Source organism: Drosophila ficusphila, unplaced genomic scaffold, assembly GCF_018152265.1.
Source record: "Drosophila ficusphila isolate 14025-0441.05 unplaced genomic scaffold, ASM1815226v1 contig_220, whole genome shotgun sequence".
Taxonomy (NCBI): Eukaryota; Metazoa; Arthropoda; class Insecta; order Diptera; family Drosophilidae; genus Drosophila; species Drosophila ficusphila.
Window position 1 is genome coordinate 1077165 of NW_025064118.1, and position 117923 is coordinate 1195087.

At 36.3% G+C, this 117923-nt stretch overlaps 10 protein-coding genes and 1 long non-coding RNA gene across 17 annotated transcripts; 6 read left to right on the plus strand and 5 right to left on the minus strand.

Annotated features, from left to right (window-relative positions):
- Window positions 1-2980: 2980 nt before the first annotated feature.
- On the plus strand, window positions 2981-11958 carry LOC108098415 (fibulin-1). Of its 2 annotated transcripts, none has more exons than XM_017201309.2 (13): window positions 2981-3212; window positions 4497-4988; window positions 5058-5387; window positions 5851-6084; window positions 6138-6220; window positions 6277-6334; window positions 7087-7371; window positions 7807-7944; window positions 9552-9996; window positions 10057-10189; window positions 10672-10760; window positions 11456-11686; window positions 11754-11958. In XM_017201309.2, the coding sequence occupies exons 1-13, from the start codon at window positions 3119-3121 to the stop codon at window positions 11914-11916; spliced, it is 2775 nt and encodes a 924-aa protein (XP_017056798.1). In that variant the 5' UTR covers window positions 2981-3118; the 3' UTR covers window positions 11917-11958. The 2 variants fall into 2 exon arrangements, with proteins under 2 accessions (XP_017056798.1, XP_043063561.1); XM_043207626.1 differs by lacking the exon at window positions 2981-3212 and adding an exon at window positions 3286-3361.
- A 4623-nt stretch (window positions 11959-16581) lies between these two features.
- LOC122319821 lies at window positions 16582-17664 on the minus strand. Its single transcript, XM_043207628.1, has one exon. It carries the CDS (start codon window positions 17662-17664, stop codon window positions 16582-16584), a length of 1083 nt encoding a protein of 360 aa, XP_043063563.1.
- A 3051-nt stretch (window positions 17665-20715) lies between these two features.
- Window positions 20716-25316, minus strand: LOC108098413 (adapter molecule Crk). Its single transcript, XM_017201308.2, has 6 exons — window positions 25060-25316; window positions 24866-24988; window positions 23325-23529; window positions 23138-23266; window positions 21132-21260; window positions 20716-21083 (listed from the first exon to the last, which is right to left on the minus strand). Exons 1-6 carry the CDS (start codon window positions 25089-25091, stop codon window positions 20859-20861), a joined length of 843 nt encoding a protein of 280 aa, XP_017056797.1. The 5' UTR covers window positions 25092-25316; the 3' UTR covers window positions 20716-20858.
- A 1908-nt stretch (window positions 25317-27224) lies between these two features.
- Window positions 27225-41106, minus strand: LOC108098406 (ATP-binding cassette sub-family D member). Its single transcript, XM_017201290.2, is given in 12 exon segments — window positions 27225-27806; window positions 27864-27989; window positions 29376-29465; window positions 29533-30395; window positions 30977-31149; window positions 31208-31347; window positions 31413-31511; window positions 31576-31775; window positions 31778-32245; window positions 35186-35336; window positions 35399-35425; window positions 41067-41106. Coding segments are annotated over 9 exon segments (2196 nt in total). The 5' UTR covers window positions 32183-32245; window positions 35186-35336; window positions 35399-35425; window positions 41067-41106; the 3' UTR covers window positions 27225-27706.
- A 1691-nt stretch (window positions 41107-42797) lies between these two features.
- LOC108098404 lies at window positions 42798-54448 on the minus strand. The gene is given in 6 exon segments (XM_017201286.2): window positions 42798-46149; window positions 46152-47648; window positions 47711-47925; window positions 50106-50685; window positions 50739-50896; window positions 54108-54448. Coding segments are annotated over 5 exon segments (4407 nt in total). The 5' UTR covers window positions 50797-50896; window positions 54108-54448; the 3' UTR covers window positions 42798-44092.
- Window positions 54449-61790: 7342 nt separating this feature from the next.
- On the plus strand, window positions 61791-68981 carry LOC108098393 (forkhead box protein J1-B). Of its 4 annotated transcripts, none has more exons than XM_017201262.1 (5): window positions 61791-61828; window positions 63470-63843; window positions 66581-66764; window positions 66821-67312; window positions 68713-68981. In XM_017201262.1, the coding sequence occupies exons 2-5, from the start codon at window positions 63473-63475 to the stop codon at window positions 68977-68979; spliced, it is 1314 nt and encodes a 437-aa protein (XP_017056751.1). In that variant the 5' UTR covers window positions 61791-61828; window positions 63470-63472; the 3' UTR covers window positions 68980-68981. The 4 variants fall into 4 exon arrangements, with proteins under 4 accessions (XP_017056751.1, XP_017056750.1, XP_017056752.1 ...); XM_017201261.1 differs by lacking the exon at window positions 61791-61828 and adding an exon at window positions 61991-62086; XM_017201263.1 differs by lacking the exon at window positions 61791-61828 and adding an exon at window positions 61991-62086 and having other exon boundaries at window positions 68716-68981.
- A 3288-nt stretch (window positions 68982-72269) lies between these two features.
- On the plus strand, window positions 72270-84286 carry LOC108098397. 2 transcript variants are annotated; one of them, XM_017201274.2, is made up of 3 exons: window positions 72270-72669; window positions 75950-76003; window positions 84267-84286. In XM_017201274.2, exons 1-3 carry the CDS (start codon window positions 72525-72527, stop codon window positions 84269-84271), a joined length of 204 nt encoding a protein of 67 aa, XP_017056763.1. In that variant the 5' UTR covers window positions 72270-72524; the 3' UTR covers window positions 84272-84286. The 2 variants fall into 2 exon arrangements, with proteins under 2 accessions (XP_017056763.1, XP_017056761.1); XM_017201272.2 differs by lacking the exon at window positions 84267-84286 and adding an exon at window positions 76301-83649 and having other exon boundaries at window positions 72308-72669.
- A 151-nt stretch (window positions 84287-84437) lies between these two features.
- LOC108098398 lies at window positions 84438-91365 on the plus strand. The gene is made up of 6 exons (XM_017201275.2): window positions 84438-84587; window positions 85644-88422; window positions 88481-88719; window positions 88922-89051; window positions 89116-89606; window positions 89670-91365. The coding sequence occupies exons 1-6, from the start codon at window positions 84438-84440 to the stop codon at window positions 90030-90032; spliced, it is 4152 nt and encodes a 1383-aa protein (XP_017056764.2). The 3' UTR covers window positions 90033-91365.
- A 14209-nt stretch (window positions 91366-105574) lies between these two features.
- Window positions 105575-106872, plus strand: LOC108098420. Its single transcript, XM_017201313.1, has 3 exons — window positions 105575-105853; window positions 106437-106557; window positions 106627-106872. Exons 1-3 carry the CDS (start codon window positions 105709-105711, stop codon window positions 106808-106810), a joined length of 450 nt encoding a protein of 149 aa, XP_017056802.1. The 5' UTR covers window positions 105575-105708; the 3' UTR covers window positions 106811-106872.
- A 2624-nt stretch (window positions 106873-109496) lies between these two features.
- On the minus strand, window positions 109497-112620 carry LOC108098410 (ADP-ribosylation factor-like protein 4A). 2 transcript variants are annotated; one of them, XM_017201304.2, is made up of 5 exons: window positions 112280-112620; window positions 112107-112226; window positions 111949-112046; window positions 111793-111895; window positions 109497-110134 (listed from the first exon to the last, which is right to left on the minus strand). In XM_017201304.2, the coding sequence occupies exons 1-5, from the start codon at window positions 112343-112345 to the stop codon at window positions 109583-109585; spliced, it is 939 nt and encodes a 312-aa protein (XP_017056793.1). In that variant the 5' UTR covers window positions 112346-112620; the 3' UTR covers window positions 109497-109582. The 2 variants fall into 2 exon arrangements, with proteins under 2 accessions (XP_017056793.1, XP_017056794.1); XM_017201305.2 differs by having other exon boundaries at window positions 110038-110134; window positions 111793-111851; window positions 112280-112619.
- A 1944-nt stretch (window positions 112621-114564) lies between these two features.
- On the plus strand, window positions 114565-114875 carry LOC108098400. Its single transcript, XR_001771837.2, has 2 exons — window positions 114565-114605; window positions 114662-114875. It is a non-coding gene; the product is annotated as an uncharacterized LOC108098400 (long non-coding RNA).
- The last annotated feature ends 3048 nt before the right edge of the window (window positions 114876-117923 follow it).

A 117923-nucleotide genomic window follows, 5' to 3' on the forward strand; every position in this document is an offset into this window, starting at 1 on the left:
GCACGCGTCGGGATGTGCAAGGACTTAACTTGTATATCTCTTTTATGAAAGAATAAATTTCACTTGGTCATATGAGTGCAATCAATAACATACATCGAGTGAGCCACATTATATTGTCCGATACCAGTGTGTGCTCAGACCGCAAAGCTCTTCAACAAAGTTGCGATTCGTTTTTGATCCGTCAAGCAAAACGTCATCACAAACGTCGCTTAATGACACTCTTATGGTTGGTCCAACGATACAACCATCTCTTTATGCAACGTTGCTTCGTTTTCGTTTGAATCCTTACGCAATTACAGCTGACATCACTAAGATGTACGGTCAAGTGGAAATTAACGAGACTCAGAGATGACTTTCGCTGACCTAAGAGGTCTGTTTTATCGTTTGTAGCACGTTTGTATGAACCACTTGGATCATTGTGTCCAATTGTTACTCGAGCGAAAAGTTAGCATAAGTTAGATTGGGATTGCCTACAGATTTAAAGGAGCTATTAAAATCGGTTACTAAATGCTTCTCGTCTAGTGAGCTCATGGAATCAATTTGGTTACGGTCCCATACTTACGGGAGAGTGGGGATAGGTGAACCACTTTTTTTTTTATTAACATTATTATGTCTGAACAATTCGACGTAAGGGTCTGCTGTATATAGAAATCTAAAAGAGCCCACATTCCTTGGAATATTAAGTATTATGCAAAAATACTATCTTTTGAGTTTTTGTTGGAACTGTTGTTGTAGCTGTTTCGTCTAGATTGAAAACGTTGGAAGGGTCGGAGAACCTGGGCTCCCGATCGTAGACCTTTTGTAAAATGTCGTAAAAAATCTTGACGTTATGAGCAAGCTCTAGTCATGCTGCAGTTCTCCGGTTTCCGATGAGTAATGTCTGGATTTCTTTTGCGAAATGAATGAAACCAGTCTTTACCTGCTGTTTCGTTATCTTTCTCTTTCTCTAAAATCAGCCTCCAGCTTTGTTTCCTGTCCTTCTTTTATCTTCATGACGTAGCGGCGAAACGTAGGATATGGAATGTTGTGTACTTTTGCTGCTTGGCGAATGCCATACCCCTTCTCCAGATGATCACGTAATGCGGATTGCATAGTTGCACTGGAAGTCAAGCCTGTTTGGGTTTTGCGTTTGTAGTTTCTCACCATTTTGGCAGCGTGCGATCGAAAATTTAGAAAATCAAATTTGTAAAGGTGGTTCATGTATCCCCACAAGTACTAGTTCATGTATCCCCACAAGTACTGGTTAATGTATCCCCACAAGCACTGGTTCATGTATCCCCACAAGTACTGGTTCATGTATCCCCACAAGTACTGGTTCATGTATCCCCACAAGTACTGGTTCATGTATCCCCACAAGTACTGGTTCATGTATCCCCACAAGTCATTAGCCAATTAGAAGTGATTTGAAGAAAACATGAAATATTTAAACTGCGTGAGCTACCCGAGGAAATATCATAATTTGCGTCTACTTACGATAAAATACAATTTTATGAAGTTCAATGCCACTGGCGAAGCACGATAAAATTTTTCCAAGAAAACGTTAGGTCACAATTGAAGCTGCAAACGGCGAATACAAACTTCGATTAGCGATAACAACGACAACAATCGATTGACGGGACTGTGCGTGCGTGTGAAGTTAGGATATCGACTAAGTAAGCAACCCACATATAGATGGCGCACAAAATCATGACAGAAGGTGAAATACCACCAACGATCTTTCTGTGTTAGAGAAGCGGAAGGATGCCACAGTCTTGACCGCGGCCGATGCACTGGAGAATCCATTTGTGGACCTCGTTAACAAGTCTTCGTCATATTAGAAAATTCTGCGCATCGTGTCGTATATGCTTCGATTTATTAATGGAAAATCGCACAAACAGAAGTCACTCGTGCCATCAGCAGAAGAACTTGGTTCGGCGTTTTTAGCAGTGGTGTTTGCATTGCATTAATTCCCGAGATTAACATATAAATTCCACAGACTAGATTTACACTGAAACATTTTTTTTCAATCGAAAACCCCCTCAGTGCCTTTAAGAACACTTTATGGAATATTTTGTTTTAATTTAAACATTTAAACAAAATGTTTGACAATGTTGAAAAGCATTTTATCTTAATTTGAGTCTTATTTAAATTTATAATATATATACATACAGTCGACTCTCGTTAATTCGAAACTCGAGGGACTCTTGAAATATTTCGAATTATCGAGTGTTTGAAATATCAAATGGTTCGAAATTTGTTCTAGGGCTCATAGCTAACACTAACTTTTAATATGCATACCAACGAAAGAGTAACAGTAACTGAATAACTACACAAACCAATTCGTAAGAAGTGTGTGCGTCAAATGGTCAAACTACATAATCAAAACAAAAACAAAGGCAAGTTTGAACTTGTCGCAAAATTTTTTTCTCTGCAACTTTGAATTGTCGAGTGTTAGACGCTGATGAGTTCGAATTAACGCGTGGTTTTGTTAAATATCAATGATTTTTTCGTTCGAATTACCAAGTGTATGAAAATGTATTGATTTAGTTCGAAATATAAAGAGATTTCGTAGGGACCTCGTGATAACTTTGAATTATAGAGAGGTTCGAATTATCGCAGGTTTGAATTAACGAGAGTCGACTGTATATGTATGTAAGCATAATGACACAAAATAAATTTATGATTTGAATCACAAAGAAAACATTGGTTGCACAAATTTATTTGCTCAAATCGATCCACCCTACTAAACACAATTTTAATATTTATTGTAACAGCTCTGGCCATGACCATGAAGAGCAGTATGCTGTATTTACATGCTTAGTCAACAAATTTTATTAAAACATATTTATGTACATACATACATACACACGAATATGTTTACAGCGTTTGCCTAGGGGCCCACACAGCGTTCTAATACAAAATATACTTAAGATATAACAATTTATGTTTGTTTTTATACAAACATACATATGTATGTATACATGTTCATATGTGTGCTTCTAAATGACTGGGATAATTCCAGATAGCGTATGCACACGACATTCGGTATTTTTTCACTCGTTGCCCGGAATGTTCAAATTCATAAATGTACATATGTACAAGTTCCGTTCTTTAAAAATTTTAATTTTGATCACAAGAGATGTATAGTTTGAAGCGCGCTATGTTTTCTCAATTTTTTGGGTTTATGTGTTTTTGGATAATTCTTCAGCAAGTCGCAGTTATATTAGCCAATGGTTAGTAAATTGTGTCTACATATGTATGTAAATACATATGTATGTATGTATGGACTGAAATGGTTCAACAAGTTAAAAATGTATTCATATGTACATACATACATATGCGTGTAGCTCGTTTGAACATCCTTATGTGCATTTATACACACGTGAGTTTAGAACGATAAAATATGAACATATGCATGTACATATGTACTTATGTGTGTAGGTATATATGTGACGTCATGTATGCAGCTTGCAAAGGAAACAAGAAAGGAAGCTATAGCTTCCCAGCGGGAAAAAAGATGTGGAAGATAGAGAGGTTTCTTCATACAAGCGGAAGGGCAAAAACCTCCTTCAACCCTTACATTTTTGCCGTCTCTCCTTTCAAAATACACGGGGGTGACACACAAAAGTAAGCAGGGCCGGAGAAACAGTTTTGAGTGGGGTGATGACGTCACAAATTTTCAATACCACTTTCCCGCTGGGTTCGGCATGCCGAAGCTTATATACTCTTGCAGTAATCAAGTACATGAGCATGATCAGCATCGCGATCTGAATCGAAATACGACTGTCCGTTTGTCCGTCTGTACGTCTGCCCGTTTGTCAGTCTGTCCGTCTGTCTGTTTCTATGTAAACTAGTCTCTCAGTTTTAAAGCTATCTTTCTGAAACTTTCCCAAAAGGTGTGTAGTTATTGCACGCAGTATATAAGTCGGAACGGGCCGGATCGGCTAACTATATCGGAAAGCTCCCATACGAGGGAATGGAAGAAAAAATTCGTAAACTTTTTCATGTTTTTTAATCCCACGAGTTGCGGAGAAAGTAAGTCCACCCGGGCAGAGAACCGCCATACCCGGGTAAGGCATGGTTAGGACAGGCGGTCGCCACTTGCCTGAACCCTCCTCCGTGAGAGACTGGGCTAGTTGTTAATCCGGGCCCCCAGCCAAGCTGACTATCGGCACGGGTCGGATGACACCTTAGTCCGGCACCGGAGTGAGATTGTATGGGGAGAGGAGTTGGTAGGTTGTCGTGAGGGAAGAGGACTGTGTGAGGATCAGCACACCGACTCCGGTGTACCCGCTGTTTGTCCGGGGTTTCTTATTAGCTTGCGCTTATTCGCAACTAACCTTATAAAAGTCCGTTCGCATCCGCAACCTGCGACCCGCCTGGTGGCCCCAGCTAAGCCCCCTCTTGAACATCTCACTAGTTCTCAAGGAACAGGTACCATTACCTTTACTTAACGTGTAAACTAGATGTAAATATAATTTAGTAATTGATTTGTAATTTTATTGATTTTTTTTTAGACAATATATCGGATTATATAAGGAAATGTTGCATAACTGGTTTGCGCCATGCGCGAACAACTGCCTCCTGCACAAATGTCGATGTATCCCCAACAATCATCCCAAAACTATGGCTGGGACTATGTCATTCAACGCTCGAAGTCTGCTGTTCCCAGGAACTGGACCGTCAAAATTGCGAACTGGGTCGGCTGGCTGCCCTGGAAGGTACTCGCTGCAGCAGTAAAGAAAATGGGACTTCTAGTTCTTATGCAACCTGTTGTCGGTCCTGTCAAATTGGATTGGCAGTAAAGGCCAGTAAGGTTAACTGCAAAGATCCATTATTTTCATTTTTTTCCTCAATTGAATCATATCGGGCCTGTTGCTATGAAACTGCAGATTTTAAGTTAGGTTCTGATACATTTCAAACTAATGAAATGTCTACTAGTGATGAGGCACGGAACCCATTAGAGTCTCAATATGATGTCAACGGTACCATTGTTTTATCTGAAGACGGTAAGTTTACTGTAATCCTAAAAACATAAATAAAATATAAAATATTGTTATATTGAAACACGTTCTTAGATGACATTTGTGGAAAAATTGAAAACCTTTGCGAACACATTTGCGAAAACACATTTGATGCGTATCAGTGTAAGTGCCACACCGGCTTTACTTTGGATAACAACAACGTTACTTGCTCACCGATAAAGACTCACATTTGTCCAAGCGGCTTTAATTTAAATAAATTGGAAAACAAATGTATTGACATTGACGAATGCAGGGAGGACCTTCATGAGTGCAAAATAAACCAATACTGTCACAATACGAATGGTGGCTACCACTGCTTAAATGTGAAATCAAAAGAATGTCCATCGGGATATCACTATGAAAGTGAATATGATGAGTGTAAAGGTGTGTATTTTTAATTGTTTATCCTAGCTTGTCCATTTTTAGTTAAGTTGCTTTAAAACATAGATTGGAATGCACTGTATTGGCAGAAGAAATAACTGGAGAAAAGACTTAAGACCTGTAATCTAAGTTACGGAAGGTGGGGAACAGGAACCAGTAGCTACTGAAAAGTATCCATGATCTTTTAAAGTATTTAAAAAAAATTTTAATAACAAACAAAATCAAAATAATACATAGCTTCGGCTTGCTGAACTTGTGACGGTAATACCATATTTATTTAAAAATTAGTCCAACAAAATATTAATTAACTTAAAACTCTACAACAATAGAGAAGTACTATATGAAACACTTATTGTACGGATCGAACTTACAATAGGAACTTTTTACTATAGATTTGCCTAGTAGATATTACATTATACTTTGACTGCTAGAGAAAGCTTTAATTCCATGCATTCGATTTTTTCAGAGGATAGTGAATGCAAAAATGATAGCTCTAAATGCCCATTTGTTAAAACTCAATCATGTGAAAATGGATTTAGCTTGAAAAACGGAAGCTGTACTGATATTGACGAATGTGCGCACACTTTATCGAACGACTGCGATAATAACAATCATCAGGAGTGCATTAACACTGTGGGGAGCTATTTTTGCCAATGCCAGACTGGATTCAACATGGATGGTAGTCTAAATAAGTGTGTTGGTAAGTTATGTTTTACATTTTATTTGGTGTCTTTAATTATTGGGCTTTTGCAGATATCAATGAATGTTCTATCAATAACCACAACTGCCTGCCAACTCAGAGATGTGATAACACTATTGGATCATATATATGCACGGTATGGTTGAACTTAATCAAAAATTATAAGTCCCTTACTTATCGTATCCCACACAGCGTCTGCAAAGCTGTGGTACAGGCTACACATTAAATGCGGAAACGGGAAACTGTGACGGTAAGAAAACTTATTAAACGCTTCTTTTATAAGTTAAATAAAAATGTTTGCATTTATTAATATTCATTTATTTATATAATATCCGGCTCAAAGGACCAGGGGGGGACGGTGGCCCAGCAGGTAGAGCGCTGGCCTCCGGTCCGGAAGGCCCGGGTTCGAGTCCCAGGCTCCCCGAGAAAAAGTAAATGTCTCTTTTTCCAAATCTCCACCACTTCTATGCTCTATCGCTCACTTAACATTAGTAACAAATTTCGGCTCCCCGGACCCGCACACCTTCTCGTCCACGTTACTATGGACCCAACAATAGATCTTTTCGTCACTCCTAGATGGCGCCTGGTGGCAACCCCACCGCTAGGATAAGTCGCTACTGGCTTATCACCAGTACGATCGAAAACCAAAGATAAATGAATCCTCTTCAAAAACTGTAGAGGCTCAATGCTCCCGGGTGGAGTTAAAGAATGTAATTTTTTTTCTAGGTCTTTTAGAAAAAAAAAAAATAAAAAAAAAATTGGAAAGGTCGCTAACACCCACAAATTATGAAAAAAATATTTTAAAAACCTTACCCCTCTTTAAGGGATCTGGGGTGTTTCCTTCACTGCGATGCAAACTTTTGCTCGATATTTGTAATTTCTGCAAAGGTATATCAGCTTCGGCTCGCCGAAGCTAGCTTCCGTTCTGGTTCCAATAGTTATAGCGGCTGCTAAATGTAGTACAAAATGCTTAATCTTGAAAACTTTCTAATTTCTTTAAAGATGATGATGAGTGTACACTGAATTCACATAACTGCCCCTCAAACTACGATTGCCACAACACGAAGGGATCGTTTCGTTGTCATCGGAAAACCACCACGAGCTCAACAACGTCAACCACAATGGCGTCTATAGTATCAAAGCCGGCGCCAACGGCAATTAATTCTCGATATCCTTATCCTTTAGCCATACAACTGGATAATATACGCCCCAAACTTGGTCCAATTGCAACATCAAGATCGGACTGTTCCGCTGGGTTTTACAGGAATAAGCTAGGTGCATGTGTAGGTAAGAAGTCAAAATTGCAACTAAAGGTAAAATTACATAATATAAATCACAGGCTTACCCGCCCTCGGCATCTTTGAAATAATCGTCGTTTACTAACACTTAACTTAAACTTAAAACTTATTTTTTTGTAAATTAAGGTGTTTTATCGAATCTTTATATCGGTGCCTTTGCTAAGAAATATAGAACAAATAGGATTTTGACTAGTAAAACCAACTTTTTTCAGTGAAAAAGTTTTATGAATAATGCCACGCCCACAGTTTGATGGCACAGCACATCCCGCCCCTCATGCAACTTCACATACCCTATCCATATCTGGGTAACGGGTATCTTATGGTCGGGGCACTAGACATTAGCGTTCCCCTTGTTTTAAATTGGATTCTTGTTCTCTCTAGCCTAAATTTATATTTTTTATTAAAATATTTCTCTTTCTTTAAGATACCAATGAATGTGTGGAAATGAATCCTTGTGGTAACCATCAACGTTGCATAAACACAAACGGCCACTTCCGATGCGAAAGCCTTCTACAGTGCTCACCCGGATACAAATCAACAGCAGACGGGAAATCATGCATAGGTAATAAAAACTGTCTAACTGTCTCTTTACCAAAAACACCTAACTAATTAAAAAAAAACGGTTTGACATAAAAACACTAAAATAATAACCCAATTCGGACAAATATCTTTGATACGTACAAAGATCAAATTGTGGCCAAAAACCACCAAAATGCTAAATTGTACCTGAAAATTGTGACCCTGTGATGCCGTTTAGTAACACAGAAATATTACCACAGTTACAGAAAATATTATACTGATATTTTTGTATAATCAAATAGTGCTGTTTCTAGTTTTACCTCTTCCAAAAATGGTCACTAGACAAAAACTATGTTCTTTCCGAAACTGTTTAAAACGCCTACTTTTTATACTCTTTAGTAAGAATATTAAATTCCTAAGCAACAGATAAATAATATATAAGCAGCCCCAGATTATTTTTAAAAATTCTTTCTGTGTACCAGTCCTATATATATATATATATATATATTTCTTGGGAGACCGGTCTGGCCCACATCCAACGATGTGTAAAGGAGTGTGAAGGAAGCAGAATCCGATTATTTTTGTACCCTTGCAGAGTAGAGGGTGAGAACTATCGATAGCGCCGACATCGATAGTCGGCGATTGTTTTTCTCAAACCCTCGATAGTGTCGATAGTGCCATCGATAGTTCTCCACCTCTATTGCAGAGGGTATTATAATTTCAGTCAGAAATGCAACGCAGTGAAGGAGACATTTCAGACCCCATAAGGTGTATATGTATATACTTTATGGGTTCTGAGGTGTCTCCTTCACTGAGTTGCAAGCTTCAGAGTTAAATTATAATACCCTTCGCTCTGCAATCTTTCCAGGGATTAGTTGAAAAATAGATTACCAGAAAATTAGTCGGCTGAAGGCCGAAATAAATAATAATTAATTAAGTAAATAATTAAAAAATTAATTTGAATGGTAATACAACTACTGGAATTACCGAATAAACCTTAATGGGACCTCACAGCACGGTCGATTATTCATGTGGGGCTAGAAACATGGACCAACTAAGCGACATTTGTTTCCAAATCTTTGACCCGTTTGGGAAAGGCATACCTTAGGCTCACATTCGGTCCAACTGATACTAGTCCGCTTTGATTAAGACCCCGGGAAAAGCTTTTGAAGAATGGTCTTGTTTTTTCAAAAACCTTAACTGTGCTCCTTTTAATAAAATAGGAATTCTATCCGCCCCTATGTCGTTCTGATGACCACCTGCGGGGTCTTGGTTGGGTGTTCTCGAAGAAACCATTTTCTATAGCCATCTGCTTGTGAACCTCAATGTCACTCGCTCCGCAGAATCAACCTACTTTGTCATTCATCTATCAATATTCACTGCCCGTGCCGGAGAGCAAAATTTTATTACAAGAAGGCGCTACCATGATAGAATAGGTAAGGAAGTCTCGAAGTCTGGGTTAAACAATATTTTTTAAATTTGAAAAGTGGGTATAAGGAAGTCTCGAAATCTGGGTCAAATTAATTTTTTTTATTTGAAAAGTGTAATCGTTTGGCCCCTGTTGACCGTACCTACAAATTAGATTTGTATGGTTCCCGATTCGATATATAACAAACTTTTTATTTTACTTACTCGATTTTTAATGAATAGATATTGACGAGTGCGAAACTGGAGAACACAATTGTGGCGAACGGCAAATCTGTCGTAACCGAAGCGGTGGCTATATTTGCTCCTGTCCTTTGGGTCATGAACTTAAGCGGCTTGTCGACGGGGTCAATACATGTGTGGACATAGATGAATGCGCTTTGGATCATCGCGTATGTCCATCAAATGCAAAATGCTTTAATACCATAGGCTCTTACTATTGCGAGTGCAAAGATGGGTTTCAAAAGAAAGCTGATAATAGTAACAATACACAATGCTTTGACATCGATGAGTGTCGTGAGGTACCAGGTCTTTGCCAACAAAAGTGTATCAATTACTGGGGCGGATATCGATGTACATGCAATTCCGGATATCAACTTGATCTCGACAACCGCACTTGCAATGATATAAATGAATGTGAAGTGCACAAGGACTACAAACTATGTATGGGGTATGTAACAGAACAATAATATAAATATCGAATTCTGAAATAATATCTATGATTTTAAAGATTGTGTACCAACACTCCCGGATCCTACCAATGCTCCTGCCCACGTGGTTATACCTTATCTGCAGATATGAATACTTGCCGTGACATCGATGAATGTGCAACTGATTCTAATAATCAAGTTTGTACAGGGCGGGTAAGTATTTTCAAAGGTTCTTAACGCAAATACGTTTTCAATTATTATTATTTAGTAACGTAACTCTTCAAGAAAAGATTCAATAAATAAAAATAAAGTTTAAAAAAAAATAATAGTGTAAGTAGTGTAAGTGTAAGCTTACAAACAACGATTTATTTGCGAACTTCGTCGATACAATAACATTAGAGTGTTATAGAAATCTCAGTATATAAGTCGGAACGGTCCAGGCCGGGCGTTTATATTAAACAGCACCCATAGAAGAGAGAGGAAAAAAGTTATCACACCGTCGTTTTTGATGTTATCGACTTGTTTTCTTCCAAATTGTGTTTTCTAACTTCTATTCGATTTGGTCATAAAATATGTCGAACAAAATAGGCGTTATGGCGAAGCTAGGACAATTTTTCTTGATTTTTAATGACACTCCTGAGTATAACATTACTGTAATATAATATTTAAAAATATATTACTTTTTAATTTCTCAGAACGACATTTGCACTAACACCCGAGGAAGCTACAAATGTACCACTGTTAATTGTCCATATGGATATTCTATTGATCCAGATCAAAAAAAGTAAGTATGAAGCACATACAGTGGTGGCCACTAGTTTAGCACACTATGCAATCCCCATTTTTGAACTCTAATTTCACCTTTACCCGGAGTTTAAAGTTAACTGATAATTCTAGTTGTCAATAAGATGGTATACAAATATGTGTTTGCAATCCCACCAGCTTCTTAGTGCTTAGAAGGACAGCAGGAAGTCATTCAGACTCTTAAGTCAGCTGGGAAAACGATTTTAGAGATTTCTGAAGACTTAAAATGTTTCCGTAAAATGGCTTACAATGCTCTAGGACATATTAAAAGCAATCAAAGTACCAAACCCACCAGGGAAAAACCAAGATCCCGAAAAACAGATGACAAAGAAAACCGACTTATCAAAAGTGTTTCTGAAAAATACTCACTTAAGGGCTCTAGAACAATAAATATCATCAATATTTAATATAGAATTATACTCGAGGACTGCAAGAAGGCGATGAAATGAAAATTTCAAATGAAGATTTCAGTTTGCAAGGGAGCGTTTGAAAAAACCACTGATTGTTTCGAAAAATGTTCTGTGGGATGATGAATCCAAGTTTTGTCGATTCGGATCTGATAGATCGATCAGATATATTTTTTTCCAAAACCATTTTGATCGACATATTCGATGATTGCAAGGGTATATAGCTTTTCATTCTTGTTTATAATCAATATTATCTTTTAACTTACAGCCGATGCCGACAAAACACAAACTTCTGTGAAGGAGAAGATTGTTACACCCAACCGTCAGCTTACACATATAACTTTATAACCTTCGTATCTAAGTTAGTTATACCTCCGGACGGTCGAACCATTTTCACATTGAGAGGTCCACTTTGGTATGATAACATCGATTTTGATCTCCGAATTGTTCGCATACAAGTTAACAGCAATATTCAAGGAGCAACTGATAAAAATTTTGAGTATGTTTTTGTACACATTTCTATCATTGTTTAATATATGAAAAAAAAACAATTTTATAATTTACAGCACCTTAAAAAACAACAACCAAGTGAGTGTGTTACTTAAAAAGCCGCTCGACGGGCCACAGGATATTGAACTGGAATTAAGTATGACCGTATACACAAACGGAATGCCTCGTGGAAAAAGTGTGGCAAAATTATTCCTCTTTGTATCCCAGCATACGTTTTAAAAATAAATAAATAAATAAATCAAATATGTGATATTTTCTAAACTTCGTCTTTATTCGATAATTAGCTCATTTAGGGTCTATCCAACGCAGAGGGTCTAAGCATGATCCATGTGCTGTTGATTAACTAAGTGAAAATATCTTTTTCAAAAAAAAAAAAAAAAAAAAAAAAAAAATAAGGAATTTGAGGGAAGAACGAATCCAAAAACAAACGCCAACATAGCAACCGAAAATAATTAATACTCGGCGTTAGGTAACGGGTTAGATATTTACAGCAACCGATGATAGCTTTTTTTTTTTTTTTTTTTTTTTGCATATACATTATTTTCTTATTAGGATTTATCTAGGACACGCGGTATTTCGTAAATGGGAAGCCATAGAGTTAGGTAGGCTATGACGATTCATTTCCAATATTGGTGATTACGCTGACCGAAGCCTTGGCTTTTGGCACCCACGTTGTACAATATCCGCAAATGACGCTAGCCTTGCATTATTTTCATGCCGGCTATGCGTGATCAGCTTGGCAACTTTTCAATTGTCGGGTGACCGTGTTAACTCCTCCCTTGCTTAGACGAAGGACGTTCTCTGACTTCTTGATACCATTAATAATAACTTGTAGGTCATACTGGCGAAGGACTCGCTTGTGTCTCTGATACAGGTTGAAAATAGAAAAACATATTGCCAAGAAGGTTATCGCGACTGCTCCAGATACTCTAGGTGTTGTGACAAATGCTAAATTGTCAATGCTGAGCGTCTACCGCTCTGGGGACTTTTATTTGACAAGAGAAAAAATAGGTACAACCGAAGTAACTTCAAGATTAATTTTATTTTAACAAATTTCACTAGATATCAAAACAACTAATTTAATTACGAAGGTTAAGTTATATCAAAATTTTAGGGTTCTTCAAGGTATAAAAATCAAAGACACAGGCCGACCAGCACCGAACACCGCTTGCCAAAGAGTGGTTTGTCGGATTTTGGCATTCGTCTTTTGTGCTGCTGGGACGTCTCGAGAGCGTAGAAAACTGCATTAAGCACACTCTTTGTCTCCTACGAAATACTCTTAATAGATGCTCGAACATGCCGCCCGCCAATACTGATCCCAGTATTAAACTCCAGTGCCTTTCCCTTTTTGCCAATTAAACGCTGTGAAAAGACAAGTGTTTGTTAGAGCATGCATGCGTTGGATCAAAGATGTGCAAAATAATTGTCGTTAATTTGATGAATCGAGACCTTTAGCTACTGAGCTGCAAACTAAAGGCAGAGGACAAAGTTTTGAAAGCGATCGCTTATATATTCCTGACGAGGTTTTAACGGAAGCCACACGTACGAGGTTGTCTGATCCGGGATGCAGTTCTATAATTCGCCCAAGTTTCCATTCCGCCGGGGGAATCGATCATCCTTTATGATGACTATATCATCTACCTTTAGATTGGGTTTTACTTGCAACCATTTTGGGCGAGCTTGTAAATGTGACAACCAGTCTGCGCTCCAACGCTTTCAAAACTGCCTTACCAGTCGTTGGCCGTCAAAAAACTTCAAGTCCAAAGATTTATCCGCTGTGGTGGGAATTGGTAGAGACATCATGGAATCACCGATCAAAAAATAAGCCGGAGTCAAAGCCGAGAGATCCTCAATATTGGACGTCAACGGGCACAAGGGTCGAGAGTTTAAACATGCCTCTATTTGCACAAGAACTGTGTTCAACTGCTCGTAGGTCATCTTGACCCCCTGGAAAGTACAAAACAGATGCCTCTTGACTGCTTTCACGTTCGCTTCCCACAAGCCTCCGAAATTAGGGCTGTGTGGAGGATTGAAATGCCACTGAATGTTGCGAGATGTTAATTCAGGCAGCACAGTCGTTGTCATTTCTTTTACAAATTCCTTCTTCCACAATTGAAGCGATTTATCCGCACCCATAAAATTTGTGCCGCAGTCGCTGTACATATGCCTGCAAAATCCGCGGCGTCCAATAAAACGCTGCAAAGCCCATAGGAAATGCTGGGTAGACAATCCTGTGACGGCCTCCAAATGGATTGCTTTGGTTGCTAAGCAAACGAAAACAGCGATATATGCTTTGTAGGTATGATGTCCACGAAACCGAGATGCCTTAATTTCCAAAGCGCCAGTGTAGTCCACGCCAGTAGCCTCAAATGCTCGTTTTGGGGGGTTTACCCGATGAAATGGTAAATCTGCCATTAACTGCGATGCTGGTTTTGGACGATGTTTGAAACAGGGAACACATTTGCGTAGGACTCGTTTCACTGCTTGTTTTCCGTTTACAATCCAGAAAATCTGTTGAATAGTCGCTAGTGTGAGATCCATTCCTCCATGTAGTGTATTATGATGAGCATTTCGGATCACAAGCTCAGTGAAGTGATGTGACTTGGGTAGAATGCTCGGAGTGCGTTGGTTAGCAGAGATGTGGAAAGCATTCTTTAATCTCCCTCGCACCCGCAAGATACTCTGCTGATCTACAAAAGGACATAACTGATGAAGTTTATTAGAGCCAGAAAAGGATTTACAGTAGAATCCGGTTATAACGACTTCCAAGGGACCGACCATTTTTCGTCGGTATAACCGGAGGACGCACTAAGCAAAAGGAGGAAAAAAAATTTTTTTTGGATTATTTTATGGTTGCTGTGTTTGTTATAGGTTTTTAAAATAAATCAAATGAATTTTTTAATTAAAACGAAAAATTTAATAAATTAAATTCAAAAACATAGGTTTTTATAAATACTGAAAACTGAATGAGCTTATTTATGCACATATTGCATTTGGCAAATTGAAACATTCAGTTTTACTCGGAAAAAAGCAGAAAAAACTAGAAATATAGAAATATAAATTTTGAACTATGGCACTCTATTTTTTCCGGCACGACGCAATATCCGGTTAAATTTTCCAATTTTCCTGAAAAATTTCATTCTTATAAGCGGTTTGTCGCTAACAGCGGAAACGCTCAAAGCGGAGGCCCTTTCATATAACTTTGTATGGGGACCAACCAAACCATCGAGTTTTCGTCGCACAACCCGGACGGACACTATAAGCGGAGTCGTTATAACAGGATTCTACTGTATTTGATTGTAATCTAGAAATCTCACATGGAAACGCTTCCCGCTGCACCAGTCGAACGACTTGAAGCATGGCATCTTGAAACTCGTGTGTCTTTATTGGGCCTGTTCGACGCAATGCCAATGCAGATTTGGAATTGTGTACAAAGCGAAGCATATAGGCCACAACAAAGATGAGTCTATTATAGGAAGAAAATGAGGTGATGATTGATTCATCAATCGAAGTGGTACAAGTGAGTGTTGATTTTTTAAGATCTCGCTGCTCAGCTCTGGCAACGTTATCCTCCGGTGGATCCAAGCGATTAGTTGGCCATTGGGTATCCGGTAGCTGTAACCATGGTGGGCCACACCACCACAAATCGTGATTTGCCAGCTACGTTGGGGTAAGACCACGGGTGGCGCAATCTGCGGGGTTCGTTTCAGTGGGCACGTGTCGCCACTGCGACGGTACGCTTGATTCCAAAATTTGTCCCACTCGATTGGCAGCAAAAGTCTTCAAGCGCATTGGATCTCCATTAATCCAGTACAGTATGATCATTGCATCGGACCAAAAATGAACCGACATTGCTTGGTCTTGTAAATGTAGCTGTTGGCAGCACCACTTTGCCAGCTGGGTGGCTAACAGAGCACCAGAAAGCTCCACTCTCGGAATTGTCATTGGCTTCGTGGGTGTAACGCGACTACGTGCAGTAAGTAAATGAGTATGTACAGTATCATCCATCCATTGAACTCTGAGATACGCACACGCAGCATATGCAATGGTCGATCCGTCACTAAATACATGGAGTTGAAGAGATTTTAGACTGCTACGTTTAACATTTAACCACCGAGGTACTTGGATTGCCTCGACATCTGGTAATCTCATGATATAATCGTTCCAGCGTTCTCGTAAATCTAGAGGAAGTGTTTCGTCCCACTCTAATGGCGAGGAAACTCCAGCACAACGTTCAATACGAACACTCCAGACGTCCTTCAAAATTGCTTTGGCAGTTGTGATAACTGGCACAATAAATCCTAATGGATCGTACAACCGGGCCACTGTGGAAAGTAATGCTCGTTTAGTAAATTCTTGACTAATTTTGAATTTTATATGAAAGCCATAAACATCTCTTTTAGGATGCCAATACAAACCAAGTGTTTTTATTGAATCATGATTATCGACTTCTAAAATGGTTGAATTCGACATATGTTCTTGCGCAATGTTAACCAGCAAGTCAGGATGATTAGATGCCCATTTCCTGAGACACATGCCAGCGGATTGCAGTGCAGCAATTAGATCCTCTCGAATTTTGATGGCTCCATCAACGGTGTCATGACCACTTTGAACGTCGTCAACATATATTTCCTTTTGCAGTACATGTTGTGCCAATGGATATCTCACACTTTCCTCCTGAGCTAGTTGATGTATAATCCTGATGGCCGTATATGGAGCCGACGCAGTTCCAAAGGTCACTGTAGTTAAACAATACTCCTGAATTTGATCCTGTTCGTTTCGCCAAAAAATCCGTTGAAACTGGGCATCATCGGGGCGCATGTCTATGCATCGGTACATTTTTTTGGATATCTGCCGCAAAAACATATCGATGCATGCGCCAGTTTAGTATGACTCCCCCAAGATCATTCTGCAAAGGACATCGTTGAGAGAACGGCCATTGGAAGTTTTGCAAGACGCATCATAGACCACGCGTAATTTGGTGGTGGTACTCTCCTCCTTTAGTACAGCGTGATGAGGCAGAGTGCATGCCGCAAAACCGACCAGCCCCAATGGCGTGTGAGTCCGATGTTGCTCCTCAGTGCTTGCAGCTTCGATGATCTGGTTGAGATCAAAATACTTTTGGATGACGGCTGAATATTGCTGATGTAACGCTGGTTGTTTTTGAAACTTACGCTCCAACATATGGAAGCGATTAAGGGCTATTTGCCGAGATTTCCCAAGAACTTGCGAGGAATCGAACTGCGTCTTGAATGGGAGCCGAACCATATATTTCCCATTGGGTTGACGTGTATGCGTGCGTTTGAAATGATCCTCGCACCATTGTTCTTCTGCTGTCAACTGTCGAGTTTCGGGAATTTTCTCTAGTTCAAAAAACTTATTGACCAAAGACTCCAAATTTGTCTGATGGCATCGAATGGATATGGCATGCGAAAGTATTTGGTTTGTCTTACCAAATACAATCCAACCCAGTTGCGTGCGCTGAGCTATTGGTTGATCCTGAGCTCCCTTCCGAACTTCAGACAGCATGAGCTGAGGTATGACATCCACGCCAATCAGCAAGTCGATTCGACCGGATCGCGTAAAGGTAGGATCTGCCAATTCGAGTCCTTGGATATGCGACCAGTTTTGCAGGTGGATATTCATCCTTGGCAGAGGCGATGTTAAAGAGCGAAGCACAAACGCCGTATCCACTGACATTTGGAACTGAGGGTGTATACATGAGCTTAATGTAAACCCCGTGCGATGCTTGCACTTATTTGTTGAGTTTTCGCCTACTCCCGTGATTTCAGCAGAAACAGGGAATCGCTTTAGTCCAAGGGCTTGGACGACATTTTCCGTAACAAGAGTTCCCTCGGAGCCGTGATCAATTAAAGCGCGTACTATCATAGACTGACCAGTGATGTTGTTGTGCAGTCGAACCAGTGCCGTCGCTAGAATCACTGTGGGTGACTTATACGAGGCCATTGCACTCACGAGCTGAGTTGTGTTGGCTTGAATCGAGCTTGCCGATGAGGATGAATCCCTCGTTGACTGATGCTGTGGAACATTAGATCTAGCATTATTAGGCTGACTAGGAAAATGTAAAAGAGTGTGGTGCCGTTGACCACACTGAGAACAATTCTTTGTACTACTGCACTGAGACCAATTATGTAAAGGGCTTAAACCGTTCAGACAAACCTTGGTGTTTTCCGCTATCAGTTTTCGAGCAAAACAATCTTTAGACAAGAACTCTGGACAACGCCTTAAAATGTGGTTGCCACTACAATGAGTGCAACGCATTGCGGAATTGGTACCGCTCGTGGTATGGTAGCTGCCGCGTTTATGTATGTTATTGTTGTTAGAGTTGTTCGGAAGCTTGTATGACGGTTTATGCGATGCATTTTGGACCGATGTGGGTTTTGCTGATGGGTTCCCTTTGCGACTTTCTATCATTTCGATGCTGACAAGGCGATTGTTTAGAAAACTTTCGAACATCGAAAAGGTTGGAATTTCTCCTGAGCTGCCCAGGTGATGCTCCCAGGCTTGGAGAGTAGTTGATGGGAGTTTCATCGCGAGATGATGCACTATCCAATGGTCACAAGTTGAGATTGCGATTTTGAGACGCTTAAATTCGTTTATACACACATTGGTGACGTTGAGTAGGTGCTTTGCTTCCGTCAAATCCATTTGCTGGACATCCTGATCGCAATCACCTGGCAAAGCTTGCTTAAGAAAATGGAATTTTTGAATGCTAGAAAGTGCCGTATTCTCGTTTATAAGCTGTGAAAATACATCAAAAAATGCTGTTTGCCAGAAAAAGTGGGAACCGGTAACTTAGGGAGCTGAACTGAGGACATTGCTGTAGAAACCACCGTAGAATTATGGCTCGGAGCTCCAACTGTTGTATCAGTATTTGTTGTTGTCAGCAGGGCATCGTAGGCATCCAAAATAGCACAAAAAACCGTGGTATAACTTTGCTCAAACTTATCTTCAATTGCATTTTTAAAATACGCATGCGTACGCGGACATTTAGAAATAACAATCAATTGGTGATTTTTATTAAATTGTCTAGAAAGTTCTTCCAATTTATCGCGACGGAGTTGAAAATAAGCTTTGGTTTTTCGAGCTGCACTATCTTTTTTAAAATTCGTATGCAGCTGTGTTAATCGTTTAAGAATATCAAATTGAAGTGCACTGAGATCTTCATAACCCGCTCTCTCCAATGAGACTTCTAGTTCACTTTCGTTTTTCTCCATTTGACTCAAAAATAATTGCACTCAATCTATGACCAACATACAAGCATGCAAATAACAAAACACTCACCCTTTCTGTGCAAGAACACCTTGTGTTTCGCAGTCGTTAGCGTTTAACGTTTGTTGTTGTTGTCGTCCGCCAGGCAGAGTAGAGCGACAAAGGCGAAAGCAAGGCGGTGATTTGCATGTCACTGCAGCTGCGCTTCCAGCGGTCCAGCGAAGTGACGTGGGTGTATGTGGTCCTTGCACTCGGCCGATCATCCAACGAGGCAAATGTTGAAAGAGAGACGCCGATATTTAGCGAATCACTGCAGCTGCGCTTCTCGCGGTCCAGCGACGTGACGTATATATGTACAGATATGTGGCCATTGCACTCGGCCGATCATACGAAAGCACAAAGTATAGAAAGAGACGCCGGTAACTTAAGAACGGCGTCTATGTAGTTTGGTAGTTGGCTGACTCTTTTTGGGTGCGTGCTGGCACTGAACTTTTAGATTTTTATGAACACACAAAGAACCACTTTTTGCCAATTTATGGGCAGATAACTGTTGAAAATTAATTTCAAATGTAATCACGAAGTTATGATCAAATGGTTCCCCTCATGGGCCACCAAAAATGTTGTGACAAATGCTAAATTGTCAATGCTGAGCGTCTACCGCTCTGGGGACTTTCATTTGACAAGAGAAAAAATAGGTACAACCGAAGTAACTTCAAGATTAATTTTATTTTAACAAATTTCACTAGATATCAAAACAACTAATTTAATTACGAAGGTTAAGTTATATCCAAATTTTAGGGTTCTTCAAGGTATAAAAATCAAAGACACAGGCCGACCAGCACCGAACACCGCTTGCCAAAGAGTGGTTTGTCGGATTTTGGCATTCGTCTTTTGTGCTGCTGGGACGTCTCGAGAGCGTAGAAAACTGCATTAAGCACACTCTTTGTCTCCTACGAAATACTCTTAATAGATGCTCGAACACTAGGTCATGTTTAATTTCTGCAACATCTAGGGCGGGGAATTTAAGAGTAAACCAGAAGTCTAGGGCAAAGAAAACAGCACTTTCATCTACATTTTCAGAGGAAGAGGGTAATGCAGAATCTTAAAACACTCTTCGACTAGAGTGCGGAAAAGCAAGAAGACCGAGAAATAACGGCGCTTCGCTGTGCAACCCTCGTACCAAAACATCTATGTTCAGGCCTCTCCCGCTCTCCCTCTCCCTGGGCTTCTCCCCACAATGCACTCTTCCTCTCGCGGAGCTTTGAGCGTGTCGCGCTCGGCCGTCCAGGCTCTCCACTCCCCGAGCGCAAGAAGTCTCCGCTGCGCCTCCAAGCGCTTAGCTTAGATAAGCTTAAATTAGTACCAAAGAAGTCAATCGTGTGAATAAACGCCCGGCCGGTCCGCGCCATTACCGAAGTCCAAAGTCTTTTCTTTTCCGCGATCGCCGAGTGTTTTTTTCTCACCCCCACAGCTTACCACCGCCAGCCGTCGCTGCCCACCAGGAGTTTTCTGCCTTCAGTCGGACGCCCCACCATTTCAATCTATATTACCAAAGCTACGGGTGTCGTTAAGATCGACTTCACAATCGACATGACATCCCCAAAAATTACTTTGCGACACACAACGGTGTTTTAGTCAAACAAATATAAAACAACTAAAAATGCATTTTTTTTTCTGTAAAAAGTTACAAATTCAACCAAAGAGCTTCGTAGAACTTGATCCAAAATAAATTCGTGAAACCAAGTAGCCCTTAAGAATGTATTCAGACCCGATTATTTTCAACGGTAAGTTTTATATTGAATATTTAATTTCCTGATTATTTTAACAATTAATTTTCACAACTTAGGTTTAATACATTTAACTTCAAAATACATAAGATCTGGAAAATTAGTTAATTTTCTATCCCATCGTTCTTGCCTTATCGTCTCTTATCGTAATTCTGAGGAGTTATTGCCTAAATCACAATCGTCGACAAATTCAACGTGCGTGAATGGAAAGTGTCCGTTTCTTCCATTTAATTCACCCTCCCACTGTCCATTAATATTTGTTTTTGTGACTTTAATAATATCACCAACTTCTAATTTTAACGCAGTCTTATCGTAGGCGTTTGGAACCCTTGACTGTTTTACTCGGGCATATGCAGGTAGTTTGCGCTATAAAAAAAAGTGTTAAATTTGTTTAACTATTTTTTTTGCACTTACATTTAAATCTGTCCTTTTCAGAGTGCTTCCGATGAAATTGCTAGATCCTGCCAGAGAATCTGATGAATTTAAGCGCTCAATATCTAATCCGTATTTGTAAAATGCAACTTCATTCATACAGTCATCGTGCTAAAAACAAATTTAAGAAACGATAAATATTAAAACATTCTCGTCGACTGGCACTTTTTAACAACATAAGTTGTGTTATTTCCTAAAAGCGAGTTAGCATTAAAAAAAAAATAGAAAGTTAGATCAGTAAGGATTTTTAGGATTGTGTTCGTAAAAAATTTGCAATGCAGTGAAAGTATACCTCAGACCAAATAATGTACAGTCGAATCCCGATAATTCGTACCCCGTTAAATCGAAAATCGCGATAATTCGTAAAAAATTCTGTTCCCTTGAAAAAAATCCCTTAAAAAAATCTCGATAAATCGAATTCCCGTCGAATTCGTAAAAAAAAGTGATCCCCTTGCCATTTCGAATTATCGGGACCCTACTGTATATGTATTTTGAATCAGCATCACGATCTAAATCGAACTAGAACTAGGGCCGAATCGAGCGACTATGTATATCAAAAAGCTCGCATAGGAGAGATCGAAAAAAAAATAGAAAACATTGAAAAATCAATATAGAATTAATGGAAACGAAATGATTACGTCGTTGTTTTTTGTATTGTAACACGACCATGATCTATGAATACCAAGTTTTTAAATGGGGGTAAGGTTTTAAAATTTTTTTTTCATTTTTTTTCCAAAATCGAGAACATTGTGTAAAAATTTTGAGTCAATAAGAGTCAAACTAACGAAGTTACAGCGTTTAAAACGACCGAATTTCGAAGTATTTTGACCTATAAAAATACTTTAAATCGATTTTCCTGACAACGTTATTTTGAAAGTCGATGAACATGAGAACTCAAAATCTACTAAACCGATCCTTTTCAAATTTTTAACACAAATTCTCCACACAAATACGCAGGTAATCAGGAAAATGTTGTTTTAATTTTTAATTTTTTTCTATTTTTAAAAAATAATTTAACAGCTATTTTTTCAGCTAAAATCGCACTTTTCACCTTCAAGTGCTCCCAAAAATAGAAAAAAATAAATTTAAAAAAAAAACACCGGTTGCACTCCGGGAGTGCCGGCAGAAGTGAAAACTTCAATATTAACGTTGTGTACTATCATTTATGAGAGAGGTAGAATACAATGTTTATTTATTGCGCTATCGTACACAAATATGGCAATTTATATGTTGAACCATAGGGGGAAAAAACCCGAGCGATTTTGCAGCCGACGAGACCATGGTACAATTATACAAGGTAGTCCCGTCGGCTGCAAAATCGTTCGGGTTCTTTCCCCCTATGGTTTAGTGCATGATACAATTATACAAGGTAGTCCACTCGGCTTGCCGAAGTCGTTCGGGTTTGGTCCCTTATTTTCCTTGTGCGTGCCTGCTTGTATGTAGCCGTTTCACTCACACTTACTTGTCAAAGCTAAAAATAGGGGACTACCTTGTATAATTGTATCATGGTTCAGTGCGCTCGGGATTTCGAAGAGAGAGGTCGTACGCGGACGATTTTTTCTCAAAACGTTAACCCTTGTGTGCTTGTGAAAAATACTTGTTGCAATTATTGCAGCAAGCACCTACAAGGCGTAACATGTAATATTGCAGAAAAATATTTTGAAATGTGAACAATATGGGAGCGAGTCCTGAAGGGCAAGCTTTGTGTAAAAACCGAAAATTTCGGAAAAATTAATACTCATGGTCATATAACAGTCCTTTTTAAACCACGTGCACAGCACGGTTGATAATTCAGAGCAAGAATATATTTTCTTTTTAGGGTCGAAAGGGAATAGTTTTTAACAAACACTCTTTTACTCTGCAAGTTACGGGTATAAATAATTTTAGTATTGTGAAAATAGGGTTTTCGATTTAAGGCATGAATATCTTAAAAAAATATAAATCTTCAGAAAATGATTACTTGAATGTAGAAAGATTTTTCTACACACCGAAAGCACATAAGGGACAGGTATTTGTCCAATTTTTCCAGATGAGTTACGTGCAGTCCACCATTGGTCCTCGTCTTTTCTAACTATAGTCAAAACTTCACCTTTATGAAATGGTAAGTCATCTTGATCCTTTATAAAAAAATATACACATTATTTTACAGAAGTATAATTTGTGATAAATACTTACGCTGCCAACAAAGTCGAATTTTCCTATTACTTTTTCAACTCTTTTAGATGCAGGCCTTCTCAGAGGCGTTGTATCCAAGTAATGAAGCGTGTAAAAGGTCAATAGTTTTGGAAGATTATCAAAGGCTTGATCCCCAATGCGGTAAACGATGTGATCCTGTTGTTGAACTTTGTTAATGATGTAGTTGCTAACTTTCGTATCTTCTCTGAAAAAAAACAAAAGCAAAATATATATGTAATATTTACTTTACTTTACTATGCCAGCGATCAAGGAATTCATTTTACTTCGACTTTTATCTTAGCTATTTCTGATTAACAATTTTTATTGTGTAGCATTTTTTCTAGTCAACATGTAAAATATATCAGAACTTCTATATTAATTTGTTTAACTTTATTAACTTTATTTGTAATTATCTGTAATTTTTTAGGGGAAAATCCCTGCTTCCATACGTCTCCCGTAAGCTAGCAGGAAGAGAAATAAAATTATTAATTAATTACACTGCTCTGCAAATTTCATCTTTTGCGATGCGAATAAGATGCGATATAGTGTGAAAAGTTATACAGGGGCAGTGTTTATACTACTACATATAAACACGCCCCCTGCCCTAACGGTGCATGCGAACATTTGATTTTGGTCTCGTCTGAAAGATCACAAATCAAGCTTCAATTTCCAATTACTTTCCAATTACTCAATTTCGTAGCGCAGAATTTTGGGGTATAACAAACGGGAAAAACCTTTCGGAAACACTATATCGCATCACCCATTCAGAGCAGTGTTATTAATATTAATTGATACAGTTATATCGCTCCATTCCCGGGGCTAAGGGCATCATGGCAGTGGATACGCAATTTGACGAAAAGTCAATCCAATCCATGGTCTTACTAAAAAAATAAAAAATGCCTGATATCGGTGTTCAAGGTTAAAATACATTTTTTATGCTCAGCGCTTTAGGAGTTTGACGGCATTATCGGGCTCGACACACTTAAACAATAACGGATCAGAAAAAATGCAGTTAACCAAGTTTGAAAACGTAAATTGGGTACTACAAAAACTTTTTGAAGCAGGCAAGTGAGTATCCCAGGAAAAATCAAAGTTCTTTAAAAAGAGCGTTAAATGTTTGGGATGTTTGGTGTTTGGGTGTCACAAAGAGGGCTGCGAATATCACCTGGAAAAATTAGGGCCATTAATAAAAAGGAATTTGTTTCAGAAAGTTGAAGTTTAAAACACCTGCAGTCAAATCAAAAATCTATAAGTAAATCTTAACGATTTTTTCCATTTTTGATACGATACCCAAAGGGTCAGCAATAACGCGCACTTCCTGTTATTAAATAAACTGTAGTTAAACTTACCTGAGCTTTTTTTTTCTAAAAAGGTAAATATTTTAACAGAAACGGTACATAAGCTTCACTCCAACCTAAATTTAACCCTGATTTTACCAAATCAATCAATTTTTTATTTCGAGTAAGTCGAAATAAAAATGTTTGTATCCAGTACACAAAAGTATGCTGGCAAGTGCAAATGCAATCGGAATGATAAGTTACCTTACACAAAGTACATAATCTCCTGCTATAGAGTTACTGTCGCGGACTAAAAATACCCCTCTTTCGCGTTCATTCATTAAAACTTCGGTAGCATCTTGTCGAGACATGGAACCAAAATACCAGCTATAAAAACACAAATTAATATTCAGTACACATTAATAATCAAAACACAGGAATTGCATATACAATTTTACCTGTTCCTATCCGACACATCAAATGTATCCATTTCCGTTTTATATATGGGTCTGGCTTAATACAAATAACGTCAAAAACATAAACAATGCAGTTATCAACGCTGATTTTATTTCAATATTTGACAATTGTCTTCCAAAGGGTCATATTCGGATTCTTTTCTTTAAAAACATGACAATAATATTTTCAACTTGCCAAATGTTTGGATTTAATATGTATCTACTGTGTGAAAGCGTTATGGTAACAAAATCTACCATTTAGTTTTCACATATGCTTTTAAAAAGCGTCAAGATAACGACGTGGAGTTAGCCACGATTGGAGAACGGTGAAATTAGGAGCACGAACAAATTTTAATTTTTTGTTTAATCGCTTTACAATTAGTTAACTGTAGTTAAAAAAAAAGGATTATAAAAATAAACTACCCACAAATCTATTTAATTTTTTTGAATATAATACTTTATTTAATAAAGTTGTGCTTTAGGGTCTTTTCCTAAAAATGGGCTCGGAATTTTTTTTAGAGCTTCCTTGGAACCTAAACATTATTAAACAAGTGTCGGAAAGCGTTATTTCTAATCATTAATTTGTGAAATTAGGAATTAAGACCCCACCGAGACCAAACGTTTTTATAACATTGCCATGTTTGTCGACGAAGAGTGCTGCAAATGCGTAAAAAAGAAAAAAACAAAAGAAATTAAAAAATTTGACCATGTCAGGATGAGAAATGCCTCTGAGTGATTTTATGGTACTGAGTGAAGATCAAGAACAGCTACTACCAGATGCTTTTTTCCTATTTTTTTTGGAATTAAATAATTATACTTAGGTTCCAAGGAGCTCTTAAAAAAATTTTTTTTGAAAAAGCCCAACAAATTCATATTTTTTCGGAGGTACAGAAGAAGTAGTGAGCAAGCCTCGACCGGAAATACGTAATAACAAAAATGTTTATGAGCGATTTCTTGGCTTTACATTTTTCGATTTTTTCTAATTGGCTGGAAAGATGGAAAAAAAAACTGTACGACCTATCGAAATGTGCCAAAAGTTATGAATAAACCTTAATTTAAACAATATAAAGTAAAATTTTAAACAAGAAATTTTTTTTAAGTTGCGAAAAGTTATTGAATTTTTCACTTTTCTTTGAATCTTTTAGATTCAACTAGAAGGGAATTTAATCCTGAAAGTTAAATTTTACCAATCCCCATAAGGCTACAACTACTGGTATAGTACCATTCCCACAGGCTAATTTATAATTATTATTATTTTTCTCTCACGCGCACAACGCGCGGTTGGCAGTCGGTTTTTTATAAAAACTAAACTAGGTGGCAACCCCACCACTCTGGCTAATCACCAGCTCGATCAAAAACACCAAAAATTTACCGAATTCAACACAAGCGACCACGAGCTGATCATTGGGGAGCTTTCAAATATGCTGGACCAAAAAAAACACAGCAAGGTCAGACATGGAAACTGACTTGTAACACACTAAGGAAGCAGAAGACATCATTGACACACAGCAACAAACAAGAACCAACTGGAACTGGACTCCATCAACAAATGGAACTCAATGAAATTACTAGCTGGCCGAGACTATAAGATATGCTTCCCACTAGTGACGCAAATGGGAACCGGAGAATATTACCCGCCCCACCCTCAATGTGAGAAATCGGAAACGCAATAAAGAAGTTAAAGAACAAGAAAGACTGATGGTATACCAGTAGAAATCAAGTTGAGACTCAACTGATGCCAGGAAAGATGACCTTAGCGGTTGAGTGATACAAACACTTCCAAGAGGTTCGTAAACGTGTTGGACGCTCCGGCGTCCATCGACGTCAACAGATGACTATCCTTTGAAGGAATTAGTGCTGAAAAATCGTCGGTTAACTGTAAAAGGTCTCTTACAGTGATACTGATATCATCAAAATATCCAAAGGTTTCTGCATCACGAAAATGTACCATCTCAAACTGCATACAAGAATTCGACGCATATTGTTCTGCACGTATTCTGCTGATTTGGCTCCGTGTGATTTCTGGCTATTCCTTGGGAACTCTGGTTTTGGAACACAAAAAACACTCCGGGGAACGCGTTTCGAGTCGGTTGAGATAAAAGCTAAGTCGGAGAAGATCACATTCCTTTTTGCGCACAGTATGTAACATATGTAACAATACTATAAAGTTTAATAAAAATAAAAAGCATGTATTTAACCGGTTTTTTTTTAAGTGTAAAATGTTACAACACAGTAAACAAAAATTGAATAATTAATTGTAAATATTGGCTATGCGTTATTATACAAAAAAGGAAGCTGTAATCTTATATAGCCTGACAGTTGCACCTAAAATCTCTTTTGATTAAAAATATTAAATTAAAAATAATTACTATTGTGCGTATCCAGTAAACATTTTTGTTGGTGAAATATAAGCTTTGAAAAGAATTCTTCGAACACTTGGAATGGTATAAGACTATATACTAGTATATACTATATACTGGTATATACTAGATCGGTAAAAGGGTGCTTCCCTAACGACGCCTTTTATCGAAATATAGTACTATAGACTATAGTTAGCAAATGTTTTTAACAAAGTTTGTTATAACTGTATCGGTTTAAAGAAAAAGCTGGGACCCCTTTTTGTTTTATAATGAATATGTCTTGTAAAAAATTAGGACCGGAATTGTTCTTTTTGTTTTTCATCTGCATCCATTTTTCTAAACTGCCAGTTACCGAGGCCATCGAATTCCAAAATATGTGTGTGATATTTCCTGAAAAAAAAACACAATTTTTGTTTAAGCTAATTATGATAATTAATAAAATCTTACCACAGCGTAGGCCTGTGTGTTATTGTCAGCAGCGTGATTCCCATTTCTTTCGCGACTTCATAAATCGAGCTCTCAACATCTATCGAGACGGCGCTAGTGCATTCATCAAGAAGGGCATATCGTGGCCTTAAAATGTATATGGTATAGTTTATATATTTGGATTAAATTATTATACAAAAATTAAGGAATTGAATTTCAAATACAGTTTGTTGATTAAAAATGTTTCTTCTAACTGCAAGGGCATATAAGCGATAATGACAATTACAAATATGAATTACACTTGTTGGCAAAATAATTTTGACGAGAATAAAACTGTTCACTTCAGCCTTTTAATTGTTTTGGTTAATTTTAACTTTCTATGTACAACTGATACAGACTTAAGAATAAAGGAAGCTAGCCTCGACGAACCGAAGACTATATACCAGCAGTGCTCAACGCCTATACACTGAGTGCACTTTGGTTTTTGTAGATGCTCTGTGCTTATGGGTAGTGCGCGCATAAGCACCGTGCATATGGGCTTCGATTTGCATGCGAAACAAAAACAATTTTGCTTGTTTCGCTGAACGCAATGTATTTTGTTTTTGTTTTTTTCTCGAGCACATGTACTGAAACTTATTTTTCTGTCTGCGTTACACTTATATTTGTGAAAGCGCTTTTTCAATCTTAAAATTAATAAAAAATAATTATAGAAATCCACTAAATAATAATAATCTGGAAGCTCAATTGAAATTATCAACCAGTAAAATTAATATAAATATTGAATCTTTTTTAAACCAAATGTAGAAAAAAAAAAAATAAATAAATATTTAAAACTTTTTTTTTCTCTCAGTGCACAGCTGCGCCCCAACACAAACGCGCCGCTACATATGTACACGTTTTCTTGTGGGTGTGTTAGTAAGAATTAGTTAGAATTTGAGCACCCCTGCTGTATACCATTGTGTCATTACAAATGTCGAGCAAAATGCATTAAGGTTAATCATCAAATTTAGGACCATTTTTCTATTAATTCTCTATATTTTCACAGATTTTTCTTATGACAGCTATGTATCAAAATAGTCGTAAGATTTTCATGCAATTAAATTATAATAATTAATACTATACTGGTCTGAGGCTTTTTTTTCCCTGCGTTGAAAGCTTCTGACTAAAATTATAATACCCTCTGCAAGGGTTAACAAATGCGTCCCGCAAATTAAAAGAACAGAACACGTTATGATGGTAACTAAAAAGACTCTTCTAAATTGTTCGCGCCAGAGCGGCGCTTTCCAGTCCCTTTTGAACCGCCCCTGGAGTCTTAACAGTCGTGAGAGCAGTTCTTCCAGATCGCTCTCTGGCACTGTTAAGGGTCTCCAATCCGCTCTCCAAGCGGCCCTTAAAGTTTCCACCCCGTAGCTTAAGTTCAGTTCTAATTTCCAAGTGTAACCGCGCAGTGAAATAAAAAGTGAAGTTTTATAACATTATGCCAACTAATGTATGTGTAGTATATAGCAATAAATGTAATTGATTTGTTCATACTTATGGTAAAACAAGCGAGCTATCGCCATACGTTGCTTTTCCCCACCAGATAGTATATCTTTCCAATCGCGAATAACATCAAAACTGTCTCTGAAAGTAGAAATAAAAAAATAGGAATATGTATTACTTTAAAAGTTTGTATAAAAATATTGAGTACCTTTGTGCAATGTGTCCAAGGCTGACCAGTTTCAAAATATTTCTCAGTTCGTTCTCGGTTATTTTCTTGCGGTTCATATCATCCCGCGTATCGGGGTATATTATCTGGTCGCATAGGCTGCCGATTGACATGTATGGTCTCTGTGGAATGTAGAACATGCATGGGACATCATTTACAGGCCGTGGAATTTGCAACTCTCCAGCATATATGGGCCAAAGTCCACTTAAGATCCTGAACAAACTGGACTTTCCACAGCCATTCGGACCAGTTATTAACAGATGCACGCCCGGTTCGATGCATAAAGTAAGTTTTGGTACAACTATATCACAGTTGGGTGTCACTACTGGCACGGCACGTAGGTTTATGGACATATTTTCGGGATCATCCGAATAAATTATCCGGCCTTTGGCTATTGGCTTTCCATTGCAGAACTCAATAATGCCATTTGACTGACCATTATCCACCACACTCGTCTTGCAATAGACACCCTGAGCAGTTTCTTCAAACACATCCATCATGCCAGCCACGCGATAAGTATAGCCGGCAAGCGAGACGATTTCCTTATAAGAAGACATCAGCCGTTCAATCGCATCTGCTGCAGAAATAAGTAAATTTCTGGCTGTAGTTAAATATTGGGTGCGTTCGCTGACGTTTGACTCTGAAGTGGCCGTGTTACGAACTTTTCCAGATTCAACGTCACTTCCCGTCAAAATTGGAAGGGATACCATAATCATTCCAGTGCCAGACCAAACGTATTTCATAAAGAATTGTTCGAGCATTATAAACCACAGTTTTTGGTTAAATATAGTAGTCATCTGGTTGACAAGACGATTGTATGCCTGCCTCAGCTGTTGCATTTCCACCTAATAATAATAAACAATAAGCATTCTCTTAAATTCTGTAAAGCAATTTTATAAAATAAGTTTTTATAATAAATTAATCATTAAAAGTTAAAAAAAATAATTATGATTTTTTTTTTAACCTGAAATAAAATTATTAAATAAATTTATAGCAAGCGTAAACAGATCTGGTATCCAAATGAGCAAACAAAAAGACTGTGCCTTCAAAACTGTAGGCTCCACTTAAACTTGCGGTTTGTGGTCCTAAAAGTGGGCGTGGCACTTTCATGAAGACTTCTTTCGCTGCGAATTTACCACTTAACTCAGTAAAGATAATAGCAACAATTGCGTCTTTGGATCGATTGTTTGTTTTCCTAATTGTAAATCTAAATCAAGACGAAGTTTATAAACCTTTGCAGTTACAACTTAAGCCTATACGTTTTATTCTTTTTTCGAGTTTTCCATTATTTTTTTTTTTTTTTTTTAACGCAGAAATATAAAAAAGCAGTGCGCTATTTCATAACTTATTTTACACTAAACTATAATAATAAATTACCTCAATATTGTACTAAACATTAAAAAGTTGAGAAAATCTTCTATCTTACCTTATGGCCTCCGTAAAAAGCAATTTCCTCAGCATTTGTTATTATGCGGGAGTGAATATGTCTCAGGTAACCATATCTGTTCGCCTCTTCTGATACCAACTGTCCAAACTTCGGCGACACAATTCGCAATATATGAGCTGTTAGGGCAATAACACCGACTGACAAAGCAGGTCCTGCATATTGGAATAAAAGTCAGATCTCAATTGCATATACATTTAAGCATTACTTAACCCGTTATAATGTTGGCTTTCATTTTTCTCGACGATCTCATTAATGCTAAGCCAATTAGCATTAGATCAAAGCATGGTTTAGTCAGACTACTATACAAATGAGCTACAGAGCTGGCAAATACAGAGATATCCTCGGTGAGTCTATAAAGAAATATTTGTGTGAAATAACTTCCATTTTTGAATACTTGTGGTATCGTAAAACTTACCGATGATCTGCATTTTCAATACGACCGTCCAGATTCGACACTCTATAGTAGTTTTGATTCTTAAAGTAAAGCCGGTATGAATGGCGTACCAGACGTGTTCTAAAAAAATATTGAAGTGATTTTACAAGGATGCTTTTCGATGTTAATCTTGTTTTTTACTTACCGGAAAGCAAGAGCCAGTTTACTTTCAAGGAATCGTATCATCGAGTTAACAAATGTAGCGGGGATGGCGATTCCAAACCATTTGAGCAACACCAGACCAAACTGTTTTATATCCTTCCGTACTATAAATTTAACAAGGGCCCCTTCCAGTGCCGCCACGTAAATACTTAGAAATGTGCGCGAAATTAGGCAAAACGTGTGTGTACGCTCAGTAATCCAGTTTCGTAGCACAACGTTTGTGGGATCATTATTTTTGCGAGCATCTTAAGCTGTTTTAAAAACTCCTTGTTCAATCCAGGCTCAATAAAATGAATTTTATTCTTCTTTTTGAGTTGCTGAGCAACCAACAACTTTTCGGCCTCTGCAAGCTTGGAATCCTCCTCTGAATTTTCCTCTTCCGTTGGCGTAAGCGATCCATCATCAGCAGTGAATTTTGTATTTTTAGTTTTATTGTCTGTATGGGCGTTTTTAACGTAAGGAATAGTAACTTTAATGGTCAGCGCTACTATTGCACTAGTCACAAGAGCATAGCTAAAGGCATGCTTCGTCAGCCCGTTGTGTTCACATGTTTCTGCAACCCGGTCGAGGTATTTGGATAGAATACTCATTGTACCCTGTAAACCTGATGTCTGGCTTCGGTCGATGGTTTAAAAAATCAGAGGAAAAGAAGCCTGCAATTTAGAATTTAACTATTATGAATATTTTATATTGCAGGTCACACTATTTTAAATGTTACTGAGTAAGTTATATAAAATAAGGGTAATTGTTTACAACTGTGGTAAAAAATGCTCAAGGATGTGATTCTGGAGGACTGGAAGAAAATTACTGCAGATGAGAGAAAAAACTGGTGGATTCCATGCCGAGAGAAAAGGATACCCTACCAGCTACTAAAAATAATATTATTTATGTTTAAAATAGGTGTACGCAGACTTTTGCGGGTACATTTTTTGGAAGAGTTAAGTTAAAAATTAAAAATAAAATATAAGACTCTGTTGAATAATTAAAAAAAAATACGTCAAGGAAGACAAAAAATTATAATTATGTTTAAAAAAAGAATGGGCTTAATATATGCATAAATTTCCGAACAGCTAGGGTTTAGAGTTAGATTTTGAAATTTTTTTGCGGTGTACGCAGAGATATGCGGGCGAGTGTACTTTACTTATATAATATAATATAATAATATAAAAATTATAATATCCTTTGCATGGGAATACTTATAACGCCATTGTTTTATATTAAAGAGGAATAACTTTGATAATAAAAAGCCTTAAAAATCTGACTTATTTACTATAAAAAAATGGTTGGAACAAAATCGTTGTTTTCATCATGATTATTTGGATATGGAGTTTTCCCTTGAATTTCGAATCAAATTTGAATTAAAACTAAACTAAACAAAAACTAGAAACAAAACTAATAACTTTTAAAACGCTGCTTATATTGACCTAAAATTTTAATGAAATTTAATTGTTCAAATGGCCATGAAAAGTTAAAAAACTTAAAAAAAATTTAATAGAACGACGGGGGAAAAACTAATTTAAATTTATTTATTACAAAGTTTTTTTAAATCACTTTTGGCTGAGTTTTAGTAAAAAGTATTAGTGTTTTTCAAGACGTTGCTAAATGTATCTTAAAGTCTTGGTATGCATACCTTTTATTTAAGTACGATTATTATTATTATGCCCTTTTGTATTTGAGTGCAATAAGCCAGAAAGTAAAATCAAGAAATTATACGAAATTACAATTTCTTGGTCGACTTTGCACTTTGGGAATTGATAAATTAGCAAGGTGCAATTCTTGAAAATTGATAAGCTGACACAAAATCGAAGTCCGCGTTCACCGCGCTGTGTAGCTAAACTGACTTTTCAAATTCTTTTTATCAATGGAAATACGATTGATTTGGTAGGTGGCCAAAATTGATGATAAGAACTGCTCCTCCGGATATACAAAAATAGTATTTTTAACTTACAAAATAATCAAAACGATGTCTTTGTAAATATTTCAAAAGTTCGTTTCCAATATAATAAATTTATATAATACTTAAAACTGTACACATAAAAACTTTTCTATTTATTTTATATGTTATATTATATAATTTTATTTTGGTTAATGGTTTTTATCGTAGTTTTCACACTTTAAAACATTGCCTAAATTTTTTCGATGAATAAATTTGAAAATTACACAGATCAAAGATCTACATACCTACATATGTCTTTAACCTTTCCATAATAAATAACGAACAAAAATTAACTATTATAAATCTCGGTCAGTTATATCAAAAAGAAGGCATAGGAACGTTTGAAGAAATATCCATCGTTGTTATTTTAATAAAGGGTATGTATAGCTTCGGCAAACAAAAGCAAGCTTCCCTTTTTGGTAAACACGACAAGGCCAGCTATTAGGTAACAGCTAAGGAAAAACTCAGATAATAGTAATGATAATCTACAAATGGCTTTAACGGATTAGATTACCAATACAGTCGAATCCCGATAATTCGTACCCCGCTAAATCGAAAATCGCGATAATTCGTAAAAAATTCTGTTCCCTTGAAAAAAATCTCGATAAATCGAATTCCCGTCTAATTCGTAAAAAAAGTGATCCCCTTGCCATTTCGAATTATCGGGACTCGACTGTAAATCGTAATACGATGCGAAATTTCTTGTAGTTAAAGCACCGTTAGATTTTGCAGACAGCTATGCCGCCTTTTTTTCGCTATGCATTATGAATTTTGTGTTCGCTCGCTGTTATAATTTTATGTTATTGTTTAATTTTTCTTTAATATAAAAAACGTACAAGTGAATGTACATACTTATAATGTTTGTTTAATTTTAGTAAAGTTAAATACATATGTAAACATGATGTGAAATGTAAAAACCCCGTTTATTCGACTTTTTCATTTTTGAGCCCCGTTAAATCGAATTCCCGTCTAATTCGTAAAAAAAATTGATCCCCTTGGCATTTCGAATTATCGGGACTTGACTGTATACTCATTCATACATGTACCTAACACACTGTACCTACAGAAAAAAATTGTACCGAATGAAATAAAGCATTAAGTGTAATATATAATATATAATATATAATATATAATATATAATATATAATATATAATATATAATATATAATATATAATATATAATATATAATATATAATATATAATATATAATATATAATATATAATATATAATATATAATATATAATATATAATATATAATATATAATATATAATATATAATATATAATATATAATATATAATATATATAATAATATAAGTAATTAGAACGTTTCTACGCAGTTTTAAAATCTCTGTGCAAATTAAAAAAAACCACTCATAAAAAGATTTACTTCTTTTGAAATTATTTCAAAACAAACAAATTAAATGGGTTCTGAAATGGGTTCTGAAAATGAACGCAATTTAAAAATGTACTTTTCTTTGAAATCCTAAGGTAGTTATAAAGCATTTGAATAACATAGTTATTATTTTTTGTCCAAGGCTATATTTTACATAACACATTTTTAAATATACATATACGAATTTATTTTTTTAAAAATCTGATATAGCTGACATAGGAGGTCTCGCAAAAACTACAGCAATTTCGGTTTTTGTTTACCTTCATTATTTAATACAATTGAAATCCAAATTGAAGTCCTTAACTATGACTGTTTTCAAGGGATCAAAAGTCCTTGTGGGTTATGTTCAATTGTATCTTCTATTTGTAAATAAACAGTTTTGGAAGCGAAGCGTTCGGCTCCCGGATTCTCCTAAAATGGCAATACAAAAATATGTATATATAAATGAATTTACCAGACTTAAGCAAAATTACCTTTGAATGTGAAAACCAACCGATTTACTGCAGAAATTTGTAAAATAATAATAAATAATAATATAAAAAGAAAGGAAACTATATACCCTTGCAGTCATCAAATATTTCGAACAAAATGCCTAAAGGCTAAACACATTAAAGCCATCACGATTTTTCAATTAATTTTCCATATTTCCATATCTATGACAGCTATATGATATAGTAGTCTGATTTTTATGAAACTTTTTTCTCGATTCAAGGGTATTTAAAAAACTTGATGTTTAAAAAATCATACTCGTGGAATTAAAAAAAGTACGTTAACATTTTTTTTTTTATTATTTATATACAGTCGACTCTCGTTAATTCAAACCTGCGATAATTCGAACCTCTCTATAAATCAAAGTTATCACGAGGTCCCTACGAAATCTCTTTATATTTCGAACTAAATCAATACATTTTCATACACTTGGTAATTCGAACGAAAAAATCATTGATATTTAACAAAACCACGCGTTAATTCGAACTCATCAGCGTCTAACACTCGACAATTCAAAGTTGCAGAGAAAAAATTTTGCGACAAGTTCAAACTTGCCTTTGTTTTTGTTTTGATTATGTAGTTTTTGACGCACACACTTCTTACGAATTGGTTTGTGTAGTTATTCAGTTACTGTTACTCTTTCGTTGGTATGCATATTAAAAGTTAATGTTAGCTATGAGCCCTAGAAAATATAAAGAACCTTTGGCAGAGGTGTCAGCAGGGCCGTAGCTAGAGCCTCGGGGGCCCTGGGGCAACAAGTAAATTTGGGGCCCCCTATACGGGAGTCTTTTGTCAAATTTTATTCATAAGAAAGATCGATTTCAGCCAAGCGATCGACGAATTTGCGGCTTGCAAAGCGAGAAAGCGGCGTTTTTAATGGTATTTACCAAATGAGATACTGAGATATGTATGTTGAAATAAAGCGAAAACATGTAGTTTTGTACATTATCTAATAAAACTGTAAAAAATTTAGAATTTTTTTATTTTGTTAGATTATTGTGATCCATTTAAAGCCCATTCAGAAAGTCCGAAAGGCATGGTAAGGCTTTTTCAGAACTAAAAAAGGAAGCCCCGGCGGGGCCCCTTCCCTTCGGGGGCCCTGGGGCACCGCCCCACCTGCCCCATGCTAGCTACGGCCCTGGGTGTCAGTTAAGGAAGCAAGATCCTCATTTGATACCTTACAAAGCTTATGTCTACAAAACGAAAGTGATGAAAAGGTATTTCAGGCACTTTTTCTCTTAAAAAAGTTATTGAGCAGTGTGAGCAGCAGAATTGTGCTTTAAAGCAAGCCAGTATAACAAAGTTCTTTCGAAAATTTCGAAATTTCGAACCATTCGATATTTCAAACACTCGATAATTCGAAATATTTCAAGAGTCCCTCGAGTTTCGAATTAACGAGAGTCGACTGTATGTACATATTTATTTTTTGGTCTTTCCTATGACAGCTATATGATAGAGTTATCCGTCTCTCCGTTTCTCTTTAAACTAGTCTCTCAGTCTTAAAGCTATCTTGCTGAAACTTTACCAAAGTTGTGTAGTTAGTCCACGCAGTATAAAATTCGGAACGAGCCGACTATATCGGATAGCTCCCAAACGAGAAAATGAAATAAAAAATTCTCACGCCGTTGATTTTGATGAGATTGACTTGATTTCTTCCAGATGGCGTTTTCTGAGAAAATTAAAGATTTTTTCCGTTAATTTTAGTTAATTTTATATAGATTTTTCGATCTTTCCTATGGTAGCTATATGATATAGTTGTGCGATTTTTATGAAATTTTTTTTTCTATTCAAGGGAATTTAAGAACTCGATGATCTAAAAATCAGTTCTGCTTAGACCCTTATTTTAGTTTTTTACATGAAGCTTATATTTACATTTGTTTAAATCTGTTCCTGTTAACTTGTTGCTTGCAAATACCATATTAATCGATACTGTGTTCTAGTCGAAGAAGGTGTGACGTCCCCAAATATTTTTTCACTACCAATAGATATCATTAAACATATTGTTGAGTTGTAATTGAACCAGTCACAGGCGGTTCTACATATATTTTCTTGATCAACATCATAAGTTTAAGCGGCCCGATTTAGACGACTATATCATAAAGATCCCATCGAAAATATGGGAAAAATAGTTTTCAAAAATTATTTCTTTTGTTTTTCTACAAACACTGTTTGTATACTCTTATATATACAAAACAAAGTCGTGTTATAAATAATGCTGTACCGATCTGGTTGAAAATTGGTGGGGAGGTAGCTTAGAGCCGGGTGAGGGGTATGTTTAACCCCTTCGACATCGTAATGGATTTTCAGGAGAAATGTGAGCAGGAGCGGACGCAGAAAAATATTTGTGGGAGAGGGGCTCCGATCGAAAAATTTTGTAGTTTGGGTGGGGTCCGTGAGCTGTAAGGGATTTTGAAAAAGTCTGAGATTTTAAGGAGGTTCGAACCCCCCGGACCTCAAATAAAAAATTGAATATCGGATGTCAATGAAACTATGTTAATTATTAAAGCAAGAAATATTTTTGGAAAATCGACATTTGACTTAAAAATAAAATTCTATCTAAAATGAAGTTCAAATTTTAATTCAAAACTATGAAATCGTTGCTTTTTGTCACACAAACATCGTTTCTGGAATCTAGAGTTGCCTCCTCTCTGCTGCATTTCAGGTTAAAGAAATTTCAAAAAATATGTCAGCTATTTAATTGGAAATTAAACATTAGTTTAAAAACACCATCTGAAAGAAATGAAGTCGATATGAACAATAACAACGGAGTGATATGGGAGCAATTCGACAGGGTCCGCAAAAAATCGCCTTCCGACCATATCTTGGCTGAGAGTATTTTTTGGGCCACACAACCGATCACGCCCGACCCGTGCCAGTGCTGTCATAGCGGCTGTACGGGATAGTGTTGTGAAGGACCCGAACAAAATACAGATATCCCAATGATTGTTGCCCGAAGACAAGACGCGGCGGTTGGTCTTCGCCTAAAAAGTAGCCGAGATTCTTGAAACGGAGCCGAATTTTTGGCAATCCATTTTGATGACCGAACCGCATTTCTTTCTGTCTGGTGGCGTCAATAAAAAGAACTGCCGGTGTTTCAGCCAAAACGGGTAATTGGAAACACAAAAACCGAAAAGATTCTTGAAGTGTACAGAACTGTGCACAAAATGAACTAGGTAAAGAAAAAAAAAATTAAAACTCCAAATGTTATCAGTTTTTGAAAAAAATTTCGATTTTTGCGTTTCGCGTTAATTATTTTCTCAATTAAACAGTTTTCAATATTTTTGGATAATCCTAGTTCATTCGTTAAACGAAACAATTGGGAACACTTAAAAAAAATTTGATGACAACTGGTTAATCCCAACGCCTTCAATCACTTTCGTAAGGTCCGAAAACGTGGTTCTAAGATAAACGCGTTTAAAGTTCTGGCTTCAGATGACCGGTGCTCGACATGTGCTCAATGTAAAGGCCTGTAACCCTTGTAATTTTTCAAATTTTGATCTGAAATTTGTTGAGCACATTTTTAAAATATACAAAAAGCCAAAAAAAATTAATTTTTTCCCCACAAGGTGAGAACCTGCCTTAAGGAAAATTCCCTTGGGACCAATACATTAATAAAAAACATGGCGGAAAACGTGATTTGTAATCATTTACAGTAGAATCCTGTTATAACGACGCCGCGGGTTTTGCGACGAAAGTTCGATGGCTTGGTTGGTCCCATATAAACTTATATGAAAGGGCCTCCACCAAGTACGTTTTTTTCCGCGTTTAGCGACAAACCGTTTATACCGACGAAATTTTTCGGATATTTCGACGTGCCGAAAAAAAAATACAGCGAAATAATGCCAATAAATTTAATTATTTATCAGTGCTCAGTATTACATGAATGTTCTTAGATTTAAGGACATATTTTGGTTATTAGCTCAAAATAAACACTTTTTAATAAAAATTTTTTCGATATCTCGCACCGTTTACGAGCTATCGAGCCTTAAATATTACACGTCACGGCGGGTGGGTAGCGAGTATAATAAATATGTCTGTTACTTATTGCACATATTTTTCGGGGAACTCGCGATATTCGCGAGTATGGATGCCGTATTTTTTTATTTCGTTTATATTTTTTTCTTTTTAAGGCTATATGGGAATGGAAAGTGATTGGAACTTCAGGTTAAGTTTGTTTCGTTAGTTAGTTTAGTTTTTTTTTTTTTAGAAAAATTACTGAAAATTTTTTTTAATATGGAACATTTTCGTTTGTTTTTTTTTTCTAAAAATTAACTAATATCATCAAATATATTATTGATTGAGGTAATTTTTCTAAAAAAAAACATTAATGTTTAGGTTTGAAGGTAGATCTTTAAAAAAAATTCCTAGCGCATTTTTAGCAAAAGCCCCCAAAGCACAATTTTACCTAAGTCGGTACCATAACTACATATATATGTAAGTAACTTCAGAAATTGGTGTGAACAGCCTACAACATTTATGTTATTACATATGTATGTACATACATACGTACGTAAAAATGTATAAATACTTATTACAAACTCTTATGAAGAGTTTTTAAAATAAAATAATTTTCTCTGTAAAAACGTCTTTCACTAAAAAATAACAATCCTAATGCACCATAAAAACTAAAAAGCCCTGAATTTTACATGCATAAATCGACTTAAGTTTTGTTTTATTGCAAAAGCTTACCGCAATTTCTGTGTGCCTCAAAAATGAAATTGATACAAATTGACGGCAATGTGCATTTGTATTTGTTGTTGTTGTAGGAGGAGCGAGCATAGCATCGACTCTAAGTATCTGAATATTTTGACGAAGGAGTGCAAAAGCTTTAAGCTTAATGTTTTACTACCTGTGTACGTTCATATGTACATATGTTTATTGTGTGTGCATATGTGCATACATACATACATTTGTGGTATGAACACACGTCCCTTTGTTTCGGAATTAGTAGGCTGAACTTTACTTCTACTTTTTAGTTATGCGTTATGATATATTTCTATAGTATATCGCCTATTCTTTTTAATCTGAAATTAATAATCGATTCATCACACATAGTACATACATACTTACAATGTTAGATATGTACATACATATTTGTTGTTCTGTACACTTGGTGTGTTGAGACAAAAGTTACATAAATACATACATAATTACATGGCAGCTACATTTGTATGTAATTGTATGATAAAGTCGCTTGATCCCAATTAAAGTAAATTTGTAATTCTTAACTTGTACTGCTTAATTTTGTATACATATGTACGTATATTTGTTTACTATGAAAACATGTTTTTAATTTAATACTCATTAAGATACATATATCCTATCGTTTTAAGGCTTGCTTTTATGCTAAACCTCAGGCATAACAATCAAACAATGTGTAGGTTCTTTTGTACTTTTCTATGGCATCTTTTTGATATACAATCCGACCCATATTGTTTCTACAAATATACATATGTAACAGCTGATAAAGTTTCAGCAAGATAGATTTAAAAGTGAAAGATTGGAGGACGGGAGAAAACGTAATTGCTAAAGGGTCTTGTGCACATTAATAAAGGCATTTATAATTCTTCTAGAAAAACATATCGCTTTAAAAAGTTACCATTGAAAAAGTAGGTTTAAACAAAAACGCTTTAAAAAATACATAAGCAATACCGGAGCTGCAGTTGTCACAATTAGGAAGCAGTGATGATTTGGGGTAGTTCATTATTAGACTGCTGGGCTTCAACACAAACCAATTGCAACTTGGCGAATCAGCTGGGCTAATAGGTTATTCACACTAAAATTCGAAACGATGAAAATGTTGATTGAGGTCCACAATGCAATATTTATAACTTACGGATTTCGTCTAAACATACTGTTATGAATAAAAAGAATACTAAACACAAAAATTAAAAACTTTACGCATATACACTATTTATAGGGGATGGTAAAAAAACGCATGTATCTCTTCGATAACTTAAAACAAATGTATTCGAACTTGCAGATAGTATTACAAATTCAGTCACCAATCAGCATCTTCATCCCAGTTAAACAAAACATATACTCTTTTAAATATTAATCTTGGAATATGTCTAGTAGTTTTATACTGTCTAGTAGTTCTAACTGCAAGTGTATAAATGAATAGATTTAGTTTTAGTTCCAAGAACGATATATATTTTTCGATTTGCTGTTTAGCGTAGTCGGTTGATTATATAATAATGATAAACGTGGTCTGCGCGTATCTTATCTAAAAATCCACTTATTTTAGTTCACCAAAGTTTTTATATCTTAAGCTAAATCGATTAGCAAAAACAAAGTACAGAAATGTTTTTAATCTTAATTTTATAAATTTTATGCCGGGTGATTTCACTATTTAAAAACAACATTGATCTTTATTGGCCACTGCTAACTGTGCTCTTTCCATCACTCCTTAAAGCATCTCGGTTGGCAGCTATTTCGGCACGAATATTGCTCTTGAGCTCGTCGATGGTTTTCGGCTTGCTGGAGTAAAGTTTACTATTTAAATAACCCAACAAAAAGACGTCTGGGGGGTTTGATCCGGGATCTTGGTGGCCACTCAATATTCGCTCCTCGGCAACACTCTCTTTTACGGCTTAAATCATTTCATTGGAACGTCTTGGACGTGGATGATTGTAGTTTCGATTGCCCACTGTACCGTGCATAAAGAAATTTTTACCCAGTGCCCGAATTGTTTTGAAGTGAATTTTTTGAAGTGAAAACTTCTTTAGCGGCGCTGAGCACTTTTTTTTATGGGTAAAAACTTTCAAACTCGCGTCACGTGATGCTGATCAAAAAAGCGTAAGATCGAGGGGAAGGGAGAGGAACTAGTATCTCCCACTCTTTCTACCGTGCCTGAGTCATGGTACCATGGTAAAATAAGTACAAGGTTGTCTCGTCGGCTTTTTTTTCCCCCTATTGGGCACTACAATGAGTGCGAGTGAGAGGGTGTTTTCCCGTAAGTGCGAAAGAAACAGAAACAAAGTGTGTTGTTTAACCCATATACTGTGCATAGGGTTTTAAAAGACTGTTATATGACAATGAGTATTAATTGTTCAGTAATTCTTGGTTTTTACCCAGAGCTGCCCTTTAGGACTCGCTCCCATAGTGTTACCCTGGCCATAACTTATATTTTTTGATCTTTCCTATGGCAGCTATATGATAGTTATCCGATTTTGAAAAAAAAATGTTTAAATTTAATCCAAAATTCAATAGTAATTAGAAAATGCCATCTGGAAGAAGTCAAGACAATTCGATGAAATACAACGGCATAATAATTTTGTTTCCTTTATTTTTTGACCTCTTGTATGGGAGCTATCCGATATAGTCGGCCGATCCGGCTCGTTCCGACTTGTATACTGCGTGCAATAATAAAAGATATTTAAATGTAGTATTTTATATTTATTTTGCGTGGCCAGCTTAATTAAGATAATTACATTAAGAATACGCATACATTTTTTTCTTTGTCAGTTTAGAAAATAAAGATTAATTATAATTTGGAAATATTATTGGTAAATGTTAGTTTTTTAAACATATTATTATTCCATAAAATTATGAAAATATATACAGATGTTTCATAGTAATTGTAATTCATTTATGGCTTCCTAACATGTATATTATGTTTTGATGGTGCTGCATAGAAAGATTAAGACTATAACATTATATATGTTACTCTTATTGCAAGTTTTTAGGAATACATTTATGTTTGATCAAGTTAACAATAGAAAATGCATAAGCCTTAACTAATCAGTACTATTATTTAACTTTTATTTTAAACAAGCTGCTTTACTTATAATAAACGCATTTTTCGAGCCTATTTCTTAGTATATATGTAATAAATCTTAATACTCAAATAATAAATTTATTTTAAAAATCACTTTTCCCCTGGTTTGTAAGAAACAAAGTAAAACGAAATTTATTTAAAATATTATGTACTCCTGCCTTTTGAAAACGATTTGTGAAAATTGATATGTTAAAAAACTGGATTTTTTACGTGCGTTTTAGTAATTTTTGTTAAATCAAATGTTCATACAAAAAATATTCATAACTAATAATTATTAATGTGAGATTTTGTTTTTAAAAACACTTAAGATTTCATAAGTATTTTTAATACATAATTTTTGAACAAATCCTTTATCAAAATGTTTACTATTCTTGAATAAATATTTTTTGTGTGAAAACGGGGAACAGAATTTATTAGTAAAAAAAAATTTGGCAATCACAAAAAAGTTTTGAAAATGAAATAAAATTAATATTCGAATTATATATCAATTAAATCAGTAAGTAATGGATCGGTTCGACAAAATATACATTATGAACAGTCAAATTTATCTATGGGTTATAAGATAAATGAGCTTGTGAACACAGAAACATTATATAAACTTGAAACTTACATCTTAGCATTAAAATATTGTTTGTTTTATTTAAATTTAAATATTTCATCGTTAGTATTATAAATTGGTATACTGAAATTTCGTATATATATTGAATTTATTCAGCTTTTCGCTTTTATTTTGTTATATATATATATATATCACAAGTTTGAAGATAGTAGAAGGTGGTAATTTAACTACTTTTATTGGCATAAACCGACGACAATCAACACAGCAGCGTTCGATTGATAGTAAGTTAGAAAAACAAAATTATGACATGCAAAGCTAAGTATCAGGGGTAAATTAATCCTAGCAATCAATGCCATTGACAGTCGCACTGCAACTTTTGAGACGAAGCGAAGATACAACTGCCCTTTCACTATCCACACTCGATCCATTTTTAACGCCATTTGGCTCCTCGATGGACCGAAATCGCAGAAAGCCGTGGTCTGCCACCAGCATACTGTCAGAAGCACTTGATGTTGTAAACGAATTCGAAGAGGCAGACGCCACTGAGGCCGACGAAGCAGTGCACAACTCGGAACAGAGCTTGCCATTATTTTGAATATGATATTGGGTTTGTATATTCGAATGTAAAAGCGGATCATTTGATAAATTTTTAGCTGCTGCTGGGCTGGCATGTGCTAAGGACGATTTGCTATTAGTGGAATCGGAATTTGGATTTGAATTTTCGGCTGTTACAAAACTAGCATCATTGTTTATCAAATTTGTACACTCTACATTGTTTCCTGATATTATGTCTTCGTCCTCCTCCTCCTCTTCCTCGGAGTTATGGTCATAAGGTAGCTGTTGTAGTTGATTCTGCCTAATGGGTTTACTTTTAAAAGGATCCGTACCAGTACCACCCTGCATTGATCTAAAGTTCGAACGACGTCCACTACCTCTCTGGTAATAGTGTGCTCTATCTCTTTCGGAAATGCCCAAAGTCTGCGCTCCATTGGCACTAATCCGTTGAGCTCCAATGGAAGCATTTGGAGGATTTGTTATGACACCACTGGTAATACTGCTGAGAGTTCCACTTTTGCGAACACCACTGAAGAATCCTCGCTCACATGAGTTATAGCTGGCATATCGTCCCCCTCCACCATTCGATGAGGAGCAGGAATTGGTTGAGTTCGAACTTCGGCGCTCGGGATTCTTTTTTTCAAAGAAATTACGCTCAAGTGTTGTTCCATTGCCATTCAACACTTTCTCGCGATCAGTTATCTTTATCTTTTGTCGATCTGGATCACCGTTCGATTGAACGTTATTAACTGATTTATCCTTGAACACAGGTCGCTCAAAAATATTAAATTCATACCGCTTCTTTTCCTGCTCCATTGGCTCCGAATAACAACCGTCGTTCTGCAGATGCGAAGATCCCGAACTACTTTGTTCAAAGATTTCCTTCTGTGATTTATCTCCTACTGCACTGCTGTGTAAATTAAAATTTGGATTTTCGTAATGGTCTGGCACTGTATCAGTCGTATAATCCGTGCACATATATGTCTGCTGCTCGTGAAATCGAGATTGATGGGCTTGATAGTGTTGCTTGAATTTCTGTGTACCTTGACACCCATAGTCTGTTGCGTTTTGGCTATTAAGACCACTGCCAATCGAACCAGTCTCATATGGCCTTTGGTACATTGGCTCCTGCAGTTGATATTCACAAATGCGACCGTTTGAAGATAGAGCGCCAGTGGGTCCTATAGAATTTAGGGCATAGCTGTCGTCATATATCAGCTTTCCCGTCCGCATAGTGTATGTATGAAGATTGGTATTGGCGTTGCAAATAGCTGGATAGTCGGTCTCAAACTGCTCCTGACTAGAGCTCGATGTGCATGGCAGAAAGAAATTGGACACATTTGAGTTGTGGCCTGCAGTACCGCCGTTACCCAAATTTTTCTCCCTGATTGGATTGTTGGTTGAGCTGCCATCCTGGCAGTATGTAGCTCGAACCGCAGAGCCAACCATTCGAACGTCACCATTTACAGCGGTCAAGGAATCGTGCCCAATGCTGGTCTTGAGCCCAGTTACCCAAGATATTAACGTTATTATGGCTATTTCTATAAGGCGCAATGAGAACTGATATCCCCATTGTAGCCAGTCAACATCGACTATATTAGTTTGACGGGACGGCGAAATGCATATGGCTCCAAATATTTGGAGCGCAGCCAATAGGACAAACAGAAGAGCTGTGGCAATCGTTATATGTATGGCGTACGAAAGGTTCTGATAGCCATGAATATAATTTTGAGATTTACTGCGAAGAATGCGCTTTAAAATTCTGTACATGTAGAGATATAGAAGCCCCAAGCTGAGGCATATAAAAATATAAATTATCTGACATATCAGAGTCAACACTCTGGGGGTGGTGGTACAATGGCAGACGGAGATGTGGTGGCAGTCAATTGGGCTTGATTATAAAGCTGCTGCCGACGAATATACTGTTGCTGCTGCTGTTGTTGAAAATACAAATGATGATTTTTCAATGTATACGATTCAACATAGTGCAGGGTAATGCAAAGCCCAACGTGTACTCCGCAACCCACGACCACGGTCAGTGGTCTTATTAGGGCCGAATATCGATTGTTCTTGTGGTTCAAAGACTTAAGAAACAGAAACAATATAAGTACTGAAAAAGCCACTGTTAAGAATGTAGATGGCAGGTTGAGCAAGAGTTCTGATGTGAATATATTAAAAGAACCATGGACGTTGTATGCATCAAAGCAAAGGAAAAATATTCTCATTATACAGATCACAATCAGTATAAAATGGATACAGACAAAATATGACTGGGCAAACAAATGAGTAAGCTTGTTATAGGTAAGCAGCTTGTAAAGTGAGTAAACCGATAAAATTGTAAAGAGTACCACGGACAAGTAAATATGGATATTCCAGGCCCAAGTCCAAGTCGTGTGTGCAGATGCAGCTGCTGCTGAGGCCGCAACTGCATCGCGATCGCCAATGCTTGGACCCAACCCATTGGCAGAGTCTGCTGCCTTTTCGGCATGTCGATCGAGGCTCGCGTTTGTGGTGGCCGAGACATCACCAATGGCAGCAGCTGCCGATGGCGTTGTTCCTGTTGTCTGATTTGTATTCTCATAGTAGTCCAATTGTCCGGGCTGGTATTTGCTCTGATTAATGTTCGCACTAGCCGTGAATGATCCACCAGTATTTGTGATCTCCTCATTTGTTATGGACTTGTCGATCAATACAATGGGGGAAGATGGTGGTTGCCGCATGGTTACAAGGGGTCGCTGGGTTACTTGCTTTAACAGCACAGCTGGTATGTCGCTATTCTTTCCATTCGAGCCCAAAATGCGCCTTATATTGGGTAGAACTTCCTGTCGTTTGATGGATTCAGTGACACCCGGTTCTTGAGACCCTAGGCCCCCCTTTCCGTTGGATGTCTTTTCGTTTATAAAGTCTTCACTGCTGGCACGTGCTGGTGTATTAAGAGCTTTCTTACGATCCCTTACCGACAAATCGGAGACGGTTTCATGGGCAATAGTGCCGTCATGAGGGTGCTTTGCATCGTAGCCAGAACTAGAGTAATTTATTTCCGCCTGCGGACTCACAATTGCATCGTTACTATTGCTTCCCAGATCTGGCGGTCGAATGGGGATCCGGTCCTGACTAGGCATTAAACTAGGTGGTGGGATTGGACGCCTGTTCATTGCAATTATACCTTCATTATTGGTCCCCCTCAAGGTGGGCTTGTCTGCAAATGGGTTTTGATATTCCGGCGGCAGCGGCGGTGTGAAAAAGGCTCGTGATGGCGGCGAATATGATGGAATATCCCCGGGATACATTGGTATAGTGGGTGGTTGCCCTCCGTTAAACTTTTTTAATAGGTTGGGCACTGCGAATAGTGTGTCTTAAAAAAGGAAACATTTAAAAAAACCCACATGTTTTTTTACTTACCGGATGGGTTCGGCGTCGAATACTGCACTGTGTTTCTCTGACGATCTCTATCGTGCGAATGGTGACGATTTGGATTTGGATAAGTAGGATTGTTGTTACTTTTAAGTATGTCAGCGTTCGGAGCGGAAGTTGGCAACGCATGGTCTCTCTCTAAGTCTAGTTCATAGTTTTTCTGACGACCACTGATACTTTGTTGTTGATGTATTTGCGTATACCTGGTAATATATCAATTAAGAGCAACTGTATTGACATGCTAATGATATTATTCATAGAAGAGAACATTTTACATAAGAAGAAAATAATTGCGAACCGATTAATTATTAATTATCGGGGTCATCAAAAGAGTCAATCTGTCTGTCTCAACACTGGTGGAGATATCAATAACTGTAAAATCTAGTATTTTAGTAAACCGTTACTTTTTAAACCACTGAATTAGAACCGATTACTTGAATGATGATATTTTTTCCAAATCTGTCACTCAGTTTTAAGCCTTCTTATACCTTACCAAAATACTTGTTTCTACTGAAGGAACATACCTATATTGTAAGTCGGATCGGAAAAAATTTAATAAAAATATAACGAAAATACAAGAAATCTACCACAGTGTTGTTATTTCAACGAATTTTAAAGAGTGCAAAGACCTTATTAGGAGGTTTTCACTTATTGCCATTCTGTTGTGATTTTTGGGAATTTTTATTAAAAAACTACTTTATCAATTACTTCAAAATTTTCAGAATATATTTATACATGTTTTAAGAATATGCAGTGCATAATACCTCATAGGGATTACTTTGAAGGGGACAAAATAGATATTCATAAAAAAATAAATAATTTTTGAAAAAGACAAAATTCGCGATACTTTTTGAACACAGCTCGTATAGAAACAGATCGACTCATCATCTGTTTGTGCGCTTAAACGTCGCGATCTCGAAAACTTTAAAAACTGAAATATTAATATTGACCACGAAGATTTAGCAAAAAGTGTCAGAAATAAACTTACAACTTCAAAAAACAACCTACATATAATAAATCAGAGTCGAAGCTTGCAAACCTTTGTATTTGAAACTTAACGAACGACTAGACTCTGCGAAAATGTTAAAAATTTAAATGGGTTCGGTCGGCTATTAAGTTTAAAGATCGAAAAACCCATGTAGAAATAAAGGAAATAAATTGAGAAAGTCGTTGTTATTTATCACTTGACCATGATTTTTTGAGTGACAAGCTTTTAAGCTAGAGCTTTGAATTATGAAAAAAATTTCATAAAAATCGGAGAGCTATATTATATAGCTGCCATGGAAAGATCCAAAAATCTATATAGAATTGATGGAAATAAATTGATCGTTGTTTTTCATCAAACAAACATGATTTACGAATTTTTCGAATTTCATCAAAATCGGACTACTATATCATATAGCATTGTTTTATTTCGTTAAAATCAATTAAAAACCACATTTTTATGTTTATTTGTGGGTAAAAAAGAAATTGTTAAGCAATACTAGTATACTTTTTAAAAAAGAAAAAAAAATTAAAACTTAAAAAGTTAAAACAAGAAGTAAGGTTATAATAGTCATCATCACCAAAATCTAAATTGTCAATTTCAGTTCTGTACCATCGAACCAGCTTTGCCAACTTAGCTATTTCCCCGCTAGATCTGGCGGTTTTCAAAAGCGAAATGCGGGATATATTGAGAACTAGTGGCTAGCGGGAATTATAGCTATTTTTAAAGCAAAACTAACGGAATTTTAGCATTTTAAATATGTATTTTTTTTTTTACCTTCTTGAATTTTTATGTTTTACGATGCCCCACTTTGATAACATGCTGTATTTTTTTATCCATTTTTACTAGTTGTATACCATCGTTATCTGGGTATTTCACAATTTCAGCACTGGATACTCAAGCAAACATTTAAATGACATCATATTTGCAATAAATTCATTAAAAAGTAAAATCATTATTGATACATATTTTTTAAAAACGATTTAGAACATTTGGAAGCACGATTGCTCAAGAAAAAGCTCAAAGAACATAATGAAAACATCTCGAACGAGATTGCAGGACAATTTTGAAATATTTCAGCAAATTTATTTGTTTTCCCTCAACAAAATATTTTGTCGAAAGAAGGCATTTTGCAGAATATTGAAGAGATTATGTTCCAATATAAAAACGTCCATCCTTTAAAATGGTCCAGTTTACTGATTACCAAAAGTTTATCGGTCGCAGTGTCTAACTACATGGATGTAGCAGGAAATATAATATAGCACTTAAATCGGACAATGCTAACTATGTTAAAATCGTCGTCAGAAATCAATAAAGAAACCGGTATGTCATTACCAAACAACCTAATATTTAACCAAAAAAAAAAAAAAATATAATAAAATATTTGAAGAAGCTTACCTTTGCGTTGTCAGAAATGGAGTGGCAACAGTCGTTAGACTTGAGGAATAATTAGTATCTGGGATGCTTCGCTTCGTTGTAGAGGTGGTACCATATGCTACTTTTATTAAAACGGCTGCCACACTGCGCTCAATGTTATTTAATTTTTCCAAATAATCCTTCTGTACTATCATAGAGGTACCGGAAATCATTTTACTTCCCGTGTTGTTGCCAAAGTTACTATTTTCATTCGACTTCTCTTGCGAAATGGTTATATTATCTCTTGAACTTAATTCATCCATTAATATCGTCTGCGCCAAACAAAGTTGGTGAACAGAAATCAAGAACAAAAATAAGAAGACCGTATCATGACGTTGACGTAAAACCATTATTCGACGTAAGAGGGAGACAAAGATGCGACCAAAGTAACTCAGCTTTAACCGTTTGACCTTCGTTGTACATTCAACAACACCAGTGTTCCGGGAAGCATTTTGCGGGAATAAATCGGTTTTAAATACTGATGTGATTTTGTGGTTTGTGGATTTACAACATAATTTCATAACTTTTTTCTCAACCTCATTTTTATTATCAATTTGTTTTCCTAAAAGAAAAAAAACATTTTGTTAAAAATCAATATATTGTTTTACCACTTACCCATTTCCAAAGGTTTCCACTTCTTAATTTTTGTTTGGAAGCTATGGGTTTTACACATGATATTGAACTTCCTTTTATGAGGCCGACCAAATACAGGGACTATTTACTAGATTAATAAATCTAGAGAGGCTCGTTTTTACGGGGCATTTTTTGTAAACCTGTAAATGAAATATAACAGTTATAACAGGTTAAAATAAAAGACCTTGAGAATTCGTGTTCTGATAAAAAGGGCCTAAACGATGGAAAATATATGTTTTGAACTGACAGATGCATTTTTGTTAAGGCCTCTCAAAGGGCAAAAATGTTTACTCTTTAATCGTTCATAGAAAAGATCGAAAAATGTAAATAGAAATAACGGAAATAAAATTATAACATCGTTGTTTTTCATCAGACAAGCATGATTTTTGGAATATAGAGTTTTCTAACGACTCTTGAATTACATATTAAATTTCATCAAAATTGGCCAACTATATCATTTAGCTGCCATATGAACAATAGTCGAAAACATGGAAAATGAATAGAAAAATCGTCATATTTCGACATATCTGATGACTGCAAGGGTATATAAGCTTCGGGTTGACGAAGCTAGCTTCCTATCTTGTTTTCAATGATACCTTTTATAAACTCTAACTCGCCGACACCTGCAGCGGACTTGCAGCCCCACACTATGATGCCTCCAACACCATGCTTTACTGACATAGCAAGGTTTTCTTTTAGGAGTTTTGTATAAGGTTTTTTTTTTCAAACAGTTGGAAAATATTATCAGAAATGATTACATTAGTCCAAAAATCAATTCTGATTGTTGGCCTCAGAAATAAGCGGTTTCCTTTTTGAGACCCGATACATGACCCAATACAGTTAGCTTAAGCCTTAATGCAACTACCGTTATGGGAAGAACCGTTATGGGAAGAAGTTTTCTCAAAATCTTTTCTCTCTTTTTTCTCTCACTTAAGTTCAATAATTTTTGGTCGTTCCTGGTCGCGTAATACCTTGTGTCGACCTGTGCGCAGATCACTTTTCAAGGATAAGGCGCTCTTAAAACGCTGCCCATATCCATAATTTCTCCGATCTCAGCATAAGAGTTTCCAAGATTTTGGAAATTCCAAATAATTTTCCGGTCCGATTCTGAAGAGTTCTTATGTTTACCCCTTATTTTATAAAAAAAAAAAGGTTAAAAAGTCAATATTATGCTTTTAGATGAAAAAATGAGTGACCGTTTTTGCAATAATACGCCACCAGATGACTGCAATAATCGGCACATCACATGCAAATACGGGCACTCAGATCCGAATTTGTACTACAAATCGCATTAATAACAAAAAAAAACGGTGCAAAATTTTCACTCTCCGCCAACGGATTTCGAAGTTTTAGAAAAAAACACATCGTTTCTATATTTTACTTTATTTTTTAAGCTATATTTACCGTGCACCGCACTTGTAAACAATTACCGGAAGATTCGGCACTTGTTTTCGTTATTTTAATTTTAAAAATTAACTGTAAGATGTAATTTATTGAAAAAAAACTTGGTTGTGTTTAAAATAATAAATTATATTATGTAAATAAATTTTGTCTTATATAAATATGTCCATGTTAAGAGGAGAAACTCAAAGTTGAACAAGCCAATAATTATGTTAGTCACTGTACATACATTTCAACTAATAGAATAAAGCCTTTAATCTATTAGCAACAGGTATAAAAACCTATTTCACAAAACAACTTTAGCAAAGGAAATTTAAGCACGTATCCCTATAGAACATTTTTTAAATAGGACATTAACAAATTTTTATAAAATATTTTGTTTCGAACCTTTCAAACCCTTGTGGTGGGAAACTTAACTCAGAAGTTTCCAACGCAATGTAAAAAAAGAAAATAAAGAAGAAATGAATATACACTGGTCGGCATATATGTTTTGACTATAATAAAAGTGAAATATACTCGAAACTTGAACTTGCTTCTTTTAACTTATGGTGTCAATGGAAAAGTAATTTAAATACCGTTTGAATACCATACTTTTCTTAAAAAGTAAAAAATTTCATAAACATCGGACAACTATATCATATAGCCGCCATAGGAAAGATCGAAAAATCTATATAGAATTAACGGAAATAAAATGATAACATCGTTATTTCTAATCAGAAAAACTGCAAAAAGAAATTTTCAAAAATAATTTTTCTTTTATTTTTTATAATTTTTTGAAAATGTTTAGAAATACGCATTTAAGCCATATTTTTCTCTTTTCCATACAAATTTTTTCCGACATTGTCACCTTCGAAAAATAATAAAAAAATAAAAGAAAAATTATTTTTGAAAAATTCTCTTTGCAGTTACTATCATTTTTGTTTAAAGAAACTTTTTGCATCCAAAAATTTTAGTTTTCAAGACGAGGGAAAAAGTTTAAAAAGTAAATTTTTTTTTGTAAACTGCCCTTTTTAATAAATATCAAATGAGTTAAAAAAAAGTATGGTATCATTCAAACGGCATTTAAATTACCTTTCCATTGATACCAAAAGTTAAAAGAAGCAAGTTCAAGTTTCGAGTATATTTCACTTTTATTTTGTCAAAATATATATGCCGACCAGTGTATTATCTTGATCAGCATCACTATCTTAACCGATCTACCCATGTACGTCTGTCTGTTTCTATGTTTTAAAGCTATTTCGATGAAACTTTATATTTTATTTCATATAAATCGGTCAACTATGTTATATAGCTGCCAAAAAAAAAAAAACAATCGGAGAAATTATAAAAAATGAACAAAAAATATATGTATTTAGCTCCGATATTGTTAAACCTTTATCATTTTGCTCAACATTTAGCAATTTGTTGCGAGAATATATATTCAAAAGTTATTTTTATAAAGATCGGACTAAGGAAGGACCAAAGAACAGTAAAATTGATCGCTGGCATTGTAAAAATCGATCACACAATGGGAAATAATAACGGTAATCTTGTTACCAAATAATTAGTATAAAAGCTTAGAATCCCCAACGATTCCTTTCTTGTTTACCAAAAAACAGCTAAAAGATGACAAAAAGTTTTTTTTGGGAATGGTAACGTCCGACTACATCATAAAAAAGAATAGTTCAATTTAAAGAAAGAGAAGATTAAACCTTTTTTAAATCCTACAAAAATTAATAATCACAAACTTTTTAGGACAATTAACACTACATACATTACACAACTATTATTCTTTAGACAATATGCACAAAAAACTTGTCTCTTTATAAGATTGTTGTATTGTGAATAAAAGTTTAAAAACCAAAGAATTGTTTTTAAACAATTAAATTTGCTCATCAAAATATTATAGTTTAGGCCCAACAATATACATATGTATGTACACACTTATGTAGCTTATATTTAAACCTTTACCAATTTTCATGTTGTTTTCCAAAATTATTTATGCTGCCAGATTCCCGTCCATTACGTTAAAACACACACACATTTACAGACCAAGTCAGGTCATAGGGTTTTTACTTCAGGATTGAATAGAAAAAGTAGATGTACATATGCATTCAGATGTGTACACTCAAGTTATTCATAGCCCAGTTAGATGGCTGGTATCCACAGCAGATTATAAAACACAATCAATATGAAAGTCCTTCATGATATTTTATTTCATTTAGAAAACAATCATTCTGTATCAATCACAAATAATATAAGTTTATTATGACGTCTGGCCTTTTCACTTAATGCAACACACATCTACAAAATGGCGGATACAAAACCGATCAATAATCGGTAACCCCGATATATAAGCTAGCATCATGAGCTGAAACGTTACTAATGAAATTAAATTTCTTACAGCACGCTCTCACTAATACACATTTGTCAACCAATAAAATTTGTGGTTTTATTTTTTATTCCATACCATGAACTTTTTAGGAGTCTATTTGCAATTAACTACAAAATTAATTGTTTTCAATTAATTTTAAAGCACAGTAAACACCCAAAAGTTCAACATTTTTAAAAAACCATGGGTTGCATTGAACTTAAAGAGATTTAATTTTTCGGCGTTTTGACGGAGTGACGTCGGAAAAAAGTGCAACAACATTAATTGTCACTTATATAGTATTTTATTTAATTTAAAAAATTTGGTTTTGTATTTTTAAAGTTAAAAAATAACAAAGGGTATGCATAGTGGCTGGATCAGCTGTTTAAATTTGGACGTGTTTGGAAGAACTCTGGCAATTGATCAGCTCCGCACGGAGTTCTTGATCCAGGAATGAATTGTCCGTCAGCGCTTAAGAAATACAACGAGCCCACTGGCGAGTGTTGATCTTGCGGCTGAAAACGATTGGAATGTACAGTGACCGCGGTTTCACGGCAGAGTGTATGCCAAATTCTGTTCATCCCGTCTAGAAAGAAATCATTACATTGACTGCATTCAAAAATAGTCAATAAACAAGAAGTAGGGTTGTGATGATATGTAAAAAATATCGTATCAGTGATATATCGTTTTCCATAAATCTATCGAATTGATAAAAATATTTATCATACAAAAATATCGATATATCAAGTATTTTTGATATTTATTACATTTACATATTTATTTTTATTAATCAACCAAATTTTACCAAAAAATTCTTTTTTTTTTTACGATTTTCGCTGCACATTTGCTTAATGCTTTATTTTAAATACATACATTTATATATTATCCTGATTTTACTTTGCCTTTTTCCTACAACAATTAATTTATTGAAAATTAAAAACGAAATCACTAACATGAAATTAGCGGAAAAAATCTCGATAGCAAATCAAATCAATTACACGGAAATCGTGTACAAACACAAAAATTCGCGGAAATATACACAAATCCACAGAAAAATAAATTTTGGATTTAACTTTGGCAGTTTGCAACCTAATCTAGCCACTTAACCTATGACAGCTGTGCTGAAATATATTTATTTAAATTATTCAAAAAAATAAATAAAAAATTAAATTCTGTCACTCCATCCATCTCTGCAATTATTATAGGATTCATTTATCTTTGGATTTTCGATCGTACTGGTTATAAGCCCATAGCGACTTATCCTAGCGGTGGGGTTGCTATCTGGCGCCATCTAGGAGTGACGAAAGTTCTATTGTTGTGCCCAGTGACGAGGGGGTGTGCGGGTCCGGGGAGCCGAATTTTGTTACTATTGTTAAGTGAACAATAGAACAATTCCGGATCGGAGGTCAGCCCATTTACATTGTTAAATAGCCTTATTAATAACAAGTCAAGAATTAATTGTATGTTAACGTATAGATTATTTTTTAACGATTTGTTTTATATCACCATTAAAAATAATTTATTTATTTATCCAAAAAATATTAATAAAATTTATTTATAACAATGGTGTAATAAGACAATAAAAAACAACAAAAATATTTAATTTCATATTACATCTTATAAACTAAAAATACAGATTCATTAAAGTGGGAGGCCAAATTTATATTGACTTAACATAATTTGTTAGAAAATTAATGTGAATTGCCAAAAATGTTAATAATGAAATAGAACGCTCCTTTGGCATCTATTACCTTTTGTAATCGTGCAGGAACAGATTTTACTAAATTTTGAAGCGTTTCAAGGGAAATTTCCTTTCATAGTCCTTCGACTTCATCAATTGTCTCCTCTCGAGTTCCTGTTAAGTTTGGACTCTTCTTACGTTTTATGTAAGCCCACACATTCTCTATAATGTTAAGATCGGACTTTGGGGTGGCGAATCTATGGTAAAGATTCTACTTCCAAGTCCCTCAAATATGTTGTAATTTTTTTGCTTTATGTCAATGGAGCATTATCCTGTTGCAGGGTAAAGTCTTGTCCAATAAGTCTGTCGCCGGCAAGCAATGCTTGGACATTCAGAGTACGCAAAGAGTGTTCTTGATTCATCGTCCCATTGATGGGGACCAAGTCACAGAACCCGAAAAGGTTACCTCGACCCAACTGGATCTATTGTACCCCCTATCTGAGCTTAGAGCTCACCCATCAAGCCGGCTCCTCCGATAAAGTTAAGGAGATTTGTTGGGTCGATGCTTCCAGAGGTCCCAAGTGTAAGGAACCTGGACCCGAGGGTTCTGCTCCTCAGGCTACTTAGTGCTGGGCAGTCTGATATTATGTGTAGGGAGCTTTCATCCTCGCTATCACAGAATCTGCATGTTTTTCTGTTTGTAATCCCTATATTAAATAGGTGTCTCCTTAGTTTGCAATGTCCGGTTAGCAAACCGGTAACTACCCTAAGTTAACTCTTCCCTAGCAGTATAAGTTTCTTAAACCTCTTCATGTCATAATTGACGATGAGGGTTTTGGCTTGTCTTTGGCCTGTGGTGTTATCCCAGTAGGCTTGCCTCATATGTACCTCTTCTGTTCTTAGGTAATCTTTGACTGTGTGTCTGCCTATGCCACTCGGGTCCTATAAGGGGTCGTTCCGCCCCTAGTTTTGCTAGCCTGTCGGCTAGTTCATTCCCGGATGTCTTTATGTCCTGGAATCCATCTTAAGGACAGCCTGTTGTTGCTGCCCAGATGGTTCAACTTTGTTCTTACTTCTCGAACCAGCTTCGGGGTGATTATATTACTACAGAGTGCAGTAATAGCCGCTCGACTCTCCGAGAGGATCGGAATGTCCTTGTTTGTGTACCCGCGCTTCATATTGAGCTCTGCACACCGTCCTATGGCGCATACTTCAGCTTGAAATATGCTGGTGTATTGGCCTAAAGATTGATGGTACTTGATTCGTGGTCCTATTACTCCAAGGCCAGTGCCTTGGTGTGTTACAGACCCGTCCGTATACCACGCTATAGTGTGACTAGCCATGAAGTGTACTTCCTTCATGGTGGTCCATTCTTTCTTGTTGCTCAGATGAGCAGAGAAATTCTTTTCGAAGATGAATTCTACTGTCATTTCGTCCCTGGGGTGGGAACTCAGGGGAAGTTCGACTAGTAGTTTTGCCGCATCCCTAGAGCTGAGGATGCGGTCACTGCCATTACCACAAGAAGAGATTCTTAGTAGGGTGGCTTTCCGCTGTAACTCTACTACGCAGTGGAGCGGATTGAGTTCCATGAGAACTTCCAGTGCCGCAGTGGGGCAGGTTCTCATTGCTCCTGTCATACATTTCTGTGCGGTAATGAGCCTAGCTCTTTTACCCCAGGCTACTGAACCATATGTGAGTATTGGCCTCACAATTATAAGGTATAGCCATCTGATGATTTGGGGTGAGGTCCCCCAAGATTTCCCTGCAATTTTTCGACAGGTGAAGAGCGCCCTGAGGCACTTGTCCACTGTCTTTACCATGTGGCTTGCAAACGTTAGCTTCCTGTCGAAGGTAACTCCGAGGTACTTCACTTCCCGGCTTATTGCTACGGGAGTACCTAGTAGTATGATTTGTCTCATTTTTTATAGTTTGTACTTCATTGTAAAAGGAACAATGAGTGTCTTTGCGGGGTTGAGGTTAAGCCCAACTTCCCTGCACCAGTCAAGAGTTATCTTGAGTACGAGTTGGACAATATCGCAAAGCGTTTCTTCAAATTTCCCTCTGGCTACTATTACTATGTCATAGGCATAGCCCTGGCATTGTATCCCTCTATCGGCGAGTTTCCTTAGTAGTTCATCTATTAGTAGGCTCCACAGTAAAGGAGACAAGACTCCACCTTGCGGACATCCTCTGCTTGTGGCAACGGTCATGGTGCTATTGCCAATGGTCGCCATTGCCTGCCTGGAGCTTAACAAGGCTCCAATCCACCTTTTAAAAAAAAAAAAAATTTTTTTACATTTTTTTTTATTTTTTTCTAAGAAAGCAATATGTTGAGAACATTGTTGAGCTAATAAGCTTTTTTATTAGCTGTTGAATTAAAAAGACGAAAACTTAGAGTTCGATTTCTGCAAAGGCAGCGAATTTATTTAGCAGAAGCGATTAACAAAAATGGTCCGCGAGATCGAAAGGAAGAGTTAGAATTGAATTAAGACGCGGATCAGCCGATTACTGACCCAAAGTATAAACCAACAAGTAACGAGAGAGAGCGAATAGAAAGATAAAGTGAGAGAGAGCGCGATGGTAATTATGCAGATAAGCTAAGAGCTAGCATTAAGAGAATCTAAATATCTGCTGCGGCTGGATGACCCGACAAACATTGTGCAAACATTTTTAGTCAGAGTCAAACTAACGGAGTTACAGCGTTTTAAACGACCGAATTTGGACGTATTTTAACGTATAAAAATACTTTGAATCGATATTCCCGAAAAAGTTATTTTGAAAGTCGGTGAACATCAGAACTTAAAATCTACTGAACCGATCCTTTTCAAATTTTTAACGCACACATAAACACACAGGTAATCAAGAAGAGTTTTTTTTAATTCTTAGTTTTTATACCCTTGCAGAGCAAAGGGTATTATAATTTTGGCCAGAAGTTTGCAACGCAGTGAAGGAGACACCTCAGACCCTATAAAGTATATATATTCTTGATCAGCATCACGATCTGAGTCGAAATCCGTCTGTACGTCTGTCCGTCTGTCTGTCTGTCCGTCTGTCCGTCTGTCCGTCTGTCCGTCTGTCCTCCTGTCCGTTTCTGCCTAAACTAGTCTCTCAGTTTTAAAGCTATCTTGCTGAAACTTTCCCAAAAGATGTGTAGTTATTGCACGCAGTATATAAGTCGGAACGAGCCGGATCGGCCGACTATATCGGATAGCTCCCATACAAGAGGTCAAAAAAATAAAGGATAAAAAATTATTACGCCGTTGTTTTTGATCAGATCGACTTGAGTTCTTCAAGATGGCGTTTTCTAACGGTTATTAAATTTCGGATTAAATTTTATCAAAATCGAATAACCCTATCATATAGCTGCCATAGGAAAGATCAAAAAAAATATATAGAAATAATGGCAAAATAATCATAACGTTGTTGTTTTTTATTCCACGAGCATGATTTTTACAACATCGACTTTATGAACTACCCTTGAACCGAGAAAAAAATTTCATAAAAATCGGACAACTATATCATATAGCTGCCATATGAACAACAGTCAAAAATATGGAAAATTAATAGAAAAGTCGTCATAGCTTCGATGTTGTTAGCCTTTATGTATTTTGTTCGATATGTTTGATGACTGCAAGGGTATATAAGCTTCGGCTTGCCGAAGCTAGCTTCCTTTCTTGTTTTTTACTATTTTTAAAAAATAAATTGATAGCGATTTTTTGAACTAAAATCGCACTTTTCACTTCCAAGAGCTATAATCATATAGCAGCCATAGGATAGATAAAAAAAAATATATATAAATAATGGAAAAAAAATATAACGTCGTTGTTTTTAATCCCACGAGCATGATTTTCAAAATAAAGATTTTTTTAATAACCCTTTGAATTGAGAAAAAAATTTCATTAAAATCTGACAACGTTGTTATATAGCTGCCATAGGAAAGATCGAAAAATCTATATAGAAATTATGGAAACAAAATTATAACATCGTCGTTTTTCATCAGAATGGTTTTGGAATATAGAGTTTTTTTGAAATACTCTTGAAATACGAATTAAACATAAGTCGAAAATTTGGAAAATTTATTTATAATTATGTATATTATAACTATACCTATATAATTTAATCGTCATAACTCCCCCCAGTTCATTTATTTTGGGACAAAATACTTACGATAGATTGATATTTCGAATTGATTGTTCATTCATTATCAGATGAAAGATTATTTATAGATTCTTTCATTTAAAGATCAAAGCTATTTTGGTTTTATTGAATAAACACATTTTTTTTTTAATCCATTAAATGTATTGATTAGATGGCAAAAACTGACTTTCTCATGTAAAAATATCGTACTACCTTAACAAATTGATTCTGTTATATGTATTTGCAGAAAATCCCTGATATAATATAATTCAATATAATATAATTTTAATTAAAAAGGGCAAATATCAAGCTACACTGAAAAATCATATGATCTTCAATCACTTGAGGTTCGAAGTTGTTGGGGGAAATTTCTAATTGAAAAAATTTAATTTTAATTTAACTCAAACCATGAAACAATTTATGAAAGTTTGAATTTATCAATTATTCAAAATTAAACTTTTCACGCCGTTTTTTTTTTTTATCATAACGACTTGATTTCACCCAGATGGTTTTTTTTTTAACTACTATCGAGTTTCAAATTGAATTTCATAAAAATCGGACAACTATATTATATCGCTGCCATAGGAAAGATCGAAAAATCTATATAGAAATAACGGAAATAAAATGATGGCTTAAAGTTTTCTAATGACTCTTGAATTTCGTATTGAATTTCTTAAAAATAGTCAAAGATTCGATGTTGGCCAGTCTTTATGAATTTTGTTCGATATATTTGATGTCTACAAGGGTATATAGCTTTCTTTCTTGTTTTCGATCTTTCCTATCAAACATAACAAAGCTGATATTCCAAACAACATCCTTGTGTAATAAAAAACAATGACGTTATAATTTTTATTTCATTATTTTATATAGATTTTTCGATCTTTGTCATGTCGGCTATATAATAGAGTCATCCGATTTTCAAAAAATTTAATTTGAAATCGAAGAGTCCAATGAAACGTAACTACTTTATGGAGTCCCAATGTGTCTCTCTCACTGGGTTGCAAACTTCTGAATGAAATTAATTAATTAATTAAGCAATTAATTAAGCAATTAATTAATTAATTAATTAATTAATTAATTAATTAATTAATTCACTCTGCAAGGGTATAAAAAAAACATGAATATTCTTTTACATAAAAAGTTTTAAAAAAAGTTGTCATCACAGTTCTCACGTAATTGATAAATTTAAGTTATATGAAGGGTTATTTAAAACGACTTTAATTTAATATTCATTAGATAAAAATAGATTAACTTAAAAAATACTTTGCTTATAGCGAAAAACTTAGTTAACATTTACAATACAGGGGTGTACTGAAGGGAAAATAGTACAAGTGGTTGAAGAAAAGTGGTGGTTATAGTAAAAACACACTAGTCTGAGTGTGTTCACCTGAAAGATAATGAGTGTGTACTAAAATAGGGTTGTTGCTGTGACCTTACTGGAAATCGAGCCATTTGTGGACATTATTTGGTCGGCAATAGTCGGCTCAAAGGAAACTAAAGCAGGTATGACTACTATATATGCTTTTCGACCACCCGAGCACCATTTCCATTTCGACCCTATAAGCCCGAGAGAACTATGTAGCTGTACCTCCTACAAATATTTTCTTGGGTTTATAGGAAAATTGGGGTTGCTTATAGACCAGTTATACAGGTGCAACGGCCGAGGGCACTTCAACTTAGTCAGTATTAAACTAACTTAAATAACAGTCCCAACTAAATTTAATGTGTATGGTCGCTTAACCGCTTATCATTGATTATCAGGTAAGTATTTTTAAGGAAGGAATAAAATACATTTTTTTTAGCTTTGAATTTAGTATTTAATAAAGTTGGACATATAATGACTCATCAACAAAAATCCCCTAGCTCTAAAATTTTAAATTACGCTCAACTGAATTTGTTCTGTGGAAAAATATTTATAGTTTAGTATAATTTTTTTTAGGACTTGATCGTATTAATTTAGCCCATGGCGAAAGCTTTGCACAATTGTTTTTCCGTAATTCTTTGTAAAATTTGTTACGAATATATTTGATAACGAACTGCGTATATAAAATGCTTAACTGATTTTTGCTTTGATATATTTACAGAATTTAATGTAAAATATACTTGATCTACGACTATCAATATCCGAAATTACGTCGTTTACGGGTACACACTTGTTATAAAAAAAAATCAAAAAAATCAATCAGTCACTGCTTTAGCAATATTTTCAGTCGAGGGTATAAAACATCGGTTTTCATTTTAGGTTTTTTTTTCATGTAAACATTTTTTATTAATTTTCTTGTGAAAATAAAAGGTTTTGTAACTTCAGTCGGAAGTTTAGATACACACTTAACAAAATGATCAGCGGCACCATCTTAATAAATCTGTCCCTTTCTACGAACCCAAGCCTCTCAGTTTTTAAGCTATCTTGCAGATAGTATATATGTCGGATAATCAGAGAAATCAGAAAAATAATGGAAAAATATTTTACATCTTTGTTTTTTAGTTTATAGCATGATTTTGTGGATATGCTGTTGTGAGAGACTCTTGAAAACCATGTAACTCTCATAGGAAATTGAAAAAATGTAATTTAAAAAAGTGTACGTTTTTAAAAACCTCTTGAAATACAAATCGAGTGCATCAACAAGTCAATCTATATTTTCCGAGATCGCGATTTGCCGGAGAAAATTGAACTTTGTTAAATAAGTACTATATTGTACACCATTTTGCTAATTCTGTGTTTATCGGGTCTAAAAATCTTGTTAATATAGATTTCTGATGAGTCCAATTGTTTCATAGACTGAAGTTCTAACTGAAGTATGTATGTATAAGCTCTGGCCCACCAAAGTTTGCTTTCTAAATAAAATAAAAATATTATATTAGGCAATAAAGCCACATTTTTTAATACATTGAATTTCGCAAAAAAGGATGCTTCACCAAAAAGGGTCTTACTCTTCAAAAGTTTACAAGATTCAAAGCTGGTAAGGGCTCAAAGTTAAAAAAATGCGGCTACTAAAACTAATTAAGTTTTTTTTTAATGAAGTTTAAGCTTAATGAAGTTCTCCAAACTAGTAGCTGAGCTCGTTTTTGATCAAAATGAAATAATATTTAATTCATTTATACTGAAAAGCCGTTATGAAAGCTTTAATTTTTTTTTTATTATAGATTATGACAGAAAACCTGACCTCATTGATTAAGAGCAGTGCTTTAATAATGATAAATAAAGAGGTGAAGCCTTCCCAACAAAGTGGAGATGACTCCGATGAAGAGCGTGAGCTAACCAACCTCAACTGGCTGTTGCGGAGTCAGAATTTAACTTGGCCCAGAAGCACTGATTTGAACGCCGATGAAAACTTGATTACAAGCTCAGCAGAAAAAACGAATCTGAGAAGAATTGTAAGTTCGAAACAACCTTGCAATAGAGGTGAAAAGACAGTTCAAAGGTCACAAATATTTTTGGAGTCCAAAGTACATAGGGCAACACCAAACCGGCCAACTCCATCCGAACGCTTTGATATATTTGTCAACAAGGTTAAAAGGTAAACAAATTTTTAGTTATTTTTTATTATTCTTGCGTATTATAATGATGCAGTTATTTATTTATTTATTTTTTTTAATTATGGTATTTAATTATCGAACCTTCTCTTGATGAGACTAACGACAAGTATTCAATTCTTAGCCTAATACATATAATTAATTAATTAAAATTAAGTAAGACGGCCCTAGCTATTGTTACTGGGTGGGGAGATCTCTTCGCCGGAGTCGTGTGTGGCTAGTGTTCCACGTTAAAGACCGCGCCAGCCTGTTTGGATGAGCATATAACTTGATCTTAACTTTGCTTTTACTCTGTCGATTTCCTCTTTAACAGATTCCACGTTAAGTCCTTGTGAGTACTTTTGATTGGGCTCTCTGGATCACTTCTAGATTACTAACGCATGCGTTCCCCCATAGCTCGGAGCCATACTTCCAAATTGGTTTGAGAAGTACATTGTACAGAAGTACCAGTGTAGGCTTCTTGCTTTTAATTTCAGCTGTGTTCTCTTGGCTTCGATGTGCCTTCTCCAGGTAAGCCGTCTATCAAGGTGGACTCCAAAATACGTTACTTCCGTTGTTTCTGGAATATGGATGTTGTTCAGAGATGGTGGGGGGCAAGTTTGTCTATTACGGGTAAAAGTAACGTGTTTGTACTTTTGCTCGTTAACCTTTATGCGCCAATCTGCTAGCCATTTCTCCAAAAGCCCGAGATGAGCTGATAGATTTTGAGTTGCTCTCATGGGGCACTTAGATCGACTTAGAATGGCAGTATCATCAGCAAATGTTGAAGTTATTGTAAGGCCGGTTGTCGGAAGGTCTGCTGTATAGATTATGTACAGCGTTGGTCCAAGCACGCTTCCTTGAGGTACTCCAGCTTCGATTGGATGGTAATCGGAGAGGAAATCTTTCAAATGTATTTCGTATCTCTGAGGTTATTCGGTTTACTTGTTCAATGGTTTTGAGTTTCTCGCGGAAACCGAATTGGTGGCTTGGGATGGCATTGTGGGACTGCAGGTGTTCTATTATACGATTCAAGAGAAGCTTTTCAAATATCTTTGATAGGCACGGCAGAAGACTGATTGGCCTATATGATGAAGGCTGGGACTTCTCCTTTCCAGCTTTATGGATCATAGTGATGACAGACTTTTTCCATTGTTGTGGATAATAGCTCCATTTCATCATGCTGTTGAATATCGTGGTGAGAAGATTTACTGCACAGCTCGGCAATTCCATAATCATTTTAGGGGAGATTAGATCGTGTCCTGGCGCTTTCTTTTTTTCCTGAGCCTCGATCACTCTTGTCACTTCTCTTGATTCGAATGTGATAGGCAGGGTAGCCTCTGGAGTGATGTTTGTTGGGAGCACAAAGCTGTTTGTTGATGGAAGCGGTTTGAAGACGTTGTCCAGATGCGCAGCAAATACATTCGCCCTCTATTCGTTGCTGCGAGCCCACTCTCCTGTTTGTGTGTGTAATGGCGATTCGCTTTCGATTGGTGGATATCGTCTACTGTTAGAGGAGAGATTCTGCTAATGGAATAATTGAGATCGATTATTTTTATCTTCTAGGGCTGTGCGTAGCAGATAGTTGCCTGTTTTAAGCCACTCCTTCGAGGCAGGCGATCTGTGGGCTTGCCACTTCCTCCGAAGCCGATATAGTAGGTGTTGAGTGTTGAGCAGCTAGTGACATAAAAGACACTAGTGCTGCAACTGAGCTGTCAATCTCTTCTTTTTGGTGCATGTTTGGGAAACCATCAATATGGGTACTTACATACTTTCTGTATTTAAGCCAATCTGTTTTACTGGAAGTTAGAAGATGTGCTCGTTTAGAAAGCTATGGATGGTCGTAGAGAAGAATTAAAATGGGCGAGTGATCCGATGAAAGATCTGATAAGTGTTCCACATGAACATGACCTCTAGGCACTCTTCTTGTGACGGCAAAATCCATCAGGTCAGGCTTCTTGTTAGGATCTGTTGGCCAATATGTAGGCTTACCTGGGCAGATAAGTCAAGCTTGTTTCTTGGTGTTATTAAAGCGTTGTACAGCTGTCTTTCTTTCGGGGTCGGGGGACGGGCATTGGGCACTCCACGGCTGTTTTTGTGATGCGCCGCTTGGGCATAATAAGGCGGGAGAGAGCGAGCGTGCTCTCTCCGTACTCACTTTTAGTGTTGCAGTTGTTGTCGGTTCCAACTCTTCCGCTCTTAGAGAGCGAGCGTGCTCTCTCCGTACTCACTTTTAGTGTTGCAGTTGTTGTCGGTTCCAACTCTTCCGCTCTTAGAGAGCGAGCGTGCTCTCTCCGTACTCACTTTTAGTGTTGCATTTGTTGTCGGTTCCAACTCTTCCGCTCTTAGAGAGCGAGCGTGCTCTCTCCGTACTCACTTTTAGTGTTTCAGTTGTTGTCGGTGCTAACTCGTCCGCTCTTATGGAGAAGTAAGCGTTGTTTCTAATTGACGAGAGCCGACGTTCGTCTTGTTGTTGTTGCCGAGCCTTGCTCATTATCGCTCTTCGTTACAGAGCTGGTGCTCTTAAACGCTGGCTTTGTTTATGATCAGCTGTATTATTGTTTGTTTTCGTAATTTGAACACAACTTGAAATAATTCCATAGGCAACACGAGTACATGTACCCATGCGTTACCTCAGCGTCTTTTCGCGAAATGGAATTCGGCTATTTACGATGTATTTTTAATTACACGGCGGAGCGATATAAAAAAACCTCTGTTCTGATTTTTTGTTTTTTTTTTCAGGGATTTGACAGAGTATGAAAAAATGGCAACTAAGTATGAATCAGATGACTCGGAAAAACCTCCTTTTAACTATTCTCATATAATTGGAATGGCAATGCTCAAAAATGGACGCGTAACATTGCAACAAATATGTGCATGGATAGAAGATAAGTTTGCTTTCTTTAGAGGACGCAAAAAGTGGAATGTAAGTAATTATTAATTAATTATTAATTAAGCTAATTAATTTGAATTTTTTTCCAGAACTCCATAAGGCATAACTTATCATTGCACCATTGCTTTCGCAATCGAAAAAGAGAGGAGAAGGGGAAAGGCGGTTACTGGGAGCTCGGTGTTGACCCAAAAAAGTGCGACAAAAAGCGCATTCGTAACAGAAAATTAGGTCACTCAAAACTAAATAGGTCTTCTAAGTGCCATAGTAACACTGATCAGCTTTCACATAAACAGCCTTACTTATCAAGGTTTGGCAAGGTGGATAAACAAAGTATGATTGCAGAAAATTCTTTAAAAAATTCGTCTACGTGCACTAAAATTGAAAACGGCGAGTCACAAAACAAAAGAACTGACCATGAGAAAAGTAAAGTGCATTTTGAAAAGTTAACACCGCGTATCGAGGAAGAAAATGTAATAAAAAAGGTTGAGTGTGACCAAGTTAAAAAAAGCCCTGCAGAATATATTTCTGCAGCTCAAAGCCTCAATTGCTTTATCTCACACAATGTCGACAGTAACAACACGGTAAGACCATTATATATATTTTATTTTATTTATATATATTTTATAGTTTTAACACAATAAAACTGACACTTTATCAAAAGTTATCTAAAAAGGGCCCAGATCGAACGACTATATCCAATAGCTCCCCTAGGAGAGACCAAAAAAATAACGGGAAAAAAATTATTATTACAAAATAACTTTTTGATGACTGTATCATATAAAGGAAAGATCGAAATATCTACATATATAATACAGTAGAATCCGCTTATAGCGACCTTCAAGGGACCGACGATTTTTCGTCGTTATACCCGGAAGACGCACTAAGCAGAAGGATTTAAGTGTATAAGTCTCTCTGGGGACCAATCAAGCCATTGAGTTTTCGTCGCAATACCTGGACGGACACTATAAGCGGAGTCGTTATAACCGGATTCTACTGTATAACGAAAAGGAAGCTTGCTTTGGCTCGCCGAAGCAGTCATCACAAATGTCGAGCAAAGTGCATAAAGACATCGATAACATCGATGTAATGACGAATTTGTGATGATAGCTTTGTGATATAGATGCCCGATTTTCATAATATGTATTTATATCTATCTACATCTTATTTTATATCCAACAAATCTTAGCTTTTTCCTATGGCAGGCATATGAGACAGTTTTACATGATTCAAGGCAGGTTAAGATACTTGACACTTAAAAAAAAACACGCCGTTATCATTTATTTTCCAGTAATCCTATCGAAATTTTTCGATATAGTTGTCCTATTTTTCTTCAATTTTTTTTTAAGATTTAAAGCGAGTTAAAACTTAGTACTAAAAAAATCATGGCCATGTTATTAAAAACAAAGACGTTATCATTTTATTTCCATTAATTCTATATAGATTTTTCGTTTTCTACTACGGCATCTATATGTTATTTCAATTACATTTAATTCAAAACGCATTTTGAATCACAAAAAATCTGAGTAAATGATTGGGTATGATTGAAAAAATGTGATATGTATCGTTGTTTTTTATCATGATTTTTTTGATTTACAGTTTTCAAACGACTCTTGAATTTTAAACTAAATCTCATAAAAATCGGATGATCCTATTATATAGCTGTCATAGGAAAAATAAAAATATTGAAAATTAATTTAAAAAATCGACATATCCCCTATGCATTTCCCTACACATTTGTGATGACTGCAAGAGTATATAAGTTTATTGTTTTGACAAGACTAAACTTAACCAACTAATTAATTAGTTGATTATATAAAATCCTATAATGAGCTACGCTAGCTTGCTCACTTATTTCCAAAATAAAAATAGTATTACTACAGCTTTTGATAGATCAAATGTGGCCAGGACTGAGTTATTATTGTAACTTTATCAGATGATTAATGACGTAATATGTATACAAAATGTTTTTATTTAATTACAGCAGATTTCTGGAGACGATTTCTCTATATTTAATGTAAATTCCGATCTGACACCAGTGCTTGCATCAACTTCAACCGCAGTAGAAGACCAAATTATAACCACTCCCATCCATCCATGCAATATAATAATTAATTATGATTGCACCAACTTCCGACCACTACTGGACAGCATTGATGAACAGTATCAATACCTTCAGAACGACGCCGAATATAGTCGAAACGATGACACATTAGATAACATTCTTGATGTTTGTATTTCTCGCTATTAAAAATTAAAAGTTGTTTAAGCTTTAATACTGATCTTCCCTTTTTTGTACTTTACAACAAAGCTTCATTTCTTGTTGTTATACTTATGCCATTCGTGTAGAAAAAAAAAAAAAAAAAAAAAAATAGGGAATCTGCGTAGAGTGTAACAATTTGTTCTTACACTTTCGAAACCAACGATCTTGCTCTAACATACTCATCTGTCTCGGGAGTCCTTTTTAATTTAAGCTCAGCAACAATTTTCTGAATTTTCTTATCCTGCCGTTGTATAGAAAATAACCAATCAGATTCGTGAGTCTTTCAAATTTTAAGGCATGCTGTGTCCATTTGTCGAGTATCCTCGAATGGAGCTCGACTTAGTGCGTGACAGCTGCTAGTGCCTCTAATTCGTAACTGTGGTAGTTCTTCTCCGGTTTAGAAGTAGCTCGACTATAGAAGCGATTGGTTTCAGCTGATCCTTTACACGTTATAGCAGTTCTTTGCCTTGCAGAGCAAAGGTGCTGTAGACCTGATCTGCCAAGTCCGATGATCGCTGCTTCAATAAGCTGGTACCGCTCTCCAATGGCTGACATCCTGAAACAGTATTCCTTGACCGTCTCCTTATGTCGTCTGGTTGCATTTGCCATCTTGAAATGCACTTCAGCTTCATCTGGGCTTGCTTCGAACTCTTTCTATATACTTTCTGCGAAACTGTTCCTGTGGTGTGTAAAACTGATGATAAATCAAGCAATCAAGCACGATCAATGAACTGGCTAACGGGATCAAAGTTGACATACTTTGATCACAGTAATGAAAATAATAAATTAAACAATAAATCGAAGGCTTTTCGGACTTTTTGTAAAGAGGTCCCATTTGCTAGGACTTTTCTTATGTTGAAGTACCTTCCTATTTCACGTGGAACAATAAAAACTTCGAAGGAGAAAAGTCTGTAGTAATGACCAGGCTAACGTGGAGGTAAAATGGTTCAATAATTCGATTTGGCTTTTGCACAGAATAGACTTAGGGGCAATTCGCTCTTTTAGACAGTCTTTTGTCTTCAATTTTTTTTTCATTACCACTGCATCGACTACGCCAACTTTTGCGCATTCGTAAAAAAAAATACCTTTCCCAAAGATGTGTGCTGTTGGCCCCTTGAAAATGTACTAACATAACAGCAAATAAATTAAGCAATTCAATAAGCGATTTACATAAAACTGCTTGATCTGTGAAGTACAATTTAAATATTACAAATAAAAAAGAAGAATTCACTTTTTTCGGTTTTATGGTATACCATTACCTCCAGAAAAAACCTGGTCACCTTTCTTCCTTGGTGTTTCTTTGTTGTCCCACTTAAAATAGCAAGGTACTTTAACATAAAGAAAGGAACTTGCCCATAGTTAGAGTATACGTCATTCCCTCAACAACAAATATTGGCCAACTAATATTAAAGCGGTCTCATCCTTGCCACTAAACAAATTTAAAGAAATCGAGCTGGATTTTTAGAAAATTGGAAAACTTTTAAACCAAATGACAAACTTGAACTGGTACTTTAATTGTAGGCATTCTATCACTAGTAAACTAGGAAGCCATTAAAAACTTTTTCAACAGAAGGTTTCAAATAAAGAAATTGACGGTTGATTCGTTGAAATACTTAGAAGAGGATGTGATCATGTGTTGAATGGTGTAAACTAGACTTCCCCATCTTTGCAAAAGATACCTTACATAATTGCTTTTCTGCCAAAATTAAAGGGTTGTATACCTTTTTCTCCAGAGAAATACAGGGTTTTATTTATTTTTTTTTAGCATGTTAGCATTGTTTTATTTAAATACACTACAAATTTTATCAACGTACGTGTCCTTAAGTAAATTCGTATAAAATTTCGAGTGAAAATTTTCATAACTGTTGAAGTTATAGTCCTTGCCGCAGAAGTCCTGAAAACTGAAAAAAAACTACGTTAGTATATAGTGTTACCTAGTTCGCCAACGAAGGATTTTACGAAAAAAAAATTTTTACAGTTACAGTGATTTTTATACCCTTGCAGAGCAAAGGGTATTATAATTTTAGTCAGAAGTTTGCAACGCAGTGAAGGAGACCTCAGACCCTATAAAGTATATATATTCTTGATCAGCATCACGATCTCAATCGAAATCCGTCTGTACGTCTGTCCGTCTGTCTGTTTCTCTTCAAACTAGTCTCTCAGTTTTAAAGCTGTCGTGCTGAAACTTTCCGAAAAGTTGTGTAGTTATTGCACGCAGTAGGTATATAAGTCGGAACGAGCCGGATCGGCCGACTATATCGGATAGCTCCCATACGAGAGATTGAAAAAAAATTCTCACTCCGTTGTTTTTGATCGGATCGACTTGATTTCTTCCATTTATTTTTCGATCCTTCCTATGGCAGCTATATCATAGAGTTGTCCGTTTTTTCATAAAATTTAATCCGAAATTCAATAGTAATTAGAAAACGCCATCTGGAAGAAATCAAGTCGATCTGATCAAAAACAACGGCGTAAGATTTTTTATTTCACTCTCTTGTATTGGAGCTTTCCGATATAGTCGGCCGATAGGAAAGATCGAAAAATCTATAAAGAAATAACGGAAATAAAATTATAACATCTTTGTTTTTAACGGACAATCATGATTTTTGGAGTATAGAGTTTTCTAATGAGTCTTGAGTTTCAAATTAAATTTTATAAAAATCGGACGACTATATCATATGGCTGTCATATGAACAATATGGAAAATGAATAGAAAAATCGTCATAGCTTCGATTTTGTTTAGCCTTAATGTATTTTGTTTGACGTATTTAAGGACTGCAAGGGTATAAGAGCTTCGGCTTGCCTAAGCTAGCTTCTTTTGTTGTTAACTTTAAGGTTCAACTAAATTCAAATAGTCAACACCAACCCCCATAGCCATAATTTTGATTTTTACTTTTAAGCTTTTTTACCATTTGGAGTAAAGGGCAATTGTTTTTCCTGGAGTTTTCGTATTATTTATTTTAGTTTATTTTTAGTTTAAGCGATATCCCTCGATCGGTATATTACCTATTATGGTAAGACCATCCGTCGGACTTTGAATTTTGCAGCTATTTATGTAGTCGCCGTCGCAAACTCTCTCGTTGCTCTTCGTCACTACGTGTAATAAGACTTTGAAAAATAACTTGTAACCTTTAAAAATAGGCCTACAAATATCGGTTATAGTTTTGAGTTGAAAACTTTAAAAGTACCACTGCTTAAAGTGTATAAGGTGAAATATGATGTCGACTAGTTAATAAATGGGAGCTGCTTAATTTAAAAAACCAGCCAAACCACATTTGTAAGGTTCGACTGCAGAGCATCAACCGGATGGGTCTGTTATTGTGTCAGGGAAATCAGTTATCTGACTTTCGTTTCTATAGATAGACCTGCGTTCCTCTTTTCCGATTTGATTACAGTTATATCCGGTTACACAATTTATAAAACAAAATAAGAAGAAACAATCACACACATCTGACCTGAATCAGATGAAAAGTTACTGTTTTAAATAAATCTACAAGTGGTTTTAATCATAGCTCGTTTTAAAGGAGACAACAATGCTACAGCCACGCAAAACCCACAGGATAATAAGCCCCTGCCTGAGAAACCACCTTTCATTTCAATTCAGAACTAGAATGGTCATAACTCTCTTAAATATACTTATTTTAATTACGGTCAACACTGCAGCTTCGCAAACAAGCAGTAAGTATACTTCGCTTTGTGTTTTGTAGTGGCTCTTAAAATAAGAAAACATGGCAATTAGCGTGACGAAATAAATAATACTAATGGGTTTAACACTTTTACTTAAATCAGCTTTAAAAGATTGTCATAAGGTTATAACATCTTGTGTTAGTATTGTAAAAGACTATCAGCTTTAAAAGATTGTCATACAGTTATAACATCTTGTGTTAGTATTGTACAATTTCAGTAACGTGTTTGTATGTATTAGTATCACGTATTCACTTTTAACGGGCTACTTGCGATGTCTAAACAAAAAAAACCAGTTTTACTGGTGCTGTGCCTGAATTCTGTGTTTGGAAGAAGGAAACCAATATTTGGCTGGCCAAAGCTTATATACTCTTTAGGTCATTCAAAATTAATTAATATTAAAATAAAAGCAATAAATGAAAAAACTAACAATGTGCATTCCAGAAACGTTTTTAGCAAAATAAAACAGATTATAAACGTTTTTATATTAAATATTTTAAGCACTTACAGACTCTGGCACAATACCAATTAAGTTAAATATTAAGTTATTTAGTTAAATAAAACATTTTAATATTTTTGTTACATTATTTTTATAATTATTAATTATTTTCTGATTTTACATTGGCAGTGTTAAAATAGGTATTTTAAGTAAGACTTAGTTATTGTTTTCCAATTACATAATTGTAGTTTTAAAATATTTATTAATATTTATTTATTATTTAATTATAAATAAAACTCATATTAAGCTAAGACTTTAAGCGTCTTAACATTTGTAGTAATTTTAAAGCCATGAACTTAAGCTCGCTTTCCTATCAGTTTGAATTTAAGCTTTATTCATACACAAAAGTGAAGCTTTTGAATGTTATAAGAAAACTTTAATATTAAAATTTGGATTTGGATTATTTTAAAAAACTGAAAAGATTTTTTTGGTCGGAAGCAGACGGTTATATTAGTGTTTTCCGAAACAAAAAGTATGCAGTAAAGTTCCAACAGTTAAAAGCTAAAAAAATGATTTTATATCAATTATATTCGCACCAAATATAAAACCGATAACTGTAAAGAGATTTTAAAGCCAAAAAGGCAAAACATTTTGTTTGTTAAAATATACAAATATCTATATTTGAACAGCTACTTAGGGCTAAGTTAATCCAACTTCAGGTTGCTCAGGCCATAAACCTGGTTGAAAACCGATCTCCGCTTGATATCCGGCAATCCTTCAACGGCGATCCGGCAATCCGTTCTCGTGAAATCTTGACCAGAGCTTCAAAAGAACGCGGTTCCCAAATGGGCAAATCAGACAGCGTTTTGTTGTTGAGTAAAATATCAGATCGAGCCAAGCCCTCCTTAAAGGTTTCCAGACCAACTCCTGTATCAGGATCTTCTTTAGTGTGTTCTCTTATGATTCTCACTACGAACTGACTCGCTGCTCGCAGGCAGCTAGCTTTCAACCCCCGTTTATGCTTAGCTTCTTACTCTCTCGAGAGAGCACATCCTCTCTCGAGAGATCAGAAGTGTGACCAGCGCTTACAATATAATCTAATAATATAAAATAATGATATTAATAATATAAGTTAGCATACATAATTAATACCCAGCCTGTTACACTCCGTACTGCTGACATCCCGGCTCCACTCGTGTGGTCCACAGTTGCGCCATGTCCAGTTCCTTCAGCTTTCGTCCTTTAGAAGCGTACGCCAATGTCCTGTGAACGCTCCTAACCGCGAAGGAGTAGACATTGCGAGTGCGACTTCTGTAATGCTAAAGGAAACATGTGTATTTGTGGATTTGTTATTATTGTGAATGGAGTTGTCCGATTTTTGCTCAATTCGTAGGATTAAACACAACGACGTTATAATTTTTTTTTTATTATTTATTATTTAATATATATATTTTTCGATCCATCCTATGGCAGATATATGATAGATTATCCGATTGATAAAATTTAATTTGAAATTCAAAAGTAGTTAAAAATTTAGGACGAAATCAAGTCGATATGACAAAAAACAATGGCGAGGGAAGTTTTTTTCTTAAGACTTATTTCCCCTTCCGACTTATATACTGCAATAACTACACAGCTTTTGGAAAAGTTTTAGCAATATAGGACACAGCATGTTGGACGGGTGGTGTTTTTAACTACTATCGAATTACGAATTAAATTTGATCAAAATCAGATAACTTTATCGTTATTATTTCTCTTCAAACTAGTCTCTCAGTTTTAAAGCTATCTTGCTGAAACTTAACAGAAAGTTGTGTAGTTATTGCATAGAAATAAAATATATTGCCTAAGTAAATAACTATTTTTTGAACCCCATGCTGGCCCGAAAGCCACCTTAGTTGCCTTTATCTAAAGGGGGCTGCCTTTCTGTCCGTTTGTCATCCTATCTCTCTTTCCGGACGATATTGGCTTGTTGTTTTATTTTTGCACGCAAGAAAATTCAATTGCGTAAGATATAAATAAGCACCCATAAGCTGCTGCCACAGAACATCACAACAATTGCCGACTAGTTAGAGCCGGAACAACGCGTGAGGGCTTGCAGTTTGGGATATCATCTGCTTACCGTTTACCGTTTACCGTTACATAGCTGTAAAGAAGAAGATGGGAATAAAACGGTTAACCAAATTCTGCTCCCGCACGGCACTACTAAGAAATACATATATAACAGGATGTAGGCCGTACTGGCAACTGTTAGCTCCAGCCAAAAAAAAAAAAAAAAATCAAAGCAAGTTACTACTAGGGTCAAAGTGAGTCAACAGATTGCTGACGGCAGAGTGATGGTCGTTGTCGCAGTTGTTTTATTAAAAAAGTCACTGGAATTTAGATAACGTATACATATTGTATCAGGATCTTCTTTATTGTGTTCTCTTTTAACTTTCAATGCGAACTGACTCGCTGCTTTCAACCCCCGTGTATGCTTAGCTTCTTACTCTCTCGAGAGAGCACATCCTCTCTCGAGAGATCAGAAGTGTGACCAACGCTTACCATATAATCTAATAATATAAAATAATGATATCAATAATATAAGTAAGTATACATAATTAATACCCAGCCTGTTACAATATTTAGATGCCCGGTTTGCAAGGCTTACACTTGTAATATTTAACATGCATCACAATATCCTAGATATTAAATAAGAATTAAACTTTACAAAGTATACTTTTGTCAGTAATACCTTGGAAAATATTTTATAACGGTTTTCTTGTGGCAAACATCTTTTTGCGCTTACCCAGAGCTTGAACTTGATCAACTAAGTAATAATACAATTTTGTTTTACAGATCAGCCTTATCTAGTGAGTCCGACACCAACATTGCCAGCCAAAGTTGTTGACGGTAAGAATTATGAGGCAACCGTGTTCCCAAGCCATGTTTAATATCGTAATTTATATATCTATCTTGTTTTCTTATTTAAAACTGATTTATTTAAAACTTTTTTATACATTTTCTTCATTTCTTTCTATGATTTCACCATCTTTTGGAATTTACATTCTGGAAATATTGACTAACACAAACCTTTTAAAATATAACTGCTCAAAATAATATTATGTATATATTTATATGTTGTTCACTATTCCTTTTTTTTTGTACTTTATTACCATACCATTGATATAATGCTTTATGAATATGAAGATATAACAACAGTACTCTTGCTAAATAATGAATCAGGACATGTGGGTGATATTCATGGACGGTTCCTGACAGTACGTCCAGAAATAGGTCTATTGACATCGACAGCCAGGACATTTATTCAGGATGGAATAACAACAGAGTTTGCCACAAAAATTGTAGGGACAACTTTGAGTAACGGTCGGCTCTACGCACAATATATCAAAAAAAGTTCGAGAGTTCTTTTTGAAAATGAGCATTTGACTCCATCTGTGGTTACAAGTTGGGTGGGTGAAAGGGCCTCTCAGCAGACCCCACAATTTCTACAGAGCCACAATGACCTTTTCAACTCTGATGATGCCGACTGGCAGAATGTCGATGACAACCTTGGCGTTCAACAGGTAGAATTCGTAGGCAACACGGATTTTATTACGCCACAAACTACAATAGTTAAATACTCTATGACACCTGCCCTAAAAGAAAACAAGCCTATTACTTCTTTAGAATCTGTAATCACCAGCAATGACACATTGAACTTTAACTTAAATGGAATAATTGAAAAAAATAAATTGATAAGTGATAAAGTGTTTTCAATTACAAATTTGAAAACATATACAATTAAAAGCAATATCGAAGATATTCCGAATTCTGCATTCCAGGAAAGTGCTACCGACTCTTACGCTCTCAGAGAAGAAAGAAAATACGAAATGCTTAGGCAACCAAGTCAAGGGCATCAAAGTCTTTCTACCCAAAAGCCTTTTTTAGCCACTGTAACATATTACGGATTCGCAGAATTTACCACCATCGTCGGCGATAGTGTTATTGTTTTTTCCCCCAGCACTTTGGAAAGCAGTATGCACTTCGGACAAGTTACATCCATTAAAGGCAATCCGACGTTACAGCCTGACTTTATTCACGACTACCACAGCCAAAATGTAGAAATAACACAGAGTTCATTAGAAACAGTAGAAACCCTTGAACAAATAGAATTGTTAAGCAAGAAGTCAAGTCTTGGGTCAGACATAAGTGCTTTTACAATTGAAAACCAATCAAACGATATTTTAACTCCACAGTCAACTGCATCCTTAGAAACCAATTTTAAAAGTTTATTAGTAGAAGAGGCAGCTGGAAATATTTTAATACCAGATGTTCTCTCGAGTTCCACTGCAAAAAATGATCTCAAATCAGAATCTACCAACGATAACAATAACCTTGAAAAGCTAGAAGGTGCAAAAACTGTATATATTGATGATGATCCATTCTCTCGATTTGTTGAGCTATCTGATTCATCGAGCTCAAAGTCTGAAGCCACTGACCAGGACAGTACACTGAACTATATTCACTTATCCAATAACGAAGATATCAAAAATGGGACATTGAAAACTAGTACTGTTGATTCTGACATAAAAAACATGCATAGTTTGACTGAAGAACCAATTGTTGGTACTGGGAATATATATGATACTAACATAAAAGACACTTGCAGCCATACCACGTCACAAGTGTTTCTTACTCAGATGCCCAAGCCAGTTCAAACAAGCAATGGAAATATCGAGCCCATTGCTATTAATGATAATCCTCTTTTATCTTATGATATTGTAGAGACTACTAAGTTCTATTGCATACAGGCATCAAAAGCGGAACAAGAGTCTGGGCTTAGTACGATTAATGAGTCACATGAGACCGTCACAGAGTCCAATGGAGAGTTGATGTCCACTGAGTTAATAGATGATGTAGATGAAACCACAGTTCGAGGCACTGATGATTACGATGTGACAACAGAAAATGAATATGAAGGCGAGGATGATGATTACGAAAATAATGCCGATGATGTTGACTTAATATACAAAACTTTGTATACAACTTACACATATTTGACAACTTTCTTTGAAGGGTCCAGTTCTACCGTAGCTAGCCACACTGAGATCTTAACAAACATTGTTTCCTCAACATTAGGTGCTGAAGGTGAACTAAAATCAAGCAACCTTGAAGGCCAATTTGAAAAGGCTTCAATTGTATTGCCTAAGTATACTATACCTCTCGACATAGCTGGTCTGTTGACTAAGAAAAGTACACAAAATGATACTGAAGTCGAAAATACTATATCGACATCAACTTCCAATTTCGATGACTTAAAATACAGTAAGACTTTGTTTACAACTTATACATACTATACATCGATTTTTAAGAATAACGATACTGAAGTCCAATCACGAAGCGAGATAGTCACGAATTACATTACAGACGAAATGCCAAACTCTCAACAAAATATTATCATTTCAGGAGATTCGCAAACGTCTGACCAAAGTTTCTTAAGCTCTCAAACACTCTCTGATGTAGACATGTCTCTTGGAATGGAATTAAAATCAAGTAGCTCAAATTATACAGCTTCAGATCTTTCTATTACAACAAATTCCCTTGAAGACCAAGTGAGCTCCGAAAGCAACACAGAGGAAATAATACCATCAGCTACTTTTCTTCTCCAGACAAGTTTTACAACGTTTACTTTTTATACAACCATGTACGTTGGCGAAGACTCTAATATTATAAGTCGTCTGGAAACAGTAACCAATATAGCTACTGAAACTTTGAAACCTACTAAAGTAGTAGTAGATGACTCCTCTTTTCCTATTACCTATTTTACAACATTTACCTATTGGACTAAGTTAGCTAAAGATGGTGAAATAACTACACTTAGTAGAGAGGAAACGTTATCGAATGTAATCCAACCTACAAACGTCACCGAAATAGTTATTGATGACTCATCAAATACAGAAGTTGAAGCAAGTCAGTCAACTATAAGCACTAAGTCCGAAAGCAATAGTGACTATATTTCCAATTCGACTAATGCAGACATTCGATCAGAAACTACTACCTACTACACTACTTATACTTATTATACAACTTCATACGAAGTCAATAATACAATTATCGATTCTCGCTTCGAGACCGTCACTAATTTAGTGACTGCCGGGGAAGTCACAATTTCCGCCTCTACTTTAGATATGATGCCTAAGTCTAGTCAGTCTGAAAGTGCAACCGAAAACCCGATTGAAACAAAAGCAAAGAATGTAGTTTTATACGATTATAAACAAATTATTGATGCAGACGAGATAAGCACTTTGTATTTTACAACCGAAGTTTTATCTTCGCTAAATAGTGAAGGGCATGAAATAGAAATAACAAGTAGCTCCTCGAGATTGCTCGTTGACGAATCGAAAAAGGCTAGTTTAGCCACGATCTTAAGTAACACACCTGATAATAGCTTATCCAGCCTAAAGATGCACAAAACGGGCTTAGTACGGCTTATTGAAGGCAAACGCGTTCAAAACAGTACGACTACACTATACCAATCAAAAGTTATTGGAACTGTTATAGATAATCGATATGCCCAAATCATTGAGAGTACATCAAGTTTTTTCTTTGAAAAGTACACCCCCACAGACTATTTGGTCTCGTCCACCGTTCAAATTCCTGTGATGGCAACAGCAAATGGAAATTTCCTTAATTCAACGAACAACATCAACACTGAAAGTCAAGATGCAACAGTGTCTGACATAAAGGCAAGAGATGATCTTGGCACTGACGGGCTTGCACCACAAAATACTAAGCCATTATTCGCGCCTGTAATAAGGCCTTTTGCTTCCCGAAACAGGCCTACATTCGCACCAAAACAAAAAACTTTAGTCCCCAGCAGTGCTACCATAATAACAAGATCAGACATCACACCCACCATTACGGCGACTCCTGCTTTAAAGTCAGCCGGTAAATACAGCTCGTCACGCAGGGGTGTCATTTCGAATGCGCCAATTAACCCAAATGAGTTTCAGAGTTTGTCCCAGGGTCAGGCATCAAGGCGCCTATTTGGACGTCCAACAAAGCCACTATCAAATTCAGCCGAAGCAAATGGCACTCTACCCTTCAACATTGCATTTTCACCTTCAAAGAATCGCTTTGTTTCTTCTTCCCGTAATGTTGTTAGTTCCAGGCGACAAAGCATTAATTATCGATCATCAAATGTTCCTGGTTTTCGTGGATCTGGAATAATAGCCAATTCTAGGCTACGCATAAAACCAACTAACTCAGTGTTAGTGTCGACGCAGTCATTCAGCAAAGTGCCAAGTTCAGATAGTAGTTCTGAGGAAGAAAATTCCACAGATGAGATAAATGAAGAGGACGAAAGCCCTAAACATACTAACAACCCATTGACACGGTTCCGTCGACCTTTGAGTGGGCCCAATGCGTTTACGCCTGCAATAAGACAAAGTGCTGGAAACTCGCCAGCCGTTTCGCTCAGACGAAATCCTTTATCGACTCGATCCAAAACTTCGACTACAACAAGCAGCACAACAACAACGACGACCAAGCCCCGAACTAGAAGTTTTCAGAGACCTCTTCCATTTCAGTCAGCAAGGTCAAGACCACAAAACTCCCTTTTCCCACCACGAGGACTTTTCCAGTCTCTGAAAAAGGAAGAAAGCTCTAAGGAAGTTAAGCCAAACGATAGTGCGACTGAAAATGATCCTGAATACGTAGACGATGACGTAGGAAATGCCGAGGAATCAAGCCCGCAGGAAAATGTTTACCGCATAAAAAGGTCAGTTGGTACTTTGACTAACCCGAAACGTAATAGTAGAGTACGTCGTCAAGCAGATGCATTGAAAATAAGTAGATTTCGATTTCGTCGACAAAACCAAACAGCTACGTTGACTAAAGAAGATTCAAAGCTCTTCGGGCCTGAGGTTCGTACTGAAACCACGCCAACTTCGCGGGAAAAGATAAGTTCAAGATTCGGTTCAAGATTTCGTTCTCCACAGGGACAGCAGACAACATTGCTTGAATCAACCACAGTGGCCAATCATAAATCGATTCGACCGACAAGACCGATAACGAAGCGACCACAATTTACACTAAGAGAAAAAGATGTCACTTTAAAAGGGCCTTCACGTTCGAGTACAAGCAATAACTTTCGGCGTCAACAGGCAACTGGAAATGCCTCAATAAGACGTGCTGGTACCTCAAATACAGGTAATTCAAACAGCCGTAGGCTTAAAGGCTTGGTTAGCTATAACAACAAAAATAATGGAGATCACGGGCGACTCTCAAATGTGCAACGATCTCGAAGTTCAAGTTCTAATACACTGAACAGAGGGAGGAGTCGAGGTCGAAATCGGAACGAATTCTCTCCAGACCTGCAGTCCATAGAACACGAAGTTCACTCCATCACAGTTACACATTTCATACCATCTGAATTGACGATACCAGTTGTCAACGGACATGTCACCGAGTACAAAAACATAGTTACTGCCAAGGCAAGCACCGAGGTTGTTGGACCAGATGACTATATGCAAGTATTGGGGACAAACGGATTGAGTTCTATATACCTGAACAGAGAGATATCTAGTATAAATATTGCTGGTGCCACTGAACATACAAAGTATTTGCTACACGAATCCATCACAAGTTCAATAATCTTTACACCAACCACAATCCGCGGTAGAAAGACATCATTTTCGCATGTGGTTCCATCGACAGCCTATTCGGTAGAGTACCTGGTAACTACAATACAGCCTCAAATTCCTGATAATGCGCCGCTTGCCAACATCCTACTATCCCAGTTACTCTTGGGAAATCTAAACCTACCTGCTCAACCTATATTAGGTGCTGTTGGGCAGCTGACAAGTGCCACATTGGCACCCACATCAGTTGAGCCTGTAACTGAGTATCGCACCCACACATCCACCTACGTAACTACAATTTTCGATGGGAAATCGACTATTCTTCCAATAACCTTTCAAGGAAAAAAGATTCTAACTACCGTCTACGATACCACTGCACAAACAATTACAGCCACAGAATACAGCGTAGATACAATAGTTAATACTGTCCCATTGCCTTACAATACGCAGTCCATTGGACAGGCAGCTCAGGTGAACAATTTGTTGCTCCAACAGTTGCTCCTTCAACAACAACAAGATGGGTTCTCACTACCCCAAGCAGTATCGAAGACTGTATCGCCTCAAATATTTTTAAGTGAAAACCTACAGGACTTGGAAGAAGGTTCACGGTTATCAAAACAAACCGATGTCGATTTTGAAAATGATTCTGACTTTATGTCCATCAGCAGCGAGTCTCAACCCACTAAAAGCAATAGAAAGAAGTCGCGAAAAACCAGCTCTGGGCACAAGCGCAGTAAGCAAAGGAATGTAGCAGTGGAACCACAGGACCCCAGCGTAGTCACACTCTACGTGTCAGGACGAAGACCTGGTGAATTCAGTACTGTGTTGTCGACGGTGGGAAGCGAGTACGATCACTCAGCTGCCCTACAAAAGAGGGAAGCATTCTTTGAAATTCAACCAACTGTCACTTCGATGGACCATTACATTCAGTTTCCAAACACCGAAGAAATAGAAGATTTTCAGAAACATTTTTGAAGATCAAACGAAGTTGAGTTTACCAAGCGGTACGCAAAATATTGTTGTTAAAAATGTTAATTACCTTGGTATGTTCTGCACACGAATTAAATATATAATGTAAAGAATGAATTTTGGAAGATTCCCGATTACTAGTCAAAGATTAAACAAATATGAACTTAGAGTCTTCTGTTCACTCGTGCTCACACTTTCTTATTTTTCTTTAACACTGAGGAAACGAAATTGACATAATTTGTAAATTTACATGACATTATACGCAACTACAGTCGAATCCCGATAATTCGAACCCCGCTCAATCGAAAATCGCGATAATTCGTAAAAAATTCTGTTCCCTTGAAAAACAATCCCTTGAAAAAAATCTCGATAAATCGAATTCCCCTCTAATTCGTAAAAAAAGTGATCCCCTTGCCATTTCGAATTATCGGGACTCGACTGTATTACATTACATACGAAACAAGTTTGCCATTTGTTTTCTCCATACATAAAACTGCCATTTTACAAAACGTACGCTACCAGCGTTAGCGATTTTTCTGGAACTTTTCTTCAATTTATAAAAAAATAATAATGTAACTAAAAAAAAGTGTTTTTTGAGAGTACACAATAACAAAATTGATAAAAAAGAAACTCATTAGGTATAATATTTTCTGATTGCCTATAATGGCTTCTAGTTTACATATGTATGTATATTGGTTTTGAATTGTAAAATCATGTATGTTACACCGGACTTTAACCTTTCTTTACACGTGTTACGACATGAGGAAGAGAAAACTGATTTTGATTACATTAAATGTTATAACATTACCATCTAAATTTAATGTATATATGTATGTATGTGTACAAATTTCTGTATTTACTATTTCCCTACTAATACTTTAGAAAAATGTACATATAAAAATAAAAAATAGTTTATCGAGTTATCGAACTTTTTATAAAATCGCATTATTTTTTATTAAAATGTTTTATTTGTATGGGAAATTATAGAGTGTTACAAGTTCTGTCAAAAGTATAAGATATTTCTGACCATATGGGTATAGGCAATTTTTATTGTTTTTCTTGTTAAATTATTTTCCTAAATTTTCGATGCTTTGTGATATCTTGGATATGGCAAGCCTTAATAGCTGAAAAAGAATATAAAACATGTGCAAGATGCCCAAGTATACTATACTCCATCCTTATACATATGTCCCAACCAATTTATGGTACTTCTTTTCAAACGTTCCTTCTATTGTCTGTCTTTTTTTCACCTTGAACTTGAGCAACCGACAATGCTCGTGAACATTAAAAAACTTTAATTGTCTATTGGAATCAACACAGGACACAACCAGATAAACGTTTCGTATAGGACCGGTAGAATTAATTCTAGATACGTTCTACTGCATGGCTCCATCTCGGAGAAAATATGGGACGAGGCTAGGTATAACGTTGCCACTCACGTAATGCCAAATGGAGTAGAACTTATAATTGCCAACGAAAAGGAAAATAGTTTTGAAAAGCTAGCTGTGACTTCTAAAAAACTTGTTAGTTATAATAGTAAACCACTTTTGATCACAAAACAGTTTAACAAACCTCTGACTCTGGCCCCAAGCACGTTAGAGGATCAGATGACTTTGACATTGCCTTTAAAAAAGCAGGTAACCTTAAATAATTATTTAAAAACTATTGCAAATGTAACGACTTATATCACATAGGACACAGTTTTGCTTCCCGACAACTCTTTTACCACTAAAATGTGTTTTACCACCTACACTTACCGCAAAACCTTGATGGAAAATGGAAATATGAATGTTGTAAGCAAGGATCTAGTAATATCAAACCGTCTTACCGAGGATCGGATGACTACAAGTGATAGGACCATTTCTGATATTATTTCCTTCAAGGTAAGCATAGTATTGTTCGATATTTCACTGCAATAAACTTATTATTTTTTATATTCAGACACCAGAGCTCTTTGTTAAAGAGTTCTCAACAATATATCACTATTTTAACACGATTGATAACGGCCCTATGGAGCCAACTCCAATAGTAGTTACATCAAAACACACCATAATAAATACAATTACTGGGCCTGGTAATTCTCGGATTTTATCTGGAGTTTTCTCCCCCACCACAAATACCTACATCAGCCAAGTATTGCTAACTAAAATCGTATACGATATACTACAGGCACCAACATATTACATAAGAAATAATAGTATCACCCAAGTCGTAATCACAGAGTTTGTGTCCCCTCCAGCACTCATTTCAAGCTACCTATATACTGAGGAAACAACTTTTTCTCCTATTTCGAAGCAAGTACTTAGTTCAAAATCATCAACTATCAATAAGAATGAACTGAATAATTTAATAATATACTCAACAAAAGCGGTACTTGAAACACAAACTTTTTGCACCGCGATGGTTAGTGATAATTTTACTATATGCAGTTCACTCTGTAAAGTCAATCCAAAAATTTCTGCCCATCAAGCAATGATTCATTCTCACGTAATACAAAATATTGTAACCGACAAGCTGAGTAACACGCTGTTGGGTTCAGAACTATTGATATCGTTGAAATCAAAGCTTATGAAAAAAAAGGAGAAAAACAAACGCCAAAGCATTGTAACAATGGCAACATTACTGGGAGGTGAAGTCATTGAAGTAACTGCCATGAATATTATTGAAACACCATATATAAATGAAAAGCCTATGCTAACAAGCTCAAATGAACACTTTAATTCGGAAATGAACATAATGAATGCTGCACTGATAAGCAGTCTGCGAAAATCAACTTTGAGTGTAAAGCTGCTGGACTCTTCCAAAAATGTAACCAAAATATCTGAAAAAACAGCACATTATACGGAAACCTTAAAAAAAAATAATACAGATTTAAAATTATCGGAGTTGAATAATAATAATGAGGTATAAGAAAAAAAAAAAAATAAAATAAGTTTAAGAATATATTACATATATTTACATTACTTTTCTTCTTTGTATCTTTACAGGTTGACTTCATTGGCAACATAAATTTAAAACTATTTCGACCGATGTTCAATGTTGTGGCACATATACTAAAAAAACAGTTAGTAAATGCACCAAAGATAGAACTTAATCGCCCGTTAAATGATAAAGGAAACCCAAAAATAAATAATAATAATAAATTTGCACAGGCAAGCCAAATAATAAATAAACCAGTTTATATACCTTTGAAGCAAAGTGGTAATACTGAAAGTAGGAAAAAACACCTTAGTTTCACAAATACAGAACAAATTAAGGTGTACCCGCCTGAGATCGATGCAATAAAATCGCGTTCTCTAACACAGATTATATTTAACGCGTTAGTTAACACCGTTATTCCTATTAGACCTGGTGAGATAATAACTGCCAGCGCTGACGTTATTTTTGGAAGACCGACTAATAGTGTATTAGTAACTCCCACTTTGTCAAAGTTTTCCAAATACATTTATTCAACTTTGTTGAAACCAATAAAATACATCGTTCCATTTAAATCCACAATATTGCCTTATGCGCAGTCCAATAAGAGAAGAATTCTTATAGAGTACGCCAGTATATTGAAGCCACCAAGATTACCTGAAAATAAACAAATACTACTACAGTACCCACCATTAGGACGAACTCAAGAAAAACAGATGTTTTCAGCTCATGAAATGGTTAACAAAAATCCGGTTATAGACTTTTATTCCTCTCAATCACGAATTGGCTTTAATTCAGCCTTGCACAACAACCAAGTTAATCGTGTACCAGAAATATTAGGTACAATTTATAGAACTACTAAAAGTTATTACACAACCACAAACTCAGATAAGTATTCTTTTATTGAGGATTTTTCTGTAGACATGTTGAGCACAGCCATGCCCATCAGAACGCCTTTCATTATATCATCCTTTTCCGAGCTTCAACATGTTAACTTTAAACATGATGTCCTTAGCCACACAATTAATGTGCATGCCCGTCCACTGACATTTAAAAAAGAGATGGAAAACACTCCGCATTTCGAAATACCTGCTAGCAGCTTTAGGACTGAAGTCCCATTGAGATCAAATCACAAGAGGGTGTTTCCTTACGACAATAAAAAAATAGTCTTCGAGGAGGTCGATTTCAATAAACTTAATATTTTAAGTAACTTCAAGTTTGGTCAATATCGTAATCCAACAAGACATATGGATGGACATCTTCATGAATCAGATCAAGTTGCCCAACATTCAAACAAATCATTTTATCTTTTAAAGATTACCTCAACAAAAAAATACGATCTAATAAATAACACAGCACCAAATAATTGGCCTTCAAGCATACATTTTTTTAATGAATTCACAATGTCGAATAGCAACCATAAGGGGAAAATTCACAAGATGTCCTTAAGCAGTTTACAAAAGCTGGTTCCATCAAAAGGGGAACATTTTTATGTAGGACCATTAACAGGGTACAATACTGAACCTCCAAGGTTTAACGCGAAAATTCCTAATGCAATTGACTCTCCTTCCCCGAGTGATGATATACAAAGTATAGTATACCTAAGTATACAATTGAAAAGTACGAAGACAGATAAGCTTATGTCGAATGACCACATAAAGTTGAATACAGCATTATTAAGCCCAATGAATAATAACAGATCCAACGCCATATTATCAGTACTAAATTCAGGCAATGCAATTGCAATATTATCAACAAGACAGCTGCTGTCCAAGTCTACTCAAATCTTGTCTACTTCAACCAAAAGTACAACTACTAAAGCCGGCAACATGAATCCAATAATTGCCTTAAAAAGTGATAAAAATCACCTTGAACCTTCTGAAATGTTACAGAATGATATTACTTCTGTTTCAAAAACAGCAATGTATTTGGAAAAAAATTCAAGGTTCTTCACAAAATTAAAGCCAATAAATTCATTCCTTTCAACATCCTTTTATACCAGAAATACACCAAATTTCTTTTCTATTTTAAAACCCACCAAAACCATATTAAATGTAGTGAACGGATCTGTTTTAAAAAGCATATTTGACTTGAAAGATAACAGATCTATTGGGCACGCGATATTTAAAACGAAAAATGATGTAAAAAAACCAATTTCCATTAGGTTTCAAAAAGAACCTCCTCCGCCAATAAGGTCACAAGTAATTCGTGAATATGATGTTAAACATGTTAGTCAAATGACCAAAAATTTTAAACCTACAGACCACACATCAGAACCATCGAAATCAATTAATGATTCGGGTTCCAAAAACGTTGTAGATATTAACAACACGATTAAAAACAGTCTGAGCATTTCGAAGCATGATGTTATTAAATATGGGTCGACCAGTCTATTGTCCTCAGACTTGACTCGACATGAAGATCTGTATACAACCAGCGTTCCAAATAAAATACCCATTGAACCATCAAAATCAATTAATGATTCAGGTTCCAAAAACGTTGTAGATATCGACAACACGAAAAACAGTCTGAGCATTTCGAGGCATGATGTTTTTAGATATGGGTCGACCTATCTATTGTCCTCAGACTTGACTCGACATGAAGGTCTGTATACAACCAGTGTTCCAAATAGTATACCCATTGGGGCGACGAATTATTTAAAAACAACTATTTCAGCCGATCCTTGTAATCCGCCGTGCAAGTCAAATAAAAACGAAATTTGCGTAACCTATGGTTTGTCTTCAAGTTTTTGTGGCTGTCGGCCAAGTTTTGGACGGCTGTTTCCGGATCTTCCTTGCAAACGTATGTAATGTGATTGATTTGATATGCCATGAGTTAATTTCCTGATCACTTTTTCTAGCCACTTATTCTTACGAAATGAAATTGCAAACCGACTGGGTTGAAAATTCTTTAATAAAGCTGATTGGAATAGATATGAATTCCACAAACGAATATCACCATATAAAAATAATTTTTACAGACGCCGTCGATCGTATGATTATGCAATCTGATTATAGGAACATATTTCATGGCGCGCAATTACAAAGCATTTTTGCAGAGGAGAAAAACAACAAAATTACGGCTACATTTTTATTACAGGTAAGTGTTGTACAGCTCGATTAATTTTAATTTTTTTTTTTTTTTTTTTTTTTTTAGCTTTAAATTTATTTATTGAGTCTTCTCTTGAAGAGACATACAATAAGAATTCAGATCTTAACTTATACTGTATATTATTAATTTATATTATTTATTTGTTATATTATGTTTAATTAATTTTAAATAATATTTCTTTTGTATATAGTTGTCAGAGAACAGCGATGAAAATCTACTAAAATCAACACTTACAAAACATTTACGACTAAGCAATTTTAGTATTGGAGGCACTGGTTTGCACACTTCAAAAAATGGTCCTAATTTATTAGCTTTTAAAGGTAAGTAAAAAGTATCGTAATGCAGTGAAACGTTTTTAAATGGTTACACTTTTTATCCAAACAGATTTCGATGAGTGTCGCCATAAAGACTTTAATGACTGCTCCAATGATGCCCACTGTTTTAATTTAGTTGGCAGTTACACTTGTGTTTGTAAAGAAGGTTATATGGATATATTCCCAAACGCATTATACCCAGGTCGCCATTGCTTAGATAATAAAATTGGATGTGATAAATGTAGCTACCATGGAAAATGTTTTCAAAAGTGGGCAGACAAACAACAACAGGCAATAACATCGTGCAAGTGCAACAGTTGGTATGCTGGAACAAAATGCCAAGTTAACCTCAAAGTGGTAATAATACTTCTTTTGACTATGGGCACACTTTTGTTGGCATTGCTGTTGTCTTTCTTATTGCTTATAAACATCAAACCTAAAAATAAGGGCAACAGAATAGCAAGCCAATTTAATAATGCATCTTCCCAATTACATCGCAGCATAATATCATCAAACGAAATTTGTGAAATAAGCCAAACTATGCTAGCCGTTTCTAAAAAGGTAATAATAATAGTTTTAAGGAATTTAATTAAATAATAACTAATTTCATTTGTTTTTTAATAGAAATGTAAAAGCTCGTACATCAAGGAAAAATCTGCTACGCAGAATGATCAGACCTCTTCAGCTTATAATACAAGCGACGATTTAACAGTCAAAATTTCCAGTAGTTCAGATAATAACTTTGACGAAGACGGGCACACCTACCGCTCTCTCACTCTTATGATTCCACGTGCGAAATTCCGTCTGCCATTTACTTCTAAGATCTCCTATATTAACCATCAATCGAATATGCATCTGGAGCCCTGTCGATCTGGTACTCTAACTCTAGCTAGTCGAAATGATTCCGATGAACTTTTCTACAGAAACCCCATTAGCCCAATGTCCTATCCTGGTATCAGCGGGTGTGAAAGTATCTGTCGTTGTTAGCAAACATTTATTGTGAAATTTTACATAAGTTATTTAGATTTATACAAAACAATAGGATGTGAAGCTTATTGCAATTAATGATAAGCTTGTGATCATCTTCACGTTGTAATTTTTCTATATCCGTAACTATTAGAGTACAAATATGTTTAAAATAGCTAAAGTATTATTTTGATTGATCAAGATCATCAATCGAGATGTCTATCAGTCCGTACCAATCAGAAAAGAGATCGGTTTTTCAAAAATTTATACGCTACGCACCAGACTTTGACTGGATATGCGAACTACACAGTGAAAATAGTTTTTGTTTATAAATATTCTGGTTATAGTTATTAGTTATAAATATTATTTGAGTTATTTGAGTAAAGAGTATCCTCCCTCGTGAATAACTCGCTTTAGGACGGACGATCCTCCCTGGTTAGGACGGGAAAGGGAAGGCGAATCCTCCCTAGTGAATAACTCGTTTTGGGACGGGCAATCCTAACTAGGCATGTCGGGAAAGGAAAGGCGGATCCTCCCTCGTGAATAACTTGTTTTGGGATGGACAATATTCCCTAGTCAGGTCGGGCAGGGACGGTGGATCCTCCCTATCGCGCATCGAGTGATTTCCTAAGCCTGAGAATACTCTGTCGGCTGCGGCCTCGTCCGAAGGTCCAGCCCGTGGGATTTTTGGGTCTGAAAAACCCCTCCAAGACGATCACAAAACTCTGTTCGTCGAACGGACAGACTTCTCTATTCGACTGAGGTTCGGAATTCGACTGAGGTTCATACCCCGGCTGGAAAACATCCTTACAAGTGGCGCCCGAGCAGGGACACTAAGGCTAGCTAGAGTGACAACAAAGTGGCGTAGAGACCCACTAAAGTTATAAATATTCTGGTATCTGAATGAATATCAATATCTTTGGAATTGAGTGATATATGCACAAAAAATGGATTAGCAATAGCTAAAACTTTAAAAGTTATTTGAGTAAAGAGTATCTAACAACCGGGTCCCTCGACGAAAAACAGAAAATTAACTACGAATTTAGAACTCAATAAGTATACATATAGTCTATATGATATAGAACCACGAACATTAAATTTAAAAGTTTCTTTTAGTAAAATCAGTCAGCGGAATCCTATAAAAAAGAAACAAATATGTTTCATATAAATATTGTGTATAGCATTCGATATTGACTGCTAACTTTATGAGTTTGTTTCTGGAATAAATATTAAAATTGATTTTAAGCATTAAGTTATACATTTTATTTAATGTATGTAAATGCATTTTTAACAAGTAACAGAATGGGGTAAAGCATTAAAATTTGCAATAAAATGGTATAAACTCGAAAAAAAAGTTTTTGAATCAATGAAAATTTTCAAGTTTAAAAAGGATTTGTAAAAGAGTGTCCCACATACACATTTACAGACTGCAAAAAATAATTTAATTATTTGCCATAAAAGGTTATGTAAACAACAAAGTGTTCCGAAACATATTTAATGTTCTGGAAAAATATAAATAAAGTATTGGAAAAAAATATTCAAGGTTGTGACAATAATATATTGACTTTATCTGATCTATTGCTTCCCACATCCTTTTATACAAATAGTACACCAAATTACCTAAATTTTTTGAAAGCCACCAAAAACCAAATCTAGTGTGATGGACACATATGAATTTAAATATATTTATGTTTATGTACAAGAAACATATTCTTTAAACACTTGAAATTCAAAACATCAAAAAATTATATAAAACAAAACAGTTTTCAAAGTGTACTTACGCCATTAAGTTGATTAGTAATTTCTTAAAATATTCCTATTCAGGTAAGTCAAATTTAAAAGTTTAAATCTTTTAGGCCATGTAGTAGCACCATCTAATATTTTGAGGTCCAGAGGTATCAATAATACGAAAAACATAATACTTATTTGCTATTGCAGCCATAGAATAAAAAAGAACATTACCGGAAAAGAAGTACTACGCAATAATCAATATTAAAGAGTTGTAAGCTCAAAGCTGGCTTCTTTTTTGTTATTTTATTAAATATATTTTTTAGGTTAAGAGTCGTTCTTTATATATAAAATAATATGCTTTTGTCATCTTTTCAATATATTACGTATATTGAAATAATATATATATAAATTATATATATTACGTACAACAAGAAAGGAAGCTAGCTTCGGAAAGCCGAATAGTTACTTTAGTTTGTAACCATAAAGCGGATTTAGAATTAAAAATTATAACTAAAAATTTGAATCATTTTTAATTAAAAATTAAATCGTAGAGACGACAATGTCTCGTACAGTTAGTTTTTTTTTTACATTGCCATTCGGGTTTTGAAAACTGAATCGATTCAAAAACCGATTTTTTTAAATCGTGAAACAAAACCACATCCCGAATGATTTCAAGAACTGAAACGAGTTATCTATCTGTATAAATTGTTTATAACAACAAGGTTTTATCTCGTAAATTGTGTCTGCTGGTGCTCCTGTACCTCGGCGTCGCCATTCTTCAGCTTTGCCATCGTCCAGCGTTGTGACCCACCGCTCAATGTGACCGGCGGGTGCGAGTTTACATACCCCTAGTTAACATACCCCTCTCACTGGCCACATGATAACAGCGGACCCGGAGTTAACATGCCATAGTTAACATACCCCTGTCACTGGCCACAGAATAACAGCAGACCCGGCAACCCTAGTGCTGACGGACAACAACAAACCGCCAACATGCCAGAACTCTGACGAACACACATATATTTTCTCTAATCACTTTGTAATAAAGATTCACTTTTATTTTGTGCTCCGAACAAAACGCGGTCGTTTTCCTTACAAGCTTATTTTCCAGCGTTTTCCAGGGCGAAATTCGCTAATGGGAGACACCCTTCTACTCCCTCGGTCACAGGACTGTGACTTGCGCGCCTCCACCCGATCCGGCAAGCTCCTCCCACACCCTTGCCGACGTGTCCTTCTCCGGGATGTCGGTGGCCAGCTATGTCCATGTCGCTGGTGTCACCTTCTGCTGCATCCTATCCTACGGCGCAGCTGACGGTGAACGCGGCGAACGATTTGGTATATGCGGGCCCTACCATCAATAACACTGTGCGACAAAATTTAACAAAATCTTTGTTTAAGTTACTTTTTTGATTGTTTTCGGTTAAGGTGCATAAATTATGCACAAAAATATCTACGCCACCTTTTAAGTGAAACGATTTCTTTTTCATGTTAAATTTTATAAAATTATTATTATGAAAATAATTAACACAAAATATTAGTTTTTTTTTTACTTTCAATAAACTATTATTTTTTTTTAAAGTGAATTTTTTTCTGATTTTTTTGGCTTTTTCAGACGTATCCTCGCGTAACAAGTTCCATACGTAGTCGCCCAGAGTATAGAGCTGGAAGAAAAAAATTTTAAAGCATTGTGATAAAAGCCTAACAGTATATTTGCTTAATACATTTTAATTAACAGATGTCGAACTTGCATTAACGCTTATAACGGTTAAAAAATATTTTCCCAATATGTGATTATAAGGCTGTGAAATATGCAAAAACGCGCGTTTTTGGGACATTTGAGTGTGTGTAAAAGCTGATTGGCTATTGATATTAACAAATCCACAAACTTATATTCTTATTTTGATTAATAGAAGTGAAAAATAAGAAAAAATCAACTAAAACATTTTTTTGTCGCACAGTGTAATAGTCAATAATAAGAGCAATAAATCGTTTACTACCTCAATCTGCACATGAACTGTTTCCCTTGATTGAGCACATAAAGTGGACATGTCAACGTTAAGTCCCGCCTTTCACCTGAATATTCTGTGTTAGAGCCTTTAATATTGAAGTCAAGATTAATTCTTTATCGTGTTTCTTAAAAATTATGTATGAGTTATCAGTTAAGTAATTTGTCGAATTCGCTGTGACGGTTCAATAATAAGATAAAATCCTTGTTTGGGTTCAGTATTTTTATATTCTCCCAATAGTCTTTTTTCGCCCTATAGTTCAGCGACCATCATTGAAACCCTTAAGGTTTCCCAGTGTATCTACGTAGTCTGGTTCAGACATTATTATACTTTTACTCTTAGAGGAAAAGAGTATACTGTTGAAAAGTATGTTACCGGTAAAAGATATACTAGCGACGCTATTAAGTGTAAATCTTGATCAGAATCATCAGACGAGTTGATCTACAAGTATGTTTGTCGGGTCATCCAGCCGCAGCAGATATTCAGATTCTCTTGGTGACCCCGACGTGATTTGTGCATAAAAGGGACTCAGTGCAAGTCACAAAAATTAATTATTTTACCAGGCTGCATATTTTGCTTTATCTGTGTTGCAGCTACATTGTGCGTTTACCTGCCATAAACAACACAAATGTTTATAAATTGATTTGTGAAAATAATAGCACTCTTGGTTACACGGACTTGTACATAAGGCGGTATATAGACCAGCGGCGGACCAATTTTTCGCATTCTCCTTTGCGCTCATCTTCCCGCTGAAGCCGAATTTTGCCCGCTGAGTCTGCTGCATATCTCACTTTGTGTTTGGTGCAAAACAATAAAATTAATTGATTTATGCAAATAATAGCACTCTGGTTACACAAGCTTTTACATAAGGCGGTATATAGACCAGAAGCGGACCGATTTTTCGCTGTTCCCCGTTACGCTTATCTTCCTGCTGAAGCCGAATTTTGCCCGCCGAATCTGCTGCATTTATTTTGTTGTTGTTGCTGCTTAACATGTCTTCAGAAAATTCGGTAATCGTCACCGGCAATAGCAGCTCAAACAGGGTGACATTTCTGAAGCGCAAGGCAAATTCACTATTTAATAGAGTGGAGCGTTTAATGGAATCTCTTTCAACTTCGGCGTTGAGTTCGTTTGACGATTCTGGCCTTCATGTGAGGTTGGAGCTTATTGAGGAACTTCAAGGATCATTTAAAAAGGTTCTCAGCGAGCTTGAGGAGTTGGATTTCGACGAAATTGAAAACGATTTGGACGAGAAATTTGATGACGTCGTCGTAATTCTTAAATCGACGGTTCGATCGGAGATCACAAAGCGCTCCTCGCAATTGCTTCAGCAGTCAACCTTTGCTGATGGTAATACGTCCGGTTATTTCGGCCATCAACAGCCACAAGCTCTGCGCCGAGCTATTCCACTTCCCGCTCTTGAACTTCCGAAATTCGCTGGAGGTTATGCGAATTGGGCAGATTTCTATTCTATGTTTACAACGATCATAGATAGTCATCCTGACCTGACCAACATAGAAAAGCTGCAGCATCTACGTTCATGCCTGAGGGATTCTGCGTTGGAAACCATCCGCTCGCTGGAAATTTCGGATGGCAATTATTCTGTGGCATTGGACTTATTGCAAAAAAGATTTGATAATCGTCGTTTAGTTTTTCAGGCGCACATTACTGAGATCCTGGGGCTTAAGGCAGTGCAGAGTGGTTCCGTCTCGATGCTTCGTGAGCTGTCCGATAAGTTTAACGCTCATATTCGTGCTCTAAAGGGATTGGGCACGACGGAACAAATCGCAGGTTGCATTATCATCCAAATACTACTTCAAAAGCTAGATCCTGCGAGCCAGGCCAAATGGGAGGAGCGATTAGAGGATCCAGTATTCATCAATCTATTTCCGACGTGGGAATCCATGGCATCATTTTTGGAGCAGCGATGCAGAACGTTGGAGACTATGGATTTCGACATGGCAAGCTATGCGCCTGGCAATCAGGTGGGAAACAACGGAACGCCTAATCCTCGTAGATCCGCTTTTGTTGCCACAAATATTAGCCCTTGGATTTGTTCGTTCTGTAATGCTTCTGGTCACTCCATTTATTCCTGCCAAGATTTTTATGCCCTGCCTCCTGCAAATCGGCTTCGAGAAGTAAAGAAGCTCTCTCTTTGCATAAACTGCCTTAAGTTAGGTCATCAATTGAGGCAGTGCAATTCCAGCAATTGTCGTGCATGCGGAGCTAAACACCACACTCTCCTTCACTTGGGAAATTTAGCCTCAGCTTCTCCACAGGCAGGATCACAGCTTCCAGAAGCTCTTGCCGCTGTCTCACTCAATGCTGTCGTAAAACCATCTGCCGTGCCTTCCACATCCACTGCTCTTATTGCTCAGGATTTCAGTACTGACAATGTGCTCCTAGCCACTGCCACCGTTCTCGTAAAAAATCGGTCTGGAGTTTTCGTTCCATGTCGAGTCCTTCTAGATTCGGGCTCTCAACTGCATCTAATAACATCCCGCTTTGCAGATCAGCTTCAAACAAAGAAAATAAAGTCCTCGGCATCTGTTACTGGAATCGGTGATTCGAGCTTTCTTACAAATGGTCACTCAGTTAATATTACGATGCAGTCCCGAACGTCTGATTACACGGTGAACCTAACCGCCGTTATTGCCCCCAGTATAACTGAGCTACAGCCTAGTTTCAATGTGGACATCAGCAGCTGGAAAATACCGCAAAACATTAAATTAGCTGACCCTTCATTTTATATCCCTCAGCGTGTGGATCTATTGATTGGAGCCAGTTTGTTTTACGAGCTGTTGTGCGTTGGACAAATTAAGCTCGCACCTGGATTACCGCTTATTCAAAAGACTCGACTGGGATGGGTTGTTTCCGGAGGATATGGCGTCTCCAATGGCTCTTCATTAATCTCGCCCCTTGCTGTACCTCTCGTTAGTAAGGAGAATAGCTTGGATCGCCTTGATGATCGTCGGAAGGTTCTGCTAATAAAATCACCATACGCAGACATCGTAGCCTTCGCTGCGCTTCAAAGGATTTTCGGATACGTCTACAAGTTTATCAATCGCATTCGTCAGCCGGATCTTAATGCGTCAGATATCCAAAGCACCATAAAATCCTTGCAGTCTAAAGGAGTAGTAGCCCCATCTAGTTCGTTTGGATCTCCATTTCCCGTTATGGATCAGTTTGGGCTTCTTAGAGTGGATGGCCGACTAAGAAACTCGTCGCTGGACTTCAATGGCCGTCATCCAATCATATTGTCACGAAGCCATCCTGTCACTGCCGCCACTCACTTTCATGAGCGTAATCTGTACACTGGACCTCGCGCCCTATTCTGCATAGTTCGATCCCAGTATTGTCCTATTGGGGGGAGGAAGACGGAACGATTGGATGGATGGCAACGTGTGGCCTATTTGCAGCAAGTCCGCTGGACCCGATGGAAGGAAGATTACCGAACGCTACTGCAGCAGCGCTCCAAATGGCGTACCCCGAAGCCTGGCCTGGTTGTCGGTGACGTGGTGATGGTCATGGATGAGAACTTGCCTCCGATGAAGTGGCCCCTAGCGAGAGTCGTTGAGCTTCGAGATGGAGTTGCTCGAGTTGCCGTCATCAAGAAAACATCTGGAGTGACAAAACGAGCAGTTAATATGCTGTGTCTGCTGCCCCTTAAGGATGCTGTTGAAAGCCAGGCTTCCAACGGGGGGAGTATGTCGGGTCATCCAGCCGCAGCAGATATTCAGATTCTCTTAATGCAAGCTCTTAGTTTATCTACATAATTACCATCGCTCCCTCTCTCTAATTATCTTTCTATTTGCTCTCTCTCGTTGCTTGTCGGCTTCTACTTTGGGTCAGCAATCGGCTGATCCGCGTCTCAATTTTAATTGTATTACTTCTTTTCGATCTCGCGAACCATTTGTAACTCTTTTTCGTCGAAAATAAAATCGCTGCTACAGAATTAGAAAACAGAATTTCTTCGTGCATAATTATTTCAACAGCTAATAAAAAAGCTTATTAGCTCAACAATGTTTGTCCGTTCATATGAACGTTGAGATCTCGACATCTAAAAGAGCTATATATGGGAGATAAAACATGATATTAACAAGGTCACGAACCCCGAAGGAAAGAGGGAAAGCACGTGGAACGCAAGAGTCAGGTTAGAGTACTGCTGTAATCGGTGCAGGGAGCATTTTCTGGGAACGAATTAATAAAACTAACCGCAAGTAGAAGTATTAACCACTGGAGATTAATTAGGCGAATCCTCCCTAGTAAATAACTCGTTTTGGGACGGGCAATCCTAACTAGGCATGTCGGGAAAGGAAAGGCGGATCCTCCCTCGTGAATAACTTGTTTTGGGACGGACGATATTCCCTAGTCAGGTCGGGCAGGGACGGTGGATCCTCCCTATCGCGCATCGAGTGATTTCCTAAGCCTGAGAATACTCTGTCGGCTGCGGCCTCGTCCGAAGGTCCAGCCCGTGGGATTTTTGGGTCTGAAAAACCCCTCCAAGACGATCACAAAACTCTGTTTGTCGAACGGACAGACTTCTCTAGCTCAGTGTTTCCGTGATTTTTTTTTAATTTTCTTGTAAAGGACCCCGGAATTCGACTGAGGTTCATACCCCGGCTGGAAAACATCCTTACAAGTGGCGCCCGAGCAGGAACACTGAGGCTAGCTAGAGTGACAACATAGTGGCGTAGAGACCCACTAAAGGAAGTAAACAGCGCCCTATACAGAAATTTACGACCGAAGAATAACTGCGCGAGATATGGTCGACCCAAAGGAGTCGGATGGCGAGCACGAAGATGCGGATTTGATGAAGAACCCCGGAGTGGGGGTACGATGGATCCATCAGTAAACTAGACAGAAAGGATACGGCACTCCATTACGTAAGCAAAGCTGGGAGGATCCTCCGTTCTACTATGTAAACTAAGCAGAGAGGACCCTCCCTTTCAACTATGTAAATTGATCTCTCGATTTCCTTGTGTCCACCGACTTATCTTCTATTTTTTCAAGTCGAAATTAATACACTATTTCCTGGATCTCTGGTATTTGGTCTGGAGACACCAACTCGGACGGGGTTCGGGACTCCGATCTTTTAAACTTAAAAATATATCTCTAGAGAATTATAGATTTTATAACTAAGATTAGGTTAACAAATTATAGTTGATATTGCTATATATTATAGTTCATCTCTAGTTTAACAAATATTTTTAAATTAATTTTCTTATGATTTCTGTGGCAGCAATACGAGATAGTTCTTCAATCTTTATGGAAAGAGTATCTTAACATCTGTTTTCGGAACGAATAAAAGTCAGGCAAAATGTATATATACCTAACAACCCGAAATTCAAAAGTCCTTAGAGTACTCAATATTCCAAAAATCAAGCTTAGATGATTTTTTTCAGATTTAAGCGTTGATGGATTATGGATTATTATTATTATCAAAGTGGGTAGTAGAAATTACTACGTCACTGAAACTATTAACCATGCAGAAAATGTCATAACTTTGTATTTAATGCTATTTCAATCCAAAAATCTTTTGACCACGTTTGATCCCCTCTTGGAATTGGGAAAAATTAAAACTTTGGTTTTTAATTTATTACGCCTTGGAAAGCGTAGAGGGTTGAGTGCTTTCTATTGTATTCGGCCATCAACAGCCACAAGCTCTGCGCCGAGCTATTCCACTTCCCGCTCTTGAACTTCCGAAATTCGCTGGAGGTTATGCGAATTGGGCAGATTTCTATTCTATGTTTACAACGATCATAGATAGTCATCCTGACCTGACCAACATAGAAAAGCTGCAGCATCTACGTTCATGCCTGAGGGATTCTGCGTTGGAAACCATCCGCTCGCTGGAAATTTCGGATGGCAATTATTCTGTGGCATTGGACTTATTGCAAAAAAGATTTGATAATCGTCGTTTAGTTTTTCAGGCGCACATTACTGAGATCCTGGGGCTTAAGGCAGTGCAGAGTGGTTCCGTCTCGATGCTTCGTGAGCTGTCCGATAAGTTTAACGCTCATATTCGTGCTCTAAAGGGATTGGGCACGACGGAACAAATCGCAGGTTGCATTATCATCCAAATACTACTTCAAAAGCTAGATCCTGCGAGCCAGGCCAAATGGGAGGAGCGATTAGAGGAACCAGTATTCATCAATCTATTTCCGACGTGGGAATCCATGGCATCATTTTTGGAGCAGCGATGCAGAACGTTGGAGACTATGGATTTCGACATGGCAAGCTATGCGCCTGGCAATCAGGTGGGAAACAACGGAACGCCTAATCCTCGTAGATCCGCTTTTGTTGCCACAAATATTAGCCCTTGGATTTGTTCGTTCTGTAATGCTTCTGGTCACTCCATTTATTCCTGCCAAGATTTTTATGCCCTGCCTCCTGCAAATCGGCTTCGAGAAGTAAAGAGGCTCTCTCTTTGCATAAACTGCCTTAAGTTAGGTCATCAATTGAGGCAGTGCAATTCCAGCAATTGTCGTGCATGCGGAGCTAAACACCACACTCTCCTTCACTTGGGAAATTTAGCCTCAGCTTCTCCACAGGCAGGATCACAGCTTCCAGAAGCTCTTGCCGCTGTCTCACTCAATGCTGTCGTAAAACCATCTGCCGTGCCTTCCACATCCACTGCTCTTATTGCTCAGGATTTCAGTACTGACAATGTGCTCCTAGCCACTGCCACCGTTCTCGTAAAAAATCGGTCTGGAGTTTTCGTTCCATGTCGAGTCCTTCTAGATTCGGGCTCTCAACTGCATCTAATAACATCCCGCTTTGCAGATCAGCTTCAAACAAAGAAAATAAAGTCCTCGGCATCTGTTACTGGAATCGGTGATTCGAGCTTTCTTACAAATGGTCACTCAGTTAATATTACGATGCAGTCCCGAACGTCTGATTACACGGTGAACCTAACCGCCGTTATTGCCCCCAGTATAACTGAGCTACAGCCTAGTTTCAATGTGGACATCAGCAGCTGGAAAATACCGCAAAACATTAAATTAGCTGACCCTTCATTTTATATCCCTCAGCGTGTGGATCTATTGATTGGAGCCAGTTTGTTTTACGAGCTGTTGTGCGTTGGACAAATTAAGCTCGCACCTGGATTACCGCTTATTCAAAAGACTCGACTGGGATGGGTTGTTTCCGGAGGATATGGCGTCTCCAATGGCTCTTCATTAATCTCGCCCCTTGCTGTACCTCTCGTTAGTAAGGAGAATAGCTTGGATCGCCTTGATGATCGTCGGAAGGTTCTGCTAATAAAATCACCATACGCAGACATCGTAGCCTTCGCTGCGCTTCAAAGGATTTTCGGATACGTCTACAAGTTTATCAATCGCATTCGTCAGCCGGATCTTAATGCGTCAGATATCCAAAGCACCATAAAATCCTTGCAGTCTAAAGGAGTAGTAGCCCCATCTAGTTCGTTTGGATCTCCATTTCCCGTTATGGATCAGTTTGGGCTTCTTAGAGTGGATGGCCGACTAAGAAACTCGTCGCTGGACTTCAATGGCCGTCATCCAATCATATTGTCACGAAGCCATCCTGTCACTGCCGCCACTCACTTTCATGAGCGTAATCTGTACACTGGACCTCGCGCCCTATTCTGCATAGTTCGATCCCAGTATTGTCCTATTGGGGGGAGGAAGACGGAACGATTGGATGGATGGCAACGTGTGGCCTATTTGCAGCAAGTCCGCTGGACCCGATGGAAGGAAGATTACCGAACGCTACTGCAGCAGCGCTCCAAATGGCGTACCCCGAAGCCTGGCCTGGTTGTCGGTGACGTGGTGATGGTCATGGATGAGAACTTGCCTCCGATGAAGTGGCCCCTAGCGAGAGTCGTTGAGCTTCGAGATGGAGTTGCTCGAGTTGCCGTCCTCAAGAAAACATCTGGAGTGACAAAACGAGCAGTTAATATGCTGTGTCTGCTGCCCCTTAAGGATGCTGTTGAAAGCCAGGCTTCCAACGGGGGGGAGTATGTCGGGTCATCCAGCCGCAGCAGATATTCAGATTCTCTTAATGCAAGCTCTTAGTTTATCTACATAATTACCATCGCTCCCTCTCTCTAATTATCTTTCTATTTGCTCTCTCTCGTTGCTTGTCGGCTTCTACTTTGGGTCAGCAATCGGCTGATCCGCGTCTCAATTTTAATTGTATTACTTCTTTTCGATCTCGCGAACCATTTGTAACTCTTTTTCGTCGAAAATAAAATCGCTGCTACAGAATTCGAAAACAGAATTTCTTCGTGCATAATTATTTCAACAGCTAATAAAAAAGCTTATTAGCTCAACAATGTTTGTCCGTTCATATGAACGTTGAGATCTCGACATCTAAAAGAGCTATATATGGGAGATAAAACATGATATTAACAAGGTCACGAACCCCGAAGGAAAGAGGGAAAGCACGTGGAACGCAAGAGTCAGGTTAGAGTACTGCTGTAATCGGTGCAGGGAGCATTTTCTGGGAACGAATTAATAAAACTAACCGCAAGTAGAAGTATTAACCACTGGAGATTAATTAGGCGAATCCTCCCTAGTAAATAACTCGTTTTGGGACGGGCAATCCTAACTAGGCATGTCGGGAAAGGAAAGGCGGATCCTCCCTCGTGAATAACTTGTTTTGGGACGGACGATATTCCCTAGTCAGGTCGGGCAGGGACGGTGGATCCTCCCTATCGCGCATCGAGTGATTTCCTAAGCCTGAGAATACTCTGTCGGCTGCGGCCTCGTCCGAAGGTCCAGCCCGTGGGATTTTTGGGTCTGAAAAACCCCTCCAAGACGATCACAAAACTCTGTTTGTCGAACGGACAGACTTCTCTAGCTCAGTGTTTCCGTGATTTTTTTTTAATTTTCTTGTAAAGGACCCCGGAATTCGACTGAGGTTCATACCCCGGCTGGAAAACATCCTTACAAGTGGCGCCCGAGCAGGAACACTGAGGCTAGCTAGAGTGACAACATAGTGGCGTAGAGACCCACTAAAGGAAGTAAACAGCGCCCTATACAGAAATTTACGACCGAAGAATAACTGCGCGAGATATGGTCGACCCAAAGGAGTCGGATGGCGAGCACGAAGATGCGGATTTGATGAAGAACCCCGGAGTGGGGGTACGATGGATCCATCAGTAAACTAGACAGAAAGGATACGGCACTTCATTACGTAAGCAAAGCTGGGAGGATCCTCCGTTCTACTATGTAAACTAAGCAGAGAGGACCCTCCCTTTCAACTATGTAAATTGATCTCTCGATTTCCTTGTGTCCACCGACTTATCTTCTATTTTTTCAAGTCGAAATTAATACACTATTTCCTGGATCTCTGGTATTTGGTCTGGAGACACCAACTCGGACGGGGTTCGGGACTCCGATCTTTTAAACTTAAAAATATATCTCTAGAGAATTATAGATTTTATAACTAAGATTAGGTTAACAAATTATAGTTGATATTGCTATATATTATAGTTCATCTCTAGTTTAACAAATATTTTTAAATTAATTTTCTTATGATTTCTGTGGCAGCAATACGAGATAGTTCTTCAATCTTTATGGAAAGAGTATCTTAACATCTGTTTTCGGAACGAATAAAAGTCAGGCAAAATGTATAGATACCTAACAACCCGAAATTCAAAAGTCCTTAGAGTACTCAATATTCCAAAAATCAAGCTTAGATGATTTTTTTTAGATTTAAGCGTTGATGGATTATGGATTATTATTATTATCAAAGTGGGTAGTAGAAATTACTACGTCACTGAAACTATTAACCATGCAGAAAATGTCATAACTTTGTATTTAATGCTATTTCAATCCAAAAATCTTTTGACCACGTTTGATCCCCTCTTGGAATTGGGAAAAATTAAAACTTTGGTTTTTAATTTATTACGCCTTGGAAAGCGTAGAGGGTTGAGTGCTTTCTATTGTAGGATTTTAAACTGTAGGATTTTAAACAAAAATCGTTATACACCCTCTTAAAAATAAAGATTTTAAACTAAAATCGTTTGCCAAATCTTCTTTTTCATAAAAAACCATCGCTCCTAAAAATTAATTTGTATCACAAAAAAATAATTATTGCCCACGTTTGACCAACATTCCAAATTTATTATTACGCTTAATAAGGAAAGATCTTTTTATACATAGATAACTTTTATAAAAGAAAAACATAGAAAATTTGTGAAAAACTTTTAAGTCACAAAATACCTAGGCTTTGCCGTCTTATTTTGATTTTACTGTACCTTTAAGATTTCAACGTACATTACGACCTTGGGGCTTGCTCATCAGTGGTGTCATTTTTTTCTGAGCAAAAGAAGCTGGATCAACGAAAAAAAAATCAAAAAAAAAGCGGAATACCAGAGAAAAAAAGTTAAGAAAAAAGCTGATTTTCAAAGCTGCATGTTTTTCATTAATAAACCCTCAGTTCAGCACATTAATGTACAAAAATTAAGAATTATAGTATATATGAGATATCGTCAGTATTAACGACATCATCGCTTGGATAAAAATTCTTTTGTTCAATTGTAGTTAGGCAGCTGGGTGGTAGACTGTAGTTAAAACAGCACTTATTGTGTCGACGCAGCCCCTTTCTAAAATTTTAAGTAAATTAATTTCCAATTTCAAAATCTTATACTTAGTATAGCGTTTAACGTTTCAACGCTCATGCTATTTCGAATTTTTGTTTTAATTGAACAAGGCAGAGACTGCATTTGCAGAGCAATTGAAGCCAATTCATTAAAACGGCAGTTTCCGTCAGAATCCCGGTATTTCTGAACTTCAACCCAGAACTTTATTGTATCACCCTCTACTAGGAATATGTCGTTTTATCGATAATGGGAGTACCAAAATACTCATTACTTTTTAATTTTCAAAAAAGCCAGAATTCCCGCTCCCCGCTGTTTTTATATATTTCCCGCAATCACACTTCAAAAAAATCCAAATCTGACGGGAAAAAAGCGGAAATGAAACCGCTGATATTGACCTTTGTGAGAACTGTTGAAAAATTACCAAAGCTTAAATAATATTTTGCCATAGAAAATTCCTATTAGTTCTGTCGACTCGAACAATCGTTAGTAACAGTTGCCTTACTATGATTTTGATCGTTTTCGAGCATGTTAGCACTTCATTGTCAATTTAAACAAACAAATATGATAAAAGATCATGAAGAAGCGGCTGAGCTTCGTCTAAGCAAACAATTTAAAAATAGAAGGTCAACCTATTTAAAAGTTTATAAATTTCAGTTATCGTTGTGAATACTTAAAGGCCTAAATAAATAATTCAAAAAACTTTATTTAGAATTATATCTATCTATAATCACGTGTGTGTCCGAAAACTGATAACAAATATAATTTTGTCCCAAATATTTCTTTTCAGTATTGTACTTACATATATGTAAACTCTAATTTACTTTACTTTACTTTCTTTATTAATAGAACTCCAGTCTTTATATGTATCAAATTGTTGTTCACTACTTAAAGGCCTGAATAAAACCTTCAAAAAACTTTATTTAGAATTATATCTATCTATAATCACGTATGTGTCCGAAAACTTATAACTAATATAATTTCGTCCCAAATATTTCTTTTCAGTATTGTAATTATTATATTATTAATAGAACTCCAGTCTTTATATGTATTAAATTGTGTTTGTATCTTATGATTGGTCTTTTGTCACCATACTGATAAAAACAGGCCAAAGCACAAAGCTTGGCCATTTTTATCTCTTAATCAACAACTTTTAAAGCCGTACTTAAGCCAGCTCAGTTTTGTATTCAAGCCAGTGAAAAAGCTCTGACTTGCAGGCAGGCGCTGCATACATATATATTTAAGTAGAGGTGAGCCAATGGGCTTATTGTAAACTTTCGCTACATGAAGACTGGTTCAACGCGTAAATCCATTCGTATTAAATTGTTGTAATTTTCCAATAGAAAGTTGTACTTAGTTGTTTCTGATAATTTGAAGTTATTAAATTAAAATGAGTTTCAAGTTCGCTTTTGCGCTTTTAACTATAACTACTTTATTAACGTCATTTTGCACTGGGTCCGAAAAAATAGATGAAACTGCCAAAACTGGTGAAATTCGAATTTTTAAACGTCTTATTCCAGCGGATGTTTTAAGAGGTGAGTCTATTACAAAAGTCGTCGCTAATATTTATGTTTATTAAGAAATTGTTAAGCAATCATTACCGCGCCTTTTAGTGGGCATGGTACTTTTTTTTAAAAGCTTAAACCGGGTCTATATATATTTTCGGTGACCGTTCAAGGTAAAGTTTGTATAAGTGTTTGCCAACATCTGTGGGTACCCTAAAACATATGAATACTTTGATTTAAGCTAAACACCTTGGCTTACAAACATAAAAACACATATAAGAGCATACTATTAATAATATAAGAAACTAAGAGTCAAGTACCTATTTTTGTTAGATTTATATATTACATATTGACTGTATATTACATTACATATAATGTATAATAATGTAATATTGTATATTACATTACATAATATTACATATAAACTTTTTAAGCGAATGTCATATACATATACTGTACACGACCATCATATATATTATATTTATATATATATAAATATGTATCTATATAATTATAATATATTACAAAATATTTATATAAACTAGAAGAACATACACATGTTTTTGTAGATTTTCTTCCGACCAACAAATATAATATTATAATAACTTTTTAGATTTTCCGGCAATGTGCTTTGCCTCCACTCGCTGTGCTACTGTTGAGCCTGGAAAGTCCTGGGACTTGACTCCTTTCTGCGGTCGCTCTACTTGCGTGCAAAATGAGGAAAAGGAATCGAAGTAATATAATAATTGCAAACCTTTTTAAAACAAAGAAACAAAATATTACAAAATTTACATTTTTTTAAGGCTTTTGGAACTCGTAGAAGACTGTGGCCCATTGCCCTTGGCGAACGACAAATGCAAACTGGACACTGATAAAACAAATAAAACTGCTCCGTTTCCCTACTGCTGCCCCATCTTCACTTGTGAGCCTGGAGTTAATTTGGAATATCCCGAGATTGGAAAGGACAATGAGAAAAAGAATGATTGATTAACATTACAGAGCTGTACCACAATTTTTTAATTACATGTGTTGCTTTAGTCAAATCAAAACTATCATTTTTATTAGTATAGTCAATCCCTTACCAAACTTTCTTTGACACAAAACTATTTCTGTTGAGATCCAGCAATTTTGACCATGAAAGTCTTATACATTTTTTTAACGACATCAAATGGTCACCATTGAATTTTAACCTGTATTTATTTTCGGCGCAGCTACTAAATAATCCGCAAAAGGCTATATTGTATTTCTTGAAAATATATAATATGCTTGGGATCCGAAACAGTATATAAACTCTTGAACAGGGCAATCTGATATAGATTTTAAAACAAGAAAGGAAACTAGCTTCGGCAAGCCATGACATAGTTATCCGATTTTAATAAAACTGAACTCGAAATTCGATAGTAGTTAAAAAATTTCATCTGAAAGAAACCAATTTTTCAATATCTCGTATGGGATCTATCCGATATAGTCGTCTGATTCAGTTTTTTCCGACTTATATAATGCTTGCAATAACTTTACAACTTTTGGTAAAGTTTTTGTAGGATAACCAGATGACAAATGGACAGACGTCCACACGAAATAAAATGAAATTGTAACACCCTTGGCAAGGGTAAAGTATTGAATGAGATATGCACATTTTATGATGTATGGATGTGTGTGTTGCAAAGAGGGAAAAGATTAGCTTTCTTTGAACACAATATCCTTGTATAATTGTACCATGGGAACAACTGTTAACGATCGTTGGCGCGACGTCTACGCAAACGGCTAAGTTTTGCAAAACATTCGGCGGCCGGATATTCGGCGGCCGGATATTCGGTCGGCCGAATATCCGGAATCCGGTATCCGGCCAAACCGCTATCCGTTTCATCTCTACTTTTAAGCATTCTGAAAAAAACAATATGCATTTATATTGACAACTAATACGCGATACTTGGGATGCAGTAGTTTTCTTTCTTTGCGATATTTAGCGAACGCGAAAAACGAAAACGAAAGCGAGAGTTACGCAATGCGTACGACAGGGAGTTCAACTTTCAACTAACTTTAATTTCATCCAAATTCTCTTACATGCTAACCTAAAAGTACTGAGCGGGAGAGCGGCGGCCGAATTCGCCTGAGCGAGAAAGCTTTATTAAGCCTCAATCCCCGCTTTACACTAAAACAAGAGAAATCTGCAAACACCGCCCACTCTGAAGGGACCATGGTACAATTATACAAGGTAGTCTCGTCCGCAAAAAGCACTCCCTTATTCATTACTCACCACAAGTGCGAGTGAGAGGAGTCTGCGTAGTAGGTGCGAGTGAAACGAAAAAAAGCTTTTTGCTTAGCCCTTAGATGGTGCATGGGGCTTAAATTGCTCATTGATAGCAATAGGAGTTAAAGTTTTTTATAAATTAATTTTTAATAGTTTTGAATTAGAAAAAAATTATGGAAATAGTAGTCAAATTACTACCACTGAGATCATGAACCTATTCAGTTGAGCGGCAGTGTATACTCGTATGATCAAGTAATAAAGATGAATCACTTCTTCCGACGCAAGGTTAACGACCACTGCAATTAGGAGTAGCCCTCCCCATCCAGAGGGACGATCACGCCTATATATTGTGTACTTACTTTTTTGCTTTTTTGACATCCGGTTCACGCAATTGTTGCTGATCAACGAAAAACCCCCAAAATGGCAGCCAGGAAAGCTAAAGTCCAAAAGGAGGAAGTGCAGGTTCAGCTCGGACCTGCCCGCCGTGAAACATTTGCCCGGGTTACCGGAGGCATGAAGGCCAAGGCCGATCGTGATGAGGCTTCGCCCTACATACATAGGTGCAATAAGCCAGGATAATATAACCGGAAAAAACTTCAGCGATTGAGATCTCCGACTTTAATCAGATAATCAGTTAATCAGTCTGTTTGGTCCAGCCCAAACAACTTAAATAGCATCCCTTTTGTTTTCTTAACATAATAACTAAAACCTATTGTAAACTGCCCTGCGAGGCAAACTCTCTTAAATTCGCTTGCCCTGCGAGGCAATTCTCTTAACCATCGCTTTGTTCTTCGCTTATCATTTATCACTTCTTACTTCTTCGTCAAGCTCATGCAGCTGCATTGCATCGGCATTGCCGAAAATAATTATCATTCGTTGCTAGCTATTTGTCGTTGCTAGATCGTTGCATTTAACGCTCAAACTAATTCGGGTTTGTCTGCGCATATTATCGTATTATTTTGTCGCCGCCCTTGTGCCGCTAAATAAACTCTTGTACTTAATAAACATAAGTGAAATAATTGAAATAAAAATTGTTATAATTTCCGTTGGAGCTAATTAAATACACCTTTATAAAACTAAAATAAATCTTTGTGTTATCTTGCCAAAAAATAGTTAGTGAAAAAGCTCGCTAACTCAACACAGTCTTTAAACACAATAACATGAGATGCAAACAAGGTCTAAACATCAGTATGGTTAGTTTACTTCGCAAGCCTCTTTTTTTTTTTCTTGTGTTCTGATATTAAATTCGGAGGTTAGTGGTTAGTTTTTTGAAAGGGGAGCCAAAAAAGAACAGGTCAGACTTTGTTGGCCTTCCTTTTTTATTAAAAAGATTATAGTATTTTTTGCATATTGTTTTATTATCTTTTAAATTATCTTATTTAAACATCAGATTAACCCTATTTATATTATAAGAACCAAACATCAGCTGTGCATTTTTATTTATTTAATTGTGCTAAAATAAGGAAAATTTAAAAGCATTCGAGGACAGTCACAGTCAATTAGTTATGCTAAAGTTTCTTCTTTTGGGATTTGTTTATTTTTCGTCGTTTTAAAATCATATCATATAGAGCATCCAGGCCTTCTTGAAGACCCTCGCCAGTTATGGCGCAAGTCGGCTGTATATACCATCCTCTAAATTGCATCGAGTTGGAAGAAGCTCTGTTGTGTTTCTTGTTATGAAAACATTTCTTCACTTCACGCTGAGTTTGTTGATCCAAATCAGCTGGATCATTGTAAGAATGCGAATATATAAATGCCGGCAGCGCTTCTTCGGTTAACGTGTCTTTTTGGTCACCAGTTTCAAGAGCTGGTTTTATGTGAATCATTGAGGAATGCAAGTGACTCGATGTTCGCTTTGTCGATGAACTTTCTATGATACTTTGGTTTGCCATGCTGCATCCGATTAAATTGACAGTTGAAGAAGAGTTTGAACTAGTTAAAATAGAAATATTCGGCACTGGGCTGTAGAGTTCATTTAGTCCTAGAAGTTTTTCCAGTTCAATTGCTCCACAAGCGTTCGGAAGATCTTGCTTATTTGCTAAAATTAGCACAGGAACACCCTTCAAAATAAAATGTATTTATATTAGTTTAAAATGTTTGTAACTTACAAAAAAAAAAATCAATGAAGCGCAAAGTTCTGAAATCAAAAAACATTTTAAAAACAAGAAAAGATGCTAGTTTCGGCGAACCAAAGCTTTTGTACCCTTGCAGTCATCACAAATATTGAGCAGAATGCACTAAATATTTTTATATATTTTTACCGATTGTTCCTTGGACAGCTATATAATATAGTCGTCCGATTTTCATGAACTTTACACGAAATTTAAGAGTCGCTAGATAACTCTATAACTAAAGCAGCAGGCTTGTATGATAAAAAACAAAGATGTTTATCCCATATTTTCATATTTTGTTCCATTGATTTTTTCGGAGGAGAGTAATCCTATAACCGGAATTTTTGGTATAGTTTCAGCGTGATAACTTTAAAACTTAAAAAACAGTTTATATAGGAACAGGCAGATCTTGATGCTGATCAAGAATTGAATTACTTTATGGGGTCTTAGGTTCTCCTTCACTGTTGCAAACTTCTGACTAAATTACTCTGCAGTGGAAATGAAAATTATATTATATGAACAGTAGAACGAACTATTAAAAATCCTAGAAAATACAGTCGAGTCCCGATAATTCGAAATGGCAAGGGGATCACTTTTTTACGAATTAGACGGGAATTCGATTTAACGGGGCTTAAAAATGAAAGAGTCGAATAAACGGGGTTTTTACATTTCACATCTTGTTTACATATGTATTTAACTTTATTAAAATTAAACAAACATTATAAGTATGTACATTCATTTGTACGTTTTTCAAATAAAAGGAAAATTAAACAATAACATAAAATTATAACAGCGAGAGAAACACCAAATTCATAATGCATAGCGACATAAAGGCGGCATAGCTGTCTGCAAAATCTAACGGTGCTTTAACTACAAAAAATTTCGCATCGCATTACGATTTATAAGAGGTTACGAAACAAAATTACGGTTTATAAGAGGCTCAATATTCTTTGCGTTGCGCCAAATACTACGAATTAACGAGGAGACCAAAATGTATCGAATTTTAACGAATTAACGAGTTTTTTTCAAGAGAACAGAATTTTTTACGAATTATCGCGATTTTCGATTTAGCGGGGTACGAATTATCGGGATTCGACTATATATATATGTATATGTATTTGTTAATTGCTTCATCAGGTTAAGATTCAACAGGTTATTATACCATCAAAAACAGGGGCGGATTAAGACAATTTGCCGCCCTAGGCAGTTTTGATTTTGCCGCCCTAGACTGCAGCCTAATTTTCAAAAGTTGTATTTTATGTAGTGTTAACAGTCGAAATTTGCCGCCCCTAAAAATTTGCCGCCCTAGGCAGCTGCCTATGTTGCCTATATGGTAAATCCGCCACTGATCCCAAAATAATTGTCAACCGACATAACCGAAAGCCCCCTAGCCTAGATGGTTATGTAAACGTTTCTATCTCTAATAATAATAAAATGTTGTTAACTCATAAGGAAGCTAGACGTATGACACTTAAAAATAGTTTGTACTTAAATGAGAACACTTAAAACTTATAATTTATAAGTTTTTGTATGCACAAAGAATTGTTTGTTTAAATAATAAATAGATTTTTCTTGTCATGTCAAATTTTTGTCAAGTAATTTTGTACCTGGTTGTCAGGGCACTTGGCGGTACGCATCAATTCCATTTTTGCTTCTTCCATACGTTCTGTATCGACAGAGTCAATAACAAACAAAATGCCATCAGTGCAGCTAAGAATAATTGAAAACCGTAATAAAGTTTTAGGCAATTTGATATTTAATACCGTGTGTAGCTTCGCCAGAGTGGCCGTAGTTTTTCTTGTCCTCCAACATCCCAAACTAGAAAATGAACTCCTTTTGCCTTGCCAATAGTCCCTTGTACCTAAAAAAAAAACAAATGAGGGAGCTTCTCAGAATAGCCAATTGTGAAATAAAAGCAAACCTTTTCACAATTAAAGCCAATTGTGGGAACTGTATTTAAGTACTGATCGAACTTAAGTCTGTATAGTGCCGTAGTTTTTCCAGCAGAATCCAAGCCTAACATAACAACATGCAGCGTTGCCTAAAATGCAAAATAAATAAGTTTTTATTGACTTTAAAAAATGAAACTACTACCTGTGAAGGCAAAGCATCCAGCAAATTTCCATTTTTTACCAACGGTTTGACCATTGTAGCCCCCATTATATTATATCCGTTTTTGCATTACTTTACTTGTTCTTGCACAAATATATTTTGTTGTAATTCGATAACATGAGGTTGGGACGATGGTGGATGATGGTGCTCGTCAAAAATGTAGATTTTCACACCATCTTCACTGCCTAAAAAAATCTTACAAATTAAAATAGACACAAACATCTGTCTTAATATTATTTAAATTAAGTAAGTAAGTAGTTTTCATTTTGCACGAAAAATATTTTATGATAGTTAGATGTAAACTGATTAGTTGTAACGTCACACCAAACATAATAATAAAGTATTTACCTTCCAGTGGATACACTGCGTTCACACTGAATACACATGAGCAGCTTCCACTGCGTTCACACTAAATACACTTGAACAGCTTAATGGTATAAAAATGATTGTATTCTTACAACGTCGAGTAGACTAGAATCGAGTTATGCACTAATTCAATTTTTGTTAATTTTTGTGTCCGCTTCGCTGGTCAACACAATTTAACAACATAAAAGTCAATGTTGCAACATTTTTCAAATATATGGAAGTATAGAAAGATGGTGATTTAACACTTTTCCAGTTTGACTTTTCCACTTGCTCAGCACAATCCAGCCGTTTCTCTTTTAAACTTTAACGCACTGCAATATCGGTATATAGTCCAATATCTAAATTTTCATTGTCACTGTAGTTCGCAGTGGGGTCATATTGGAATGCCAAGCGATTAAATGATGTCAATGATCTCCATGAGCTCATTTGTCTTTCTTCGCTTAAGTTTTGTGAATATACTTGTGGCTGGCTTGGATGTCTGCGGCCAATGTTTGCAAGTCGTCCTCTAAGCATTTTGGACTATGGACAGAGTGGTGAATTTATCCTCAAATTCACGATCCACATAATTTTCACAGTTCAACTGTAAATTGAATTAAAATTCTTCTTTCCACAATTTCACAGTGAACACAAAAATTGAGTTAAAATGCTATGGGAGCGTGTTTGTCAGTGTGATGAGGTAGCAACTCACTTTATATGCGAAAATATTGCAATTTTCTTACGGTTCCCATTTTTTATTTTCAAAATAAATTATAGCCTATTTAACTCCACGATAATATAGCTTTCTATCGATGAAAGAATTTTTTAAATCGGACCATTAGTTCCGGAGCCAATTCGCTGCAAACAAACAAACAAACAAACAAATTTTACCTCTTTATAATATTAGTAGGGGAGATGTGGGGGTTGTGGGCATAGTTTTGTTTTTGGCTTATAATTACCGAACTAGTGCATATTATTTGGACATATGGGTATCTGTGTAAAGCTAGAGACCTAAGCTAACTAATTATGAAGAAACATACTTGATTTTGTCATGCGAAAAAATTTCATATGAACTTTTGTAAAATCGTAATTTTCAGCTAAAATTTTTTTTTTTGGGGGGTTGTGGGCACCCTGGGAAAAAATGCTGCAAATGGAATAATATGTAAAAAAAAACCGCAACCAATATCAACAAAATGACAATTTATTTATTTCAAAGACTACATAGGCGTTATTCATCGTCGGAAACACAATTTTGACATGTATAATGACTGCCCCGCAAGTCCACACATTTCGGATGAAAAATGAAGAATAAAGTGTTAAAATCTTAGTGATAATCCCTCTCAGCGGGAGAGGATCCCTTTCAAGAGCCTAAGATTTCTACAATAATGTTCTAGAGGGTTCCAAACAAATTTTGAAAACAATTTTACAAGAAATTGTAGGTAATAAAAAAATTGGCCAAAAAAAAGGGGTGCCCACAACCCACCCAATTTTGGTGCCCACAACCAACTTTCGCAGGCATTTTAAGAAGTAATTAAAAAATGTGTTTGCATAAATTTTTTGGTTCAAATCGATATTGTTCCATTTAGTATAATGCTTTGACTAAATAAAAATGCATTACACTTACCTTTTTAATCGATTCACTTTAATTGATACACTATTGAAAATCTTTGAATAAAGTTTCACCACCTTTTCCAAGCACAAGAAAAACCAATTCGTTAATTTCAAAAAGCAAACGCGTTCGTTTACTTTGATATTTGGCATAAATCATACATAGGGTAATTGCTTGCGAATGACATTACCAAAAAAATTCAATCTTAATTTTGTGAAAATATACGTAGGGGTGCCCACAACCGACCCATGCCCACAACCCCCACTTCTCCCCTATAGATATATATATATAAAAATCAGAACTAACCTACACAGACGAGCAAAACTGTAACACGATTTCATTGTTTCAACTTCAAAGGTCTGTAACTTTTTTTCTAATACAGGGATCTTGAAGATCTAAGTCTTGTTTTGTAGATTATATCACCCCCAAACCATGATGGAACCGCCACCGTGCTTGATAGCGAATTGGGATACTGTAAGTCATTGCTACCAGTGCAAAGTGGTCGGGCTTGTATGGAACCGCGGTCATAAATACTTCTAGATGTGCTATCGCTATGAAACTTTCCCCAAAAATCTAAAAAAAATATTATAAATATGAAATAAAAAAATTTACCGGATCGTACCATTATATCCTATAGTTTCCATAGAAACGATAGCATCAGTGGTGGCACTTTCATGAGAGAGCAGTCATAAAATCACTTTAAATGGTCACATCAGGCTAATATTTCTACTGTAAGTTATTTACAAGCATAGAACTATAATACAAAAATATTGGAGTGATGACTTTACTCTACTCCCACGCCAACATCCTCAAAAAAGTTATGATAACAAAAAAATAGTTTAATATAATAGGACAAGTAAAAAGTAATTCATTATTTGAAGAAGGATTTTTTGAGAAGGGTATTTTGAAATTATATAATAATCGAAATAATTCGAAATGGCTATAGATTGTAGAAAAAAATGGTGCTTTTTAAAAATAAATCGGTTAATTCTAACCATAAAAAAAAGCTTTGAAATTCATGTACAAATAATGGATTACTTGGAAAATCATAAACATAATTGTTAAATTGTTTCATTAAGTAAAGAAATGGTTGTCTCTAGAAGCGGTGATTTTTGGATATAAGTAATTTTTCTTTTCCCACTAATAAATGGGTCAGAGCTTAAAAGCAATCTGTTTAATAAATCTGTGTTTGAGGCGACTCGTGAAATTTTGCGTGTATGTTGCAATCGAAATTTTTTAAAATCTTTAATTCTCGCCTCAGCGGCTAATTATTAAATTCTTATCAATTCCCGTTGTGTCGGCAGATATTTCAGGATTACTAAAGAATTTTCTGGCTGTGTTGCCATTATTCGATGGCATTTTAAAATAATAATTTCTTTGCACTCAAGCTAATCAGATTATTTTTTCAAAAATACAACATAGTTTATTTGTTTTTGCAATTCTTCCAAATCCGGCTCATATCCCTTATTTTTTATCTTCTTAATTAAGGCATCCAACACATTTCTAGTTCTTTGGGCAAGTGTTCCGCATTCTTTAATCCAAATGTTAAAAATATCCTTCCGAGAATACTCGCATTGACTATGGGTACCTTGGAAAAGAATTAACTAATTAAACGAAAAAATAATCTAAAATTAATAAACATTAAACACAAAGCGAAAAACTAAAGTACAAGAAACTAAAATGACAACAACAACATAACAGACACAGAACAAAAACATGCTTTCCTCCTAGATAGAGCTACTAAAAAATGAGGTTAGGTTGCATTTTGTTATGGCAAAAGTGCATCTGCAGGTTTCCGCAGCTGAAGTAAACAATTTTATAATCTTGAAATATTAGTAAATAACGGAACATACGTTTCATTTGGGGGCAACCGGGGGGAAATACTTAAAACTTTACATAAACATTGGTAACGCACAACATATATGAACAAAAAAGTCGCACTTTTTTAACAAGTATTTACACGAAACACAGGACAAACTATTTATATATTTATCTTTAAAAATAAAGTTTATACCATTATATACAATATCCATTACAACAGTTTTTGGTTTAACAGCGCTTTATAATCGCTCACTTTGCACGACAATTACTCCGCGAATTACTAGTAATTGTTTTTTAAGCCTTGTTCTATTGATAAACAGATGAGCCAAATTTGAAATCAAAATTCCAAAGTTGATTTTTTGATTTTTGGCCTATGGGACCGACCACTGTGCAGTGTCTTAAAAAGCAAGCAATTCCAAAATACTTTTGTTTTCAAGATTATATGGTCGGATGAAACAAAAATTAATCGCTTCGAGTCAGATGGGCGCTCTTGGTATTGGACTAGAGATCCCACGATCCAGTCACCAAGGAATGAGTGACAAACCGCTATCGGTTCCATCATGGTTTGGGGGTGCATTAATTTAAATGGAGTTGGTTCCTTGTTGTTAATCGATGGAATAATGCGAAAGGAGCCATATCTATCCATTTTACAAGAAAATCTTCCAAAGAAATTTTGGAAAGTTGGGTCTTTCTGCCGAAAAATGCGTTTTTCAGCAAGACAACGACCCCAAGCACACGTCCATATTGGTAAAAAATTGGATGTCAAAACAGAAATTTCAATCTATGAAGTGGCGACCACAATCTCCCGACATGAATCCAACAGAAAACTTGTGAAGTCATGTGAAATCGCAGCTGGAGAAATATGCAGTTCCTCCAAGTGGAATGAAGGAGTTGTGGGAGCGGCAGCAGGGCGTATGAAATGATATTCACCCGGAAATGATACGACGGTATACCTAAAATATGCCCAGACGCATAGAAGAGCTAAAAAAGTCCAAGGGGATGTGAACTCACTATTAAAAAATCATTATTAAAAATATTTCTTAAAAAAATAACCAGAGTGCAAAACTGTAACATTTTTTTTTTTTTTTACAATTTGGCGCGTCATTTTCTTTAACTGATATCAAATGGTTGAATTTTACTTAATAGTAGTAAATGATATAACCTACAAAACCAGACTAAGATCTTCAAAATCTGTGCATTAGAAAAAAAGTTACAGACCTTTGAAGTTGAAACAATAAAATCGTGTTACAGTTTTGCTCGTCAGTGTACATATTACCCTTCGCAAGGGCATAAGTACTCGTATTACGCAATATATATGTACAGCCGATATAGAAACGAAAGCATATGTCGGGTCAAGATACTCCTTGTCCATGTCTTATTTTAATTATTAGACGGTTGTAGATGGCAAATAGATTGAGCGCACCACTGCTTGTTTTAGACTGTTCCAGAATCCCGAAAACTGGGCTATCGAAAATGTTGTGATGCACATACTGGCATCTCTGTCTCTCGCAGTGGCTCAAGCATACACGCACGACAATCGCCTAGTGCGTAACCCTTTTTCCAAATCTCTAACCTCACGCAAGATGTTCGCATCGAACTATTCTGAACACCTGGCGAATAGGTAGAATAAAGCGCACTAACAAACAACCGTTAGAGTGCAGCGAGTAGAACCGTTACACTTGATTCGATTCCCCATACACTGACTAGCATAATTTATGATCCGACACATACATATATATTTTACATTTACCTCTTACAAATATAACGGAACATGGTATGAACACTTTGCACATAACAGTTAGAGCAGGACAAAACTTATCTGAAACAAGAAGGGAAGCTAGCTTCGCCAAGCCG

Bases quoted from the DNA above. Each gene is read 5' to 3' on its own strand.
- LOC108098415 (XM_017201309.2), top strand. From the start codon at position 3,119: ATGTATAGTTTGAAGCGCGCTATGTTTTCTCAATTTTTTGGGTTTATG. The intron at 10,761-11,455 runs GTAAGTATGAAG...TTTAACTTACAG, and splicing joins ATTGATCCAGATCAAAAAAA to CCGATGCCGACAAAACACAA. The intron at 11,687-11,753 runs GTATGTTTTTGT...TATAATTTACAG, and splicing joins GCAACTGATAAAAATTTTGA to CACCTTAAAAAACAACAACC.
- LOC122319821 (XM_043207628.1), bottom strand. From the start codon at position 17,664: ATGGCCTCGTATAAGTCACCCACAGTGATTCTAGCGACGGCACTGGTT.
- LOC108098413 (XM_017201308.2), bottom strand. From the start codon at position 25,091: ATGGATACATTTGATGTGTCGGATAGGAACAG. The intron at 24,989-25,059 runs GTAAAATTGTAT...GTGTTTTTATAG, and splicing joins GATGTGTCGGATAGGAACAG to CTGGTATTTTGGTTCCATGT. The intron at 21,084-21,131 runs GTAAGTGCAAAA...TTTTTTTTATAG, and splicing joins TGAAAAGGACAGATTTAAAT to CGCAAACTACCTGCATATGC.
- LOC108098393 (XM_017201262.1), top strand. From the start codon at position 63,473: ATGACAGAAAACCTGACCTCATTGATTAAGAGCAGTGCTTTAATAATG. The intron at 66,765-66,820 runs GTAAGTAATTAT...ATTTTTTTCCAG, and splicing joins GAGGACGCAAAAAGTGGAAT to AACTCCATAAGGCATAACTT. The intron at 67,313-68,712 runs GTAAGACCATTA...ATTTAATTACAG, and splicing joins ATGTCGACAGTAACAACACG to CAGATTTCTGGAGACGATTT.
- LOC108098397 (XM_017201272.2), top strand. From the start codon at position 72,525: ATGCTACAGCCACGCAAAACCCACAGGATAATAAGCCCCTGCCTGAGA. The intron at 72,670-75,949 runs GTAAGTATACTT...TTTGTTTTACAG, and splicing joins TGCAGCTTCGCAAACAAGCA to ATCAGCCTTATCTAGTGAGT. The intron at 76,004-76,300 runs GTAAGAATTATG...ATGAATATGAAG, and splicing joins GCCAGCCAAAGTTGTTGACG to ATATAACAACAGTACTCTTG.
- LOC108098398 (XM_017201275.2), top strand. From the start codon at position 84,438: ATGTGTTTTACCACCTACACTTACCGCAAAACCTTGATGGAAAATGGA. The intron at 84,588-85,643 runs GTAAGCATAGTA...AATAAGTTTAAG, and splicing joins CTGATATTATTTCCTTCAAG to AATATATTACATATATTTAC. The intron at 89,607-89,669 runs GTAATAATAATA...GTTTTTTAATAG, and splicing joins TGCTAGCCGTTTCTAAAAAG to AAATGTAAAAGCTCGTACAT.
- LOC108098420 (XM_017201313.1), top strand. From the start codon at position 105,709: ATGAGTTTCAAGTTCGCTTTTGCGCTTTTAACTATAACTACTTTATTA. The intron at 105,854-106,436 runs GTGAGTCTATTA...ATAACTTTTTAG, and splicing joins TCCAGCGGATGTTTTAAGAG to ATTTTCCGGCAATGTGCTTT. The intron at 106,558-106,626 runs GTAATATAATAA...CATTTTTTTAAG, and splicing joins AATGAGGAAAAGGAATCGAA to GCTTTTGGAACTCGTAGAAG.
- LOC108098410 (XM_017201304.2), bottom strand. From the start codon at position 112,345: ATGGGGGCTACAATGGTCAAACCGTTGGTAAAAAATGGAAATTTGCTG. The intron at 112,227-112,279 runs GTAGTAGTTTCA...TTTGCATTTTAG, and splicing joins TGGATGCTTTGCCTTCACAG to GCAACGCTGCATGTTGTTAT. The intron at 112,047-112,106 runs GTTTGCTTTTAT...TTTTTTTTTTAG, and splicing joins TTGGCTTTAATTGTGAAAAG to GTACAAGGGACTATTGGCAA.